At 60.7% G+C, this 130,749-nt stretch overlaps 12 protein-coding genes and 2 long non-coding RNA genes across 44 annotated transcripts; 9 read left to right on the top strand and 5 right to left on the bottom strand.

The window, feature by feature from the left end:
• Positions 1-25,507: 25,507 nt before the first annotated feature.
• Positions 25,508-39,902, bottom strand: TNFSF9 (TNF superfamily member 9). Of its 3 annotated transcripts, XM_089316215.1 has the most exons (4): positions 39,846-39,902; positions 33,827-34,014; positions 27,378-27,408; positions 25,508-26,709 (listed from the first exon to the last, which is right to left on the bottom strand). In XM_089316215.1, the coding sequence occupies exons 2-4, from the start codon at positions 33,881-33,883 to the stop codon at positions 26,255-26,257; spliced, it is 543 nt and encodes a 180-aa protein (XP_089172341.1). In that variant the 5' UTR covers positions 33,884-34,014; positions 39,846-39,902; the 3' UTR covers positions 25,508-26,254. The 3 variants fall into 3 exon arrangements, with proteins under 3 accessions (XP_089172341.1, XP_089172342.1, XP_051684966.2); XM_089316216.1 differs by lacking the exon at positions 39,846-39,902 and having other exon boundaries at positions 33,827-34,144; XM_051829006.3 differs by lacking the exons at positions 33,827-34,014; positions 39,846-39,902 and adding an exon at positions 27,690-27,999.
• A 6,791-nt stretch (positions 39,903-46,693) lies between these two features.
• On the top strand, positions 46,694-51,655 carry TUBB4A (tubulin beta 4A class IVa). The gene is made up of 4 exons (XM_008252902.4): positions 46,694-46,908; positions 47,395-47,503; positions 47,592-47,702; positions 50,263-51,655. The coding sequence occupies exons 1-4, from the start codon at positions 46,852-46,854 to the stop codon at positions 51,318-51,320; spliced, it is 1,335 nt and encodes a 444-aa protein (XP_008251124.1). The 5' UTR covers positions 46,694-46,851; the 3' UTR covers positions 51,321-51,655.
• A 252-nt stretch (positions 51,656-51,907) lies between these two features.
• Positions 51,908-60,245, top strand: DENND1C (DENN domain containing 1C). Of its 5 annotated transcripts, none has more exons than XM_008252903.5 (23): positions 51,908-52,036; positions 52,808-52,872; positions 52,968-53,011; positions 53,111-53,160; positions 53,444-53,563; positions 53,663-53,732; positions 53,882-53,962; positions 54,056-54,121; positions 54,202-54,255; positions 54,342-54,452; positions 55,196-55,296; positions 55,379-55,424; positions 55,526-55,627; positions 55,720-55,845; positions 56,458-56,562; positions 57,060-57,150; positions 57,248-57,288; positions 57,490-57,561; positions 58,442-58,486; positions 58,560-58,667; positions 58,836-58,903; positions 59,010-59,217; positions 59,329-60,245. In XM_008252903.5, the coding sequence occupies exons 1-23, from the start codon at positions 52,020-52,022 to the stop codon at positions 59,941-59,943; spliced, it is 2,406 nt and encodes an 801-aa protein (XP_008251125.2). In that variant the 5' UTR covers positions 51,908-52,019; the 3' UTR covers positions 59,944-60,245. The 5 variants fall into 5 exon arrangements, with proteins under 5 accessions (XP_008251125.2, XP_089172327.1, XP_017195569.2 ...); XM_089316201.1 differs by having other exon boundaries at positions 51,918-52,036; positions 54,038-54,121; XM_017340080.4 differs by lacking the exon at positions 54,056-54,121 and having other exon boundaries at positions 51,918-52,036.
• CRB3 (crumbs cell polarity complex component 3) lies at positions 60,150-65,739 on the bottom strand. 11 transcript variants are annotated; one of them, XM_070058763.2, is made up of 10 exons: positions 65,325-65,739; positions 63,846-64,258; positions 63,619-63,713; positions 63,152-63,377; positions 62,868-63,023; positions 62,595-62,683; positions 62,076-62,242; positions 61,337-61,413; positions 60,819-60,962; positions 60,150-60,467 (listed from the first exon to the last, which is right to left on the bottom strand). In XM_070058763.2, exons 7-10 carry the CDS (start codon positions 62,155-62,157, stop codon positions 60,396-60,398), a joined length of 375 nt encoding a protein of 124 aa, XP_069914864.1. In that variant the 5' UTR covers positions 62,158-62,242; positions 62,595-62,683; positions 62,868-63,023; positions 63,152-63,377; positions 63,619-63,713; positions 63,846-64,258; positions 65,325-65,739; the 3' UTR covers positions 60,150-60,395. The 11 variants fall into 11 exon arrangements, with proteins under 11 accessions (XP_069914864.1, XP_069914865.1, XP_069914866.1 ...); XM_070058764.2 differs by having other exon boundaries at positions 63,293-63,377; XM_070058765.2 differs by having other exon boundaries at positions 63,152-63,307.
• On the top strand, positions 64,519-75,725 carry SLC25A23 (solute carrier family 25 member 23). 4 transcript variants are annotated; one of them, XM_051828999.3, is made up of 11 exons: positions 64,519-64,871; positions 65,738-65,864; positions 66,421-66,508; positions 66,839-66,950; positions 67,897-68,055; positions 68,146-68,298; positions 68,480-68,587; positions 69,338-69,505; positions 72,690-72,840; positions 73,774-73,954; positions 74,375-75,725. In XM_051828999.3, exons 1-11 carry the CDS (start codon positions 64,716-64,718, stop codon positions 74,412-74,414), a joined length of 1,443 nt encoding a protein of 480 aa, XP_051684959.2. In that variant the 5' UTR covers positions 64,519-64,715; the 3' UTR covers positions 74,415-75,725. The 4 variants fall into 4 exon arrangements, with proteins under 4 accessions (XP_051684959.2, XP_089172330.1, XP_089172331.1 ...); XM_089316204.1 differs by having other exon boundaries at positions 64,579-64,871; positions 74,309-74,445; XM_089316205.1 differs by lacking the exon at positions 74,375-75,725 and having other exon boundaries at positions 64,579-64,871; positions 73,774-74,097.
• Positions 75,726-78,548: 2,823 nt separating this feature from the next.
• Positions 78,549-87,284, top strand: SLC25A41 (solute carrier family 25 member 41). The gene is made up of 7 exons (XM_070058752.2): positions 78,549-78,761; positions 78,946-79,101; positions 79,481-79,633; positions 79,768-79,875; positions 86,216-86,383; positions 86,481-86,628; positions 86,964-87,284. Exons 1-7 carry the CDS (start codon positions 78,549-78,551, stop codon positions 87,134-87,136), a joined length of 1,119 nt encoding a protein of 372 aa, XP_069914853.1. The 3' UTR covers positions 87,137-87,284.
• A 1,192-nt stretch (positions 87,285-88,476) lies between these two features.
• Positions 88,477-98,734, top strand: KHSRP (KH-type splicing regulatory protein). 5 transcript variants are annotated; one of them, XM_070058743.2, is made up of 20 exons: positions 88,477-88,857; positions 90,198-90,294; positions 90,952-90,990; positions 91,274-91,313; positions 92,013-92,062; positions 92,271-92,342; positions 93,626-93,683; positions 93,912-94,086; positions 94,184-94,282; positions 94,413-94,511; positions 94,593-94,695; positions 95,509-95,609; positions 95,703-95,847; positions 95,929-96,089; positions 96,169-96,278; positions 96,505-96,593; positions 96,667-96,867; positions 96,948-97,025; positions 97,108-97,268; positions 98,286-98,734. In XM_070058743.2, the coding sequence occupies exons 1-20, from the start codon at positions 88,609-88,611 to the stop codon at positions 98,292-98,294; spliced, it is 2,136 nt and encodes a 711-aa protein (XP_069914844.1). In that variant the 5' UTR covers positions 88,477-88,608; the 3' UTR covers positions 98,295-98,734. The 5 variants fall into 5 exon arrangements, with proteins under 5 accessions (XP_069914844.1, XP_069914843.1, XP_069914842.1 ...); XM_070058742.2 differs by lacking the exon at positions 98,286-98,734 and adding an exon at positions 97,494-97,742; XM_070058744.2 differs by having other exon boundaries at positions 88,478-88,623; positions 88,756-88,857; positions 97,108-98,595.
• Positions 98,735-99,256: 522 nt separating this feature from the next.
• On the bottom strand, positions 99,257-107,801 carry LOC138845621 (adenylate kinase isoenzyme 1). Of its 4 annotated transcripts, none has more exons than XM_070058757.2 (5): positions 107,682-107,801; positions 106,256-106,455; positions 105,334-105,447; positions 99,805-99,999; positions 99,257-99,715 (listed from the first exon to the last, which is right to left on the bottom strand). In XM_070058757.2, the coding sequence occupies exons 2-5, from the start codon at positions 106,379-106,381 to the stop codon at positions 99,647-99,649; spliced, it is 504 nt and encodes a 167-aa protein (XP_069914858.1). In that variant the 5' UTR covers positions 106,382-106,455; positions 107,682-107,801; the 3' UTR covers positions 99,257-99,646. The 4 variants fall into 4 exon arrangements, with proteins under 4 accessions (XP_069914858.1, XP_069914857.2, XP_089172333.1 ...); XM_070058756.2 differs by having other exon boundaries at positions 107,523-107,729; XM_089316207.1 differs by lacking the exon at positions 107,682-107,801 and having other exon boundaries at positions 106,256-106,694.
• On the top strand, positions 102,155-107,432 carry LOC138845626 (uncharacterized). The gene is made up of 3 exons (XR_016223196.1): positions 102,155-102,281; positions 106,064-106,128; positions 107,295-107,432. It is a non-coding gene; the product is annotated as an uncharacterized LOC138845626 (long non-coding RNA).
• Positions 107,802-107,899: 98 nt separating the features above from the next.
• On the top strand, positions 107,900-117,114 carry GTF2F1 (general transcription factor IIF subunit 1). 2 transcript variants are annotated; one of them, XM_070058749.2, is made up of 13 exons: positions 107,900-108,205; positions 108,293-108,339; positions 109,114-109,186; positions 111,783-111,976; positions 113,313-113,483; positions 114,827-115,011; positions 115,520-115,673; positions 115,761-115,819; positions 115,896-116,015; positions 116,268-116,341; positions 116,427-116,565; positions 116,677-116,794; positions 116,883-117,114. In XM_070058749.2, exons 1-13 carry the CDS (start codon positions 108,194-108,196, stop codon positions 117,085-117,087), a joined length of 1,551 nt encoding a protein of 516 aa, XP_069914850.1. In that variant the 5' UTR covers positions 107,900-108,193; the 3' UTR covers positions 117,088-117,114. The 2 variants fall into 2 exon arrangements, with proteins under 2 accessions (XP_069914850.1, XP_069914849.1); XM_070058748.2 differs by having other exon boundaries at positions 115,758-115,819.
• Positions 117,115-119,278: 2,164 nt separating this feature from the next.
• On the top strand, positions 119,279-120,004 carry PSPN (persephin). Its single transcript, XM_089316214.1, has 2 exons — positions 119,279-119,577; positions 119,651-120,004. Exons 1-2 carry the CDS (start codon positions 119,412-119,414, stop codon positions 119,953-119,955), a joined length of 471 nt encoding a protein of 156 aa, XP_089172340.1. The 5' UTR covers positions 119,279-119,411; the 3' UTR covers positions 119,956-120,004.
• Positions 119,992-122,437, bottom strand: ALKBH7 (alkB homolog 7, RNA demethylase). Its single transcript, XM_070058760.2, has 4 exons — positions 121,557-122,437; positions 120,824-120,997; positions 120,606-120,730; positions 119,992-120,485 (listed from the first exon to the last, which is right to left on the bottom strand). Exons 1-4 carry the CDS (start codon positions 121,758-121,760, stop codon positions 120,326-120,328), a joined length of 663 nt encoding a protein of 220 aa, XP_069914861.1. The 5' UTR covers positions 121,761-122,437; the 3' UTR covers positions 119,992-120,325.
• LOC138845627 (uncharacterized) lies at positions 122,009-122,824 on the top strand. Its single transcript, XR_011382828.2, has 2 exons — positions 122,009-122,145; positions 122,434-122,824. It is a non-coding gene; the product is annotated as an uncharacterized LOC138845627 (long non-coding RNA).
• Positions 122,825-123,391: 567 nt separating this feature from the next.
• Positions 123,392-128,267, bottom strand: CLPP (caseinolytic mitochondrial matrix peptidase proteolytic subunit). 4 transcript variants are annotated; one of them, XR_016223195.1, is made up of 7 exons: positions 128,049-128,267; positions 127,883-127,954; positions 127,324-127,506; positions 125,984-126,171; positions 125,519-125,624; positions 124,028-124,255; positions 123,392-123,624 (listed from the first exon to the last, which is right to left on the bottom strand). XR_016223195.1 is itself a non-coding variant. In XM_089316206.1 (6 exons), the coding sequence occupies exons 3-6, from the start codon at positions 127,343-127,345 to the stop codon at positions 124,086-124,088; spliced, it is 486 nt and encodes a 161-aa protein (XP_089172332.1). In that variant the 5' UTR covers positions 127,346-127,506; positions 127,883-127,954; positions 128,049-128,267; the 3' UTR covers positions 123,915-124,085. The 4 variants fall into 4 exon arrangements, 2 of the variants coding, with proteins under 2 accessions (XP_089172332.1, XP_069914860.2); XR_011382826.2 differs by having other exon boundaries at positions 127,410-127,506; XM_089316206.1 differs by lacking the exon at positions 123,392-123,624 and having other exon boundaries at positions 123,915-124,255.
• Positions 128,268-130,749: the final 2,482 nt, after the last annotated feature.

Genomic DNA, 130,749 nt, shown 5'->3' with positions numbered 1-130,749 from the left:
CTTGGGCCCTGCACCCCATGGGAGACCAGGAGATGCACCTGGCTCCTGCCATCGGATCAGCGCAGTGCACCGGCCACAGCGGCCATTGGAGGGTGAACCAACGGCAAAGGAAGACCTTTCTCTCTCTCTCTCTCTCTCTTTCTCACTGTCCACTCTGCCTGTCAAAAAATAAAAACTAGTAAGGATATCTAGTCCGTGTGGGGCAAGAGGGACCCTCAGCAATGGTGCCAGGGAGGAGGGAGGTGCAGAGTTCTGAAATCCCCCTGCCTCTGAGGAGGAACACGCAAGGTGGGGGGCGTGGGGACTGTGGCAGGGCAGCCGCATGCTTGGGTGGGATTCGGGATTGGCCGAGCCTCCTCCCTCTGGCATTTTCTGGTCCTTTCTCTAAGCTGAGTTTTTGAATAGGGAATCCTTCTGCATGACTCGTAATGGAAAACAAAAAACTTTCCCCCACCACCCCCTGTCCTTCCCGGCAGACAAACCCCGCGGCCCTTCTAGGGATGAGCTCTGCAGGTTCCTGTTAGGTACCCTCTGCACCTGGTAGGTGCCCACTCTACCTGTTAATGTGCCTGCTGCACCTGTTAGGTACCCACTGCACCTGTTAGGTGCCTACCCCACCTGTTAGGTGCCTGATCCACCTGTTAGGTGCCTACCCTACCTGTTAGGTGCCTGATCCACCTGTTAGGTACCTGCCCCACCTGTTAGGTGCCTGATCCACCTGTTAGGTGCCTACCCACCTGTTAGGTACCCACTGCACCTGTTAAGGTGCCTGCTCCACCTGTTAGGTGCCTGCCCACCTGTTAGGTGCCTGCTCCACCTGTTAGGTACCTGCTCCATCTGTTAGGTGCCTGCCCCACCTGTTAGGTGCCTACCCCACCTGTTAGGTGCCTAACCCACCTGTTAGGTGCCTGATCCACCTGTTAGGTACCCACTGCACCTGTTAAGGTGTCTGCCCCACCTGTTAGGTGCCTACCCCACCTGTTAGGTGCCTACCCCACCTGTTAGGTGCCTGATCCACCTATTAGGTACCTGCTCCATCTGTTAGGTGCCTGCTCCATCTGTTAGGTGCCTGATCCACCTGTTAGGTACCCACTGCACCTGTTAAGGTGCCTGCTCCACCTGTTAGGTGCCTGCCCACCTGTTAGGTGCCTGCTCCACCTGTTAGGTACCTGCTCCATCTGTTAGGTGCCTGCACACCTGTTAGGTGCCTGATCCACCTGTTAGGTACCTGCTCCATCTGTTAGGTGCCTGCACACCTGTTAGGTGCCTGATCCACCTGTTAGGTGCCTGATCCACCTGTTAAGGTGCCTGCTCCACCTGTTAGGTGCCTGATCCACCTGTTAAGGTGCCTGCTCCACCTGTTAGGTGCCTACCCCACCTGTTAGGTACCTGCTCCATCTGTTAGGTGCCTGCCCCACCTGTTAGGTACCTACCCCACCTGTTAGGTGCCTGCACACCTGTTAGGTGCCTGATCCACCTGTTAGGTGCCTGATCCACCTGTTAAGGTGCCTGCTCCACCTGTTAGGTGCCTGATCCACCTGTTAAGGTGCCTGCTCCACCTGTTAGGTGCCTACCCCACCTGTTAGGTGCCTGATCCACCTGTTAAGGTGCCTACCCACCTGTTAGGTGCCTACCCCACCTGTTAGGTACCTGCTCCACCTGTAAGGTGCCTGCCCACCTGTTAGGTGCCTGCTCCACCTGTTAGGTGCCTGCCCACCTGTTAGGTGCCTGCTCCACCTGTTAGGTACCTGCTCCATCTGTTAGGTGCCTGCACACCTGTTAGGTGCCTGATCCACCTGTTAAGGTGCCTGCTCCACCTGTTAGGTGCCTGCCCACCTGTTAGGTGCCTGATCCACCTGTTAGGTGCCTGCCCCACCTGTTAGGTGCCTGCCCACCTGTTAGGTGCCTGCTCCACCTGTTAGGTACCTGCTCCATCTGTTAGGTGCCTGCACACCTGTTAGGTGCCTGCTCCACCTGTTAGGTACCTGCTCCATCTGTTAGGTGCCTGCACACCTGTTAGGTGCCTGATCCACCTGTTAAGGTGCCTGCTCCACCTGTTAGGTGCCTGCCCACCTGTTAGGTGCCTGATCCACCTGTTAGGTGCCTGCCCCACCTGTTAGGTGCCTGCTCCACCTGTTAGGTGCCTGCCCACCTGTAAGGTGCCTGCTCCACCTGTTAGGTGCCTGCCCCACCTGTTAGGTGCCTACCCCACCTGTTAGGTGCCTGATCCACCTGTTAGGTACCTGATCCACCTGTTAGGTACCTGCTCCACCTGTTAGGTGCCTGATCCACCTGTTAGGTAACTGCTCCACCTGTTAGGTGCCTGCCCCACCTGTTAGGTGCCTACCCCACCTGTTAGGTACCCACTGCACCTGTTAAGGTGCCTGCTCCACCTGTTAGGTGCCTGCCCACCTGTTAGGTGCCTGATCCACCTGTTAGGTACCCACTGCACCTGTTAAGGTGCCTGCTCCACCTGTTAGGTGCCTGATCCACCTGTTAGGTACCTGCCCCACCTGTTAAGGTGCCTGCCCACCTGTAAGGTGCCTGCCCACCTGTTAGGTGCCTGCTCCACCTGTTAGGTGCCTGCTCCATGTGTTAAGGTGCCTGCTGTAATGAATTACCCAAGGCAGGTGGACTTCATCAAGGAAGGAGGTCTGTGTTGGCTGGTGTCTGAGGTGCAAGGCCAAGGGGCCTGTGCCATGGTGACAGCCTTTTCGCTGGCATAGTCCTGAGGTGGCCCTGGCTGTCATGTGGTGAGACAGAGGACACGTGTTGGGGGGGGGGGGAATCCTCGGATCTCTTTCTTCTGGGAAAGACACAGGACTCAATCATGAGGACTCCACCTAAAGACAACCTCACCTAACTCTAAACACCTCCCCAAGGCCCCACCTGAAAATGCCACAAATGGACAAAGTTTCTACTTTTTCTTTGGGAGGCAGACAGCTTCTATCCATACTGCTCCACCCCCCAGATGCCCACAACCTCTAAGGCCGGCTCTGGGGCTCGAAGCCAGGACATGGGGACTCTATCCGGGGTTCCCACGTGGTGGGCAGGCACCGAGTACTTGAGCCATCGCCTGCTGCCTCCATAAGCAGGGAGCTCCAATCAGGAGCGGAGCCTGGAATGAAACCAGGCACTGGGATGTGGCACTTCGTTTTTCCTGCAGGGGCCGTGGCAACTCTCTGGCTCCAGAACTTTCCCACTGCCTGAAACGGAAAACCAGCATCCACTGCTGCTTTCTGGCTGCCCCGTCCCCGGGAACCAATGGGCACCCCCTCGAGGCTCAGGCCTGTCTTGGGTGCTTCCTGCAGGTGGAACCGCGCTGATCTCTCCTCTCCTGTCTGGCTTCTCTTACCTGGAAGATGTCTCCACTGTTGATCTGTGCGGTTCCAGGTACTGGTGCTCATTTCCTCCCTGTGACTCTAGAATGTTCTGTAGGTTTTAGTGACCCGTCCGTTTCTTACATTTGTATTTGAGAGGCAGAGAGACAGAGACCCTCATTCTGCTGGTTCACTCCCCAGAGGCCTGCACCAGGCGGAAGCCAGGAACCGGGAGCTCAATCCTGGTCTCCCATGTGGGTGGCAGGGACCCAAGTCCTTGAACTATTACCTGCTGCCTCCCAAGGTGTGCATTAGCAGGGAGCTGGATTGGAACTGGAGTGGCCAGGACTCGAACTCAGGCATTCTTTTTTTTTTTTTTTTTTTTTTTTTTTTTTTTTTTTTTTGACAGGCAGAGTGGACAGTGAGAGAGAGAGACAGAGAGAAAGGTCTTCCTTTGCCGTTGGTTCACCCTCCAATGGCCGCCGCTGCAGCCGGCGCACCGCGCTGATCCTGGCAGGAGCCAGGAGCCAGGTGCTTTTCCTGGTCTCCCATGGGGTGCAGGGCCCAAGCACCTGGGCCATCCTCCACTGCACTCCCTGGCCATAGCAGAGAGCTGGCCTGGAAGAGGGGCAACCGGGACAGAATCCGGCGCCCCAACCGGGACTAGAACCCGGTGTGCCGGCGCCGCAAGGTGGAGGATTAGCCTATTGAGCCACGACGAACTCAGGCATTCTAATATGTGATGTAGGTGTCCTGAGTCAGGTTTTAACTGCGGGGCCAAACCCTGGCTCGGGGAGCTCTGGTTTCAGCTCTCTGAGTCTCCTCCACACCGTTTCCCACAAGGGCTGTGCTAATCTACTCAGAAAGCAAGAGAGGGAGGGATGGAGGGAGGAAAAGAGGGAGAGAGAGAGAGACAGAGACAGACAGAGAGAGAGTTCTTCCATCATTCACAGTAAACAAGGATATGCAATTCTCCTGGATTCTATGAGCTGTTCTACCCAATTTATCCAACCCGAGGGAGTGGCTGTAGAGACCCGGGTTTGTAGCAGGTGAGGCAGAAGCACAGGTCAGGGCTGGCATCTGAAGAGGGAGCAGCAGCATGAGACCCTCAGCCCAGCATTCTCTCTGGGTAGATTGCGTCAGAACTGAATCGAGAGGGGCCGGTGCTGTGGCACAGCAGGTGAAGCTCTGCCTGTGACACCGGCATCCTGTATAGGTGCTGGTTCGAGTCCCGGCTGCTCTGCTTCCAATCCAGCTCCCTGCTGATGCACCTGGGAAAGCAGTGGAAGATGATCCAAGTGCTTGGGCCCCGCCTCCCAAGGGGGAGACCCGGGTGGAGCCCCTGGCTCCTGGCTTCAGCCATCTGGGGATGTGAACTAGCAGACGGAAGATCTCTCTCTATCTCTCTCTGTCCCCTCCTCTCTGTAACTCTTTCAAAATAAATAAATAATAAATCTTAAAAAAAAAACCTGAACTGAGGCAGAAGACACACATGATGGGCCTGGGTCCCCTTGCCCCCAATCTGGTGTCAGAAGTGACTCGTGGCCGGCACCACGGCTCACTAGGCTAATCCTCCGCTTTGCGGCGCCGGCACACCAGGTTCTAGTTCCAGTCGGGGCACCGGATTCTGTCCTGGTTGCCCCTCTTCCAGGCCAGCTCTCTGTTGTGGCCCAGGAGTGCAGTGGAGGATGGCCCAGGTGCTTGGGCCCTGCACCCCATGGGAGACCAGGAGAAGTACCTGGCTCCTGCCTTCGGATCAGCATGGTGCACCATGCGGCGGCCATTGGAGGGTGAACCAACGGCAAAGGAAGACCTTTCTCTCTGTCTCTCTCTCTCACTGTCCACTCTGCCTGTAAAAAAAAAAAAAAAAAAAAAAAAAAAAAAAAGTGACTCATGAGTCAGTCCTGGGAGAGGCAGGGCTGTTGTGTTCTGACATTCTTAGACTTTCTCACACCAGAACAGGGCTCGGTCACCCTCCATGCGGTTTCCAGTCCTCCGCCTCCCCCCAGTTCCGCAAAGTGATCGATCCTGAACATCTGCCTGCTGTAACTGCCCCCTGAGGCCACCTCCCCAAGGAACGGCCAGCCACGGCCAGCACTGCCCCATCCCCAACCCTGGGTTCCATGGACACTGCAGAGGGGCCGTCATGACCCCCTCCCAGCCCCAGCGAGTCCCACAGGACCCTCACCCCTGCCCCCTCTATAATACCTCATTAGAGCCCCAAGGACACCCAGACCCTTTCCCACCTGCTGGTGCCCCAGACAACCCCCTCCCCACGGGCCCTGCCAGGCGGTGCCCTCCTCTCTCTGGGGTCTGAGTCCTAAATGGCTCTGTCCATCTCCTGGGCTTTGCAGAGAGGCCTCCCCTGGGTCCCAGGTGACCACCACACCCAAACCCTGCTTCTGTCCAGGCCAGGGCTCTGCTGGAGAGAGACCATCTCAGCCAGGATTAACTGGACACAGGTGGGATTGACCAGCGCAGGTGGGATAAACTGGAGGCGCGGGAGGAGACACAGGACGCTCGTCTGCTGGGAGCAGTCAGCTCAACTCCCTGTGAGGACCACACCTGGCCACTGGTCAGACCGAGGGTGCAGATGCGTCCCATGCTGGGCACGTTAGAGGAAAAAATTAGGTAACACGGAGTGAAAGCGAGAGCAAGAGAAAGACAGAGAAAGAGATAGAGACAGAGCAAGTGAGAAAGAAACAGACATCACTTTCCCTACTATCTTCTCATCACCATGGCAACCACTTCACCAGGGGATACCTGGCCTTGTCCCGCGGCCGGCTTTCCCTTGGGCTTTGAGGAACAGGTTTCCTGGCACTTGGTTGCCCATAGAAACAGACTAGGATCATAGAGTGAGTCCAGCTGAGATGGGCAGGGGGACGCACAGGTATGCCTACACCTGGCTCTTGCTGTCAACACTGTGTTACAACATTCAATCCCGAAGGGGAGGGTGGGGTGGGCCAGCCGTGGACAAACTCGATCTTCATCCCGGTCGCTCTGGATGGGTGGACCTTGCCTCCATCCCACCGTGCCCAGCCTCATGCGCCCATACGCCTCCCTCTGCGCCTCCCTGAGCTGTCACATCTCTGTTCCTCCCTTCCCTCGCTCCCCACCTCGGTTCCAAGCCCCCTTGACTCCGCCCTTCATTTCAGTCCCCAAGCCTGAGCCTTCTAGTCTCTAACCTCTGACCTCCGGCAGCCCTTGATGACCTTGGGCTGTGTCATCTCACGCCTGTAGTTTCATGAGTCATTGCTAATCCTGCCCTGCCCCCAATCAGTGCCCGTGTCCCCACATGCCTAGAGGATGACGGTGACGTAGTCTATGGGTTAGGAAGATCACCACGATTCCTGAGGTCAGAGGTTAGAGAGTAGCAAGGCTCTCACCTGGGCGCGGGAGAAAGGGCTTAGCTCATAAATGCTGCCTCCTAGGACAGGTGGAAGTCGGTTAACAGCTACAAAGTTTCCGTTCAGTGCAGGCATTTAGCCAAGCAGTTAAGATGTCTTTGTCCCATGTGGGAGTCTCTGAGCCCCTGATGCCAGCTCCCTGCTCATGCGCCTGGGAGGCAGCAGGTGGTGATGGCTCAAGTACCTGCCACCCCCATGGGAGGCCTGGATGGAGCTCCTGGCTCCGGATCCCGGTTCTGGCCAGGATTGCTGGCATTTGAAGAGTGAACCAGTGGATAAGTATTCTGTCTGAATCTCTCTCCCTGTGTCTCAAATAAATAAACAAATTGGTTTAATTTTGTAAAGTAACAGCTTTTTGTTTGTTTGTTTTGTAAAGATTTATTTATTTGTCTCAAAGGCAGAGTTACAGAAAGAGGGAGATCGTCCACCCCCTGGTTCACTCTCCAAATGGTCACAACGGTCAGGGCTGGGCCAGGCTGAAGCCAGGAGCCTGGAGCTCCATCCAGGTCTCCCCCATGGGTGCAGGGGCCCAAGGTTTTAGGCCATCTTCTGCTGCTTTCCCGGGAGCATCAGCAGGGAGCTGGATCTGAAGTGGAGCAGCCGGGACTCGAACCGGGATGTGGGATGCCAGCGCTGCAGGTGGCAGCTTAGCCCACTGAGCCATGGTGCTGGCCCCCATTTTTTGAACTTTTAAATAAAATAAAAGGCAAATGGTACCGATGAGTCCATTTTCCATTGATAATAACACAACACCGCAGATTGGGCAAACGGTAAGGAAAAGAGATTTACTTCGGCACATGCTGTGATCGGAGGGGCTGCCCGTGGTGAGAGCCAGCCTTCTGGGCCGGCACCGCAGCTCACTAGGCTAATCCTCCACCTGCGGCGCTGGCACCCTGGGTTCTAGTCCCGGGTGGGGCACCAGATTCTGTCCCTGTTGCCCCTCTTCCAGTCCAGCTCTCTGCTGTGGCCCAAGAAGGCAGTGGAGGATGGCCCAAGTGCTTGGACCCCTGCACCCACATGGGAGACCAGGAGGAAGCACCTGGCTCCTGATTTCGGATCAGCACAGCGCGCTGGCTGTAGCAGCTATTTGGGGGGTGAACCAATGGAAGGAAGACCTTTCTCTCTGTCTCTCTCACTGTCTAACTCTGCCTGTCAAAAGAGAGAGAGAGAGAGACAGAGAGAGCCTTCTCCCAGCCAGCGAGACACAGAGCACATGCCTGTGTGTGCTTCTCTCCCGGTCGCTCCCTCTCCTTTCAAAGACACCAAGACTCAACCATGAGGGTCCCACCCTAACAACTTCATCTGATCCTTGTCACCCACTGAAAGCCCCACTCTACACCCCATATTGGGATCAAGCTTCCACCCTCTGACTAGCTCACAATGGAGATCAAAGTCCAAGGTGAGTTTCAGAGGGGACAAAAGGTATTGGAGCCCTGGCAGGTGCACCCCCTGCCCATCCCCCAGAGTCCCCCTGAGTCTCTTGCACAATCAGTCTCTGTTGCTGTCAGAAACACATTGCTGTGAAGTTTGAGGGCTTGTCGGCCGGGTCTCAGGGGTCCCAGTCCTTGCACAGGGAGGCACAGTTCTCATGGTTCTCGTGTCACCGGGCAGGTGTGCCTGCCCCTGGGGCATCATCCAAAGCCATCTCCCGTGTGGGTGCTGTGGTGCCACGGGCCTCGCCTTAGTGGCAGCTGAAGGGGAGGCGGGTGGCCCAGGAGGGTGTTTAAAGTTGAAAGGAGTGAGAGGGAGACCCACAGGCTGAGGGACTGAATGGGAAGCCGTGGAAGAGGAAGTCGTATTTTTCATGAGATCTGAGAATGAGTCAGTTATGCCCTGAGCGCAGGAAGGGTCCGTGCGGCAGGAGCTGCATGTGCAAAGACCCTGGGGTAGGTAGCCATGGTGACAGCAGCCGGGCGACTCCCGCCTGGCTCCGGTGCCATGGACAAGGAGAAGAGGAGGAGGAGGAAGGAAGGGAGGGGAAGGGACAATAGGATCCACAGGTTGTGGTGTGAGGTCTGGACTTTAACATCAATGAGATTATATAGGTTATCTGTGACTGTGTAGCAGATCCCCTTAGAACTTAGGGACAGGGCAGGGTTCAGCCTCATGGTTAGAACACTGGTGCCCCACCGCAGAGCACCTGGGATTGATTCCTGGTTCTGGGTCCCGACTCCAGCCTTCTGCTCACGCACACCCTGGGGAGCAGCAGGTTCAAGCACTCCATGTCTCTGCTTCTCAAATAAATAATGTTTGAAAAGTGGAAAAAAATGGTTTCTTAGAGGGGAGGCAAAGGGTCTCCTTGGCTAGGCAAGCAGGCCAAGATTTGTAGCTCTTTAAAAAAATATTTAGGCCGGCGCCGCGGTTCACTAGGCTAATCCTCCACCTTGCAGCGCCAGCACACCAGGTTCTAGTCCCGGTCGGGGCGCCGGATTCTGTCCCGGTTGCCCCTCTTCCAGGCCAGCTCTCTGCTGTGGCCCGGGAGTGCAGTGGAGGATGGCCCAAGTCCTTGGGCCCTGCACCCCATGGGAGACCAGGAGAAGCACCTGGCTCCTGCCATCGGATCAGCGCAGCGCGGTGCACCGGCCGCAGCGCGCTGGCTGCAGCGCGCCGGCCATTGGAGGGTGAACCAACGGCAAAGGAAGACCTTCCTCTCTGTCTCTCTCTCTCTCACTGTCCACTCTACCTGTCAAAAAAAATAAAATAAAATAAAAATATTTATTTATTTATTTATTTATTTGAAAGGCAAAGTTACAGACAGAAAGAAGGAGAGGCAAAGAGAGGTCTTCCATCTGCTGGTTCACTCCCCAATTGGCTGCAATGGCCAGAGCTGAGCTGATCTGAAGTCAGGTGCTTCCTCTGGGTCTCCCACACAGGTGCAGGGGCCCAAGCACTTGAGCCATCTTCCACTGCTTTCCCAGGCCAAGGCAGAGAGCTGGATTGGAAGTGGACCAGCCAGGACTCGAACCAGCGCCCATTTTGCATGCTGGTGCTGCAGGCAAAGGCTTTACCCACTATGCCACCGTGCCACCAGCCCCTCTGCACATACCTATAAAGCCAAATACCCAAATGTCCCCTTTGTGTCAGGATGCATTCACATCAGGTTAGGGCTCATGCTACTCCAGGGCAGTGTTGCCTAACTTCACTTCCAAAGACTCAGCTTGCACACAGCACCACCGTCTGTGGTCCCGGGGTCCTAGCCGTCATGTGTGCACATCCCAGGGCTCCCATTCCACCCATAGCAGGCCGACGCAGCACAAGCCCAGCGTGGTGCTGAGCTCTGAGAAGGTGGGAGTTCAATGTGGTCAGGCAGAAGGACCCCCTCCTACATGGCCCGTGAGCCCTTCAACTCCGTTTCCATCTTCAACCCCAGAAGAGGTTGGCCTGGCCCAGACCCAAATGCTGTGAACGTTTGCAGAGTGAACCAGTGCTTGGAAGATACCTCTCCCTCTTCCAAATAAATACAAATGTGGTAGCCCTGTGTGAAAGGCCACCCCAAAACACACCAAGCACCGGACTTACAGGAGAGGTTTATTGTCGGGTTGGGGGAACCCTACAGGCTGGAGGGAGATGGCAAGAGAGGGCAAAGAAGGGCGTTTGTGCAAAAAACCAGGTCTTTGCAGAGGTAAGGGAGTGGAGGCAGCCAATGCCATTTTTGGGTGGGGGGAGTTGCTGCTTATGGTTGGGCCATCTGGTCACCAGGCTCCTAGTGAGTTGGGCTGGGTCCTGGAGAAGCCGAACCTAGCATACAGTTGGCAGCTGGGTTAGAGCCCAAGATGGCACTTTGAGACAAGGTGGGACCATTCACTAACTGCGGGGACGGTGGAATGCCCCATGCCCAATAGTTCCTTGTGAATTCCCTTGTGAAGCTAGCTGTTTTCTTGCTTCTCTCTTGCTCCCTGCTGGTGGAAAGTGGGGGGGGGGGGTCCCTCACAAGGGTCCCAGAAGAGCCAAAAAAGCAAAAAAAAAAAAAAAAAAAACTGCCTGGCAGATCTGGGACGCCATCCTCTCTCGTCTCCTCCCAAGCCCAGATCAGACCACAGCTGCAAAGTGGCTCCCCCCCGCTGAGCGTGGCCAGGTGCTGTGGGGACACCTCCCTGTCTATGCAAATAGTGGCCACCCCCTGCGCTGCTTCCGCTGGGACGACTAGCCCGGGCATGCCCGGCTCTCTCTCTAGATTCGGAGGCCCTCTGAACCGACAGACGCTCCCACAAGCTGCAGGCACAAGGGCTGAGCACTGTGCCCTCCTCCCACGATTGCACTCAGCTCAGCCCTCTACATGCACGCCCTGGGGCCACCTGTGCCTCCGGCTGAGTGATTCCTATGTGATCAGCATAGTCGTCACCTTCGAGTTCTTAAAAATGCATTTATTTATTGGAAAGGCAGAGAGAGAGAGAGAGGAGAGAGAAAGAGAGGGAGGGAGAGTTGTCTATCTGCTGATTCACTCCCCAGATGGCTGCAACAGCCAGGGTGGGGGCAGGCGAAAGCCAGGAGCCAGGAGCTTCTTCCAGGTCTCCCACGTGGGTGCAGAGCCCCAAGCACTTGGGCCATCTTCCACTGCTTTCCCAGGCACATCAGCAGGGAGCTGGATGGGAAGTGGAGCAGTCGGGTCTCTAACCGACACCCGTGCAGAATACCGGCACTGCAGGCAGTGGCTTAATCCTGGGGGAGGGGCTGCTTCTGTTGTTTTATTACCCAGTTAGTGTTCCCTTCTGTCGATGATAGCCTTGTGTTTCTATGGGAGACAGGTGGACGACTCTGCTTCCTGTGGTTTTCGGGTGTTTTCAGGATTGGAGGAGACGAAGTTGTTCAGAAACTCTCTCTAACTCTGCCTTTCAAATACATCAACCAATCTTTTTTTTTTTTTTTTTTTTTTTTTTTTTTTTTTTTGGACAGGCAGAGTTAGACAGTGAGAAAGAGAGAGAGAGAGAGAGAGAAAGGCCTTCCTTCCGTTGGTTCACCCCCCCCCCCAAATAGCTGCTACGGCCGGCGCACTGTGCTGCCAATCCGAAGCCAGGAGCCAGGTGCTTCCTCCTGGTCTCCCATGCAGGTGCAGGGGTCCAAACACTTGGGCCATCCTCCGCTGCCCTCCTGGGCCACAGCAGAGAGCTGGACTGGAAGAGGAGCAACCAGGACAGAATTCGGTGCCCCACCCGGCGCCACAGGCAGAGGATTAGCCTAGTGAGCCATGGCACTGGCCTCTAATTCTGCCTTTCAAATTCATCAACCAATCTTTTTTTAAAAAAATGCACAGAAACTGGTTTTTTTTAAGACCCTACTGGGACCGGCGCTGTGGCGCAGCAGGTAAAGCTGCCTCCCTCAGTGCCAGCATCCCATATGGGCGCCAGTTAGAGTCCTGGCTGCTCCACTTCCAATCCAGCTCTCGGCTGTGGCCTAGGAAAGCAGTAGAAGATGGCTCAAGTCTACCTGCACCTGAGTGGGAGACCTGGAAGAAGCTCCTGGCTCCTGGCTTCGGATTGGTACAGCTCTGGCCATTGCTGCCATTTGGGGAATGGAAGACCTCTCTCAATCTCTCTCCACCCCCTTCTCTCTCTGTGTAACTCTGATTTTCAAATAAATAAATAATTCTTTTTTTAAAAAGGTCTCACTGAGTGTGATTACTGATGCCTGGTGGCAGACGTTGCAAGTGCTCCTGGGGAGGGGCCCTGCATTAGAAGACAGTGTTGGAGTGGCGTTTGGGTTATCAAGCAGTACAGCTCCGCAGCCCGCAAACAGCCAGGAGCGAGTCCGTGGCCGGCCCGTTGTTCCAGGGGCGAGCCATGCACACGCAGGCTGCCCGTCCATCCCCTGAGGTTCCAGTGGCTGCTTTGCTCTCAACCAGGCAGGGGTTTGCACGGCGCTCATTTTACTTTTCCCACATTTGGAGCCAGCACCCTGGGTCCTAATGCCTGCTTTCTCAGGGACAAAGAGGTCCCAGAGCCTCCTCAGCACCTGGCTGTGGGTGCTGAGGATCCAAGCGAGGGGCCCCGGTTGGGGGTGGGGGAGCGCCAGCCAAGGTCTTGTCACCATCAGGTCACCAATCACGCGTTACAGCACTTCCTGCTTGGTTCTCAGCCGGCACCAGCAACTCAGCCCCTTCTTACTGAATGGGATTTTTATCTGAGCATACAGCTGCCCAGCTGTCTTGTGGTTTCCATTCTCAGTCACACCTTTGTATTTTTTTCCAAAGATTTAGTTATTAATTTGAGAGGCAGAGTTACAGACAGAGAGAAGGAGAGACAGTGAGGTCTTCCATCCACTGGTTCACTCCCCCAAATGGCCACAATGGCCGGAGATGGGCAAAACCTAAGCCAGGAGCCAGGAGCCAGGAGCTTCTTCCAGGTCTCCCATGTGGGTGCAGGGGCCCAAGCACTTGGGCCATCGTCCACTGCTTTCCCAGGCCACTGCAGAGAGCTGGATCGGGAGTGGAGCAGCCAAGACTCGAACTGGCGTCCATATGGGATGCCAGCACTGTGGGTGGCAGCTCTACCCGCTACACCACAGCGCCGGCCTCTCTTGCATTATTTTTGCAAACTCCTGCTCCAGGCTGCAATTTTATCAGGGACTTTTCACAGGGAATTACACCGTTTGCTTGTCTGCCTTAATCTAACGCATACGTAGGCTGTGCGGTGTCGCCCATTTTTCCTCCGTGACAAAGGTATCCCCAGGGAACTCTCAAGTGGCAGGGAAGTGTTGACAACAATGAGAGCATCAGACGCATCGGGTCAGGCAGCCCTTACAGGGCCATCATGGGCCCCCGAACCTGCAGTCCCTCGGTGCCCAAACCGGAGCGGGGACAAAGGTTCCAGCCTCCAGACCCTCCTGACCTGGTGTGGAATTGGGGGTTGCAGCCTACACACTGGGGACTTGCCGGCTAACCAGACAGCCTGACCGTGCCTTCTTGGAGCGTGCTTCCTGCTGCCCACACTGGTTCTGCATCTTGGGACCACATCCTTGCAGGGAAGAGACAAGGGACTTTCCCCCGGAGAGGAGCACAGGTCCAGAGCTGCTGGGACTCTGTCTTTCCCCTGAAAGTGGAGCCTGCACCCAGTCCAGCATCTAAGCCCGGTGCAGGGACACGCGCCCTGCAAAGTTTGGGAGCAGTCCCATCACTTTGTCACGGAAAACCGGGTCCCTCTCCCAGGTGCCAATCAAAATACGGAAGACAAGGCTTCAGGGTGAAGAGAAGAGAATGGATGATGTGCCGACAGAGGGAGAGCACAAAAGACTTCCGGGTCTCAACACCCGCTGCTCTGCCAGAGGAGGAGGAGGTCAGGGGCTTACAAAGGGGCTACAGGGAAGGGGGCGCTGCCAGGGAGAAATCGAGAGAGAGCTGCCGGTCTCCGGTGCCAGGTGCCACTGCTCGTCACCCACTCTGTGTCCTCCTGCTGGTCCTGGGGGTCCACAAGGGGTGAAGTTGGGCCCAATGACTCAGGCCATACTGGTGCTTCCCAGAGGACCCAGCTGAGGCCGTGTGTAACCATCCACCTGCTGTCTCTCTGGGTTTCAGATCCGTCTTTAAACAGTGTTACCTATCACACAGTTTTCCCGTCTAACTGTCAGCCCCTTGGCAGAACAATCACATGGCGTGTGCACCTCAACACCTCCAACTCAGAATATTATCATCCCCTGGAGAGAAACCTCACAGGGCCGGCGTTGGGCCTGGCAGATCGGATGCTGGGGAAGATGCCCCTGTGCTGGGTTTGACTCCCGGCCCCAGATCCTGGCTCCAGCTTCCTGCTATGGCAGGTGCTTAGAAAGCAGTGGTGAGGCCATCTCTGTGGCACAGAGGGTTAAAGCCCTGGCCTAAAGCGCCGGCATCCCATATGGGTGCCGGTTCTAGTCCAGGTTGCTCCACTTCCGGTCCAGCTCTCTGCTATGGCCTGGGAAAGCAGTATAGGATGGCCCAAGTCCTTGGGCCCCTGTGCCCGCATGGGAGACCTAGAAGAAGCTCCTGGCTCCTGGCTTCAGATTGGCGCAACTGAAGCGGTTGCAGCCATCTGGGGGGTGAGCCAGCGGATGGATGACCTCTCTCTCTGTCTCTACCTCTCTCTGTAATTCTGTCTTTCAAATAAATAAAATAAATCTTTTTTAAAAAGAAAGAAAGAAAGAGAGAGAGAGAGAGAGAGAGAAAGGAAGAAAGGAAGAAAGGAGAAAGAAAGAAAGAAAGAAAGAAAGAAAGAAAGAAAGAAAGAAAGAAAGAAAGAAAGAAAGAAAGAAAGAAGAAAGAGAGAGAGAGAGAGAGAAAGAAAGAAAGAAAGAAAGAAAGAAAGAAAGAAAGAAAGAAAGAAAGAAAGAAAGAAAGAAAGAAAGAAAGAAAGAAAGAAAGAAAGAAAGAAAGAAAGACAGGCAGTGGTAACGGCTCAAGTCCTTGGGTTGCTACTGCCCACATAGGGGACCTAGACTGGGTTCCTGGCTCCCAGCTTCAAACCACACCCCAACTACTCATTCACCCACCTTCCATCTCTACATAGCAGTCTAGTTTAGACACATTTTCTAAATGTGAGAGGCCTTCAGAGAAGTTCACTGAAAATGCATATTGTGGAAAATGGTGCCTGGATTTCAATGTTTTGACGCCACGATACAGTCACGCTGTAATTCCATTTTCCCGTGGACCATGTGGAGTCTTCTTGTTTTCCCCCTAATTGTAATAACACAGCCTTTGACCCATCTCTGTCCATCCCCACCTCCCCGGATGACTCAAGCCTCTGGTAACCACACTGTACTTTCTGCTTCACCAACATCAACACTTCCGGATTCCACATTTTGAGTGAGATCCGCGGTGAAGCCAATGAGCAACATGACAGCACAGGCAGGGGCCGGCGCGGCCGCACGGCAGGCTAAGCCGCCTCCTGGGACGCCTACACCCATCCCAAACCCGAGAGCCTGGAACCAAGTCCCGCCCCCACCTTCAATCCAGCTCCCCGCTAATGCACACCCGGGACTCAGCAGTGATGGCCCAAGTGTGTGGGCCCCTGACACCCACGTGGGAGACCCCAATGAAGCTCCAGGCTCCCAGATTCATCTTGACCCAGGCCCAGCTATTGGGGACATTTGAGGAGTGAGCCAGCAGATGGAGGTCTCTCTCTTTCTCTCTCTCTCTCTCTCTCTCTCTCTCTCTCTCTTTCTCTCTAATAAATACATTTTTAAAAAATAAAATACAGGCCAGTGCCGCGGCTCAATAGGTTAATCCTCCACCTTGCAGCGCCGGCACACCGGGTTCTAGTCCCGGTCGGGGCGCCGGATTCTGTCCCGGTTGCCCCTCTTCCAGTCCAGCTCTCTGCTGTGGCCCGGAAGGGCAGTGGCGGATGGCCCAAGTGCTTGGGCCCTGCACCCACATGGGAGACCAGGAGAAGCACCTGGCTCCCGGCTTCAGATCAGCATGGTGTGCCAGCTGAAGCGCGCCGGCTGCGGCGGCCATTGGAGGGTGAACCAACGGCAAAGGAAGACCTTTCTCTCTGTCTCTCACTGTCCACTCTGCCTGTCAAAAATAATTTAAAAAATAAAATAAAATACAGTGACACACTACACTACATGCTGTTTCATCCAGCTATGGAGTACATCTAAAATGTGGTCTCATAAAATTAGATCACCTGGGGCCAGCCCTGTGGCGTAGTGGGTAAAGCCGCTGCCTGCAGTGCTGGCATCCCATATGGGCACCGATTTGAGTCCCAGCTGCTCCACTTCTGATCCAGCTTTCTGCTGTGTGTGGCCTGGGAAAGCAGTGGAAGATGCCCCAGATGGGAAACCCTGATGGAGCTCCTGGCTCCTGGCTTCAGATCGGCCCAGCTGCAGCCACTGTGGCCATTTGAGGAGTGAACCAGTAAATGGAAGATCTCTCTCTCTCTCTCCTCTCTCTCTCTCTGCCTCTCTGTAACTCTGCCTTTCAAATAAATAAATAAACCTTAATGAGAGAGAGAGAGAGAGAGAGAGAGAGAGAGAGAGAGAGGAGAAGCTAGTGTGTAGTGGAACATAAAGCCAGCAGTTATAAAGTAAATTGAAAATACATTTTTTACAAAAGGTAGCAAAAAAGAAAGGAAAGGGGAGGGAGGGAAGCGTCACCATGTTCTTAGAATTGTGTCTGCTTGTAATCTCTTTGTATTCATAAAAAATTTTAAAAATATAAGAAACATAGGTGCTTGTGGGGCTCCTGGGACACAGCTATTATTATTATTATTATTATTATGGCAAAGTCACAGGCAGAGAGACCGTTCATCTGCTGGTTCACCCCCCCACAAATGGCCACAAGGACCAGGCTGAAGCCAGAAACTCAGCACTAGGGGCTCCCACGCAGGTGCAGGGGCCCCGAGCCCTTTGGCCATCGTCAGCCCCCAGGGAGATCAGCGGTGAGCAGGATTGGAAGTAGCTGGATGAGCAGCTGGGACTCGAACCCACGTCCATATGGGATGCTGCTATCAGCCCCGGATACATCTTGGTGGTTGGCCAAGAGAAGTTGAATCTGCAGGCGCTGATTGGTCTAGGGCTCGTTGCCTAAGCCAACGATTGTCCAATAGGATCACTCCCTATTAGATGATGCCCAGTCCAGCCAATCAGCGCTTGCCCGGGGCGCGACCCGCTGTCCATGGTTCTGAACGTCCTTGGCCAAGAGCCTGGGGCGCCCGGACAGGCTGGTGATGGACTGGGTGTAGCTGTCCACGCCGCCTGCTGCGTAACAGATCACCCAAAGCGCAGTGGCTTCAAACAGCACGCATCTAGCTATCTCGGGGCGTCTGTGAGTCAGGAGCCCGGGCCCGAATCTGCCGAGTCTGCACCCCGGGGTTTCACAAGCCCGGTGTAGACGAGGTGCAGCCCACACCCAGGCTCATTCCGGGTGTTGGCGGAGTTGGGCTCCCGGGAGCGGCAGGACTGAGGGTCCTGCTCCCCGGCTCCCGGCCAGGGGTCTCTCTCGGCTCCCAGAAACATCTCAAGTCTTTGCCGCGTGGCTGTCAACGCTTTCAAAGCTGGCAATGACAGGGAGATTTCGTTTCAAGTCTGCATCCCTGGCTTCTGACGTCCTGCCTCTCTGCCTTCCAGATCCGCAGAGAAAGAGTGCGTGCAGCCGTCTCATTCCTGGGTAGCCTCTGTCTCAAAATGCTGTCCAGCACGTCCCGCAAGCCCTGGCCCTCACACCTGGAAGCCCCAGTTCAGTGTATCTCAGACCGGCCCCGCACTCCCTAAGTAGTTAAACACCCCCAGGTTCTATTATTTATTTATTTATTTTAGATTTCATTTTATTTATTTGAAAGAGGTACAGAGAGAGGCAGAGAGGAGAGAGAGAGAGAGAGAGGTCTTCAATCCTCTGGTTCACTCCCCAGATGGCTGCAACAGCTGGAGCTGCACCGATCTGAAGCCAGGAGCTTCTTCTGGGTCTCCCATGTGGGTGCAGGGGCCCAAGCATTTGGGCCATCCTCCACTGCCTTCCCAGCCCACAGCAGAGAGCTGGATCGGAAGAGGAGCAGCTGGGACTAGAACTGGCATCCATATGGGATGCTGGCACTGCAGGCCAGGGCTTGAACCTGCTGCACCACAGCACCGGCCCTTATTTATTTATTTATTTGAAAGTTACAGAGGGAGAGCAGAGAGAGAGAGAGAGAGAGAGAGAATCTTCCATCTGCTGGTTTACTCCTGCAAGTCTCCCACATGATGCAGGGGCCCAAGGACCTAGGCCATCTTCTGCTGCTCTCCCAGACCACAGCAGAGAGCTGGATGGGAAGTGGAGCAGCGGGGACTCAAACCAGTGCCCATATGGGATGCCTTCATCACAGGTTGCAGCTTTACCTACTGTGCCACAATGCTGGGCCCCCCAAGATGATTCTAGCAGGCAACCAGGCACAAAAACTCCCTACTAACTGTTTCTCCTGAACTGAGAATAGTTTTAATATCTGTTCAATCTTTCCTAAGATATCTGAATCAACATGAGATCAAAAGGAAGGAAAGAAAGAGGAACAGGAGGACAAAGTACATTGAAAGAGCTACAGGGGGCTGTCACTGTGGCACGGAGGGTTAAGCCACAGCTTCAGGTGCCCCTGCACCCCGAATCAGAGTCTGAGTCCCAGCTGCTCCACTTCTGATCCATCTCCCATGCTAATGTGCCTGGGAAAGCAGCAGAAGATGGTCCAGGTCCTTGGGCCCTTGCACTCACATGGGAGACCCGGAAGAAGCTCCTGGCTCCTGGCTCCTGGCTTCAGCCTGGCCCAGCTCTGGCCACTGTGGCCAATTGGGGAGTGAACCAGCAAATGGACTCTCTCTCTCTCTTGCTCTCTTCACTCTCTCTCCGTCTGTCTCTCTCTGTCTCTATCAAGACTTGCTTGATTGCTTCTCAAATAAAGTAGAAATAGCTTTGAAGATGGTAACATTTTTGTAATGACGGTTGTGCCCATGTGTGCTTTGTATCTCTAAGTTTCTGTTTCTATTTGATTTTTAAGTGGCTGCTTTGAGTCTTGTGGCTCTTGGTTTGAGTCGTGAAATGTCACTTGTACCAACTCCGTAACTGCCAATCCTCCTTGTAGGTATTCACCCAAGAGAGACGAACACACGTGCACCTCGTGCCACAGTGTTCACGGGAACGTTACTCATTATGGATACGACAACATATCCACCCCCAGGGGACCCACAAGCACAGGGTGCACTGTACACACCAGGAAATTCACCCAGCTGTTGAGAAAGCAACACACGATTGCAATAACACCTGAGCCTCAAACACATATTGAGTGAGAGAAGCCGGCAACGTCTGCCTTCAGGTAACGGAAGTTTGAGAAAGGGGCCAGTGTCCCATATCAGTTCAAGTCCCGGCTGCTCTACTTCTGATCCAGCTCCCTGCTAATGTGCCTGGGGTGGTGGCAGAGGATGGCCAAGCGCTTGGGCTCCTGTACCCGCATAGGAAACCAGGCTGGAGTTTGTGGATCCTGGCCTTCAGCCTGGTCCAGCCCTGGTTGTTGGGAGCATTTGAGGAATAAGCCAGCAGATGAGTGATCTCTCTCTCCCTCTTCTCCCTCCGCCTCTCTCTCTCCCTCCCTCCCTCTCCCTATCTCCCTCTCCCTATCTCCCTTTCCCTTTCAAATAAATCTTTAAAAAGCAAATTCATAAACAGGGAACATCTATCAATGGCAATGGAATGCTAGCATTGGTCACACCTGGGTGTCATGTGTGGCGCTGGAAGGGACCCATGTGAACTTTCTGGGGTGATTAAGAGAGAAACCCATCTAAATCTTGATAGGATTTGGCTGTGGGTCACACAGCTGTGAGCATTTGTCTACACTTCCTGAGCTGTACCTTATCATCATGGATGCTGCTCCCCAGCTGGGTTTTCTTCGTTGGTATAATTTGTTTGCCATGCACTAACCAAGGCTGTTAAATCACCCCCACCTCTCTGCACCGCTGCCCCAATGACCTGACACCTCTCACTCCTCTGCAAAGCCGGGCTGCAACAGAGAGAGGTACTCACCTGTACCCCTGTGCACCTGCGTGCCTCAGGCACTGTTCTTGGTGCCCTGGATTCATTCATGGGAGACCCAGATGGAGCTCCAGCCCCGGCTGTTGTGGGCATTTGAGGAGTGAACCAGTGGGTGAGAGGTCTCTCTCCATCACTCTGCTTCTCAAATAAATGAATACAGTTTTAAGAAGGGGGTGCAGGTGACTAGACATATGCCCACTGGTTGAACCCAAGGGCAAATGGCATTGGTGAGTGGGCCAGGGGAGGGAGTGAAGCTGACACAGCTGGCCCCACACACCCAAGTGTTCCCCTCCACCAATGTCCCCAACACTTCCCCCTGACTCTCGACTCCACTCCCACTGCACTCTGAATTTCCTAGAACGATGCTGAAGCTGTGGTTTCCTCTGGTTTTACTTGTTAATAACCTTGAGCTTGTCTGAGTCATCTGAAGGGAAACCTCCAAAATTTCATCCACAACAGGGAGAGGGAGAGGTGTGTGGTGGGAGAGATGGAGACTGGGGAGAGGAGGAAGGGGAGAGGGGGACATGAGAGAGAGAGAGAAAGGGAGAGAGAGAGAGAGGGAGGGAGGGAGAGGGAGGGAGAGGGAGGAAGGAAGAGAGAGGGAGGAAGGGAGGGAGAGGGAGGGGGAGAGGGGGGAGAGAGTGAGAGAGGGAGGGGGAGAGAAAGAAGGAGGAAGAGAGAGGGAGGGAGGGAGGGAGAGGGAGGGGGAGAGAGAGGGAGTGGGAGAGAAAGAAGGAGGAAGAGAGAGAGAGAGGGAGCGGGGAGAGAGGGAGAGAGAGAGGGAGTGAGAGAGAGGGAGAGAGGGATCGGGAGAGAGAGAGGGAGGGAGAGAGAGAGAAGGAGTGAGAGAGAGGGAGAGAGGGAGGGGGAGAGGAGGGAGAGAGAGAGAGGGAGAGAGGGAGGAGGGAGAGAGATAGGGAGGGAGGGAGAGAGAGAGAGGGAGAGATGGAGGGGGAGAGGGAGGGAGGGAGAGAGAGAGGGAGAGAGGGAGGGGGGAGAGGGAGGGAGGGAGAGAGAGAGGGAGAGAGAGAGAGAATGTTGATTGTAGAAGAGAGATGTTGAAAGAGGGAGGAGGCAGATGAAGAGACAAGTAGATGACAGAGATGAGGAGGCTGAATGATAAAGCAAATGGAGCAAAATGTGTATATTTCAGGAGTCTGTGTAAAAGACATTAGAACACTTCCAAAAATTCATAGGAAAAAAATTGCATCGGAAGATAAGCGTAGGGGGCAGGTATTGCAAGTTAAGCCACTGCCCTGGATGCTTGTGCACCAGTTCAAGTCCCAGCCACCTCAGCTGCAGCTCCCTGCTAATGTGCCTGGGAAAGCTGTCCGCATGCGAGACCTGGATGCAGTTCCAGGCTCCTGGCTCAGCCCCGGCCATGGCAGCCATTCTGAGAGTGAAGCAGCAGATGGAAGATCTCTCTCCCTCTCTTTCTCTCTGTCACTGTGCCTTGCAAATAAGTAAAAATAAAATCTTTTTTTTTTAAGGTAAGTTTATTTCGGTGCCAGTTTTGAAATCCATGAAGAGTTTGCTCGTGATGCACATTTTCCGTGAACAATTTTGAATGAATTTGCATGCATTTCAACATTGTCTGCACCAACATAAACCCATTTCCCATGAACTTTTCGACATAACCCTCACAGGTTAGAGTTCTTGGCACTTGATCTTACGCTCTCCTTTCATCTACATCTTTAATGGCTTTTTTTTTTTTTTGACAGGCAGAGTGGACAGTGAGAGAGAGAGACAGAGAGAAAGGTCTTCCTTTGCCGTTGGTTCACCCTCCAATGGCCGCCGCGGCCGGCGCGCTGCGGCCGGCGCACCGCGCTGATCCGATGGCAGGAGCCAGGAGCCAGGTGCTTTTCCTGGTCTCCCATGGGGTGCAGGGCCCAAGCACCTGGGCCATCCTCCACTGCACTCCCTGGCCACAGCAGAGGGCTGGCTTGGAAGAGGGACAACCGGGACAGAATCCGGTGCCCCGACAGGGACTAGAACCCGGTGTGCCGGCGCCGCTAGGCGGAGGATTAGCCTAGTGAGCCGCGGCGCCGGCCTTCTTTAATGGCTTTTCAAAGATTGATCCTTGGTCCCAAAGTTGTATTATATAAATATACCAACAGTGTGCAAACTCACATCCCAGTTTGCCAGCACTGTGGTGTAGCAGACTGTCTCCACCTGCAGCGCTGGCATCCCTTATGGGCACTGGTTCAAGTCCCGGCTGCTCCACTTCTGACCCAGCTCCCTGCTTATGGCCTGAGAAAGCAGTGGAAGATGGCCCAAGTGCTTGGGCCTCTGCGCCCACGTGGGAGACCCGGAAGAAGCTCCTGGCTTTGGTTTGGCTCAGCTCTGTTTGGGGAGTGAACCAGCGGATGGAAGACCATTCTGTCTTTTCACTCTACCTCTCAAATAAATAAAAAATATTTAAGCTTACATCCCAAAGAACTCGCATAACTACAGAACTCACTCTCTGGTGGTTACTGGGATGAAGGCACCTCAAAGATGTTGGAAATCCCAACACACCCCCAAGATGCTGGGATCCATAAATCAATCACCATCTTACCATCAGTCCTATTGAACCAGCCAAACACCTTGCTTCTCCAGCCTTCCTATGCAAGGGGATTTCTTTTTTTTTCTTTTCTTTTTTTTTTTTTTTTTTTTGGCAGGCAGAGTGGATAGTGAGAGAGAGAGAGAAAGGTCTTCCTTTTGCCATTGGTTCACCCTCCAATGGTCACCACGGCTGGCGCGCTGCGGCGGGCGCACCGCGCTGATCCAAAGCCAGGAGCCAGGTGCTTCTCCTGGTCTCCCATGGGGTGCAGGGCCCAAGGACTTGGGCCATCCTCCACTGCCTTCCTGGGCCACAGCAGAGAGCTGGCCTGGAAGAGGGGCAACCGGGACAGAATACGGTGCCCCGACCGGAACTAGAACCCGGTGTGCCGGCGCCGCAAGGCGGAGGATTAGCCTATTGAGCCACGGCGCTGGCCCGGATTTCAAATAGTTTATGGAAAACAGAATAAAAAAAGATAAGTTTATTTGGTGCAAAAAAGAAAACATTTTAAATCAATGTATGATTCTTCAAAATACACATTGTAGATGAACTGTTTTAAAGACTTATTTACTTGAAAGGCAGAGTGACAGAGAGGGGGGGAAGAGACAAAGAGAGACAGAGAGAGGTCTTCTATCCCCTGGTTCACTCCCCAGATGACCACGATGGTCAGGGCTGGGCCAGGCCAAAACCAAGAGCCAGGAGCTCCATCCTGGTCTCTCTCGTGGGTGCAGGGGCCGTCTTCCGTCACTTGGGCTGTCTTCCGCTACCTTCCCAGGCACATTAGCAGGGAACTGGATCAGAAGTGGAGCAGCAGGGACTTGAACTGGTGCTGTAATAGGGATGCCAGCATCACAGCAGCTTAACCCACTACACCACAATGCTGGCCCCTGGGTTAACTTGTCAGGTTTTTTATTGATTTATTTGACTTTATTTTTTTTTTTTTTGACAGGCAGAGTGGACAGTGAGAGAGAGAGACAGAGAGGGAAAGGTCTTCCTTCGCCGTTGGTTCACCCTCCAATGGCCGCCGCTGCAGCCGGCGCACCGCGCTGATCCGATGGCAGGAGCCAGGAGCCAGGTGCTTTTCCTGGTCTCCCATGGGGTGCAGGGCCCAAGCACCTGGGCCATCCTCCACTGCACTCCCTGGCCATAGCAGAGAGCTGGCCTGGAAGAGGGGCAACCGGGACAGAATCCGGCGCCCCAACCGGGACTAGAACCCGGGGTGCCGGCGCCGCAAGGCGGAGGATTAGCCTATTGAGCCACGGCGCCGGCTATTGATTTATTTGAAAGGCAGAGAGGCAGAGACAGACAGTGAGAGCTCTTGTCTGCTGCAGGCTTGTTCTCCAAATGCCTGCGACTGCCAGGACCAGGTCAAAGCTGGGAGCCGGGAACTCGATCCAGGTCTCCTGTGTGAGTGGCAGGGACCCGACCTGCTGCCTCCAAGGGTTTCATTTTAGCAGGAAGCTGGACTCGGGGGCTGGAGACGGGTATTGGGCCCAGGATGTCTTATCAGTGTCTTAACCACTAAGCTAAACCATTAGCGCCCCGTAGCAGCTCAACTTGACGGTGGTCACAAGGTCCACGTTCAAGTTTAATCTCCAAGTTACCATTTTCTCTGTCACTTTCTTAAGTCTGGCAATTAACACACAACAGACCTGGAACACTTGCAGATGCCCCTGGTGAAGTCGCTCTCTGGGTGGCGGCTCAAGGCGTAACGCAGTTGGAAAGAGACGGGTGGTGGAAAGCCATTACGCAATATTTCCACCACACAGGCGCAACTGGAGTAAATGACTCCAAACACAGGCACAGATACTGGTAGAATGGAAATAATAAAATCCCAAGACGAGAGCCGGTTATGGGTCTCAAAGATAACTCTGCCTGCTACAAAGTGAACGCTCGCCATGACCTTTGTCAATATTTTATTGTCTGGCTCTGTCACCATCAGGAGCCCCTAGGGACTCATCAGGCTTACTGGATGGGTGGGTGATGGGCATTTCCCAAGGGCCAGCCGGCTGAGTGGGGGAGGTGGTACCTGCAGCCAGAGAACTGTTGCAGGCGGAGGAATCCTGACTTCCACTCCCTCCCTCCCTCCAGGGTCCCTCCCTCCCTCCAGGGTCCAACGTCAGAACCCCAGGCTCAGGTTAAGACGCCCCTGTCCCATGCACCCTGGGAGGCAGCAGTGACGGCTCAAGGTCCCAGCACCCAGACAGGAGTCCCGGATGGAGCTCCCAGTTCCAGCTCCAGCCTCAGCCTGGCACTGCAGTGGATAGAATATCTCTCTCTGTCTCTATCCTCTATCTCTGTCTCTCTCCCTACCTCTGAAATAAGAAAAAAATTTTACTTCTGCAGAAAACTCCAGGCTCTTTGTCCTCAGCCCAGGGTCTGAGAATCTGTGTCATTGGTGTCGCCGGTTCCGAGACCTTTGGGGTGGACTGAGCCCTGCGCCCTGCAGGTGCCCGCCTCTTGCACGACCTAGCCTCCCCAGTAACCTGAGCCCATCTTCCTAACTAAACCCCCTCTGGCTCATCACCAAGCAATGACAAGGGTCTCCCAAAAGTTTATGGAAATGCAAACTATGGGGAGAAAGAAGATACCTGGATTCAAATTGTGTTGCACCAAAAAAACATCATTTCATTTATCCACGAACATCTTGGAGTGTGTCCTCCTGGTTCCATCTCTCCGGAAAACCCTGGTAAATGTGAGGTCGCACAAACTCATTGTGAAGTTATAGACACTCACACCCACATAAGGGACCAAGACTCTACAAGGCCTGGGGTTTTTTTTTTTTTTTTCTTATGTTTATTTAGTCATCTACTTGGAAAGCAAGGGGGGAGGGGAGAGAGAGAGGTCTTCCATCCACTGATTCACTCTCCAGATGCCCACAACAGCCAGAGCTGGCCCAGCCTGAAGCCAGGAGCCAGGAGCTCTATCCGGGTCTCCCCTGCGGGAGGCGGGGCCATTCTGCACATTAGCGGGGAGCTGGAATTGGAAGCAGAGAACCCGGGGCTCCCGAACAGGCTTCGCCTGCAGTGCCACAACTGCACCCTGGGCTAGGGTTTTGGGTCTGTCTGGTTCACAGCACTGAGCCCTCAGTTCTCAGCACTTAAAGCAGCGCCATAAACAGCAGTTGGATGAGAAAATGAAGCGTGGTCCAAACTTAGGCTGACCCCAACAACTGGCCCGCAATGACAGGAAGGGCTCCGAGAATGAGTCTTTATTTCTCACGCATTAACATAAATAAGACGCGATTGTTGGTCTGGCACATAGCAGACGCTAAATAAATACAAATACAGTACAATGGATTAATATAATAAAGTACACTGTCTGAGCTCATGCTCAGTATAAATATCGAAGTCCAACTCAGGGCAGCAGTGGGTGGAGAAAATCCTGGAGGAGGAGGAGGGGTCTGCAGCCCGGACCCCTGCCCCAGCCCCCTGAGGTAGAGCAACTGGCCCCAGCACCAGGGGCCCTGGCCAAAGAAGGAGGCAGGAGCCCCATCTCTGCGCAGCCAGGCGGCACCCAGCCGGGCTTCCCCGGGCTAGGGCGAGGAGTGTCCATCTGGGGCCTCGGTGGCCACGCGAAAGAGGCCCAAGAGCGTGGCGCCCTGGGCGAGCTGCCAGGCAGGGCGCGCCTCGGCCTCCGCGTGCAGGTGGACACTGAGGCGCTGTCCCGCGCCCAGGTGCAGCAGGCGGCTCCGGAAACCGGCCGCTGAGTCCGGGGCCTTCTCCAAGGAGCCAGGCGGCAGGTCCACGGTGAAGGCCAGCGCGGCGACGCCGCTGCGCTCCGGCCGCAGGTGCACCGACAGCGCGACGGAGCCCGAGCCCTGGCGCGCCACCACGCGCCGCAGCTCCAGGTGCAAGAAGATGTAGTAGACGCCGGCCTCGGCCACCACCACCTCGCGCGTGTCCTCGTCATAACTCAGGCCCGGGGACAGCGACACTCCCGCCAGGGCGGGGTCGCTGTGCCAGCTCAGGGTCCCGTCGTCCAGCAGCACTGCGGGAGGAGGGAGGAGGTGCTGAGCCAAGGGGCGGCGCCCGGTGGATCGCAGCCCGGGGGAGGGGGCACGGGGAGTGGGGGAGGGGAGAGCCATGCAGGAAGGCAGGGGGAGGAAGGCGGCTGGGAGGGGGGACAGGGACTCCTGGAGTGGGGGGGTGGTGTCAGGATGGGGTGGAGAGGGGAGGGGAGGAGGGAGTTGGAAGGGGGAGGGAGGAGGAGTTGGACAGGGGGAGGGATGGGGAGAGGGGAAGGCGAGAAATTGGGGAGGAGAACAAGGGGCTTTGGAGAGGGGTGGGGCAAGCTGGGGTGAGGAAAGGGAGGGGATGGTGAGTTAGAGACCTGGGTGGGGGGACTGAGTCCTCGCGGGGGAGGGGAGAAGAGGTTCCAGAAGGGGGAAGAAGGATGGGAGGGGGAGGTTTAGAAGGGTAGCGGGGGAGGAGGGGTCTTTGGAAGGCGGGCCGGGAGGAGGGCTCGGGTCTTGGGGCTGGAGTTGCGGAAGTGAGGGCAGCGGGCAGGGGATCCAGGAGGTGAAACGGCCTGGTTCGGAACGGGAGGGGCGGATTGGTCCTCGCTGTCCAGGGACGCCCCCTCCCCTCCCCTCCCCTCCCCCCCCCCCCCCGCCTCTCAGGCCCTCCCCAGGGCGGGGGCGCCGGCCGCTCACTCACCACTCCGGGCCACCAGCTGCGCGAACTGGCCCTGCAAAGAGGCGGGAAAGAGCGAAATGAGTGGGGGTCCCGCGGCCCCGCGCCCCCACAACGCGTCAGGAGCGCGCACGGAGCTGACGGCCCAGCAGGAATTCTCCGAGGGGAGCGGAGAGACCGCCCGGCGCCTGGCAGTGGAGCCGGGTCCCGCGGGGGTCCCGGGCAGGGAAGAGGGGTCTCCCCGCTGGCTTCGCAGGAAAACGAGGCTCTCCGCGGGCGGAGGCGGGGCCCTCGAAGCGGCCGTCGGGGCCCGGGCTGGGGAAGGGCGCGTCTCACCTGCCGCGGGGAGTCGCGGAGCCCGGCGCGGGCGTCGGGCGCGGGCTCCGGGTCGTGGCCGAGTCCCGGGCTGCGCGAGGGGCCGGGGGCCGGGCCGGGCGCGGCCCAGGTGCGGGCGACGCAGGCGGCGCAGGTGGCGGCCAGCAGCAGCAGCGCGGCGCCCAGCGCCCAGGGCAGCGGGCGGCAGGCGCGGGCCGGGGGCGCGGGCGGCCACGGGGCCTCGGGGTCCGGAGCGGCGGCTGGGCAGTGGCTCATGGCTGGCGCGGGGACTGCGGCCCCGGGCGGCGCGCCTCGTTTTATGCTGTCCCGGAAGGCGGCTTTCCGGGGGGCCGGGCCGGGGACCTCGGCGCCGCCCCTAGGGACCTTCCTCCCCGCGCGCCGGCTCTTTGGGTTCCCGCTCGGCCCTTTGATTTCCAGTTTGTCTGACTCCGGCCGCCTCGAGCCGGTCGGCGGCTCATCCCACCCGCAGCCTCCTGCCCTGCACCTCCTCCTCCGCCTGTCTCCGCGGGCGGCTCGCTCTGCCGCCGGCCCCTCTTGTCTCTCCATCTCTGTCCCTGTCTCCCTGGCTGGCTCGCTCTCTGCTGTCTTTCTGTCTCTCTGCATCTCTGTCTCTCTGCATCTCTGGCACTCTCTCTCTCTCTGGCTTTCTCTGTCTCTGTGTGTCTCTGGCTCTCTCGCTCTCTCTACTGTCTCTCTACATCTCTGGCTCTCTCTCTCCATCTCTCTCTGACTTTCTCTATCTCTGTCTCTCTCCGTTTCTGGCTCTCTATCTCTCCTCTCTGGCAGGCTCTCTCCATCTCTTTCTTTCTTTCTTTCAGATTTATTTCTTTATTTGAAAGAATTACAGAGAGGCAGAGAGAGGGAACTCTTCCATCCACTTGTTCACTCCCCAGATGATCACGAACGCCAGAGCTGGGCCGATCCAAAGCCAGGAGCCAGGAGTTTCCTCTGGGTCTCCCAGGAGGGTGCAAGGGCCCAAGCACTTGGGCCACCTTCTACTGCTTTCCCAGGCCATAGTTGGAAGTGGAGCAGCCGGGACTCAAACTGGCGTCCATTTGGGATGCCAGCACTGCAGGCAGTGGCTTTACCCTCTACACCACAGTGCCAGCCCCTCTCCACCTCTTTATGACACATACTCTCTCTCTGTCTCTCCCTGTGTCTCTAGCTCGCTCTCTCTCTCTCTCTCCCTCTTTTCTCCTTTGTACCCCAACCTCCACCAGACACTGAGACTCCCCCAAACCCATGACTTCTGCAGGGAGGCCCAGAACAGTCAGACCCCAACTGCCTGTCCCCAGTGGAACTAAAGGCCAGGCCAGCCCCACACCCACATCACCTTCCCTGGGACCCCCCCACCGCCGCAGCCTTCCCTGGCCCACCCCCACCCACTCCCTGAATGCTTCCCGTCAGCAGTCCCTGGAGACCCCACAAGCAGAAGGCTGGGGAGTCCAGGTATAGAAATTCCCCACTTAGGACAAGGCCGCTCTTGTGCCTGTCGAAGGAAACTCGGATTTCCCGTCTGCTGTGGCCCAGCGGGGGGTGGAGCAGATAGGGTGCAGAGAGGCCAGGCAGCCCCAAAAGAGGAACCTCCCCAATGGAGAGCCCAGCAGCCCTGGGAAAGCCCTGGGCTGTGAGCACAGCCTGACCTCCCTGGGTGCCCCAGGGGGTAGACACTGGCCCGCACCTTTCCCACTAGAATGTGTCTGGCAGCAGGAGGGGAGTCATGGCAGCCCCCCACCCCCGCAGCAGCCTGTGCAATTGAGGGTGGGGTGGGGGGGTTTGACTCAACAAGTACCTGGAGATGCCAGCCCCATGCTACATCTTGGGTTGGGGCTCCCTGGGGAACGAGGCAGAAAGCAGTCGTGAATGGGAGCTGGCACAACCGGAACGGAACAAAATGTGAAATGGCACAGCAGCCTGGCCCTTATCGCTGTCACCTACTGCTGCTCCCCAGCTCAGCCCCACCATCAAGGGTGGGGGAGGCCCAGCCAGCAGGGGCTGGACCGAGCTCTCCAGAAATGTCCTCGTCCCACTCAAGTCCCACGGCCCACGCCTTCATGCCCTCTTGGCTCCGTTGCACCTGCTGGCCCCCATCTGGGAGGTTCTTTCCCCAGACATGGACACCAGCTCACCATTCGTGTCTCGGCTCACACCTCCTCCCAAGTAAAGGCCCCCTGGAGACCACAGCAGAGACCCCCGGATGACTGGTAGGAAGCAGAACCCAGGAGGGCCACCCCCACCAAGGCTCAGCCATGACTGAAGCCACGCAGCCCAACCCTGAGAGTGGAAAGCAGCTAAGATACGCATTTGCTGAAAGCAAATCTGTGGCTGGCACTGTGGCTCTTTGATGCCCGCGTCCCACGTTGCAATCCTGGCTACTCGGCTTCCCACCCAGCTCCCTGCCAATGTCCACCCTGGGAGGCAGCAGTGAGGGCTCAAGTGCTTGGGCGCCTGCCACCCACATGGGAGACCCCGATGGAGCTCCTGGCTCCTGGTTGTTGTCAGCATTTGGGAGTGAACCAATGGATTGAAGATATCTACCTATATCACTACAGATGAATCCTATATATCATATATATATTCATATATATATGATATATTCTACCTATCTCCCTCTGTGCGTCACTTTGCCTTTCAAATAAATAAATCTTTTTTAAAAAGTTGACACTGGGGGATTGGGGATGTGTTACAGGGATCTTGAGGGAAGGAGACTGGTGGAACAAGAAGGCCATGCCAGGATGGCCCCTGGCAAGCAAGCATCAGTTACTCAGGAATGGCTTTGAAACCCACCTGGCAACGGAGCCTGCCTGGCAACAGGCTGTGATTGGATGGCTTTGGAAACCACAGGGCAAACGGAGCCTTGCCTGGCAACAGGCTGTGATTGGTTGGGGCATAAACTGCCCCTTGACCGGATTGGCTGTCTTGGCTATATAAGCTATTGTACCAACTGAAATTAACGAGTCTGCAGGCTGCTCGCCTCTGCCCCACTTTCACCCGACTCCCGGGGTCTGTGTGGTGACTCTGTGCCTCTTGCCCCCAGCATGCTCCTCCTCTCAGAACAAATCAACCTCAACATCTGGCGCCAACGTGACGAGAGAGAGACAGCATGTCGGACTTGGCGAGGTCCCCCTTGATTTCGGCAAGAAGGCCCCTCGGTGTTTTGTGTGCTGTTTGGTTCTGTGAGGGTGAGCACAGAACCCCCTCCTATGCCCTTTTCCTTGTCCTTGCCCTCGGTCTAAGTGACCCCAGGTTAGGCACACACCACCCTGAGGCGTACGTCGCTTCTCGGCTCCTCCTTTTACTTTCGGTTCGCCCGGCAAATTCACACAAGGGACTGATCACCCCAGAATTCGGAACCAAGTCATCTTCCCTCACCCGAGAGAGGTGACGCCCCGAAGACACCGTGTGGGCATAGGGCCTTGACCTAACGAATCAAGGAAGTCCCCCACTAAGCACAGGACATATGTACGACCTGATACACCACTATCTGTCTGTCTAACGTAGGGAAACCCCTGCAGAATGCCATCAGCCGCTGAGGTGCTAGGAATTTGCTTTGTTATGGCAGCAGTGCTGTGGGGGCCTTTCCTCTGGCTAGAGTTGGCGTGCCATGCCGCTCTTAAATGCTCAGACATGGGAAAGATACCCCCCTCTCAGAATCCCGTGCAGATTATCAAACATAGTGGATCTGTGAGTGGTAATAGCCTGACACTCCAGGCCCCTGTCTCACAGACAACAGTTGATGACTTAGGGAGAGAGAGCTCGGACAGTGAAAATGACAATGTAGCAAACAAAGTAGCAAACAATGCAGCAAACAAGGTAGCAATGCCTAGTCAGCCACCCCACACACACCCGTGGGATGAATTTAGAGGACTTCGAGACAATAACCCATGCGAGGTCATCCCATCTGCACCCAGTGAGGGTCCCCACATTTGTGGCAGTACTCAGACACCCCAGGCTCTCAGGGCAGCTGCTAGACCCCATCCCACCTACATGTTTGCCGTTAATCTCTAAGTGGACACAGAATTCAGGCCCTGGATTCCAACACCCTTAGAAAGGCTTCTGCTAACCAAGGGTCGAGGGTATGCTTGTGTCTTTCCAGAAAATGTGGGACAGCCCATTTGGGTACCAGCCAGAAACATCAAGCCTGCAACTGACAGCCAACCAGAACCAGCTGAACAAGACTGAGAGTCCACCTTCTTAGCAGATGCACCTGCCCTATCATCCTACCCTGAGAAACTGCCCATAGCTACATCTGTTACTGTTTTGTACCCCACTAGCTCTGGTCAGCCACTCAAACGGCCCACAGCCTGTGTGCGGTCATGCCATTCCTGATAACCATTATTCCTCATTCTTACTCCTATCTGAGCAAGCAATCCTGTGGTCTCTGGATTTGAGCACTGGTTAGTCAATGATGGGTAAGATCCCCTGGGGGACAACCTAAGACAGGCACAGCTGCGTACGGAGACCACATGAAAACGGGGTCAACAATGGTATGGCCAAGAATCATGCCTCCCGATGCTCAAAAATAAACGAAAAGGGGGAAATGTGGTGGAACGAGAAGACCATGCTAAGATGGCCACTGGCAAGCCAGCATCAGTTACTCAGGAATGGCTTTGAAACCCACCTGGCAACGGAGCCTGCCTGGCAACAGGCTGTGATTGGTTGGGGCATAAACTGCCCCTTGACCGGATTGGCTGTCTTGGCTATATAAGCTGTTGTACCAACTGAAATAAAGGAGTCTGCAGGCTGCTCACCTCTGGCCCACTTTCACCCGACTCCCAGGGTCTGTGTGGTGACTTCACACCTCTTGCCCCCACCACGCTCCTCATCTCAGAACCAATCCACAGCAACGGGAGATGATTTGAATTTCTTAAATTTTTTTAAAGATTGATTTATTTATCTGAAAGTCAGAGTTAGAAAGAGAGGGGAGAGGCAGAGAGAGAGGTTTTCCATCCACTAGTTCACTCCCCAACCGGCTGCAATGGCCAGAGCTGTGCCAATCAGGAGCCAGGAGCCTCTTCCAGGTCTCCCACATGGGTGCAGGGGCCCAAGGACTTGGGCCATCTTCTACTGCTTTCCCAGGCCATAGCAGAGAGCTGGATCAGAAGTTCAGCAGCCGGGACTCGAACCGGCATCCATATGGGATGCCAGCACTGCAGGCAGTGGCTTTACCTTCTATGCCACAGTGCTGACCCCATAAATTTCTTAAATTTGAGAGCAAGAAGCAAAGAGAGCTCCCAGCCACTGGTCCACTGCCCAAATGGCCACAACAGCCAGGGCTGGGCCAGGTCAAAGCCAGGAGCCAGGACCTCCATCCGGGTCTCCCATGTGGGTGGCAGGGGCCCAAGGACTTGAACCCTCACTGCTGCCCACCAGGGTCTGCACCAGCAGGGAGCCAGGAATGGCTCTGACGTGGGACCTGCTTGTCTGCCACTAGCCCACGAAACCCACTCCTGTGGATGATCTCTGCTAGATCAAGACACACTTCCTGGAGGAGGTGGCGGCTCACTTGACCTCAGGGGCAGAAGAGGGGCCCCCAGGTGGAGACAGAGGTGCTGTCCCCTTCAACATCTCCCTGCGGAGTCTCTCCCTTGAGACCCACCCCCCTCGCAAAGGGCAGGGAAAGGAGAGCCTCAGCTCACCCTCACTGCTGAGCCCAGAGGTGTGACTCCCACTGGGACGGGTGCTGGGAGGGTGATGCAGGTGACGCCACGGTGGGCGGGGCTGCCTGGCTCAGACATCCCAACCGCAGCACACCCACGTCACGGCGCTCCCAGCTGTGGCCTAGCAAGACTCTCTGCAAAGAGGACTGGGCTCCCACAAGCTGCCATCCACCCTGTGACAGTCTCCTCCCCCGCTTAACACGTGAAACCTGAGCAGAATCAGAGAGGAGCAGGTGCAGAAATCTGGGAGAGCCCCAGCAGGCTTTTGGCCACATGGGACCCCTGCACCTGGTGCCAGAGAGCCTGGCTTTGAATCCTGGCTCCATTTCTGACCCAGCTCCCTGTGCATGTGCACCCTGGGAGGCAGCCGTGGTGGCTCAAGTGCCTGGGCCTCTGCCACCCACGTCGGAGACCTGGATGGAGCTCCTGGCTCCCAGCTTCAGCCTGGCCCAGCCCTGGTCTCTGCTTACAACGTACCTCGTGGGGTGATGTAGCTGGGGTGTCAAGCGGGGACAGGCACTTCACTTGGGTCATCTGCAGAAGTGACCTCAGAGTCGTCCAGATTCCTCTTTCTGTGGCTTTTGTCAGCTTAGGCAATTCTCAGGCTGTGGTCTGTCCTGGGTCAGGGCTTTGCAATAAACAGGCTGGCCGGGGGCTTGCAGCTTCTGGGTAGGAGACACCAGTGAGGGGGGTCCTTGGGCGTATCCATCCGTCCGTCCTCCTGGCTGGTCAGACTCCTTGGCCAAGCACCTTCTCATCCTCTGTCCTGAATGCTGTATGTGTGTGTGAGACAGAGACAGAGAGAGGGAGGGAAGGAGGGAGGGAGGGAAGGAGAGACAGACAGACAGACAGACAGGGCTCCTCCATATACTCCCAGCAGCCAGGGCTGGGTCAGGCCAAAGCCAGCAAACCAGACACAATCTGGGTCTCACACATGAGTGGCAGGGACCCAGGACTTGATCCATCACCTGCTGCCTCCCCAGGGTATGAACAGAAGGGAGGCACAGCTGGCCTTGAACCCAGGCCCTCTGAATGGGACGTTGGCTTGTGTGCATAAGACCACGGTGCCAAATGCACACACCTGTGTCTCAATCCCAACTCTCACAGCCCAGACTCGGTGAACATTCCTGATTCCAGCATGGGCCCTCACTCTCAGCTCTGTCCATCCGTCCAGATGCTCCCCTGTCTCCCACTCTCTTGGAGAACAAACGTTTTTTCCACTCTGATGGAGAGAGGAGGAGATATGTGGGGGACTTGAAGATGTTCGTGGAAATGGCATGGGAAGAGAAGTTTATTTGTGTGTACAAAATTTTTCAAAGTCCATGCATGCACCCACACCCTGGATTGGAGTGCCAGAGATCCAGTCCCACCTCTGACTGCCAAGTTCAGCTTCCTGCTAATGCACACACCCTGGGAGGCAGCAGATGAAGGCCCAAGTGCTTGGGTCCCTGCCTCCCACGTGGGAGACCTGGATAGAGTTCTGGTTCCTGGCTTTGGCCTGGCCCAGTCCTGGCTGTTATGGCCATCTGGGAACTGAACCAGTGGCTGGGAGCTCTCATTCTCCCCGCCCCGCCCCCCCGCCGCCATTGCTCTGCCTTTCAAATAAATTATAAAATTATTTAAAAATAGGGGACTTCAAAAAGTTAACATTGAATATTATAAAAACCTGTGCATCCATTTCAATAGTTGTTCACCCCTCAAAATGTCTTTTAATTCTAATTTCCATGAACTTTTTGAAGAACCCCTCATATCACTAGCACATTTGCTTCTTTTTTCTTTTTAGATTTATTTATTTGACAAGCAGAGTAGAAAAGAGAAACAGAGAAAGAGAATCTTCCATTCACTGGCTCACTCCCCAAGTACCCACAACAGCCAGGGGCAGGCTGAAGGGGAGGGGCCAGGGACTGCATCCGGGGCTCCCCTGTGGGTGCAGGGGCCCGAGCACTTGGGCCATCACTGCTGTCTTCCCAGGCCACCAGCAGGGAGCTGGATCAGAAGCCGAGCAGCCAGAGCGGAGCTGGCGCTTGGATCGGTGGACTTTCAGGGGGCCTGGGTCCTGGCTCAGCTGGGCTCGCCAAGCGCGCAGTGGGTGTTGCAGGAAGGAGGAACTGAGCTGTGGGAATCCACACCTGCGGAAGGTGGAGGGGGCAGAGAGGGATGACGTCACCTAAATCAGTCCCTGGAAAGAGCAGGTCCAGGTCTCCCTGGGGCCAAACAGCCCTCCCACGTGAGAGTGTGCACGTGGGCTGTGGGCACGCCAACCGCCAGGTGCAACTGTGCAAAGCAACTCAGCTGTGTGGCATCGGGGACTGTGCACCTCCAAGGTGGAGCTGTGGCCCCGAAACCAGATGCGCATGGGTGTTCTTTCCAGTTGAGGAAACCGAACCCCCTCGGCTTCCCATCCCAGCTCTGCCTCTCGCTAGCCGCACCAGGACCTGGGTGGAAACATTCCTCTATTTGTCTGTGCCTTGGTTTTCCCATCTATGAAATGGGACCAGCTCGTGGGACTGTCATTCAGAATCATGGAGTCCCGGGCCGGCGTTGTGGTGTAGCGGGTTAAGCCTCTGCCCGCCGTGGCTGGCATCTCATATTGGAGCTCCGGTCAAGTCCCTGGCTGTTCCACTTGCCATACAGCTCCCTGCTAATGCACCTGGAAAGGCAGCGGGGGGAGGGGGGACACCACCAAGGTCCAAAAACTTGCAGAGACAGGCCGGCGCCGCGGCTCACTAGGCTAATCCTCCGCCTAGTGGCGCCGGCACACCGGGTTCTAGTCCCGGTTGGGGCGCCGGATTCTGTCCTGGTTGCCCCTCTTCCAGGCCAGCCCTCTGCTGTGGCCCGGGAGTGCAGTGGAGGATGGCCCAGGTGCTTGGGCCCTGCACCCCATGGGAGACCAGGAAAAGCACCTGGCTCCTGGCTCCTGCCATCGGATCAGCGCGGTGCGCCGGCCGCAGCGTGCTGGCCGCGGCGGCCATTGGAGGGTGAACCAACGGCAAAAGGAAGACCTTTCTCTCTGTCTCTCTCTCTCTCACTGTCCACTCTGCCTGTCAAAAAAAAAAAAAAAAAAAAAAACAACTTGCAGAGAGACAGAGGGGCGGGGTGTCTGTGGCCAGGTCATTCAGAGTGGAAGTGACCTCAACAGCCAGTACAAAGCACATTGCTGCTCTCAGAGCCGAAGCAGCCCTGGGTCAGTAACCATCTCCAGCCACGGGCAGAGCCAGCGAGACGCAGGGGGCTGTGTCTGGAACGCCGGCTCCCTCCTCAGCACCCAGATCTCTTGGTTTAAATATTTCTGGAAGGTGAACCGAAACGGGGGAGGGCAGGGACCAGAGGGTGTGAGCCCTTTACTGAATATAATTGTGTCTGAATGCATTTTCCATGCATTCGGGTTTTTTTCTTTCTTTCTTTTTTTAATGTGAAGCGCAGAATCATGACCAAGAAGACACACACCCAAACAGAAACTGGCGGTGAGGGCTGTTTGGAAGAAGGGAAAATTTAGCACCCGTGACATCAAAGGCAGGAAGTGGTGTTCCCCTGCTGGGGGCGGGGGAGCCAGGGATGGGGAAGACCCAGGCAGACCGGGGAGGGGACCAGGACCCCTCCTCCTAGGGGCAGGAGGAGCCAGCTCCTTGCTGGGAAGCCAGCCACCTGCTCCGGGAGGGGCTCTCCCAGCCACCATGGGAGGCAGCCCCTTGGAGAGACACAGGACACAAAAAGACACACACTGGGAGAAACCGAAGGAAGTCCACAGACACGCATGCACACACACACACACACACAAAGGCGCAGGGTGTGTCATCAGGGGCATGAACAGAGCATGGCCCCACAGACACACGCTCCCACGCACACCAGCACACCCCGAGGCTGCCACCCGGAGACTCCACCACAGAAACCCAGGACGGGCACCAGAGCGGGCCCCGTGCCAGGACACGCATGTGGGGGACTCGGACACACATGTGGGGGACTCGGACACACAACCCAAGCACGCACAAAATCACACTGATACAGCGTGGGCACCCGGTTGGTGCACAGCCACAATCACACACACAAAGACAGAGGGACACACAGTCCAAGACACACACAACAGGCACCAACCTTCAGACTACCCAAAGCCACATAGGGAGACCCAGGTCCCACCCCAAGACCACCCAGCACCCACTCTACCCAGAGGACAAGCCAAGACCCACCCACCGCGATGGGCCCATGCCCCAGCCGCAAGACCGCCTAAGACCCCCCACCACCACCACCCCGAGGAGACCTGCTCTTTCTGGGGGCCCCGAGTCTGGATCCCGCGACGCCCAGGGTGGGCGCAGGACGCCCTCTGGCGGACCCGGAGCCTCAGCGCGGGACCACAGGAGTCCCCGGGGTGCAGGCGCCGAGGTGCGGAGGGTTCGGGGCCGGGAGGTGGGAAAGCGCCCTGGGGGGCGGGGAGAGGGGGAGAGGGGCCCTGGCTGCGGGAACAGAGATCCGGGAGGCAGGACGCGCTGGAAGCCAGGAGCGCCGGGGCACAGGGACCCCCGCCCGCCCCGGCTCCGGGCACCCGGGGGAGACCCGCCAAGTCCAGGGGCCGTGCCCGGCCAATGAGGCGCGGCGAGGGCAGGGGGCGGGGCGGCCGTTGGACGCAGAGTCCAGGGCCCCGCCGGCCCAGCCCCTGCTCTCGGCCGGAAAGTGACCGCGCAGGGATTGCCCAAGGTCAGGAGCGCTGAGGCCCGCGGGTCCAAGAAAAAGGTGGGCCCGACCGCTCCAGAGGGGACCCCGGGCTCCCAAACCAGCCCACGTCCGCCGTCATTCTCTCGCGGCCCCGCCCACTTCCTAGCTGTCAGTCTGCAGGGCCCTGCCCACTTCCTTGTCATTCAGCCTAGTCCCCGCCCACTTCCCTGTCAGTCTCCCAAGCCTCCCCCCGCCCCGCAGGTTCAGCCTCCCGGCTCCTGTTCACTCTTCAGTCCCTCCCACTCTCCCTGTCATTCAGCCTAGTCCCCGCCCACTTCCGAGCCATCTGCCTCCCAGGTCCTGCCCACTTCCCTGTCATTCTCCACAGGCTCCGCCCATTCCCAGCCATCTCCCTCCCGGGCCCCGCCCAATCCCACTTCCCTTGCTAGTGTCTCGAAGCAACGCCCACCAGGAAGAGGGGGCTGCGGGTGCTTCGGCCGCTTCTCCCAGGCGTGGCCCCATCCAGGTGGACACCCCCGCCCACGTGGCCATGGCCCTGCCCCAGCACAGGCCACCAAAACGCTGGTGACTCTGGACGTGTTCTGTCTGATGCAGGCTGAGCCCCTTCCCCACCAGCCCCCAGCCCCAGGGCCTGTGTGCGCTTACCCAGTGGGGGGGTGCCCCAGGGCTCGCATGCCCGCCGTGCGAGTGCACACCCCCCACACACACCCAGTGCTGGTGTCTGTGGGCAGGTTCTGTCTTTGGGTTGTGTGTCTGGGTCTCTCTGAGTGTCCCGTTGCATGTCCCGGTGTACGGCTGGCTGCACGTGTTGTATGTGTGTGCAGCTGGGTCTGTGTTGCACTTACATGCATGTCCCTCCCTAGCTGCCAGGTCCCCACCCGCACATGCAGATTGAAAACATTGTTTTGAAAAAGATTCACTTAGGCCGGCGCTGCGGCTCACTAGGCTAATCCTCTGCCTTGCGGCGCCGGCACACCGGGTTCTAGTCCCAGTCGGGGCACCAGATTCTGTCCCGGTTGCCCCTCTTCCAGGCCAGCTCTCTGCTGTGGCCAGGGAGTGCAGTGGAGGATGGCCCAGGTGCTTGGGCCCTGCACCCCATGGGAGACCAGGAGAAGCACCTGGCTCCTGGCTTCGGATCAGCGCGGTGCACCGGCCACAGTGCGCCGGCTGTGGCAGCCATTGGATGGTGAACCAACGGCAAAGGAAGACCGTTCTCTCTGTCTCTCTCTCCCACTGTCCACTCTGCCTGTCAAAAAAAAAATTTCATTTATTTATCTGAAAGTCAGAGTTACACAGAGAGAGAAGGAAAGGCAGAGAGAGAGGAGAGAGAGGTCTTCCATCCACTGGTTCACATCCCAAGTGGCCACGTCAGCCACGGCTGGGCCAGGCCAAAGCCAGGAGCCAGGACCTCCATCCGGGTCTCCCACGTGGACGGCAGGGACCCAAGCACTTGGGCCATTTCCACTGCCTTCCCAGGCACATTAGCACGGAGCTGGATCAGAAGCAGAGCAGCCGGGACTTGAACCTGGCACTCTGAGATGGAATGAGGGCGTCTCAGGAGGCTGTTCGGCACTGGCGTTGTGGCACAGTGGGTTAACCCACTGTCTGGGACACCAGCATCCCCTGTGCTTGGGCCCCTGCACCCACCTGGGAGACCCGGATGGGGCTCCTGGCTTCTGGCTTTGGCCTGGCCCAGCCCTGGCTATTGCAGCCATTTGGTAAGTGAATCATTGGATGGAAGATATCTTTCCCTCTGTCTTGGTATCTCTGCAAAGAAAATCCCCGAAGTTAGCCCACGTTCCCTGGTGCAACAGGAAGTCATGCTCACCATGGAGGAAGAACAGGGAGATGCCCCGCCCCTTTTCCCAGTGAAACAGGAAGTCCCGCCCCCTTTCAGATAGGAGACAGGAAATCCCGCCCATGTCTAGCATAAATCAGTGAGACTTCCCACCCCTTTTCCTGCTGTAACAGGAATTCCTGCCCCTTGTGGATATGGGATAGGACGCTGCTCACATGTTCTAGCTATCTGACAGGAGACTGCGTATATGTTACATAAAAGAGAGGGATGCCCTGCCCGTTTCCTGGTGTAACAGGAAGTCCCGCCCCTTTCAGGCATGGTACCGGAAGTCCCGCCCTTGTCTGCCGTCAGACCACTTAGCCCTCTTCTTGGTGAAACAGCAGGCCTGCTGCCGTAGGAGGTGCGGCCCGTGAGCGAAGTCTCCCGTTTGTGCGTGGTGAAATGCCTGATCTAGCGGGAACCGGCTGGCCCTTTTCCTTAGGGAGGAAGCACAGGCGCTTGTGCAAGACAAATGGTGGGCGGATTCTCCGTCCGTCGTCCCCTCCCCCAGCCACACGCCCCGCAGGTCAGCCTGGGAGAGATGGTCGGTGTCCAGCACCTGCAGCCAGGCCCCGCGGCCATCACCAGCACCTGCCTGGCCATGGGGTACGAGCCACTGGGCGCCTCCATCTTGGGCGCCATGGCCGGCTACCCTCCGACCCGCATTGCCAAGAGGACCACAGGCCGCCTGTGTCCCCACCTCCCTGCCGGACCCCGCCTCCTTCAACCGGGAGAACAGTTCAGGCACCAACTACACCTGCACCGGGCACCCGGATGCCGGCCTCAAGGCCAAGCGAGTGGGTGGACAGGGTGGGGCGAGCAGGGAGCTCCCCCACCCCGGCCACCTGGCCTTGGCCCTGCTCCCCGCCCGCCGCCTCCCAGGAAATCCCTCCTTGTGGATGTATCCAGGGCTGAGCGTTGGCAGGAGGCGGGCACGCACGTGGTAAGGCCAGAGAATGTCCCATTGTCCGCCGGCTGCCACCCCCTGCTTGGTGCCAGCAGCGCCAGGCACGGCTCCTGGGGCTGGGAGGGCTTCAGCCCTCTGAAAACCTCTGAGGCTTCATTCAGCCACCCCGTGTAGGAGCCCTCTGTCTGCCTCTCCGCACAGCTGCAGAGGCCCCCGCCGGCCTACAGCCGTGCCCAGAGCCGCGCTGCACCCAAGCCAGGGCACAGGAAACCGGCCCCATGAGGCCTGGGCAGTGAGGTGCAGGGAAGGGCCAGGGAGAGGAGCCTCGGGAAAGAGCCAGAGACCCGGAGGCCCGGGGACACAAAGATGGCACACATACCACAGTGCTGGCCTGGGAGCCAGCCCAGAGCTCCACGGAGGGCAGGCCCGCCCCGGGGCAGCTGACCAGCACTGAATTGCAACAGTTTCCACTCCATTTGAATGACTGCAGCCTTTTAAACTTTTCTCTTAGAAAAAAAAATAAGTAACAAAGTAACCTCGGCATCCTGTAGGGATAAGGAGGTGAGGCTGTTGACCAGGATTGCGGGGGCTCTGATGGCCCCATCCGTCCCTGGCCGAAAGGGTGTGTGACACCTTGGGGGTGACACCGAACCTCCTTGGGCCTCCGTGCCCTCATCTGTGGAATGGGCGGGCGCACAGCCCCTGGCTCCTGCCACTGTGGATTGATTGACAGGTGGAGACATGAACAGACAGGCACTTAAAAGCAGGATTTGGTGACGGGGTCCACCCTGAATATTCCCACTGATGAGAGGGAGCACAGACCCCAGGTGGGCACTGACTCTGGGCTCCCAGGCCAGGCGGAAGTGGCAGAGCACACGCGACCCAGAGGCCGCGGCCTTCGGCTGGGTGTCACTGGCCCGTGGAAGGGCGGTCAGTTTCACGAGCGGGATGGCCTGGGTGTCGGGGACTATTCTGTCCTGGGAAGCGTGGCCCGATGTCACCCTGCAGCTCCCAAGCAGCCGCCTGATTGTCCTTGTGTCCCGGAAGTAGATGAACCTGGTCTCTGATCGTGCCGGGGGTTGTGGAGGGTTTGTTTCCTGTTTTGCATTTCACAGTCAGGAGCCCATCTCCTGTGTGGCTGTGCCAGGCCAAGGCAGTGTGGTTGGAAGCAGTGGGGGTGCTGGGCCACCTGCACAAGCTCAGTTGACTGCTCGGGAAATCCTAGCGGCAGCCTCTTCCCAGATCCCCCACACCTGTCCCGTCTCAGGTCGCGGCCGGCCTGGCTCTGACACATGGGCAGTTTAAAAAAAAAAATGCAGTCCCCATCTTCGCAGGACTGCCCCACCCCCATCCTGGTACCTAGCTCTGCGTGCAGGCCTGCTCCCAAGGAGAGAAGACCAAGCCCCTCTGGCCCACCATCCAGTTCATTTTGCTATCCCTAGCTCTGCTCATTGGCTTCGTCCTGACTTTGGACAGTAGGCACTACCCCCAGGGCACAGGGTTCCTGCAGGGAGCCCCATGGCTTTGTGGGTGGTAGGTGAATGCCAGGGGGCGCCTGGGGACCAAGGTGAGTCTGCTCACCTGAGAGCAAACCTGACACTTGCTGCACCCTGGGGTCAGAGTCCCCCTCCCAGGAGCCATCGTTCAGGGAGGGATCCCGGTGACGGCACCTGCCCCTGTCCCCTACATGCTCGCAAGCTTTCTACATCACCTGCTGGGCAGGGCCAGGGCCCAGCAGCCCCAGACACTAGCAGGCTGCCCCTCTGCTCACCATCCTCCTCCTCCTGCCCTCCTGGGCCGTGGGGAGCCCGGAGCTTGCTGTGCCACGGGGCCTCTGGCTGCTCCCCAGGGAGCTGCGCCTTCCCAGGGGTGCCGGTCCAGGACCACGCCCGCCCGGACTCAGCCCCACCCTGTTGGTGGCACAGAAAGCCCCCTTCCTCTTTTTTTTCCAGAACAGAGCCCATCTCCTAAAGCAGCCCCCCACCCCCCGCCAGCAGGGCCACTTCCTCGTCCATTCTTTTTCATGTGTTAGAAAACAGCTAAGGCCACCTTGGGGGTTCACACAGTCTTGACCTGAATTTGCCAGGTGTGGGTGTGGGGCGCCTCCCCATCAGGGCCCCGCTTCCCTGTGTCAGTCGTGACTTTGGGTGATAACCTCAGCCATCTAAATCAGGACCCTGCCCCCTGGCTGTCACCGGCGCTGGCACTCGAGTGTGGTGCCTCTGCCGTGAGAGCAGGACACGAGGCAGAGCCCTCCCCCTCCCCCCCCCAAGCCTCCGGCCACCCGATGTGCGTCCCATCCCCCAGTCCAGGATCCCTGGCGTCTTCAGACGTTGGCAGGCGTTGGCTGGGAGGCAGAACGGCACCCCGTCGACAATACCCCTGCTAGGGGGTTCCACTGACTCCTCCAGGGCCGTCTGCATCCCATAATTACCTGAGCTACTCAAGCCGTTGGATGCTGCATGCGCTATTTCTTAAGGATTTATCTATTTGAAAGGCAGAGTGATAGAGAGAGAGGGAGACAGAGACAGAGAGAGAACTCTCCCATCTGCTGGTTCTCACCCCAAATGACCACGACAGCTGGGGTTGGGCCAGGGTGAAGCCAGGGAGCTGGGAGCTCCATCCAGGTCTCCCGCGTGGGTGGCAGGGACGCAAGCACTTGGGTTATCACCTGCTGCCTCCCGGGATGCACCAGCAAGAAGCTGGATTGGGGGTAGCCAGAACCCACTTAGACGCAGTGGTCTGCCTGCCCTCACCCACAGGTACCCTTCCTGCAGGTTCAGATACGTGATCTCTGAAAGCTCTGAATGGAAAATTCCAGACACACACAGCGTGTTAAGTGGTGTGACATTCTGAGCAGCCTGATGACATCTTAGGCCATCACACCCTGTCCCACTGAGTCACCCCTTTGTCCGCCTGGGTCTCGGTCACCAGCTGGACTGTCAGGGCACCCCAGGACTTGCGTGCAGGTCACCCTTATTTTACTTCAGAAGGGCCCCGGAGTGCAAAAGCAGCGATGCTGGCGATTCCCAGCCGCCAAAGAGAAGCCATGAAGTGTTCCCCTTACGTGAAAAAGTGAGCGTCCTTGGCCTCGGACAGAAAAGCAGTTGTATGCCGAGGGACGGGCATTTGGGGCCATTGAGACGCCCCCGGCACCCCCGCCTTCCAGACCAGACTTTCTGGGTTTGAGTTCCAACTCTGCTCCAGCTCCCTGGAAGGCAGCCGGCTTGGGGGTTGGGTCACTGCTGCCCACGTGGGAGACCCAGGCTGCGCTCCCAGCTCCTGGCTTCAGCCCGACCCAGGCGTTTGGGGAGTGAGCCCGTGAATGGACAATCTCTCCATCTCTCTCTTGGTCTAATAAATGAAAATCAAAAGAAAAAAAACTAACAGCCATACTGTCTAATACCAAGACCTGTTGCCACAGCTCAGCGGGTACGGAGTAGCTCTTGCGTGCAGGAATGCCCCAGGCAAGTGTGTCCTGTGGAGTTTCCTTACTTATGGCTGGAAGGAGAGGTGATAGTCTTTAGTTAGATCTATCTCCAGTCCACTTTGCCTGGAGAACTGCCACAACTGGAAGGAATTTTGTGAATGGAACAATTTTCTTGAGAGAAGTTGCAATAAAGATGTGGATTTGGCCGGCGCTGTGGATCACTAGGCTAATCCTCCGCCTTGCGGCGCCAGCACACCGGGTTCTAGTCCCGGTCAGGGGACAGGATTCTGTCCCGGTTGCCCCTCTTCCAGGCCAGCTCTCTGCTTTGGCCCGGGAGTGCAGTGGAGGATGGCCCAAGTCCTTGGGCCCTGCACCCACATGGGAGACCAGGAGAAGCACCTGGCTCCTGCCTTTGGATCAGCGCAGCGCACCTGCCATGGCGACCATTGGAGGGTGAACCAATGGCAAAGGAAGACCTTTCTCTCTGTCTCTCTCTCTCACTGTCCACTCTGCCTATCAAAAAAAAATATGCAAAAAAAAAAAAGTTGTGGACTTGGGGATGAACATTTAGCCTAGCTGTTTTTTTTTTTTAAAGATTTATTTATTTTATTTGAAAGTCAGAGAGAGAAGGAAAGGCAATGAGAGAGAGACAGAGAGAGAGGTCTTCCATCCACTGGTTCACTCCCCAAATGGTCCCAATGGCCAGAACTGAGCTGAGCCGACACCGGGAGCCAGGAGCTTCTTCAGGGTCTCCCACATTGGTGCAGGGGCCCAAGGACTTGGGCCATCTTCTGCTGCTTTCCCAGGCCACAGCAGAGAGCTGGATTGGAAGAGGAGCAGCCGGGACTCGAACCGGCACCCACATGGGATGCCGGCACTGCAGGCTGGGGCTTTAACCTGCTGCGCCACAGTGCTGGCCCTGATGGTTTTTAAATGACACACCTAGAAATAACAATCATAGCAAAATGCAACCTACAGGTTTTTTTTTTTTTTTTTTTTTTTTTTTTTTTTAAGAAACAGCTCCCATCTGCTGGTTCACTCCCCAAATGCCCACAGCAGCACAGGCTGGGCAGAGGCTAAAGTCAGGAGCCCAGAACTCAATCACAATCTCCCTGGTGGGTGGCAGGGACCCAAGGACTTGGGCCCTCACTGCTGCCTCCCAGGGTGTGCATGAACAGGAAGCAGGAGTCCGGAGCGCTCCCAGGACTGGAACCCTGGCTCTACATGGGATGCAGCCCCGGTCTCTCTGACATGAGGCCAGCACGTCCTCTGGTGGGAGTGTCCTGGGTGCCCCCCCACACACCTATACACTCATACGCACACACGCACACACACGCAAATCTGACACGGAAAATGCCTTCAAACATTGCCAAATGTTGAGTCAATGTGAAGTCTCAATCCCACGGCCAACAGTGGCTTCCGCACCTGCTACACCTCCGGGAACAAGTCCTCTGGATAACAAGTGCTTAAGTGAGTGCCCCGCGGGGGCTGTGAGGGAGGAGTCCTGGGAATGAGGCCTTCCCCCAGGGGCGGCACAGGAAGTCCCAACCAGCCCCGATAATGATTGCGATTCCAGGAGACACAAGGTATCAGGGACTCCGGGTCATCTCCCTGGGCCCTCCCAGTGGCCCTGGCGCGGCTGGGGTTTTTCACCAGGAACTCAGGCAGCCGGAGCAAAATCACTTGGCCAACAGGAGCTGCAAGTGCAGCAGGCGCTCAGCCTGGCGTTTAAGAAGACCACCCCCTCCCCGCCACGGGGAGGCCAGGGGCTCAGCTCCCAGCTGCAGTTCCCTGCTCACGTGCACCCTAGGGGGCAGCAGTGAGGGCTCCCGTACTCGGGTTCTACCCCCTGACACCAGGAGCCCCTCCCCACAGTCGAGGTCCAGGCGTTTGGGGAGGGAGCCAGGGCATCTGTGTGTGCCTGTAAGAATAAGGCAGGAAGGGCGGTGTGTCACAGCACTGGAGAGTTTTTCTGGGGGAGCGAGGCGGCCCCCAGGGGCCCACCGTCACCCCGCCCCCATATGTAACCCAGCTGTCAATCTGGCGCCTGGACGCTCAGCCCTGCCAGTGACCCCACCCGCCACAGGCCCAAAGGGAAACCGGGGTTTTGCTCACTACGCAGCTTCCAGACAAATCCGTAGGGAAACCCTCGCCATCTCGCAGCTCTGGAGCCCCCGGCTCAGCCCCACTAGGGGTCTGCGTGGGAGCGAGCCCGCGGGCAGACGCCTTGACGCAGGGCCTGGGCGGGGCGGGGGTTGCGGGCAAGGTGGCGGCGGGGGACTCCCCATTGCCGCAACCCGCGCGCGTCCAGGCCCGGCCGCGGGGTGGGGGCGCGCTCGGGACCCTGGTGCGCCGCAGCTGCAACCCCCCCGTGGTCCCGCAGGCTGCGGGAGAGCCAGATCCCGACCCTGCCCCCCGCCCCCGGCGCGCGTCCCAACGCCCTGGGCCCGGGGCGGGACCAGGGGGCGGAGCGGGCCGGTGACCGGGCGTGACGCGCGCCCTGCCCGCGCATATAGAGGCGCCCGGGGCGCGGGGACTGAGCTTCGCCTCTGCCACCTCCGCCGCCGCCGCCGCCGCCGCAGCAGCAGCAGCCGCCGCAGCAAGCAGCGCCCCGCGTCCGCGCCCCTGCAGCCGCCGCGCCCAGCATCCGCGCCACCGCCATGCGGGAGATCGTGCACCTGCAAGCCGGCCAGTGCGGCAACCAGATCGGTGCCAAGGTGCGCGGGGCCGGGCTGGGCTCCTGCAGCTGTCCGGAGCCTCTCTACTCGCGGCCTTTAGGGACCCGGGTTCCCCCCCCACCGGGGGGCCGGGGAGCAGCGCCCCAGGGATGGTGGGGGATGGGGCGCTGGGGACCGAGCCCGGCTGGAAACAAAGGCTCGACGGGGGATGGGGGTGGGGCCCAGCCTGCGGTCCGCCGGCCACAGCTGGCTTCACAGCTGGCCGCTGTCCCCTGCAGGCGCACAAAGAGACCCCGCCCCTCCCCCCACGCCGCAGCCGGGGTGCGCGGGTGCCGACCGCGCCGCCCCGCCCCCATCTATCCCTTCTTGCTGCCTCATCCCCGCCATCCCTGTCGGTCCTCAAGTCACCTGCCTGAGGGACAGGTGGCGGCTCCGGGGCTCTCGAGGCAGGGGTCCTGGGCCTGGCCACCAGCTCTTGGCCTCTCCCAACCCTTCCCTCCCCCTCGGCTCTCTCTCTCTCTCCAGTTTTGGGAGGTGATTAGCGATGAGCACGGGATCGACCCCACCGGCACCTACCACGGGGACAGCGATCTGCAGCTGGAAAGGATCAATGTCTACTACAATGAGGCCACAGGTACGTTCCCCAGGGCCCCGGGCCGGAGCGGGGGCGGGCGCGGCCAAGGACGGGCCACCCCGGCTGCCCACCATCTGTTTCCCCGCAGGGGGCAATTATGTTCCCAGAGCCGTGCTGGTGGACCTGGAACCCGGCACCATGGACTCCGTCCGCTCCGGCCCCTTTGGCCAGATCTTCCGGCCTGACAACTTCGTGTTTGGTGAGTCCCTGGCGTGACACAACGGGAGCCCCCCTTGTCCCTTCCATTTCCAGATGCTTCCTGAAAATTCTCTTCGCAGCACCAGGGAGTCAGCTGTGATCAGAGGGCCCTACGGCAGACAGGGCAGTGACGGGGACCCGCCAGCCGCCATGGGAGCCCTAAGGGGGCATTGGTACAGCAGAGAGCTCAGGGAGGAGGTGGCATTGTATTACTTTGTTTCAGAAGCGGAAGACAGGCAGGCAGAGAGAGAGAGAGAGGGTCCCCATCCACTGGTTCACCCCCAAGTGCCTGCAGTGGCTGGGGCTGGACTGAGGCCAGAGCCACGAGCTAGGAACTCCAGCTCGGTCCCCGTCACCCGAGCCATCACTGCTCCTACCACCCGTGGTCTGCACTGGCAGGAAGTAGGAGCCAACCCTGGCACTGTGGTGTGGGGCCCACGGGTGTCCTAACCACTAGGCTAAATGCCCCCAGGAAGTGACATTTCCATTCAGCGACTTGGACCCGAGCCGGACGCCTGGCTGCAAATGACAGCTCTGTTACTTGATGCCTTTGATAAACAATTAGTGAACACCTACTGCATACAGGTGCAGGGGTCACGTTCCAACGGCTGCCCCCCCCTCCCTGGTGGAGGAGACAGATTGAAGCTAGCCACGGATCGAGCCAGCTGGGGGCTTCACCTTCTTATGCCTCTTTCAATTAGGGGTCAGGACCGCGGGGCTTCAAGCTGCTCAGGTGGGCAGAGGGCACAGCACCTGTCAGAGGGACACGGGACTAAGCCATCACCACCATCAGTATCAGCAGCAGTGCCGATGTGACACATAGGACGTGGCCTGGCCAAGGGACGTGGAGGGGAGGGAGGGTGTGAAAGGCAGGCGGGCAGCGCAGGCATAGACATAGACAGCAGGCACCCGCCACCCTTCCGGGAGAACTCGCGGCACCCCAGCCCCAGTCTGCAGTGTGGGACTGACGGGACCAGCTGTGTGAGCTTGGGCCAGCAGCGGCTATCCCTTTCTGATCTAAAGACACACACGGGCCCCCAGGCAGCGGCTTTGCAAAGACTGAACAGGTTGCCCAACGGGCTGACCACGGGCCACGAGATTCCATGGCCTCTGGAAGGCAGGGGACTGGGGAGGAGGCCCAAGTGTGGACTGAGGAGCCACGTGCCCCGGTGCAGATCCCGGCCACCCCATCTGCTTGCTGTGTGACTTCCCACACATAACGGAACCCCTCTGTGCCTCCTCAGCTATATAGTGGAAGAAGAATTTACACAAAACTCCAGAGATACAGGGCATGTGCAACACTTAGACGTTCGAGGCATCCAAAAGGAGAAAGCGCCTACTGTGTGCCCGACACAGCGGCGACCGAGGCAAAGCCCTAGTGCCACAGGAAGCTGCATTCTAGTGGGGACAGACCCAAGCAGAAAGATACAGAAATGGGTACATATAGGAGGTTAGGTAGTGACAGGTGCCACACAGAACAAAGTAAAGGTAGGGTGTGGAGAACGAGCGGGAGGGAACGTTATAGATGGGGGGCAGTCAGATGGCATCTCTGAGGCTGAGACGGGAGCCATGTGACAGCCTGGAGAGAAAGAATTCTGGGTAGCAAAAACAGCCCGTGCAAAGGTCCCGAGGCAGGACTGGACCTCATGTTTCCAAGGAGTAGCCAGAGGCTTGTGTGCAGGGGAGAGGCGGGAGGAGAGGGCCCAGGTCACAGATAAAGCTGGGGTGGAGCAGGGAGGGAGCCTTGGAGGGCTGTGGGCAGAGAGAGGAGACCAGACGCAGGTGCTCACAGGTGCCCTCTAGTGGCTGCTGCGTGGAGGGCAGGCTGCGGGAGGCTCCCTGTGCTCACAGAGCCCACGCAGAAAAGAAATATTCGCCGTGGACCACGATAGCAGCCCATATCCTAACACTGACCCTTGGCCTGCTGCAGTGTGCATTCCACAGTAAGATTAGAAAGAATAAACAAGATTCATGAGAAAATGCAGGCTTGTCCCTGCTACAGAGATAAATCAAGCCAGGAAGAGGGAAGTAAGAGGAGTTAGAGCTGTGGGCGGGGAGAGCCCAGCTGGGGCTGAGGACGCCCTGGAGGAGGTGAGGGGGGAGCCTGGGGCGTCCTGGGGGAGGAGCGCCCCAGGCAGGGGGGGGCACAGCCGGTGCAGAGCCCCCCCCCCCAGGCAGGAGGAGCCTGGCATGTGGGAGGGGCAGCTCTGCTGGTGTGGTCTGGACAGAGCGAGTGGGGGAGGGGCAGGTCCAGCAGAGCCTGGTGGGCTGGGGGGGGGGGGGGCGGCGGTCGGGCTTTGGGTGAAAAGTGGACAAGCTGATCGGATTCGGAGCAGAGTCGGGACCTGATTCGGTCGAGGTTCTACTTGGATTCTCCTGGCCAGCAGGTGACGGTGAAGCTACAATGATTCGTGATTGACCCTTTTATTATTATTTTATTATTTTTTATTATTATTATTATTCCAGGGTGGCAGGCAGGGTTGAGGGCGGGAGTGGCGGGTAGCTACCCATAACAACCCGTGCGTCCCCTCCCTTGCCCACCTCCTTCCCCCCCAAATCAGGCCAATCCGGAGCCGGCAACAACTGGGCCAAGGGCCACTACACGGAGGGCGCTGAGCTGGTAGACGCCGTCCTGGACGTGGTGCGCAAGGAGGCCGAGAGCTGCGACTGCCTGCAGGGCTTCCAGCTGACCCACTCGCTGGGCGGCGGCACGGGCTCGGGCATGGGCACCCTGCTCATCAGCAAGATCCGCGAGGAGTTCCCCGACCGCATCATGAACACCTTCAGCGTGGTGCCCTCGCCCAAGGTGTCCGACACCGTGGTGGAGCCCTACAACGCCACGCTGTCCGTGCACCAGCTGGTGGAGAACACGGACGAGACCTACTGCATCGACAACGAGGCCCTATACGACATCTGCTTCCGCACACTCAAGCTCACCACGCCCACCTACGGCGACCTCAACCACCTGGTGTCGGCCACCATGAGCGGGGTCACCACCTGCCTGCGCTTCCCCGGCCAGCTCAACGCCGACCTGCGCAAGCTGGCCGTGAACATGGTGCCCTTCCCCCGCCTGCACTTCTTCATGCCGGGCTTCGCGCCCCTCACCAGCCGCGGCAGCCAGCAGTACCGCGCCCTGACCGTGCCCGAGCTCACCCAGCAGATGTTCGACGCCAAGAACATGATGGCCGCCTGCGACCCGCGCCACGGCCGCTACCTGACGGTGGCCGCCGTGTTCCGCGGCCGCATGTCCATGAAGGAGGTGGACGAGCAGATGCTGAGCGTGCAGAGCAAGAACAGCAGCTACTTCGTCGAGTGGATCCCCAACAACGTCAAGACGGCCGTGTGCGACATCCCGCCGCGCGGCCTCAAGATGGCCGCGACCTTCATCGGCAACAGCACGGCCATCCAGGAGCTGTTCAAGCGCATCTCGGAGCAGTTCACGGCCATGTTCCGGCGCAAGGCCTTCCTGCACTGGTACACGGGCGAGGGCATGGACGAGATGGAGTTCACCGAGGCCGAGAGCAACATGAACGACCTGGTGTCCGAGTACCAGCAGTACCAGGACGCCACGGCCGAGGAGGGCGAGTTTGAGGAGGAGGCCGAAGAGGAGGTGGCCTAGGGCCGCCGCGCCCCGCCCCCAGCTCACCTTTTCACCCTTGACCCTCACCCCCTCTCCCTCGGCGACGCCTGAACCCCGACTCCTGGACACCCCTGCTGGACGCGCGCCTGCCTGCCTCACCTTTGACCCCTTTGAGCCTCTGTGTCCCCATGATGTCATCTCAGCTCCCACCTGCCCTGTGCTTGCCAAGGGGGGGAACGTGGGAAGATGGTGGGAGCCAGGCCTGGAGCCCCCCACCCCATGCCTTGGGGAGGGGGGTTAGGGAGCCCGCCCCACCCCACTCCTCTGTCTCACTTCCCATAAATAAATGCATCCATGGCCTGGTGTGTTGCTAATGAGTTTGTTTTTTCAGTTCTGAGCCCAAAAATCAAGGGTTCCCGACTGCGGGGTAGATCATGGGATCCCAGAGCTGGAGGGCTCCCCGGAGGGGGCATCGGGGACTCTCTTGCAAGTCGCTCTGGGTGGGCCACTTCCTGGCCTCGGGCTGCTCACCCACCCTGCTGAAGGCTAGGAGGCCAGGCGCCTGGGTTTCTCCCTGTGGGTGGGGGCAGGGGCCTCCGCCCCAGGGACGTCACCCGTTAAACTTCCTCTCTCAGCCACACAGGAAGCTGAGCCGGCGCAGGGCCTGGGCCCTGAGCAAGCACAGGCCCCCAGGACCCCTGGGGACTCGGCCCCGGGCCTCTCAGCCCGGCAGGGACCATGGGATCCACCACTGAGTAAGAGCTTGACCTCTCCCCTCATCCTCCCGGGCAAGAATTCCCAGCCCAACTGGCGCAGAGGGGAGGTGCAGGGACCCGCAGGGGGCAAAGCAGGAATCGGGAGGACCCTCGGCTGTGGCCTGCACCCTAGGTCTTTGCCTCCCTCCTTCTGGCTCTGGGAGATTGTCTGCAGCTCAGGAGAGCGCACGCCTGTGGGTCTCTGGGGTGTTTCCTGCCGGGGGTCAGGGGGATGGGTGATGGGTACGGGGAAGGGCAGCTGGGGATCCATGTGAGGGGGTGACCCGGTGGCATGATGAGGGTGAAACGCTGGGTGGGGTGTGTGCAGCTGGCCCCCCCTCCCCGCACCCAAGTCCCAGCATCCTCCGAGGGAAAAGAGGGGAGGGCAGAGACGGCCAGACTTGGAACCCGGCACCTGCTCTCCTTCCTCTGATGAGAAATGGGGGGGGGCATTAGCAGGGGCCCCTGAGGTCTTCCGGGCAGGGGACACATGGGGCTCACAGAACAGGCGGATGTCGCTCCCCTGCACCCACGGGCAGTTTCACACTCACAGGCTCACGGGAATGCATTCAGACACATGCATGTGCACACATACAAGTCACGCCTTCACACACATGCACGGCTGGCTGCCTGTTCTTGGTCCACCTCATCCTCACAGCCATGCATACACATGTACACCCATGCACAATCACACATGTGTGCAGGATGGCATACACACACACACACACACAAGCAAGTCTGTGCAGCTGCCGAACCTTTGTGTTCCCACAGGGGGAGTCCCCCCGCTGCGTTTGACTGGTTTTTTGAGGCGGCCTGCCCCGCCTCCCTGCAGGCCGGTGAGTTGGGAGCAAGGGGATGGGGGTGGGGATGAGGGTGGCAGGGGGATCGTGGGCCTGGAGCTGGGAACTTAGAGGCCGGCTTCTCCCTACAGAGCCACCCATCCTGTGGCAGTTTCCCCCAGATTTCAGGGACCAGGTACGCGGGCCAGGGCTGGTCCCCTAGGGGAGGGAACTCTACAGCTTGCACTTGGAGCCCAGGGGTGAGGCCAGCAGCCGGTGTTTCTGTCCACTTCAGGAGGCCGTGCACATGGTGCCGAAGTTCTGCTTCCCTTTTGATGTGGAAAGGTACGGAGCGGAGCCCAAGTGAGCAGGGACTTGGGCTCAGGACCCCTGACAATTAGGGACCTGTGTGGGCAGAGACTAGAGACTCGGGGGACTCAGATATCAAGGGACACGCAAAATTGGGGATTCAGACCGGGGCACCCTGATACCCAGAGACATTCAGGCATTTGACAACCAGGAACCCACACACGCAGGGCCCCAGCCAGGACAGGTGAGGCAGCCCTGGAACGGTGGGGCAGTGGATTTAGGACATGCGGGCCTCTCTGGGACCCTCTGCCACCTCCAGGGAGCCCCCCAGCCCCGCAGCACAGCACTTCACCTTTGCCCTGACGGACCTGGCCGGAAACCGCAGATTTGGCTTCTGCCGCCTGCGAGCTGGAGCCCGGAGCTGCCTGTGCATCCTCAGGTGTGGGCTCCAGGGGGTCCGTGGGCGGGTGGGAAGGACTTCTGCCTAGGAGGGGGCGGGAAAGGGGCGTTCCCTGCAACCTGTCTCCTCTCTCCATAGCCACCTGCCTTGGTTTGAGGTATTCTACAAGCTACTGAACACCGTGGGGGACCTCTTAGCTCAGGACCAAGTGAGACCGGCGCCCCCTCTTGCTCAGCACCTACCCCCAATAAGCCCGCAGCCCCTCCCAGCACAGCCAGGCCTGGCCTGAGACCACCTCGCCTGAGCCATCCTCTCAGAGTGCCCCAGGCACCCTCACCCCGCACGCCTCCTCCCCAGGTTTCCGAAGTCAAGGATCTTTTACTAAATCTGCAGCAGCAAACCCTGCCTGGGAGCCAGACCTCGGCCGGGCTGGGCCTGGTGAGTTGCCCCCAGACCCAGAGCTTGGAGAAGGTGGATGGGGAGGCTGCACCCCAGCCTTTGAGGACCACACAGCTCCCCTCCCCCACCCAGGGCGGCGGAGCGCGGGGCTCCAGCGTGCACGGCGTCCTGCCCCCTGCCCCCGGGACCAGCAGGCCTGTGAGTGAGGCTCGGGGACCCCGGGAGCCCCCAAGCCCCCTGATTGGCTGATTCCCACCACCGCCCATGTCCCCCGACAGCTCTCCTGCTTCGTGGCCCCGGACGCCGACCGCCTGCCATCCATCCCTGAGAATGTGAGTGGGAATCTGGGGGCGCCAGTAGGGTCCCAAAACCCAGAGAGGGGGGTGCCGGACCCCAGCGCGCCCCTCCATTCCCCCAGAGGAATCTGACGGAGCTGGTGGTGGCGGTGACGGATGAAAACATCGTGGGGCTGTTCGCGGCGCTCCTGGCCGAGCGGAGAGTCCTGCTCGTCTCCAGCAAGCTCAGCACCGTGAGGCGGGGCAGCGGCCGGGGGCGGGGCAAGCGCGGCTCCTCCCACTTGGGGACGGGGTCGTGGGGAGGTGGCTGATTACCAGCTCCAGCTCCACCCTCGGAGACCTGGAGGCAAAGTCCCGGCTCCACCTCTAAGAGGGGGAATCCGCAGAGGCTGTTGTAGCTCCTCCTCTTTGGGGGCCGTGCTCAATCAAGGCTCCACCCACTATGGACCAGAAGAGGCCTGGCTCTGCCTTAGCTCCGCCCCTAGAGGATAGAGGGGACCTGTTGGCTCCACCTCTTTGGGGGCGTGGCCCGGAGTCTTACTTACAGCTCCTCCCCTCTAGGGGTAGGGCCAGTATATGCGCCCTGGCTCCACTCCTAGGGGCGGGACTGGGGCGGGCTTAATCTTAGCCCCGCCTATTGGGGGGTGGAGTCACTGGAAGCGAGTGATAGTTTTGCGCTTTGGGGAGGGATCTAGGAGGAGCACTGCTTGCTAGCTTGGTCCCCTGAACCGAAGGACCGGGCAGGATGAGCTGGGTTCCGGCTCCACCCGCTCAAAGCACCGTTAATGAGCCTAATTCTTGGTCTCCACCTGATTCCCAAAACGTTCAGAGTTGCCTCGCTGCGGTGGGTCGGGGGAGGAGGGGCAGGAGCCTGGGGACGTAGGACGTGGAGCGGGGACAGCCCCGGTCTCGGAGAGGCCCCCGGAAGCTGGGAGTCCAGGCCCTGACTCCCCGACCCACCCCCGCGCGTCCCCAGCTGACGTCGTGCGTCCACGCGTCCTGCGGGCTCCTGTACCCCATGCGCTGGGAGCACGTGCTCATCCCCACGCTGCCCCCGCACCTGCTGGACTACTGCTGGTGAGGAAAGCGGGGCTGAGCGCGGGCGGGCCTGGGGGATGAGGGGGCGGCGCCCGCGTGACCCCGATCCCTCCATCCGCAGCGCGCCCATGCCCTACCTCATCGGAGTGCACGCCAGTCTCGTGGAGGTGAGCACAGGCCCGCCTGGATGGTGGAAACGGGAGAGACCCACCCACCCCCTTCCATGTCCCCAGCCCGGGCTCCTTGGCTCCCCCGCCCTCCCTGACAGAGAGTGCGGGACAAAGGCCTAGAGGACGTGGTGGTGATGGACGTGGACGCCAACACCCTGGAGACGCCGTTCGACGACGTGCAGGCGCTGCCCCCAGACGTGGTCAGTGTGCCCCGTCCCCCAACACAGTCCTGCTCGTGGCCGCGCGGAGGCCGCGCACCTGCCCTGGTTAGCGCCACCGCTCTGTCCCCCAGGTGTCGCTGCTGCGGCTGCGGCTGAGAAAGGCCGCGCTGAGCCCCGGGGAAGGAGTGTCCCGGCTCTTCCTCAAAGCCCAGGCCCGCCTGTTCGGAGGGTACCGCGATGCGCTCCTCTGCAGAGAGGTAAGCCGGGAGGGTGGGCGCGGCTTCCAGTAAGGACGACGCCAGGCGCTTGGGCTGGGCTTCCCGGGTGTGCCTCTGCCCATCCGTAAAATGGGACTCCCAGAGTCACCACGCACAAGGGTCGACGCGTGGGCGAGGCGGCACAACCCACTCCCTTGGAAGAGTGCCTGGCATCCTGGCATGGAGCGAGCGCCCGATGGATGCCAGTTTGCGGGCGCACGGCAGAGCTGGGAGATGGACGCTGCCCTGGTCCCATTTTCTGCAGGGAGAAACCAGGGCTTGGAGAATCTTGGGGGTCTGCAGTGTGATCTGAGCGTCTGCCGTCCTCTGCCCCCTCTCCCATGCCGCACCTGGGTCCCCCTCCTGTCCCAGCTCACCTACACCAGTGCCCCCGCCTCGCCTCACCTGTGAACACCTGAGTCAGGTTCCAGCCCAGCTCCGCCCACAGCCCTCCGTGGCTCCCACCTCCCCCCACCCCCAGACGGAGGGTCACCTCCTCCCCGCCACCCACAGACAACAGGCGCCCAACCGGTGCTTGCAAGGGGGCCAGCTGGTGCGATTCGGGAAGTCGCTGCTGGCCAAGGGAGCTCAGGATGCGGGTCCTTGTCCCAGGGCCAGCCCATTACTTTCAACGAGGAAGCCTTCTTGAGCCAGAAGCCTGGGGCGCCCCTGCAGGCCTTCCACCGGCGCGCCGTGCACCTGCAGCTCTTCAAACAGGTGTGCCGGAGCCCTAAGGGCGGAGGCGCCCGGCGGGAGGTGCATTCCAGGGTCGAAGAGGAGGGGCGATGCTGCGGGCGGGGCTGGGGTTGGGGGAATTCCCCACTCCCACGCCCGCAGTTGAAGAAGACTGGACTGAACTCTTGGTTCCTAATACCTACTCCTGGACCCCTGGGAGGCTTAGTGTGGGCCCAAATTCTGGGGCCCCTAACCGGGATCCTCCTGATCCGGGCTGGGGGTCTGTGCGGAACTCCCTTTCCATGGCAGGGGGAGGCAGGCAGGCAACGGCTCCTGCGTCCTAGGAGAGTGGGGGAGGGGACTCCAGGGTCCTTTGGTGTGGGGCAGAGTACTCCAGGCTCCCGGGTCTCTGTGAGGTGAGATCTGACCCCCTGGGGACAGGTCCTGAGTGGGGGTGGGGTGGGGGCTTCTATAGCTTAAGGACAGGCTGACACCCCAGTCCTAGCAGTCAGAAACCCCCACCTTCTGCCCCTCCATAGTTCATCGAAGGCAGACTGGAGAAGCTCAACGCCGGCGAGGGCTTCTCCGATGCCTTTGAGCAGGAGATCACCTGCTGCGGGACCTCCTCAGGTGAGCCGGGAGCCCGGCCCCCAGGCACCCACCCAGCAGCACCCAGAGCCTGCGCCTGCCTTTGGGAATCATCTTGTGTGCTCTCTCCCCACTCCAGGCACCATCCGCTCCTACCAGCTCTGGGCTGACAGTCTCAAGGTAGTCACACCCAACCCTTAACACAGTGCTTATTATGGGATCGGTAGTCCCTCCCCCCCCACCAACAGGTGAGCAGCTGGAGAGGGAGCACACTCGTCCAGCCACACACAGCAGAGAGGGGAGTGCGGAGGTGGGGCCTGGGGTCCAGTTCTAGCGACCCAGGGGCCCACGCCTGTCTCCATTGGTGTCTTCTCTTCCCAGAAAGGTGGGGGTGCTCTCTTGAATTCGGTCAAAGCCAAGACCCAACCAGCCGTCAGGCACATGTACCGCTCGGTGAGCCTGCGCCTGCCGGGGTGGCAGGAGGGAGGGAGGAAAGGACATTGCAACCCTGCCTGGGGAATGGGACTTTCTTCTTAAGATTTATTTGAAAGAGTGGAAGAGAGAAAAGGCGAGACAGAGATCTTCCATCTGCTGGTTCACTCCCCCAATGGCCACAAAGGCTGGAGGCTGGGCCGAACCAAAGCTGGGAGCCCACAACTCCATCTGGGTCTCCCACAGGGCGGGCAGGGGTGCAAGCATTTGGGCCAGCTTCCACTGCTTGCCCAGGCACCTTAGCAGGGAGCCAGACTGGAACTGGCATTCCTGTATTTCCCAAATTGCACCACAACACCGGCCCTGGGGTTTGGATGCTCTGACTCCCAACATTTATTTAAGAATGAACGTTTTTATCAGAACGTAACCAGTCGCTAAACCACGAATAAGTCTTCCCACTTTTATTTGCCATCAACCATCCCCAGTTTTTGTGGGGATCATTTCTTGCCTACTGAAAATCGACAGCCAAGAATCATCGGCAGCATCTGTTGTCCCCCTCAGCAGGGACAATCCCAGCATCCGTCCTGGCGTCTGTCTCTTCCGAGCCCAAAGGTCTCCCGGAGCCAACCGTTGCAGCGGAGTGTCACGCATTCCGTTTTGTTCTCGGCTTGGAGACAGTGACACATTTTTACAATGTGGTTTCGCCACTCCCCATTTGATTTGGGACTTATTCCTTCTTCCAGGAATGTTCCTTCTGTCTTAGCCAAAGAGGTGAAAGTTTGCGTGGACTTCTTAGGCGGGGCATGGGAGGCACGAGTATATTTGGGCCACGCAGAGCCGGACACAGGGCTGTCCAGGTCCCAGTCACCTTTGGGTCTAAGTAGCCCTTGCTCCCCCACAGGCCAAGAGCAGCCTGAAGGGTATGCAGAGCCTACTGCTATACAAGGTAAGACCCGCCCACGGCCGATGCCCCAAGCAGGTGGAGGAAGGGGCTCCCGTCTCAGGCATCCTTTTCCTAGGATGGGGACTCCGGCCTGCAGAGAGGAGGCTCTCTGAGGGCCCCCGCCCTCACCAGCCGATCAGACCGCCTGCAACAGCGCCTGCCCATCACCCACCACTTCGGACAGGTACGGCAGCTGCCTCTCCCCCGCCTCCTCCAGGGACATCTCTCCTTCCTTCGCCCACCCCCCATAGCTGATGCTGGCTACCAACTCCCTGTCCTCCAGAAGGACTCTAGGACCCTAGGACTCTGCAGCTCCTGAGTCTACCCCTTCCCCAAATCTGTCTCTGTGCAGAACCGGCCCCTGCGTCCCAGCAAGAGACTCCGGCTGGAAGAGGGTCCTTCTGAGTCCTTAGGGCAAGGGTGAGGTTGAAAGAGGGCTGGGGCTGATGCAGGGAAGATGGGCTCCTAAACCCCACAGCACGCAGGGAAATAAATATTGGAGGTTGCCTGTCCTCCCCCTACCCAGGACACTTTCTTTGAGCCCCGAGGATGTGCAGAGCCCCTGGGCGGAGGAAGCCCTGGACGGCAGCTTCTTGGGGTCCGGAGAGGAACTGGATTTGTTGAGTGAGATTCTGGACAGCCTGAGCGTGGGAGCCAAGAGCATGGGCAGCCTGAGGCCAAGCCAGAGCTTAGACTGCTGTCACAGAGGGGACCTGGACAGCTGCTTCAGCCTGGTGAGAAGCCCGCTACTGCTGCCCGGTCCAGCTGCCTCAAACGCCCGGGGCAACCTGCCAGCTTCGCCCATCTAAAGTCCAGCACCTTGCCTGTGCTTCCTCCCTGCCCAGCCTGACATACTGGGAAGACAGAGATGGCAGTCCGAGTATGGGAAACCGCCAGAGCCCCAGCCCCTGTCCCTGCCTGCGCACCTGTCGCTCCTGCAGCACGCCCCGGCTTTGGATGCCACCTGCACCTCAGAGAATCCCGATCCCCAGCTGCCTGCCGGAGACCACCGGGACACCATCTCCACATCCCAGTCCTTTATGGCTTCCGCAGACCCCAGCAGCCAGGGGCACCCCCAACTCCCTCCTCTCGTGGAACCCCTCATCCTTCGTCTGTCCCCTCCCCGAGAGGCAGCTGAAGATTCCGGAGCCTTGGACAGCCCCTGCTCTAGGCTCTCCGCAGCACCCACCCAACCCAGCCCCCCAGAAAGCCCTCAACTTCCAAGCCCCAACTCGGAGCCTGCCTGCACCTCCCAGCCTCTGGACTTTTCCTTGGACCCCGGTTCTCCAGGGCACCCCCAAGCTCAGCCTCCCGAGGTCTCGCTAGAGCCTGCTCCTTGTCAGCCCCATGAGGAACTAGGAGCCCCCTGTGCCCCCACAGCACCCCCCCGAAACTGGCAGGAGCCCCCAGCCAGGAGCCAGTCCCGAGTGGCTGATCTGAAAAAGTGTTTTGAAGGCTGAGGATCGGATCGGCAGCCTGGAAGAGACCCCCAGTGCCCCGCCATAAAGCTGCAAGAGCCTAAAGCTGTTTTTCCTGGTGCTTTTATCCGGGGCCTGAAACTCACTCCACCCCCCGGCCCCCCTCCAAGGACCCTCTCCTCCAGGAAGCCCTCCCTGCTCCATCCTCTGAGGTCCTTGCAACTTTGCAACTCATGTCTTCATTTGTCTCTTCCAGCCAGGCTAATGCCTGCAGCAGCTCAAACGGCTTTTATTATCTCTCTCTCTGGCAATTTCATATAAATATATACAAACTGAGCAGCCCCACCCTCCTTTGCCCTCCGAGCAGACTTCGAAGCACCTCGCCCCCCCCCCTCTATTCCTAAACACTGAGTGAGTCTGGTTGCCCAGGGAGGCCACAGCATCTCCCCCCAGGTTACACAGCAAGGGAGGAAGATGGATGGAAGAGAGGAGACCTAGATGGGCAGGCAGCCCCGCACCGTCTCCTTCGAGTCCTGGGGGGCCTGGGCCTCGGCTGCATGGGAGAACTGAAAGAAAGGAGAGAGGGCTGTGGGGGCTGTCCTGGGGCCGCAGAGGGAAGGTGGGAGGTGCAGGGAGCAAGGAGGCGGGTCCCCAGCCCCCGCAGCCCCAGCTGCAGGCAGAGGCACCAAGCAGAGGCAGCATGCGCTACAGAGAGGACCACTGGGCGGCGCCCCCCCACGGCCCCCCAAGTCCTTGGGCGCCTTCAGAGGCCAGTGTCTCAGCGGCGGCTGCTGTGTGAGAGCGAGCACCGGGTAGTCCTGAGCAGTAGTGTCGGCTGCAGTGGGGCTAGGCACTCAGATGAGCCGCTCCTCCGGGGGCAACTTGAGGTTGGGAGGCGGCGGCGCCCGGGCACCCACCTGCTCCTCGCTGCTGGGCCGGTAGGTGCCCTCCGTCTGCCGCTTCTCCCGAAGCTTCCGCACCAGCAGTACCAACAGGAGCACCACAACCAGGACGCCCAGGATGGAGAAGACCACAATGATGGCGGTGATGGCCCCCTGGGACTGCGCAGAGGGGACAGGGGCAGGTGAGACCCACCTGGGTCTGAGGCTCCCAACAGCGCCTCCCCCCCCACACACACACACCTTTGCCACTTTGGTGACCTGGTCCCCGCCCCTCCTACCGTGTCTCAGATGCACCTGCTGCATCTGGGACTCCTGCCCTCACCTCACCTGCTTGCTTGGGGCTCCTGAAAAGCATAGGAGGTTCCTGTCCCCCTCGGGGTCTGCCCACTTGCCCCATCACTATTCTGGTCTCTTCCACTTGGGACCCTCCACTGGCCCGGTGACCTGCCACCGCTGGGGAGGGAGTGGGTCTAGTGGCTTCCACCTGCTCCCCACCCCAGCTGCCCCTCTTCCCACCGATACCCCCAACTCACCAGGCCCCCATTGGAGCTGGGGCTCGTAGGCGGGACACTGCTGGTATCATTTAAATGCAGGTCCGGTGTGGAGACAGCTGCGTGGACAGCACAAGTCAGTCCCTTCACCCTTCCCATCTCAGCCCCTCTCTTCCCTCCCTGGGCGGCCCCCTGCTCCCAAGCCCCTAGCGTTTGCTCCTAGGGCCCTGCAGGGGGTACCCAGCCTCCAGTTGTTTGTTCAAGGCTATTATCACAGGAAGTGTCCGAAACCCCCCTCCCCCCTCCCCCTCACCTCTCAGCCTCTCGACCTTAAGGATGTGGGCGGGTCCTGCCTTTTCCCCGGGGAGTGTCTGACTCACACCTCCCCCCAGGCTCCCGAAACTGGAGTAAACTGAAGGAATGACTAGCATGCTGGGTGCACACCCGGAGGTAGCCAGACCTGTCAACCAGGACTCAGAGTCCCCCCCTCCGGAAGCCTCTGCCCCCAGCCCCAGCAGAAACACAGCCTAGAGACACACGCCACCCACCACCCCCCAACTCCCACCATACAGCCAGGCACCCGAGATATTCAACACCAAGTCCAACAGCCCAAGGCAGAAACTAGAAAAATCCCAACTCCGATACCTCCCAGGCCAGCTCCCCAAATTCTTGACCCTCTCTGTACCCAGCACTTGTACGCCCCACCCCCAAGCAGAGAGAGAACCAGCCAGGAATCCGGACCCCTCCCGGCCCCCCGGCGGCGGCGGCGGCCAGCTCCTACCTTGAGCCCAGGCTCGGCCCCAGCGAGCCGGCAGCAGCTGCAGGCCGATCGCCAGGAGCAGCCCCAGCGCGGGGGTCGCCATGGGCTCGGCGCCGGGGTGGTGGTGCCGAGGCGGGAGCGCGCCACTGCTACCGCATCACGGGCCGGGGGTACCTGCGACTGGGCACCTGGGCGCGGGAGGAGAGAAGCCGAAGCCTGGGGTCGGCGGCCGGACCCGGGCGCAGGCCCACGGGGGAGGCGACGCGTACCAGGGCACCCCGGAGTCCCGCCCCGCCCCCCGCCGCCAGAGGTCAGAGATTAAAGATTAACTCCCGGGCGCGCGTTCCCGGGCTGCGGAAAAGGGAAGAACGCCGGGCTAAGCCGCGCGCCCTTCCTCCCTACCTGGCCCGGGCGTCTTCGACCTCGCACAGGTTCCCTGTCCCGGGTCCCTCACTCCAACCCTCGGTCAGTGCGTCGGTCGCTCGGTCCGACCCCACCGGCCCCGCCCGCTCATGTGACCCGGAAAGTTTAGTCACTCACCTGGGAGGGGAGCGCACTTCCGGCTTGTGCACCTGAGCCTAGATAGGAGGGCGGAGCCCAGAGGGGGCGGGGCCGCGCCGCGGGCGCACCTGTAACGGGAACCCAGTTCCATAAAGGGGAGGGGTAAGAGACTAGGCGAAAGCGCGCAGGTGTGAGAGGAACCTCACACCTGGATGACGGGTGTGTGTGCAGGATCGCACCCAAACTTGTAGACGCTCGTGCAGGAGGGCACTCGGATGGGGCCTAATGAGAAGAGAGCGGTGTGCTACACACCTGGAGGGGAGCAGACCTGTGTAGCAGCCGCGTGCACGGATGTTCCCGTGGGAGGGCGCACGGGAGCCACCCGCGCTGAATCACATCCGCACGGAGCATGGCTGGATGGACGAATGAATCGGACAGCTGACTGACACGGTCTGGATTGGAATACACCTGTTTTTGGAAAGACGAGCTGCATGGCTCATCCACGAAGAGGGCATCCTTGTCGGGGGGTTGTTTCTGTGGGGGGTAGGAATCGGCAGAGGGGGGTTGGCTGGAGCAACACCTGTTGAGAAACATACCTGTGAAGTGAAAGGACCTGTGAAGTCGAGACGGGGAGCACCTGTATGGAGTCAAGCCCAGACGAGGAGAGACATCCGCACAGGGACGCACAGAGTTGGGGAGGATCAACAGGACAAAGGTTTGCGCATACTGAGGCCCACCTGTCAGAGATGCACCTGTGAGAAAACACCTGTTTGGGAGAGCGCCATGGGAGAATCATCCTCGTCCCTCCAGGTCGGAGAGCACCTGCAAGAAACAGCTGTGAATGCAGTCATCCGCTAGGGAGCTTGGGACGCACCTGTCCCAGCACACACCTGTCGGAGCTGAGGCCAGACAGGGAGCCAAAGGTGCCCTCCCAGCTGCATCTCTGGATAAAGGCTGAGGATAATAACAAGACCCCCACCCCCAGGCGGAGGAACTCCTGGGTGAAAAGTGGCGGCTGACGGGTAACGGACCCCGTTTCTTGGGGACAGACAGCACCGCCTACCTTCCAGGGTCGAGGCGTGTGCACCGCACTGGCTCGCTCAGGGTCGGCTACTGTGGTCACTCTTCGCGGTCCAGGGTTTCTGGCCGACCTCCCTCCTAAGGGTGAGTCCGAGAAAGCCAAGGACGGGACATTCAGCAGGTGCACCGAGCGCGGCCGGGTGGGGCCCCGCCCCCAGCGCGCAGACACCCGGCCCTGCTCCCCAGGCGTGCCCCGGACGCTGCTAAGACCTCCTCACGCCGGTCCCGAGGAAGCGGTTGGCCCGGTGTCTGGATCCCGCTGCGGCCCCTTTAAGACGGCCGGGCGGGCGCTGGGGCTGCGGGGTTCAAGGCTGCCCGGGCTCCGCGGGGAGGCCCCGCCCAGGTGGGAGGACGGGGAGGGGCGGGCGGGCGCCGCTCTGGCGGCTCTGGCCAATAGGAGAGCGACTTGGCCGCCGGGCCGCGCGTTGATCTTCCGTTTCCCGATCCGAGTGGGCTGAGAAAGCAGGCGCGCGGGCGGGATGAAGGGATTGAGGGAGAGCTTCGCGTTTTGATCTTCTGTTTCGGTGGCTCAGTAGGGAATACAATAAGCGCGAGCGGGCAGATAAAGCGCTGGATGGCGCAAGGCTCACGCGTACGTCAGGGAAAAGCGAGAACTTTAGTTCCTAAAGAGGATTAGTAAAGGAAGGAGGTCAGGTGGAAGGAGATTACGAAACCCAACCCCGGGGCATCTACTTTGCTAGTCCCCTTGGGGTAAAGGAGAAGTGGGTAAACTGAGGCAGCAGAGGCTGAAACTCTGGTGTTCCCTCGGCTGTGCAGCACCGGAGCAGCTGAGGCTCCCCTCCCCACGCCCCCAGCTCCGCCCTCGGCCCCCTCCTTCCCGTCCCCCCCCCCTTTCACCTCACCAATGCGGGCCGGGGGAGGAGACGTAAGATCTGGCGCGGGCGGCGACGGCTAGCGGTTATCACCTCCCGCAAGTGCCAGAGCCCGGCGGGCCGCGCGGAGGCTGCGCTGCCCGTGGCCGCGGAGCTGGCCCTGCGGGGCCCCGGGGGGGGAGGGGAGCCGCCAAGCCCCCGCCGAGGCCGCCGCAGCCGGGCCTCCCCTCCCCCCCGGGCGGGCGCCATGCGGGGGGGCGCAAGCGACGCGGAGCGGCGGCAGCGCTGGGGTCGCCTCTTCGAGGAGCTGGACAGTAACAAGGATGGCCGCGTGGACGTGCACGAGTTGCGCCAGGGACTGGCCAGGCTGGGCGGGGGCGACCCAGACCTCGGCGCCCGACAGGTACCCCCTGCTGAGACGACACACATACACACACCCTCCCCCACTTCCCCAATCTGCGCACGGGGACGCGCGGCCGGCCGCCAGGACCACCTGTGGCTGGCCCAGGGACCTCCTGCTCTCTCCCTGCCCCCTGCACCCTGGGTCTGGCCTGCGACTGCACCCCCCCTCCCCAGGGCCTGGAGCTCCCTGCCCCACTGCCCGGGATACACCCTCCTGTGGACCTGCAGGGCTCCCGGAGCCGCGCCCCAAACCCACCTCGGAGAGACACGCCCTCCGCGGCCGTCCTCTGGGCTCCCAGCCTCTGTTTACCTGGCCTGGCCTGCCCACTCCCGGGCCTGGCTCGCTGCCCCGGGTGCCCCAGGCAGGAACCCAGTGCTGTCTGCGGAGGCCGGCCCAAGGCAGGAACCCCCCCCCAGCCCCAGCCCCCTCCCACTTTGCAGGTGTCTTCCATACCTGTGGCCCCAGGTGCCCCTGTAGTCTCTTCACAGCCCCTTCCACAGAACTCCCACCTGGCTGGCGGTGGCCCAGGGACTCTCTGAGAGGGAACTCCTGAGGCTACCACGTGGACGGGCTTTGCTAAGGGGCAGCTAGCTGGACATGCTTGGCAGACAAGAGCCCAAGGTCATCGCCTCCCAGCCCTGTGACCTTGAATGAAAGGCCTCAGTTTGCTGGCTGGAGCCGGGCGACACACCTAGCACACATCTTGTGGTCTTGGGCTTCCGGGAAGAAGTGAGCTTCTGGGGCGAGCGGGTGTGTCCCCCCCGGCCCTTCCTCTAGGCGCTGGGGGGCTCCCGGCTTGCCCCTCGGCAGGCGGCAGTCTCCTGGAGCTCTCTCCCCGTCTGTCTCCTTCCCTTCCCGGCTGCCAGGCCATCTCCCCCGAGGGTGACGCTGACCCAGATGCAGGGCTCAACCTGGAGGAATTTTCCCAGTACCTGCAAGAGCGGGAGCAGCGCCTGCTGCTCATGTTCCACAGCCTTGACCGAAATCAGGACGGTCAGTAAGGCCCACGGGCCGGGCCGCGGCGATGGGGGCGGGGGCTGGCCTTGCTGGGCAGCGAGGGGAGGGCTAGAGTCCCTGAATGACTCACAGGCTATTTCGGGAGCTCTCCTCACCCCACCCCACCCCCCAGCTAGGTGGTTCGAGGCCCAGCCAGCCCAGCCCACCCCCTCTTCCTTCCTGGAGTGGGACCCCCAATTTTATCCTCCCTCGCCTTGCATTGCTCTTGGGTCCAGTGTGGGACAGAGACCCTCCCTCATAGCATCTTTTGGGTTCTCACTCTGTCCCTGGAGCCCTGCGGCGTGGGGACCCTGAATCCATTCATGCACTCATAGGACAGAGGACCATGCTCCCGCGCACACGCACCCTGATACCACACAGCCCACATCTCTGATCCCGACGGATCAGGAATCCCTGACAGCGCGGCCACAGACCTCACCCTGGGCTGCCCTGAGTCCAGCTCCGCCAGGGCCGCTCCGAGATGTCCCGTTCCTTAACCCTGGGGTCCCTCCCAACACGCACACACATCCTGCCTGCCTCGGCCCCCGCCCAGGTCACATCGATGTCTCTGAGATCCAGCAGAGTTTCCGAGCTCTGGGCATCTCCATCTCGCTGGAACAAGCCCAGAAGATTCTGCACAGGTGAGTCGCTGGGGGTCCCAGGTAGCTCCGCCCCCCACCCCCCGGGGAGGTGGGTGGAGCTGCCGCATTGAACTTTGGAATCAGGCGGAGCCCGGAGCAGTCGCTGCCTCTCTCTGAGCCTCAGTTTCCTGCTCTATAAAATGAGAGCGATGATACCATCTCCCCCATAAGGCTTCTGGGAGGAACCAACTTGGGACAGCCGGTGGCCCGGGCTTAGAACACGGCTAGGCGTGGGGCGAATCCACAACGCTCAGGGTCTCCCTGCAAACCTGCAGAATCGGGAGGCACCCGACCCCCAGCCACTGAGCCTGTCCTCTTGCCACCCCCCAGCATGGACCGAGACGGCACGATGACCATTGACTGGCAGGAATGGCGCGATCACTTCCTGCTGCACTCCCTGGAAAACGTGGAGGATGTGCTGTTTTTCTGGAAGCATTCCACAGTGAGCTGGGGGCGGTGCCTGCAGCCCAACAGTTGAACCTTCTCCTCCGGTGTGCAGGGGCCTTGCTCTGGTCTCCCCAGGCCGTGGCCAGACCAGCACTCCACCAGAGGTGGCCCTGGCTGGCGGCAACTGGAGTGGGAGGAAGCTGTTGGTGTCCTCCTGGGCCTGGAGCCCCATCTGGGAGCCTCTGCTCTCTGATTGGGGTGCGGGGTAGGGGAGGGGCAGCGGGTAGGGACTGGGGGTGCAGGGAGGAAGGAACACACCAGATGGGGCTCCAGGCCTCCCGCCCTCAACCCACACAGCTCCCTCCACTCCTGCTGGGTTCTCTTCATCTCATAAAGGATCCTACTGCTGATCGGAAAAGTTAGGAAAGCCACTGCCTTCCGGGGTCCCAAGAATTTCTTCTCGTGGGATCTGATAGCATTAGGAGGGATCCATCCGTGAGATGGAATATCGGGAGACCCCCACCCTGGAGGATCCATGGGGGCCTTGCTTGGGGATTCTGTCTGTGGACCCTGGCTGGAGGGGGCGGGGCGGGAGGGATCCCTATGTGATCTGGTGAGGCCCAGGGGTGGGGACCTGCTGGGATCCTTACATGGGCTGCTTCCTGGTAGGATCTCCTATGGCCCTGGAGGAATCTTCGCATGGAGACCCTTCAGTGGGGTCCCTCCGAGGGGTCTTTATGCGTGGCAGCCGATTGAGTAGGATCCTTCGGTGGGGTTTGCTGGTCTTCAGGAATGATCTTGGGATCTTACAGGGAGACCCCTGATTGCAGGTTTTGGTGGCATCCCATGGGATCCATAGGGACCTCCCGAGCTGTCCGAGCGAGATTCGTCCTCAGACCCCCTGGGGTATCCAGGGGCTCGTGGAGAGAATCCTCGTTTAGGACCGAGTCCTGTGTCCCTACCCTGCCGTGGCCTGACGCCCGTGGCCCCTTCACCCTCAGGTCCTGGACATCGGCGAGTGCCTGACGGTGCCGGATGAGTTCTCCCAGAAGGAGAAACTCACAGGCATGTGGTGGAAGCAGCTGGTGGCCGGCGCCGTGGCAGGGGCCGTGTCTCGCACAGGCACGGCCCCCCTGGACCGCCTCAAAGTCTTCATGCAGGTGAGGGGCCCTGAAGGGGCCCAGCCTCTTGCCCCAGGCCTGGACCCAAGGTGGGTGGGAACAACACAGCCCCTTTCTCTCTGCACCCAGGTCCACGCCTCAAAGACCAACCGACTGCACATCCTGGGGGGCCTGCAGAGCATGATCCGCGAGGGGGGCGTCCTCTCCCTGTGGCGCGGCAACGGCATCAACGTGCTCAAGATCGCCCCGGAGTCGGCCATCAAGTTCATGGCCTACGAGCAGGTGCGGGCAGGTGCCAGGGGTGGCGTGCTGGGCTGGAGGCCCCGTGGGGTTAGGCTTGGGGTGGGGAGGTGCAGGAGACCCCGGGAGGAAGCATCTGTCGCCTGCATGCTGCCCACAGCAGGCCAGTGCGGTGGATGCACAGAAGGCCCCGCCCCTGAGTTTGTGTCCCACCCCCCCCCAGATCAAGCGGGCCATCCGGGGGCAGCAGGAGACGTTGCACGTGCAGGAACGCTTTGTGGCCGGCTCCCTGGCTGGCGCCACAGCGCAGACCATCATCTACCCCATGGAGGTGAGGAGGAGAGGCCTGGCGCAGGGTGGGGGACCGGCCCTCACCACTTCTTCATGTGCCCGGGGGTGTAGCCTGTCAGGCTCCCCCCACCAGCTGGAGTTATACCTTCACACTGGGACAGCAGTCTTTTTGGGAGCTAGCTTTTTTGTCTAAAGATGGACTGCTTGTTCCTGGGGAGGTTATTTCTGGGTCTCGCTGTGTTCGGAGAAATCGCGGCCAGTTCCAAACTGTGCAGCGTGCCTCGTTAGGGTGCTGAAAGTGACGGAACACTCAAACCACGTTAACTGGGGTCTAGAGAAGATCCGCTGGGGCCTGGGGTGGTGGCCTCGGAGTGTCAGAAGTCTGGGATGCTGCCTTCTGTCAATCATGTCGTATTATTGTGGCATCCACCTCGTGGACCAACATAGCTGCTTGTGCTCCTCTCATCACATTCCACATGCCGACCAAGAAGGAAAAATACCTTAAAGAGGCTTTTTCAAAGTCATGTATCCTCTTTTCTGCTTCTGTGTCACTGGCCTGGACTTAGGGAAGCTGGGGACAGTAGTGTCTCTCTCTAGTGGCTGTGTATTTGTTGAAAATTCTATTGTTCAGGGAGAAGGGCATAAGATATTGGGTGGAGGCTTAGTGGTGGCTGCCCCATGCCATCCTTCCAGGCGTGCCAGTCTCCAGCTGTCTTTTTTTCTGGGTGTTAGTGGTTTGGCAGGAGTGGGGGAGGGGACTTTCTTCCAGGAATAACGGAGCCCTCCGCAGGTGCTGAAGACGCGGCTGACGCTGCGCCGCACCGGCCAGTACCAGGGGCTGCTGGACTGCGCGAGGCAGATCCTGGAGCGGGAGGGGCCTCGAGCCTTCTACCGCGGCTACCTGCCCAACGTGCTGGGCATCATCCCCTACGCGGGCATCGACCTGGCCGTCTACGAGGTTCGTGGGCTCCCCGCCCCTCCCCCACCCCACCCACAGCACACTCCTTCCCCTGGGCTCGCTCCTCCCGGCTTCCACTCTTCCACTGCAGGAATTTTCTTCTTTAAGATTTATTTATTTTGAAAGAGTTAGAGAGAGAGAGAGAGAGAGAGATATCTTCGGCCCACTAGTTCATTCCCCGGATAACTACAATGGCTGGTGAGGCTGAAGCCAGGAGCCAGGAGCTTCACCTTGAACATCCCAGGTGGGTGCAGGAGCCCCAGGATTGGAAGTGGAGCAGCTGAGACTTGAACTAGCATCCGTATGGGATGCTGGCGTCCCAGCTGGCGGCTCGACCCACTACGCCACAGCGCCCACCCCTGCAAGAACCTTTAGCTTACAAGTCAGCCATGGTGGGTCACCCGAAAGGTGGGGACCACTATAGCCCACACAGTCATGAAAGAGCAGGAAGGACGACGTCAGACATGCCCGAAGTGTGTATCGGAGCCCGCCTCTGTCTCCAGGCCTGCCCGAGTGAGCCCAGCCGTCGCCATAGAAACCGTACCCCACCCCCACCCCAGCAGCATCTTGGGGTTTGCTGAGGCAGAGGCGGGCATGGAGAATTTTTGCGTTCTCCTCCGAGGGGGGGCCTTATCCCTTGGTTTGATCTTTTTCCTGGATGACATCACCAGCTCCTCCCAATGAGCACAGCCCTGGATGTTCTCCGCCCCCCCCCCACCCCAGTCTGTGCCAGCCCAGACCAGAGAGAGCCGGTTCCCGACTGTGCCTCCTGTGCCAGGCCAGCGGGCCCCCCGCCTGGAGACCCTGCCGCTGCTGCTGTCTTTTTTTTTTTTTTTTTTTTTTTTTTGACAGGCAGAGTGGACAGTGAGAGAGAGAGACAGAGAGAAAGGTCTTCCTTTTTGCCGTTGGTTCACCCTCCAATGGCCGCTGCGGCCAGTGCACTGCGGCCGGCGCACCGCGCTGATCCGATGGCAGGAGCCAGGAGCCAGGTGCTTCTCCTGGTCTCCCATGGGGTGCAGGGCCCAAGGACTTGGGCCATCCTCCACTGCACTCCCTGGCCACAGCAGAGAGCTGGCCTGGAAGAGGGGCAGCCGGGACAGAATCCGGCGCCCCGACCGGGACTAGAACCCGGTGTGCCGGCGCCGCTAGGCGGAGGATTAGCCAAGTGAGCCGCGGCGCCGGCCTGCCGCTGCTGTCTTGAAATGGAATCTTTTTTTTTTTCTTTTTTTTCTTTTTTTTTTTTTTTTGGTAAAGATTGTTTGACTTATTTGAAAGGCAGAGTTAGAGAGAGGGAGAGACAAAGAGAAAGAGGGAGATCTCCCATCCGCTAGTTCACTACCCACATAGGGCACAATGACCAGGAGCCAGGAACTCCATCCGGGTCTCCCAGGTGGGTGTAAGGGCCCAAACACTTGGACCTTTCTTTGGCTACTTTTCCAGGCACCTTTGCAGGAGCTAGATCAAAAAATGGAGCAGCCAGAACTTGAATCGGGGTTCGCAGGGGCTGCCGCTGTCACAGGTGGCAGCTTAATCCACTGAGCCACATCACCAGCTGTTGAGCTTTTTTTTTTTTTTTTTTTTTTTTTTTTTAACGAAGGACCTAGTCTGTTTTGCATTACTATAAGAATGTACCTTAGGGTCAGCGCTGTGGTGCAATGGGTTAAGCCACCATCTGTAATGACGGCATCCTGCACGGACACTGGTTCAAGTCTTGGCTGCTCCACTTCAGATCCAGCTCCTGGCTAACGGGAGATGGGCCCCTGCTCCCATGTGGGAGCATAGACCTAGAGGAAGCTCCTGGCTTCTGGCTTCTGTCTGGCGCAGCCCCGGCTGTTGTGGCCATTTGGGGAGTGAACCAGCAGATGGAAGAGTACTCTCTCCCCCTCACTCTCTCTAACTCTGGCTTTCAAATAAGTCAATTTTTTTTTTTTAAGAAAAAGAAAGGTTCAAGGCCAGTGCCGTGGCTCAATAGGCTAATCCTCCACCTTGCAGCACCGGCACACCAGGTTCTAGGCCCGGTCGGGGCGCCGGATTCTGTCCCAGTTGCTCCTCTTCCAGGCCAGCTCTCTGCTGTGGCCCAGGAGTGCAGTGGAGGATGGCCCAGGTCCTTGGGCCCTGCACCCCATGGGAGACCAGGAGAAGCACCTGGCTCCTGGCTTTGGATCAGCGCAATGCGCCAGCCACAGCGCACCGGCCACGGCGGCCATTGGAGGGTGAACCAACGGCAAAGGAAGACCTTTCTCTCTGTCTCTCTCTCTCTCTCTCACTGTCCACTCTGCCTGTCAAAAATTTAAAAAAAAGAAAGGTTCAGGGGCTTTGGGGCAAGGATTTGGGCAGAGCCAGAGGAAGAAAGAGAGATCTTCTATCCTAGGGTTCACTCCCCAAATGCCTACAACGGCCAGGGCTGGGCCAGGCTAAAACCAGGACCTAGGAACTGAATCCATGTGGTCCTGAGCCATCGCTTCCCCAGCGCTTTAGCAGGAAGCAAGGCGGGAATCAGAGGAGCCGGGACTGCGTTCCAGGCTCTCTGATAGGGGACAGTGGCCTTGACTGTCTGCTCCATACACCTGCCCCAAGTCTCAGCTTTATTCTGTGGCTTTGGGCAAGTAACTCCTTCTGAAGCGGAGGGAACAGTAGCCCTGGCCGTCTCCCCAGAGTGGACCCTGAGACAGAGCTAGGAGGCCAGGGAGTCTCCTCCCGAAGCTGTTTAGGGGAGCTGCCTGAGGTTCCCCAGCCTGTTGTAACAAAGTATAACAAAGTATCCCAAGGTACTTGGCGCTCCTGCCTGCCGGGGCCCTGGGCGCACAGGAAGCTGGAGGCAGGAACTGATGCCACAGCTACTCCGGTGTGGGTTGCAGGGGTCTTAACCGCTGGGCCAGATAGCTGCCCGCGTATCTCCTCTTCACTCTCGTAAGGACTGGGTGAGGATGACATGGGAGCCGCTCAGATAATCCAGGATAATCCCCAGCCCCAGCCTCTCAAGGTCCTTAACCGCCTTGGGGAAGTCCTTTGTGCCATGGAAGGTGACCCACACACAGGTCCCAGGCACAGTGCAGAGGCCCCTAAAGCTGTCTTCCTTAGAGGGTGGTGATGAGCAGATAAAGCACCTGCCGAGAGGGACCCGGCGCTCTACGAGAACCGGCCGCGCCACCCCCAATCCACCCTGCTCCTTTGTCCACTCCAGACCCTGAAGAACCGGTGGCTCCAGCAGTACAGCCACGAGTCGGCCAACCCGGGGATCCTCGTGCTCCTGGCCTGCGGCACCGTCTCCAGCACCTGCGGCCAGATAGCCAGTTACCCCCTGGCCCTGGTCCGGACACGCATGCAGGCCCAAGGTGAGGCCTGGCTGGAGTCTGGGTGGGGGTGTGGGAGGGGGACGAGGAAGGGAAAGGCACACCCCATGGGGCCCAGCTCCCTGTAGTCGGGTCCTGGGCTGGGATCCTCCAGGATCTAGAGAGGGCTTTGGCTAAGGTCCTAGCCCTTCTCGGGACAGGGGATGGGAGTCCTGTGTCCCTTGGGATCATTGCCTGGGGAGAACAGGTGCCTCGGGCCCTGGCAGGGTGGGTGACGGCGAGGGGGAAGGGCCGGCCAGGGGGAAGGCAGCTCAAGGCCAGGCCCCTGACTGTTTCTGCATTTTCTTTCTCCCCCCTCCACTCGGCGCCCCCCACTCTCCCTGGATCTGTGTTGAGAATTTCCTTGGGAAATTTCTTAGTTTTCACTGGCGGGAGGGGGAGGGGGTGGAATTATCAGCACCCAAGGTGGACGGGGTCCCCTACCTTCATGGAGCTCACAGGGCCCGAAAGGAGATGAGACGCCAAATAAACCATTCCACTGTTCAGTACCGACTTAGGGGTGAACAAGGGACGGGAGGAGGAGCCAGACTGTGCCTGGGAGGGCCCCCGGGGAGGGCTGGCTCTGGAACAGAGGTTGGGAGAATGAGTGGGGAGGAGCTAGGAAGAGGAGGGAGGCAGAATGACGGCAGGGTTGTATTTCTACCAATACACACATGCATGTGCACACGCAAGCACATGCATACATGGTTACACATACTGCATGCACAAACACACGTGCACACACAAGCACATGTATGTCTACACACGGGTGCATACATGCACACGCATAATGCATTGTGCACACGTGTACACGCGTGTATATGCATACATGTGTGTGCTTGCACACACAGTGGCCAATCCCAGCTGTGCCCAGGCAGGGGAGGGACAAGTGACAGGGGGACAGACCGGAGGCCTTACCCAGCCCCGCCCCCCCAGCCTCCGTGGAGGGCGCCCCCCAGCACTCCATGCTAGGCCTGCTGCGGCACATCCTGGCCCAAGAGGGCGTGTGGGGCCTCTACCGGGGCATCGCGCCCAACTTCATGAAGGTCGTTCCGGCCGTGAGCATCTCCTACGTGGTCTACGAGAACATGAAGCAGGCCCTGGGGGTCACGTCCAGGTGAGGGACCCCGAGCCCTCCCCTCTTCCCTCACAAGCTCCCGCACCCCGATTCTGACCTCCCCACACCTGAGCCGCTGGAGACTGACGACCCAGCCAGGTGGATCCCAGATCCTTCCCCACCACCCAGTCCCAGATCCCTGCAGCCTGACTGTTCCTGTCTGAGACCTGAACTGCAAGATCCAAGGTCATCCACACCCCCGCCCTTAACCCTCATCCCCCTACACACTGGAGCCTGCACCTCCACACCCCAAAGTGGACCTCAGGTCAACCACTGGACACCCCACAGCTCAGCAAATGGGTCCTGATTGTGCAACCACGTCCCCCAACCCCAGCCCCGTACCTCACCACCCAGACCTTAGCTCCCTCTGGATCCTGGCTCCCCCACCCCACTGGCGAACTGAGATCCCTTTGCCTCGAGAGCCCTGCATCTCCAAGCTCAGCCACTGGATTCTGGATGACAAGAAACCTCAGCCACAGGATCCTGACAATGCGGTGCCAGAGCCCGGGGCCCCAAGCACTGGATCCCAGATCCCCTCACCCCGGCCACTGGATTTCTGAATTCCTTTACCTCGACACGGGGGTCCCAGACCCTTCTGCTTCGACTGCCAGATCCCTGCATTCCAAGTGCGACGCCCTCAGTTCCCCAAACCCTGGATCCCAGCTTCCCGAGCCCCGACCCACTGGATCCTGGCTCCTAAAACCACAACCAGCGGGAGCCCAGATGCACAGCAGGTGGATCCTGGCAACTGCGGCTGCTGGATTCCAGATTCTAGATCCCAGGTCCCTTCACCCCAGTCACCGGATACTGAGACCACATCTGTAGAAGGCAGACCCCCACTCCCCAGCTCCAGCACTGGATCCCAAGCTCTTAACCCCTGGCTTTTGGTTGGATCCTGAATGTTCACACACCCTCCTCCACCCCCAAGTCTAGGTCCCCGTAGTCTGATCCCAGCATCGTGGCTCCCTCGTGCTGCAGCCCAGAGCTCTCTCCCTTTCCCAGTGATTGGGGGAATTACCCTAAGGAGCTTCCACCTTCCACGGATGCCCAGGTCCTCACCACCAGGCTCCAGAAAACCTGGGTCTGTCGCAGGTCCTGCCATGGCTTGACTCCTGGCCAGGCTACAAGGAAAGTAATGCAGCTCCCCCCACTTGCACAGAAAGATGCCAGGTCCCCCCCAAACCTCCCAGCATGGCCACACCTGGCCCTGTGGGGAAACTGCCCCCCTCAGACCACGGCACGCACCCTCTGTGGCATCTTCCCTCCCCTTCCCACTGCATGGTTTAATAACCCTCCCGGTGCCCAGGTGCCCCCTTCCTCGGGAGAGGCCACTCATTTGGGGAGCGGGCGGGGATGCCAGGCTCCGCAGCCAGCCCCTCCCCAGGCTTCGGAGTCGGAAGCCGGGACCAAACCCACGAGGACCACACTTGCACACACGCGAACCTCCAAACTCAACTCCAGGTCTATTTTTCTACCAGAGAGAGGAGGCGCAAACTCCCCTCCCCCACCCGCCCCAGTTCCCTCCCCACCCTCGAATGTTCTGCACTTTATACTTGGATTCTGAGCTTAGGAGAATTGGGGGACCCCTCTCTCCACGCCTCACCAGTCCTTGGGGAGCCCCATGTTGAGGTTCTGCGAAAGAGGAACTGGGATGCTGGAGGGGGTGGCTGGAGGACCCCCCCCCCATGACTTCCGCCTCCACCCTCCACCTCCCTGCCTGCGTGTGTCATTTCAAAGGAAACGAACAAAAGGAATAAATTTTCTAAGCTCCTCTGTTGTGGTTTCTACTGAAAAGGGGCGGGAGGCTGTGGGACCACCTGGAGCCGTGCAGGGAGGGCAGGCCCGTTGCCACGACACCCAGCGACACCTTGGAGTCAGTCTCCCCCTTGCCAGCTTTTCCTATATTTTAAATTTTGTATTTAGTTATTTATGTTTGAGAGGCAGACAGATCTGAAGTCAGGAACCAGGAGCAACATCCAGGCCTTCCGTGTGGGTGGCAGGGACCCACGTACTTGAGCCATCACCTGCTGCCTCCCCACTAGCAGGAAGCTGGAATTGAGATGACAAAAAAAACTGGGGGCTGGCGCCACGGCTCACTAGGCTAATCCTCCGCCTAGCGGCGCCGGCACACCGGGTTCTAGTCCCGGTCGGGGCGCCGGATTCTGTCCCAGTTGCCCCTCTTCCAGGCCAGCTCTCTGCTGTGGCCAGGGAGTGCAGTGGAGGATGGCCCAAGTCCTTGGGCCCTGCACCCCATGGGAGACCAGGAGAAGTACCTGGCTCCTGCCATCTGATCAGCGCGGTGCGCCGGCCGCAGTGCGCTGACCGCGGCAGCCATTGGAGGGTGAACCAATGGCAAAGGAAGACCTTTCTCTCTGTCTCTCACTCTCTCACTGTCCACTCTGCCTGTTAAAAATAATAATAATAAATGATAGGATAGATAGAAGACAGTGGTAGAATGAACACATAGCTAATAGAGATAGAAGGATGGATGGATGCATGGGTAAGTAGGTATATGATAGAACAATAGATGGATGGAATAATGGGTGGATACATTCAGTGATAAAATAATGGATAGATCAGGGCCAGCACCATAGCTCACTTGGCTAATCCTCCACCTGCGGTGCTGGCATCCCATATGGGCACCAGGTTCTAGTCCCTGTTGCTCCTCTTCCAGTCCGGCTCTCTGCTGTGGCCCAGGAAGGCAGTGGAGGATGGCCCAAGTGCTTGGGCACCTGCACCCAGGTCGGAGACCAGGAAGAAATACCTGGCTCCTGGCTTCGGATCGGCGTAGCTCTGGCCATGGTGACCATTTTGGGAGTGAACCAACGGAAGGAAGACCTTTCTCTCTCTCTCTCTCTCTCTCTCTCTCTCTCTCTCTCTCTCTCACTGTCTAACTCTGTCAAATAAATTTTAAAAATAAATTAAAAAATGGACACATGGCAGATAAATGATAGAGGGATGGATGGATGGATAGATATGATAGAAAGATGGGTGGACAGATGCTAGAACAGTGGATGAACAGAAGGAGAAAAACCCTCTTCTGTACCCACATGTTCTGCATCTGCACTCAACCAAATAATCAAAAATATTCATTTAAAAAAAATTGGAGCTGGCACTGTGGCACAATGGGTTAACATCCTGGCCTGAAGCGCCGGCATCCCATATGGGCGCCGGTTCTAGTCCCAGCTGCTCCTCTTCTGATCCAGCTCTGTGCTGTGGCTTGGGAGAGCAGTAGATGGCCCAAGTTCTTGGGCCCCTGCACCTGCATGGGAGACCCAGAGGAAGCTCCTGGCTCCTGGCTTTGGATCTGCGCAGCTCCGGTCATTGTGGCCAACTGGGGAGTGAACCATCAGATGGAAGACCTCTCTCTCTCTGCCTCTCCATCTCTCTCTGTGTAACTCTGACTTTCGAATAAATAAATAACATCTTTTTTAAAAATTGCATCTTTTACTGAATGTGTGCGGGTTATCTTTCTTGTCATTCCCTAAGCACTACAGGGTAACAACTCCTTCCATACATGTGTCTAGAATTACGCATTAAGTCGTTGAGGGGAGCTCTAAAGCACACAGAGGCAGGCATGTGGCCAGGGTTCAATTCCTGGCTTCAGTTCCAATTCCTGAGCTGCTTTGGCCCTGGCCCTGGCCATTGTGTGTGTTTGGAAAGTGAACTAGCCGATGGGAGCTCTGTGTCCAGTGCCCAAACAGCAGGGCTGGAGCCGGGAACTCCATCCTGGTCTCCCACGTGGGCGGCAGGAACCCAGGTACTTGGGCCACCACTGCTGCATCCCAGGGTCTGCATTAGCAGGAAGCCGGGGTCAGGGCCAGGAACCCAGACGTACCCATTAGCATCTTAACCTCTGGGCCAAACATCCAACCCTCTCTTACTTGTTTCACCCAGCCATTAATCCCATCATTGGGCAGCAACATCATCTCACCCTAAAGACCCCCTGAAGTCCCCACCTCCAAATTCCATCCTGCTGGGCTTTAGGGCTCCAGCAGAATCATTTTTTTTTTAAGATTTATTTACTTATTTGAAAGTCAGAGTTAAACACAGAGAGAAGGAGAGGCAGAGAGAGAGAGAGAGGTCTTACATCTGCTGGTTCACTCCCAAGATGGCCACAACAGCCAGAGCTGTGCCAATCCGAAACCAGGAGCCAGGAACTTCCTCTGGGTCTCCCAAGTGGGTGCAGGAGCCCAAGGACTTGGGCCATCTTCTACTGCTTTCCCGGGCCATAGCAGAGAGCTGGGTTGGAAATGAAGTAGCCAGGATTTGAACCGGCATCCAAATGGGATGCCGGCACTGCAGGCAGCAGCTTTACCCACTATGCCATAGCACCACCCCCCAGCAGAATCGTGTTGGTGGGTCACAGTCCAAATCCTCACAATTTACACTCTCAGGTTTGGGGGCTAGGGCAAGCACCTCGCAGCCACCAGCCCAGCCCAGTGAGGTCACTGGAGTCTCTTCTATGACCTCATCATCCCCTAGGACTCCAATTCACAAGGCGCTGGCTCCTGCCACTAGTCACACCCCTGTACGTGATAGTGGGATAGACTCCCTTGGGACCAGCACCCAGGGGTCCCAGCCTCCACCTGCCATGGGCTCTGACCCTGAGGAAGCTCGGAAGCCTTGCTCGAGGGTCCAGACCTTGCTGAAGAGGGTCAAGGCCTCATTCACCAAAGCCCCGCCTTCGCCTCCACCCCCAGTCCCGCCCCTGCCCCCCTCCTGGAACCCGGGCTGCACACATGTGTACGGCTACGTGTTTGGGCATGTGCATGAGAACCACTTGGAACATCTCCCGTCTCAACAGGTGAGTCGAGGAACCACAGATCTCCCGGCACTTCCAGGCCCCGGGTCGGTTCACACCTGCCAGGTGGCTCGGAACTCCCCTCCAGACAAGGGGTCCAGGGTAGGTGGGCCTTTTGCCAGGGTGACACCCTGGGAAAGGACCTGCAGGCTGTCTGAGGATGGGTGAGGGCTGGGTGTGCCTGCAGGTTCTGGACACTGGAGAGCAGCTGATGGTCCCCGTGGAGGTCTTGGAGGTGGACAACGAGGGAGCATTGTGGAAGTTTCTGCTCTCAGGAGCCATGGCTGGGGCAGTGTCTCGTACGGGCACAGCCCCCCTGGACCGCGCCAAGGTGTACATGCAGGTGCGTAGGGGGAACACAGCTCTGGAGGCCTTGGGGGACTGCGTGGGGTGGGGAATTCGTGGAGCTGGCATTGATGTAGCTCAGGGCGGGGTGGGGGCTGGAGGGTGGGGGCTGGAGGGTGGGGTTCTCGTGAGACCAGAGTTGCAGATGACAGTGGGGCTGGTGGGGATGGGGCAGGGAGGAAGTAGAGAGAATGGTAATGGGTTGGGGTTGGAGATGGGGGGACTGGGGTCTCGGGGTGGGGCTGAATGCTGAGCTGAGTTGGGCTAGAGTCCTACAGCGCTGGCCATGCGAGGAGCTGGAGAGGGAGTGGATGGGGCTGGCACGGGGGCAGAGACGGGGGTGGGGACTCTCACAGCGCTCCTCCATGGGCCCCCAGGTCTACTCCTCCAGGACGAATCTCATGAACCTGCTAGGGGGGCTTCGGAGCATGGTGCAGGAGGGAGGGGTTCGCTCCCTGTGGCGCGGCAATGGCATCAACGTGCTCAAGATTGCCCCCGAGTATGCCATCAAGTTCTCCGTCTTCGAGCAGGTGGGCGGCCGGCGGCCCCTGTTCCCCCCCACACACCCGCCTCCGCCAAAAAGTCCACAGGCCCCGGGCCCCTCCCCCTGGCTTCCAGAGGGACAGCAGCTGGCCACTGCCTCACTCTCCTCCCTCCCGCGCAGTGTAAGAATTACTTCTGCGGAGTGCACGGCTACCCACCCTTCCAAGAGCGCCTGCTGGCCGGCTCCCTGGCCGTGGCCATCTCCCAGACCCTCATCAACCCCATGGAGGTAAGAGAACGGCCACTCCACCGGCAGGGTCAGGAGGAGGGGCTGCGAGTTAGCTTCTGGCTGCAACCCCTGCTGCTTCCTCCGTCCTCCTCTCCCCAAACTCCTCTACTGCCTCCTCCCTCTCCCCACTTTTTCTTTTAAAGATTTTAAGCCAGAGTTAGAGAGAAAGTCTTCCATCCACTGGTCCACTCCCCAAATGGCCACAATGGCCAGGGTTGGCCAGGCAGAAGCCTGGAACCTGGATATCCATCCAGGTCTCCCATGCAGCTGCAGGGGCCCAAGCACTTGGACCATCCTCCACTGCTTTCCCAGGTGCATTAGCAGGGAGCTGGATCGGAAGTGGAGCAGCTGGGACTCGAACTGGAGCCTTATATGGGATGCTGGCATTAAGAGGGCAGCTTTACCCTCTGCATCACAACACCAGCACCAAAATTTCTTTTTTTCTTTTTAACTTGAAAAATATTTATTTATTTATTTGAAAAGCAGTTACAGAGAGGCAGAAGCCGAGAGAGAGGTCTTCCATCTGCTGGTTCTTTCCCCAAATGGCCACAATGGCCAGAGCTGGGCCAATCAGAAGTCACGAGCCAGGGCCTGCTCTGGGTCTCCCACATGGGTGCAGGGGCGCAAGGACTTGGGCCATCGTCCACTGCTCTCCCAGGCCACAGCAGAGAGCTGGATTGGAAGTGGAGCAGCCAGGATTTGAACCAGCACCCACATGGGAAGCCGGTGCTGCAGGCAGTGGCCTCACCTGCTATGCCACAGCACTGGCCCCCTATTTTGTATTTACTTGCAAGGCAGAGAGACAGAAGCAGAGAGATCTTCCATCCACTGATTCACTGCCTAAATGCCCCTCAATAGCTGGGGGCTATGCCAAGCTGAATCGAAGAGACTGGAACTCAATATTGTTGTGTGTTTTTTTTTTTAATTTATTTATTTGAAAGACAGAGTTACAGAGAGAGGTAGAGACAGAAAGAGAGAGAGGTCTTGGCCAGCGCCACGGCTCAATAGGCTAATCCTCCACCTGCGGCGCCGGCACCCCGGGTTCTAGTCCCGGTTGCCCCTCTTCCAGGCCAGCTCTCTGCTGTGGCCCGGGAGTGCAGTGGAGGATGGCCCAAGTGTTTGGGCCCTGCACCCCATGGGAGACCAGGAGAAGCACCTGGCTCCTGCCTTCGGATCAGCGCGAAGCGCCGGCCGCAGTGCGCCGGCCGTGGCGGCCATTGGAGGGTGAACCAACGGCAAAAGGAAGACCTTTCCCTCTGTCTCTCTCTCTCACTGTCTACTCTGCCTGTCAAAAAATAAAAATAAAAATAATAAAAAAAAGAGAGGTCTTGCATCTGCTGGTTCACTCCGGCGCCCATATGGGATGCCGGCACTGCAGGTCAGGGCTTTAACCCGCTGTGCCACAGCACTGGCCCCGAATCAACTTGCCTGACTCAGAAAACAAATTTGGGGGGGTGGATGTTTCCACCAAGTAGAATACCCCTATCCCATAATGGAGGACCTGGTTTGAGTCCTGGCTGCTCTGCTCCCAATCCTGCTCCTTGCTCATGGGCACCCTGGGAGGCAACAGGTGATGGCTCAAGTCCTCGGGCTCCTGCCACCCACAGGAGAGACCTGGCTGGAGTTTCTGGATACTGGCTCAGAACTGACCCAGGCCCAGCTGTCTCGGGCAACGGAGGAGTGAACCAGCAAACTGAACATCTCTCTCTCTCTCTCTCTCTCTCTCTCTCTTTCTGCCTTTCAATGCAATACAAACAAAAACTGAAATTTTTGCTTTTAAAGGGAGTGACTGATCCGAGCTTCCAATTACTCTGACTTCCAGTGCCTGTGGCCATAGGTATTCATCCCCTGGTGGGATAGGTTCTCTTGATTGCCTTCGGCAAAACCTCCACACCTTTGCCTTCTGGCTTGTTCCGGTCCCTTCTGACATCATCCCGGGGTGAAACTGCATCATAGTCACAGGCCCTGCAGAGTCGTGTGCGCTGTGTCCGTGGACTGAACCAACTGCATATGGAAACATTTTGCATGTGTCACTAACTTATTTTCATATTATTTGAAAGGAGGAGAGACAGAGAGAGAGCTCTCCTCTGGTCCCTGGTTCACTCCCCAAATGCCGACAACAGCCAGAGCCGGGCCAGACCCAAGCCAAGAGGAGGCTGGAGCTCCATCCAGGTTGTCCACGTGGCTGGCAGGGGCCCAGGTGCTTGAACCATCACCGGCCGCCTCTCAGGTTGTGCATCAGTAGGGAGCTGGATCAGGAGCACAGAGCCGGGACCGGCACCGTGGTGCAGCAGGTTCAGCCACCGGCAGTGTCCCGTGTGGACCCCGGTTCAAATCCTGGCTGCTCCACTTCCACTTCAGCTCCCTGCTAATGCACCTGGGAAAGCAGCGGAAGATGGCCCAAGTGCTTGGGCCCCTGCACCCACGTGGGAGACCTGGAGGAAGCTCCTGGCTTCAGTCTGGCTGTTGTGGCCATTTGGGGAGTGAACCAGTGGATTGACGCTCGCTCTCTCTCTCTCTCTCTCTCTCTCTCTCTTGTGCTGGGTTAACCACTGTGCCAAAAGGCCACCCGGAAAATACATTTTAAAAAATTTTTACTGTACTCATACTGAACATGTATACACTTTTTTCCTTGTCATTTTCCTCTAAGCAATATAATGTGTAGCAACTGTTCACCTAGCATTTACCCCATACATTAGGTATTGTAAGTAATCTGGATGTGATTTAAAGTATATGGCAGGATGAATGCACGTTTTGTGCAAATAGTACATCATTTTTTTCCCAAAGATTTTATCTGAAAGTCAGAGTTATACAGAGAGGTAAAGAAACACAGAGAGAGGTCTTGCATCTGCTGGTTCATCCCCAAATGGCTGCAATGGCCGGAGCTGAGCTGATCTGAAGCCAGGAGCCAGGAGCTTCTTCCGGGTCTCCCACGTGGGTGCAGGGGCCCAAGGACTTGGGCCATCGTCCACTGCTTTCCCAGGCCATTAGCAGAGAGCTGGATCAGAAGAGGAGCAGCCGGGACATGAACCGGCGCTCATATGGGATGTCGGCACTGCACGCAGAAGCTTAGCCCACTATGCCACAGCACTGGCCCTGCTCCACTTCTGACCCAGCTCCCTGCTAATGCATTGGGGAAAGCAGTGGCTGATGGTCCAAGTGCTCCAGCCCTTGGCACCCATGTGAGACCTCAACCGAGCTCCTGGCTGCCTGCTTTGGCCGGCCCAGCCCTGGCAGTTTCAGCCATTCGGAGAGTGAACCAGCGGATGGAAGCACTCTCATACCCCTTGCCCCCTACATTGCCCCGTCACTCTACCTGTCAAATAATAATTCTTTTTTTTATAGATTTGTTTATTTGAAAGGCAGAGTTACAGAGAGGCAGAGGCAGAGGCAGAGGCAGAGAGAGAGAGAGAGAGAGAGAGAGAGAGAGGTCTTCCATCTGCTGGTTCATCCCCAGATGGCCAAAATGGTTGGAACTGGGCCTATCCACAGCCAGAAACCAGAAGCTTCTTCCAGCTCTCTCACGCAGGTGCAGGGGCCCAAGCACTCGGGCCATCCTCCACTGCTATCCCAGGTCACAGCAGAGAGCTGGATCAGAAGTGGAGCAGCCGGGACTTGAACCAGCACCCATATGGGATGCCGGCACTGCAGGCGGCGGCTTTACCGCTAAGCCACAGTGCTGGGACCCCAAATAATAAATCTTATAAAGAAAACAAATGAACAAAAAACTCAGAGAGAAGACACAGCCAGGGTATGCAACAGATCTGGGTTTGCATTCCTGGGTCTCAGCTTCCTGGGGACCATCCTAGTCCCCTAAAAAAAAAACACCAGAGACTAGGCCCTTTATTTATTTATTTTTTAAAGATTTTATTTATTTATTTGAGAGGTAGAGTTACAGAGAGAGAGAGAGGTCTTTCTTCCACTGGTTCACTCCCCAAATGGCCGCAACGGCTGGAGCTGTGCCGATCCGAAGCCAGGAGCCAGGTGCTTCCTCCCGGTCTCCCACATGGGTGCAGGGGCCCAAGCACTTGGACCATCTTGCATTGCTTTCCCAGGCCACAGCAGAGAGCTGGACTGGAAGAGGAGCAGCCGGGACTAGAACCTGGCGCCCACGTGGATGCTGGTGCTACAGGAGAGGATTAACCTACTGCGCCAAGGCTCTGGCCCCTGGGCCCTTTATCCAGAGGACTATTGGGGAGCTGTTTGGCCTGGGGTCAAGACACTCCTCAAGATCCTCGCACCCCACACAGGAAGTGCCTGGGTCTGAACCCCAGCTCTGCTCCCATTCTAACTCCCCGCCAATGCCCACTGCTGTTGCAGGCATTTGGGGAGTGAACCAGCAGACTGAAGATCTCTCTGTGTGTATGTGTGTCTCTCCCTGCCTTTCAAATAATACAAACATCTTTTGAAAGAAAGAAAGAAAGAAAGAAAGAAAGAAAAAAAGAAAGAAAGAAAGAAAGAGAGAGAGAGAGAGAGAGAGAGAGAGAGAGAGAAAGGAAGGAAGGAAGGAAGGAAGGAAGGAAGGAAGGAAGGAAGGAAGGAAGGAAGGAAGGAAGGAAGAAACTGATTTAGGTCAGCTTTTAAAAAAACTCATTTGAGAGCCAGAGCACACTCCCATCTGCTGCTTCACTCCCCCAAATGCCTACCAACACTGGGAGAAAGTGTGGCCTGAAGCCAGGAGCCAAGAGCTCCATCCGGGTCTCCCATGTGGGTGGCAGGAACCCAAGTACTGGAGCCCTCCCTGCTGCCTTCCGTGGGGCACCAGCAGGGAGCTGGCTCAGTCGCGAGAGGCAGGCATTGAACCACCAGGCCGAGCACCGCCACAGTTCTAGAGGTCGAAAGTCCAGGATCAGGTGGCCAAATCTGTCCGGCCTCTGGCCTCCCAGGCAACGGCATCCCAAGGAGGGGAGCTTGCGTGGGCGAGGCCACACAGTGGGATAGTGCCACAGTCTGCTCTCCTAGGGACCACCTGGGGGCGCTGTGGGGTGCAGATGAAGCAGCTGCTCTGGCACTGGCATCCCAAATCGGGGAGCAGGCTTTGGGCCCGGCCGCTCAGCTTCCAACCCAGCTGCCTGCTAATGCGCCCGGGGAGGCAGCAGATGATGCTGCACCCGTGTGGGAGACCTGGATGTGGAGCCCCTGGCTCTCGGCTTTGGCCTGGCCCAGCCCTGGTTGTTGGGAGGCATCTGGGGAGTGAACCACCAAAGAGCAAGATTCTTTCTCTCTCCATCACTCCGCCTTTCATAAAGAAGTCTTCTTAAAATTAACTAGGTCCCCTGCCGGCCCCGTGGCTCACTAGGCTAATCCTCCGCCTGCAGCGCCCGCATCCCATATGGGCACCGGGTTCTAGTCCCGGTTGCCCCTCTTCCAGTCCAGCTCTCTGCTGTGGCCGGGAGGGCAGTGGAGGATGGCCCAAGTCCTTGGACCCTGCACCCGCATGGGAGACCAGGAGGAAGCACCTGGCTCCTGGCTGCGGATTGGCGCAGCGCGCTGGCCGTGGTGGCCATTTGGGGGGTGAACCAATGGAAGGAAGACCTTTCTCTCCGTCTCTCTCTCACTGTCTAACTCTGCCTGTCAAAAAAAAAAAAAAATTTAACTAGGTCCCTTGAGAATTACATGATTTTTTTTTCCCCTTCCCCCTTATAAAAAAGAAAAAAGATTTATTGGGGCAGGCATCCCATAGGGGCACCGGTTCTAGTCCCAGCTGCTCCACTTCTGATCCAGCTCTCTGCTGTGGCCTGGGAAAGCAGTTGAGGATGGCCTAAGTGCTTGGGCCTCTGCAGCCACGTGGGAGACCCTGAAGAAGCTCCTGGCTCCTGGCTCTGGATCAGTGCAGCTCCAGCTGTTGTGGTCAACTGGGGGGTGAACCAACGGATGGAAGACCTCTCTCTCTCTCCTTTTTCTCTCTGCCCCTCCTTTTCTCTCTGCGTAACTCTGCTTTTCCAATAAATAATAATAAAAAAGAGCTGAGCTGATCTGAAGGCAGGAGCCAGCAGCTTCCTCTGGGTCTCCCAGGCAGGTGCAGGGGCCCAAGCACTTGGGCCATCCTCCACTGCTTTCCCAGGCCATCAGCAGGGAGCTGGATCTTAAGTGGAGCAGCTGGGACTCGAACCAGCGTCCATATGGGATGCCAGCACTGCAGGCGGCGGCTTTACCTTCTATGCCACATAGATTCCCTTCTGGGGGAGGGGCCTCCCACCGCCTCAGGATCTCCCTGGGGGCGGTGCCCTCCTCTGAAAGCCCCACCCCCTCCGGTCTGACCACCAAGTTTCCCTCGCGAGAACTGGGCTGGGGGGGGGGGGGATGAAATGGCGCGAGCTGAGCCCCCCGCCCTCCGCAGGTGCTGAAGACGCGGCTGACGCTGCGCCGCACCGGCCAGTACCAGGGGCTGCTGGACTGCGCGAGGCAGATCCTGGAGCGGGAGGGGACCCGCGCCCTGTACCGCGGCTACCTGCCCAACATGCTGGGCATTATCCCCTACGCTTGCACCGACCTGGCCGTCTACGAGGTTGTGGGTCCTGCGGGGGTGGGGATGGGGGTGGGGGTGGGGGCGGGGGCGGGGCCGAGCCCAGGACTGTAGGGAGCGCCCCCCACATCTCCTCCAGATGCTTCGATGCCTGTGGCTGAAGTCCGGCGTGGACATGGAAGACCCCAGCGGCCTGGTCAGTCTGTCGTCCGTGACGCTGTCCACAACGTGTGGCCAGATGGCCAGCTACCCGCTGACCTTGCTGCGGACCAGGATGCAGGCCCAAGGTCAGCCTGGCCGCCCCGCCCGGGCCGTGGCCACCGGGCCTGCGCCTCTCCTGCCTGCCCTGGGTTCTCTGAATGTTCTCATCCTTCGGGCCTGAATCCTAAACTCTGCGTGGCTGAGCCTGCCCACCCCCCAAACCCACCAAGACCTCTTACACCCCCACCCCAATCCGATCCCAGCTCCCCAACAACCAAATCACCAATCCCAGCTGACCCTCGCGGGCTCCCTCCAAAAACGTGACCCAGGTCCCCGATGACCCCACCATGCTGACCCCCAAAACCCCCCTCTCAACTTCTCCAAGTCGGCCCGAGCCCTGAGCCTGCCCCTGTCCCCACAGACACCGTGGAGGGCTCCAACCCCACCATGCGCAGGGTGTTTCGGCGGATCCTGGCCCAGCAGGGCTGGCCAGGGCTCTACAGAGGCATGACCCCCACGTTACTGAAGGTGCTGCCCGCAGGTGGCATCAGCTACGTGGTGTACGAAGCCATGAAGAAAACCCTGGGTGTATAGGCCAAGAGCAAGAGAGGACGCACCCGGGGCAGGAATGGGGACAGGGGGATCCGCAGACCCCGGGCCCCAAAGGGCCCTCCAGGCTCAGGTCCTGGGGTCGTTCTTGGCCGCACAAGTAGCCTGGGGACCCTGGGGGAGGAGACTCCCGGGCCACCACCCCCCACACACACTAGAACATGGACCCCAGCCCGGCTCCTGGATCCTGGCTGCAGGTCTCGGCTCAGGGGCGGAAATGGTGGCTGTGAAGACAACCCGAAATAAAGAGACGGTTTCTGTCGGGCGTGAATCGGAGGTCTCAGTGAGGGTCTGGGGCTTTGGGCAGTGAACGGGCATCGAGAGCCTGGAAGAAGCCTGGGTCCCGGTGAGAAACCGGGGGCCCGGGCTCTGCGACCGGAGGGTGCAGGAGCGGAATTAGGGGCTGGGGGCCCTCAAGTCCTGGACCCTCAACTGGTGCCACGGGGAGAGCGCCCCGGACTTCCACCCCGCGGCCGCGAACGCCCGAGCTCCGCGGCTTCAAGCAGGCCACGTGCTGGGCCTGCACAGCCCGGCTCCCCGGGCGGGCGCTAACCCAGACGTCAGGCCCGAACAGGCTTCGGGTCGCCACCGCCCACGTCGGCTGCCATTCACCGCATCTCCCGCTAATCGCCGCTCGCCGCCTGGTGGCCGGCTCCGCCCCAATGCAGCTGCGCGTCCACTGGCTCCCACCAAAACGAGGCCCGTGTATTTCCTTTATCGCCATTTGTCCTGAGCAGCGTCAGTCGCCTAACACCCGCCCCTGTCGCTTAACCATTGGTTTAGAAGTCAGAGGTAGAAAAGGATTCTGGTTAACAAGGTAGGCAGTCAAATCCGAATCCAACTTCATCACCCAGAACTTGTCAGGGATTGGAAAAACTGGCTGCCAATCCTTGCAAGCACCGCCCTCCTCACGTCTTCATTGGCTTGCGTGCATGACTATCACGTCGAGCGTCCGCCCAGCAAATCCAAAGTGGAGGGGATCTTTCGCTAGGCTCCGCCTTCCAGTCCACGTGACTCTCCAGAGCCGTCAATCTGGTTCTGACACCGCCCCGCGTTCCTGGAACTCTCGCTTCATTGGGCCTTCCTCCTCCTCCGATCACCACTATTTGCCCGCCCAGCGCCGGCAGCTCGTAGTCCATTGCCTCCGAGAGCTGTCGGTGACTCGTCACCTCCCGCCCACTGCCTCTTACGGTACTCTTATTGGCCGCTCACCTCCAGGGCCCTGGATTGGTGCCCCGGGAACAGCGTCTGTTTTCCATTGGCCCGGCGGCGCCGTCCGTCACGCCGGCGGCGGGAGGGGGCGACCCTCTCCCCCCTCCTCGTCTTCCCAGCCGCTGGGTTCCCAGAGTGCTCCGCGGCCGTGTGGAGCGAGGCCTTGTTCCCGCGTTGAGCCGCCGCCGCTGCCGCCGCCTCCTCCTCAGCCTCAGCCTCCGCGCCAGGCCCGGCCGCGCCGCGCCATGTCCGACTACAGCACGGGAGGACCCCCGCCCGGGCCGCCGCCGCCCGCTGGCGGGGGTGGGGGAGCCGGGGGCGCCGGAGGAGGGCCTCCGCCGGGCCCGCCGGGCGCGGGGGACCGGGGCGGCGGCGGCCCCGGCGGCGGCGGCCCGGGCGGAGGGTCGGCCGGGGGCCCCTCGCAGCCGCCCGGCGGGGGCGGCCCGGGAATCCGCAAGGACGCCTTCGCCGACGCCGTGCAGCGGGCCCGCCAGGTGAGGAGGCCGCGGGCCTAAGGGGCGCGCGCGGGCGGGGGAGGGGGCTGGGGTCACGTGCGCGCGCGCGCGGGGGAGTGGGCCGGGGCCGCCGAGGGGTCACGTGGGCGGGAGGCCGGGGGGCCTGCCCCTGCAGCGGGCGACCCCCTTGCACGGGTTAGGGGCGACCTGGGGGTCAGCAGGAGCGGCCCGTGGGCGCGTGGAGGCTCTGGAGCTTGGGGGTTCATTTTGGGGGTCCCTTAGGGCACGCGAAGGCTGGCTCCGCTCTCTTGGGGGTCGAGGGACCACCTTGCGGGGGGAGGAACGGTCTTGCGCGACCCCGCTCTCCCCGGGGGCCCGCGCATCAGAGCCAAGGGCCGTGTTTGCCCCAAGCTCGGTCCCACTGGTCTGCCTGTCCCAGGACAAAGACGACTGAGTGGGGGGCGTCCTAGAAAGTGGAGGGGGCACCCTTTTGCGGCTGGAGCGGCTGAGCTGCAGATCGGCTGCCGGGGGCTTGCAGGCGCGGTCTCCGCGCGGTGCTTGGAGGCGTGATGGCAGCCTGGAGGGGTCACCCGCTGGTGTGTCTGGACTCGCCTCGGCGTGGGGGGCACCTGCGGGGTGGGAGGACTTTGCCGCCCTTTCAGGAAGCAGAGACCGGCTGGGCGGCTGCGAGCGCTCCTGGGCTGTCCCGGTGCCTCCCGGCTGAGCGCTGGCTCCTCCCAAGGTGGGAGGTCCCAGTGTGGCCCCGGCTTCCACTCGGGCTGCTCCCGGGACCTGTCTGCTCCCGGGCCGGGGCAGCTGTACCTGGGGGGTTGGGGGGGGGGCAGCTCGGAAACTTTGGCGGAGCCAGGTGGTGGTAGGTGTGTCCGCAGCCAGGGCTGGGGTCCCTGGTCCTGAGCCGGCGAGGGGTGTTTGACGTTGCTGCGCTGGGCACACGGGGCCCTTGGTGGTGGGCGGAGGAGTCGAGGGGCCTTTCTCCGGCCTGTCCGGGCGGGGGGGACGGCTGCGGAGGTTTGAGGGTGCGAGGAGGCAGAGGTGTGCTCTTGGGCATCCCAGAAGCCCCCCGGGCTGGAATCACGCCCCCTGTTCTCCGCACGGGGGCGGCCCCTCTGGGAGGTGCCTGGAGCTTAGAACAAGGCCGAGTGGACAGAGAGCCCGTGGGGCGCGGGCACAGCGGGGCGTTTGGAATTCCGGCCGTCGCACCTGCTGCGCGCCTTGAAGCCTTAGACAGAAACTGCTGGGGTGTCTTCACCCCGAGGTGCTCTGGGAGCCGGGGCGGGGGCCGCGAGTCAGGAAGAGTTCTGAGCAGGGGCCCCGGTGCCGGGCCGGGCTGATGGCTCTGTGCTTCTCGCCTTCTCCAGATCGCAGCCAAAATCGGAGGCGATGCGGCCACGACCGTGAACAACAGTGCTCCCGACTTTGGTTTTGGGGGCCAGAAGAGACAGCTGGAGGACGGAGGTAACGGCCTGCCTGCCGTGCTGTGGGCCGGGGCAGAGAGAGGTGCAGAGTGGGCGGGGGCAGAGCGAGCTGACTGAGGAGCCCAGGGCTGGGCAGCCAGGGCCGGGGGCTGCAGCCCCCCACCCCTGCGGAGCCAGTGGGCAGCAGCTGGGCAGCCGTGCTTCCTAAAGGCTTATTTATTTATGTGACAGGGAGGGGGGAAGGAGAGACAGACACAGAACAGTCTTCCATCTGCTGGTCCATTCCCCAAATGGCTGGGACGCCCAGGCTGAAGCTAGGAGCCTAGGACTCACCCGGGGCTCCCACGTGGGTGCGGGCACACAAGCTCCTGGGCCGTCCTGCGCCGCCTTCCCAGGCACAGTAGCAGGGAGCTGGGTCGGAAGCTGAGCAGCTGGGACTCGAACCAGCGCTCTGCACGGGGCTGGCGCCTGAGCCGCCTGCTTGTCACAGGGCCCCTCTCCTGAGCGACAGGTCCAGCCCCGAGCTGGGCACTGCTGGGTGTCCGTGTCGGGGTGAGGGGCCGGTCTCTGCTACTCAGTCCCTCAAGGCTCTTGTGTTGGGGGGGGGGGGGTTGCCCAGGACATGTGGCACCAGCATCGGGTTGGAGGCAGCCGTGGGTGGGTGGGTGCCGCATCTGACATCCTCTCTCTTTCACAGATCAGCCGGAGAGCAAGAAACTGGCTTCCCAGGGGGACTGTAAGTGTGGGCGGTGAAGGCAGAGGAGCCGCAGGGCCTGGGGGGCTTTCGGGAGTCAGGGGACCCCGGGCAGAAGGCCGCTCTCCCTGGAGGCTCCTGGGTTCATAGTCTGGGGCCGGGAAGCCTAGGGAACCCCAAACTCGGGAGTTGAGGTAGGAAGTCTGGGCACTGTCGTGGGGAGGGGCCGCAGTGCTCCTTGAATGAATAAGCAGGCGGGGGCCCTGGGTGGGCAGGGGGGGCCCAGCAGGGGCTCAGCCAGTCTCCCTTTGGGTTGTCTCCGCAGCCATCGGTTCTCAGCTCGGACCCATCCATCCTCCGCCCAGGTAAGTGTGCCGTGGAGAGCACGCTGGCCGCTCGCTGGCTGGGGGGCGGGTTCTGTCTGTGGTCCTCACGCTAGCTGGTGGACGGACGAGAGCCGGGCAGGACGCAGGCAGAGCAGCCACGTCCCCTCGCGTGCCCGTCTGGCTGTGGGAGGAGCAGTTGAGGAGACGGTGCGGTGTCCGTAGCCTGGGCCCCGGAGGCTCAGTCCCTCTGAGAGGCTGGCGGGAAGAGCTTTGACTCCTGCAGGTGCCTGCTGCACTGAGCGTCGTGCAGCCCAGGGTCTCGGCCACTTTTTGCTGCTTTAGGTGAATCAGACATGGATCTATCTTTCTTAAAGGGCCGGTGGTCCTGTAAAACGCCATAGAAACAGTTCCCTGGGAACATGAGATGACGACACGTAGCCAGCCTTTTCTGTTGTCGCTGGAAGTCAGCAGACGTAAATGACCTGCCAGTCGGTCTAGTCAGCGTCTAAGGCTTGTTCCCACCCCAAGTCAGTCGACACTCGCCATGAGCCCCAGACCTCGCTTCTCACAGCACAGGGAGACTGAGGCCGTGGGGCACGTGGGCAGCTGTGGAGTTTGTCGTAGACTCCACGTAGGCGTGTGGGCTCTGCAGCCCTAAGCGTAGAGCACCCTGGGGGCGGAGGCCCTCGGGACCCCCCATCGTCCCCCACTTGAGACAGGCTCCGTGTCTCTCTGCAGGACTTCCATGACAGAAGAGTACAGGGTCCCGGATGGCATGGTGGGCCTGAGTGAGTGTGGGTCCCTGTGGGCCGGGAGGTCCCCCTCTCTCAGGGACGGTGTCCTGCAGCCTCCCAGCCCAGCAGCTGGTCTGAGAGGCCCCGTCTCTAGCTCTCATCTGCCCCTCCCCGGGATATCTTAGGGCCGGGACCCCCGCCCTGGTCGGCTTGCCTCCGTGCTCGCTAAGTCAGTCTTGGTTTCTCTCCTTTCTTCACCCAGTCATTGGCAGAGGAGGCGAACAAATTAACAAAATCCAGCAGGATTCAGGCTGCAAAGTCCAGATCTCTCCAGGTACGAGAGAGCCAGCTTCCCACCGGGGCGGGATGGGGGCTGCAGGTGGACTCTCTGTCTCTGAGCCCTTCGCTTCCGCCGGGCCGCCCGGAAGTGGGAAAGCAGGCGTTTCTTGGGTGCCGTACCACCTCGGACAGCGCCGGGAGGTGCCGCTGTGGCTGCCGCACCGCTGTGGTGGACGGTCTCGAGTGGGGCCTGTGTTCAGCTGCCCATGTTGGCTGTCTGCTGCTGGTTCAGCAGCTGGTTCAAGGCAGGCAGACTTGAGCCGGAAAGAGGTTTTTCTCACCTAGTTGTTTGGGCACGGCACCTGGTGAGAGCTGTGGGCCTTAGCACGTGGCAGGTGGCCAGGACGGCCCTGTGTGCAGGAGCAGATGGTGGCATGGCCAGACAGCAAGCGGGCAGCCGGGTGGGGCCGGGGCTTCTCCCACAGCCCTCAGGACTGCCCTGAAGGATCGAGCGGGGGCAGGAGCTCTGGGATCCCTCACGGGGCCTCCTGCCAGGCCCGCCGCCCTGGGGACCAAGCTTCCAGCACACAGACCCTTGGGATTAACACCCGGTGGGAAGGGAAGGCATCAGGCATAGTGGTGGATTAAAGGGAAGAATAATTTTGAGGTTGTTTGGTTATTAGGTTATTTGAGTTTAAATCCTAATTTTTTTTTTTTTTTTAAGATTTATTTATTTGAAAGGCAGAGTTACAGAGATAGGGAGAGACAAATTCCGTTTGCTGGCTGGTTGACTCCCCAAATGGCCGCAACAGTCAGGGCTGGGCCAGGCTGGAGCCAGGAGCCCCATTTGTGGGTGCAGGGACCCAAGGACTTGGGCTGTCTTCCACTGCCTTCCCAGGCACCTGAGCAGGGAGCTGGATGGGCAGTGGAGCAGCCGGCACTGCAGGCGGTGGCTTAACCCATTACATCACGATGCCGGCTGTAAATCCCGATTCTGGCATACATCTCAGATCTCGGGTTCTGAGCCCCCTGCCCCCACGCCTGCTTGGTGGGGTTCTCTTCATGTGGGGTGTGTTGATGGGGTGCTCTTCCGTTGGGGGCGGAGTGCCAGGGTTGGACGTTCTGGAATGGCCTCTGCCCACTTCCTCTTTTCCTGCGAAAGTGCTGTCTCCTCCTCTGGACTTGAACTTCCTTACCTTGACCTTGCGCTGAGTAGCCTCTCCAGTGTTAGGGAGGCTGCAGAGTGCGACAGCCGTGGTGGTTCTGGAAGTTCGATCATGTCTGGGGCCTTTTCTATGCCTGGAGGCCCAGCAGGGCCCTGACCCTTCTCCTCTGCAGACAGCGGCGGCCTACCGGAACGCAGCGTGTCCTTGACGGGGGCCCCGGAGTCCGTCCAGTAAGTCCCCGCCGGGGCCCTGCTGTGGGGAGGGCCTGGCAGAAGTCCTCTCGTCCCTTCGGACGTTGGGCAGCTCCCACGCCCTGTGCTGCGCTCACTGATTTCCCAGCCCCCCACCCCACCCCGGCCACCACCGAGTTTTCCGCCAGAGGCCCTCGTTGGGGTCACCTTCCCCTGGCGCTGCCAGAGCAGGTGCGGGTCTCAGGCGTGCTGCCCTGCTCCCTGCAGGAAAGCGAAGATGATGCTGGATGACATCGTGTCGCGGGGTCGCGGGGGCCCCCCGGGGCAGTTCCACGACAGCGCCAACGGGGGCCAGAACGGCACCGTGCAGGAGATCATGATCCCCGCGGGCAAGGCCGGCCTGGTCATCGGCAAGGGCGGAGAGACCATCAAGCAGCTGCAGGTGAACGCGGCCAGGGCCGAGTCGCGCCGCCCCCCTGCGTCGGTGCCCGCGGCCCCCTCGCCCTGGGTGGGCGGCACTGACAGCGCCGTCTGTGCAGGAGCGCGCAGGCGTGAAGATGATCCTGATCCAGGACGGCTCCCAGAACACGAACGTGGACAAGCCCCTGCGCATCATCGGGGACCCCTACAAAGTGCAGGTGCGCCCTGCACGCCGCCGCGGGAGCCCCGCTCTCTGTGTCGGCCCAGGGCTGACCTCCCCTGGGCACAGAGGGAGCCGGGAGGGCGCGGGCGTGGGGCCTGCCCCAGCGTCCGGCTGTGTGTGTGCAGCAAGCCTGCGAGATGGTGATGGACATTCTCCGGGAGCGCGACCAGGGTGGCTTCGGGGACCGCAACGAGTACGGCTCGAGGATCGGCGGGGGCATCGACGTGAGTGCGGGGCCTCCTCTCCGTGCAGCGGGCGGCAGGATGGCAGAGTGGACCTCACTGACCCATGCCCTCCGCCCGCAGGTGCCGGTGCCCAGGCATTCTGTGGGGGTGGTCATCGGCCGGAGTGGAGAGATGATCAAGAAGATTCAGAACGACGCAGGGGTGCGGATACAGTTCAAGCAAGGTGGGCCCCGCAGATGGTCACCACTCGGCCGCCACCCCCCCCCAGGCAGGCGCGCAGGGGGCGTGGCCCTGGGCTGCTCAGGCCGGCCAGGGGTCTTCCCGGCTGTGTGGGTGGGCCACTCGAGATCGAGGACGTGGGGTCTGTCCAAGGTCAAAGCAGTGCTTTCCTGTTCTCCTCGACCTCTTCCCTCCCCACAGCGGGTGGCCCACGCTGACCAGGTCAGACCGCAGTGCCAGCCCTGGGCAGCCTGTCCGGGGAGGCTGCCTCTACTGCTTTTCAGAGATGCTGCTCCCGTAAAATTAGTTTCGGGGGTGCCCATGCAAGAGGCAACCTCTGATGCCCCAGCTTTGGCCGGTGGGGTTTCCTGCCCTGGGATCTGGGCCTCCTCTCCCACCTCTTTGTTCCCTGTAATGTTACTAAAGATTTATTTATTTGAAAAGCAAAGCAAAAGGGAGAGGAAGGTCTTCCACCCACGGGTTCACTTCCCTAGTGCAGCAGTGGCTGGGGCTGGGCCAGGCGGAGGCCAGGAGCTCCATCGGGGTCTCCAAGGGTGGCAGGGCCCAGGTGCTGGGACCTGTCAGTAAGGAGCTGGGTCAGCAGTGGGGCGGCAGGGACTGGCGTTGCTCACGCGGGATGCCAGGGCCACGCGGCAGATTCACCCGCTGCACCACAGGCCGGACCCTGGGCCTCCTGCTCTGAGGCCAAGACGCCACAGGCTTTCAGGCCAGCGTGAGGTGCCTGAGAAGGCCGCATTCGCCAGGGTTGTGCTGTTCATTTAAGTCAGTCCCTCTGCTCTCTCGGTGCTGGCATCAGATGACGGGACGGGTCCTGAGAAGATCGCCCACATCATGGGGCCCCCGGACAGGTGTGAGCACGCGGCCAGGATTATCAACGATCTCTTGCAGAGCCTCAGGGTAGGTGGGCCCGGGGCGCCGTGGCGGGGGGGGGGGGGGGGGGAGGCTGCGGTCCTGTCTGGCTGCCTGCTCATCTGTCTCCCTGTCTTGCAGAGTGGTCCCCCAGGCCCTCCAGGGGGTCCCGGCATGCCCCCTGGTGGCCGGGGCCGGGGGAGAGGCCAAGGCAACTGGGGTCCTCCTGGCGGGGAGATGACCTTCTCCATCCCCACGCACAAGTGTGGGCTGGTCATCGGCCGAGGTGGGTACAGCCCCTCCCTGCTCCCGCCCCCACCCCCGCCCAGCCCGCCCCCACCCCCCATCACTGGCTGTGGCTCTGCAGGTGGCGAGAACGTGAAAGCCATAAACCAGCAGACAGGCGCCTTTGTAGAGATCTCCCGGCAGCTGCCGCCCAACGGGGACCCCAACTTCAAACTGTTCATCATCCGGGGCTCGCCCCAGCAGATCGACCACGCCAAGCAGCTCATCGAGGAGAAGATAGAGGTGGGCTCAGGGGGCCCCTGGGGGCCTGAGCCCACCCCTCCTCCCCACCTGCTCATCTCTGCTGCCGCTTTCCCTGCAGGGTCCTCTCTGCCCCGTAGGACCTGGACCTGGGGGGCCAGGCCCCGCTGGCCCCATGGGGCCCTTCAACCCGGGCCCCTTCAACCAGGGGCCACCAGGAGCACCCCCACAGTGAGTGTGACTCAGCTTCTGGGGATCCGGGGCGTGGGGCGGTCACTGCCTCCCTCCCAGACACACCCCCTAGGGGCCAGGACACCCCCGAAGTCCTGATGTCTGCCTGCACTCACCCCACGCTGGGGAGGGCTGCCCAGGGTGGGGGCGGGGCCTCTGTGCTTGGCCTGGGTGGTTGCACGGGCAGAGCCCCCCAGCTCACAGGTTGCCCCTCTTTCATCCCCAGTGCCGGCGGCCCCCCTCCTCATCAGTACCCACCCCAGGGCTGGGGCGGTGCCTACCCCCAGTGGCAGCCCCCTGCTCCGCATGACCCAAGTAAGTGCCGGCCACCCCGGGAGGCTGGGGCCTGGCCCCGTGCTCGCCCCTCAGCCCCTGTCTTCCTCCTTAGACAAAGCTGCCGCAGCCGCCGCTGACCCGAACGCCGCCTGGGCCGCCTACTACTCGCACTACTACCAGCAGCCCCCGGGCCCCGTGCCCGGCCCTGCGCCGGCCCCTGCCGCTCCGCCCACCCAGGGGGAGCCCCCGCAGCCCCCGCCCACCGGCCAGTCAGACTACACGAAGGCCTGGGAGGAGTACTACAAGAAGATCGGTGAGCCTGGCGCGCCGCCGGCGGGGGTCTGGTCCTGCCCCAGGGCCGGGCGCCCTCTGACCCTGCCGGTGTCCCCGCAGGCCAGCAGCCACAGCAGCCAGGAGCGCCCCCGCAGCAGGACTACACGAAGGCCTGGGAGGAGTACTACAAGAAGCAGGGTGAGCTGGCGGCCGCGGGCGGGCGGGGGCAGGCGGCCCACCCCCCAGCCGCCCACTCACCCTGCCGTACGTCCTCCCACAGCACAAGTGGCCACCGGAGGGGGTCCGGGAGCGCCTCCAGGCTCCCAGCCAGACTACAGTGCCGCCTGGGCCGAGTATTACAGACAGCAGGCCGCTTACTACGGACAGACTCCCGGTCCCGGCGGCCCCCAGCCTCCTCCCACCCAGCAGGGACAGCAGCAGGCAAGTGGGAACTGCCACCCTCCTCCTCCTCCTTTCTCCTTCCAACCCCCGGCCACCGTCCATCCTGCCTTAGTGGGTAGCGCCGGAAACCCCTTCCCCTGCGGGGTGTGCCCTTGATGCCTGCAGCGGGGGCCGCGTGGCCAGAGGTCTCCGGGAGTCCCCACGCGCCCGCCGGGGAAGCGCACGCTGGGTCCAGAGGCTAACGAAGAGGCCTCCCTCCGCCAGCCGCTTGTTCCTGTGTGACGCTGTCGTGACGCTGGGGCAGCTGGAAACAGAGGTGGAACTTGTGAACTGGTGGGTAGTCCTGGGGGTGGGGCCGCCGGCCGCTCCAGCCGTGCTCGCCGTCCTGGCCGTCAGCCCACTCGCTCCAAATCTGGCCACTCGGGAAGAAAACGTCTATTTTTTCCCCTTTTCTGCATCACTTTTGTTTTTTTATTTTGGAAAGCCACGATTTTTCACCTGTGTCCGAGTGACTGCCGCAGGCGGCCGGGGCTCCCGCCTGCCCGCCCGCCCGGCCTCTAGTCGCGCTCGCCTCTGTGTCCCGGTCTTGTCTGTGAAGTGGGCATGACGATCGTTGCCACCTTCCAACCTACCTCACAGGGGTGTTGTGGGGACACCGTGGTCGCTGAAATGGTTTCTGTTGCGTCGCCCGGGAGCCGCCGCCTCCCCGTCCAGCGGGCGCCCTCCCTCCTGAGCGCTTCTCTCTGCCTCTGCCCTGCGCCTGCTTCTCTGACTTGCTCTCCTGTCCCCTCCTGCTCCTCCTCCTCCTGCTCCTCCCCCTCCTCCCACTCCTCCTCCTCCCCCTCCCCACCCCCACCCCCACCCCCACCCCGTCCGTCAAGGAGCAGAGTCTGCCTCCAGCCAGGCCGAGAGCACTAGACAGTGGACACGCGCCCTGCCTGCCCGCGCGGGCCGCCTCCCCGCTCACGGGTGCTGCAGCCCCGCCTGCCCCTCCCCTCCAGCCCCCCACGCCGCCCTCCCTGTAGTGACCGATTCCTATCTCTTCCCTCTCCGCAGGCTCAATGAATCGAATGAATGTGAACTTCCTCATCTGTGAAAAATCTTTTTTTTTTTCCATTTTGTTCTGTTTGGGGGCTGTTTCCGTTTGTTTTTTATTTTGTTTGTTTGGCGAGAGAGCGATGGCTGCCGTGGGGGTGCGGGGAGCCCGGGGAGTGGCTGGAGGCGGGGCGCTCGCGCTCCCTGTCTCTCTCTGTTTCTTTACAATCGGGGACCCTTCACTCTGGCCAGCCATGAAGATAGCGAGGAACTGAGTCCTGCCAAAAAATAAATTAAAAACATTAAAAGGAGCAGAACAAAAGCTATAAAATTTTATATATATATTAAAAAAAAAAAACTCTATCCCCAGCCTTCCAGAAACTGCCTCTCTGAAGGTGAGGCGCCAATTCTCTCCCTGCCACCCTTGGCCTCTTCTTGTTTTTAAAATAAACTTTTAAAAAGGAAAAAAAGTCACTCTTGCTATTTCTTTTTTTTAGTTAGAGTTGGAACATTCCTTGGACCAGGTGTTGGTATTGCAGGACCCCGCAACCTGCCCTGCTCCCCCTCCTCCTCCTCCTGCTCCCCCTCCTCCTCCTCCTCCTCCTCCTCCTCCTCCTCCTCCTCCTCCTCCTGCTCCTGCTCCCCCTCCTCCTCCTGCTCCTCCTCCTCTCTCTCGCTCCTCTTCAGCCCCGGCTCAGCCCCTGCCCCCCACTCCCAGGACTGGTCTGCTCCGTTGTCTTTTGATCTGTTCGAGAGGAGATTGAAACTAAAAATGAGAACAAAACAAAAAAAATTGTATGGCAGTTTTTACTTTTTATCGCTCGTTTTTAACTTCACAAATAAATGATAACAAAACCTGCTGTGTGTGCCGGGTGCGTCTGTCCTGCCGCCCCGTGTCTGTCCTGTCCGTGTGGAACAAGCCCGAGGGTGCCCGGCGCAGTGACAAGCTTTGTGTTGTGATTTTTTCAAAGAACAGAAACGTGAGAGTCGTCTCCTATTTCAGGCGCGTTGTGCTTTATTAACTCCCCCTGCCTTCTCTTCCTTTTTGTTTTTTTGATTAAATAAAGTGCTTTTTGTTTAAAAAAAAACCAACTCTGTGTTGGCTGCAGTTGTGTGGGGGGACCCGGGTTCGGTGGGGCTGGGGCCGGGCTCGGCCAGGGCGGCCTTCCTCCTCCCAGAAGCAGGGAGGCGCCCGCGAGGGTCCCTAGGGACCGGCGTTCCCATGGACACAGCCCTGCCTGGCCTTCGCCGGCACCCCTGGAGGCTCCGGATGGCCGGGTGCCCGCAGGTGGAAGTCAGGGTTCCCCTCCCGGGGGCCGGGCCGCCGCTGAGCGCGCGCGCCAGGGCCTCACCTCGCAGGGGGGCTCCCAGCCGCTCCCCGCTCACTGCAGGCTCTCGATGACAGAGCAGCACCGGGCGAAAATGCTCTCTGGCGCGTCTTCCGCCAAGATCTGGAAAACAGGGGGAGTCTGGCTGGAGGGGAGTGGGCGGGAGGTCCGGCCCGCCGCGGTCCCCGGGCAGCCCGGCGCGGGGCACCTACGTGCCGCAGCAGGTTCTTGTGCTGGTAGAAGCTGAGGACCGGCTCGCTGGAGGTGTAGTGAGTCTCCAGGCGCCGGCGGATGGCCGCCTCGCAGTCGTCCGCCCGGCCCTCCAGCTGCCCCCGCCGCAGCACGCGCCGCACCATGGTCTCCATGGAGCAGTCCAACACCATGACGACGCTGGGGGCCCGGCCCACCTAGGCACACACCAGGCCACAGTGAGCGGAGACCCTGGCCGCCCGGAGCGGCAGGTCATGGGCCTCCCTGGTGTATTCTGGTTGCGGTTCTTTGGTTTTATTTCATTTGAAAGGCAGAGTACTGAGAGAGAGCTTCCATCAGCTGGCTTACCCCCCAAATGGCTGCAAGTCTGAAGCCAGGAGCTTGCTCCGGGTCTCCCACGTGAGTGCAGGGGCCCAAGGACTTGAGCCGTCTTCCACTGCTTTCCCAGGTGCATTAGCAGGGAGCTGGATCAGAAGTGGAGCAGCCGGGACTCAAACCAGGCTTTACCCACTACGGCACAGCACTGGCTCTGGTATTGTTTTTTTATTTGGGGGCCAGCATTGTGGCGTAATGGATTAACGCCCCAGCCTGTAGCACTGGCATCCCATATAGGCACCGATTCACACTGCAACCATTTGGGGAGTGAACTAGCGGATGGAGGACCCTGTCTGTCTACTTCTCTCTAACTCGGTCTTTAAATAAATCTTTTTTTAAAAAAAGATTTGAGAGAAGAGAACTTCCACCCACTGGTTCATTCCCCCAAATGCCCACAACAACCAGGGCTGGGCCAAGCTGAAGCCAGGAGCTCCCTCCGGGTCTCCCACGTGGGTGCAGGGGCCCATCACTGCTGCCTCCCAGGGAGCGCACGCGCAGGGAGCTGGCGGCAGGAGGCAGAGCCAGGTGTGGCACCCAGGTACTTGACGAGGGGCCTGGGCAGCTTCTGCACTCCCAGGATTCTCGCTGGGATGGACCATGGCGCTAACCAGGACTGCCGCTTGCTGACGGATACAGAGCTAGGTGTCTTAGGGCATTCCAGTGAAGCGTTTTTGTTTTGTTTTGTTTTGTTTTCACTTGAAAGGCAAAGGGGGGGGGGGGACATGGCTCTTCCATCTTCCGGTTCAGGCCCCCCCAGCCCTGGGAGGCAGCACTGATGGCTCGGGTTCTGGGGTGCCTGCTGGGGAGTGACCCAGCAGATGGAAGATCTGTCTTTCAGTCTTTCTTTCAAATAAAGGAAACAAAACGAAAAGCAAGCTATTCTTTAGAGAGAGAGAAAAAAAAAAAAAACTCCCAGCAACCTCCTCAAGTCAACCTTTGTCCCGAGGGCACGCCCTCCCTGTGCCAGGACGCCGTGACCCACATTGGAGCCCCAGGCCTGCAGGATCTCCCCTCCCCCACAGGGAAGGGAAGCCCTCCATTCCCTGTCTATAAAACAGGGGTGCTGGCATCCCGGAAACACCGCGGCCACATCCAGCCTGGGTCTCCAAGTGGCCTTCCCTGCTGGTCTGGGGCACCCTGTGCACGGGGGGGTGGAGGGTTTCCTGGGGCGCGTCTTCAGGCCACACCCACTGCCCCCTCCCCAGGAACACACCAGACATGTCTGAGCCAGCCAGGGTCCCACGTAGGGCTCCCGGCATGCGTCCACCTGCGCATCTGCACAGTCCCTGGGGCTGGGCCCACCACCCACGGCAAACCCAGATGCCAGTCACAGACATCTAGAAAGTTCTCCACTTGCACTGAGAAGAAAAAAATTTTAGGCTTATTTTATTTGAAAGGCAAAGTTGCAGCGAGAGAGACAAATTTTCCAGCTGTTGGTTCACTCCCCAAAGGGTCGTAACAGCCGGGGGTGGGAGCTCCATCCGGGTCTCCCACATGGGTGCAGGGCCCCAAGCACTCGGGCCATCCTCCACTGCTTTCCCAGGCCAATAGCAGGGAGCTGGATCAGAAGAGGAGCAGCCGGGACTCGAAGCGGCACCCGTACGGGATGCTGGCGCTGCAGGTGACGGCCTGACCCGTTGAGCCACAGTGCCAGCCCCGAATCCGCTCTTGTAATGCACAGCCCTGTTGATGGCCGTGTGGGTACACGAGAAAGGCGTGCCACTCGCACTCGGGCGACAGCCACCACGCAGCAGGATCCTACGTGGCAGGCGACGCGCAGCCTCTGCGCTGGAGCGGGCACTGGGTGACCACGGGCAGGCGCGTCTGCCCGCTGATGGCTGCACAGCGCTCGGATTCCTATGGGGGAGCTGGCGCTGCCTGCGTTTCCCTCCTGCCCCTGGGAAAGCTCCCCGGTCCTCTCGTGTGAAATCAGGGTGTAGACAGTGCCAGCTCGTGGAACGTTCTGGAAGACAACAGCGCTGGGCTTGGTCAAGGCTCGGGAAGCCTTCGCGAGCTGCCGTTGCCATGGGGACGTGCAGGCGCCACGGTGCCAAGTCAGTCGGTTTTCCAAGAGAAGCCGGGTGTTGGAATGGCGGCCAGGAAGGTGAGAAAGCAAACCCGAGCCGCCGGGCAGCCCACGCGGGGCCCGAGGGGCGGAGCTGGCTCTGCTGGGGGATCCGCGGTGGGGCACCTGCATTTGGGGGAGGTACTGGCTGGGCAGGCACAGAGATCAGTCCGCCAGCTCGCTCCCCTGAGACAGCTGGGGCTGGACCAGGTCCGAGCGGGGTGCCAGGAACCCAATCCAGGCCTCCCAGCTGGGAGGGCCGCGTGCTGTGCCCGGGAAGGCAGCAGGAGGTGGCCCAAGTCACGTTGGCCACTGCCACCTCCTTGGGGACCCAGGTGTCACGTGTGAGGAAATGCACACCTCACGCACCCGCACTTGTGTGTTACAAGAGCTGACGTTCTTTGTCCAAGTGGAGAACTTTCTAGATGTCTGTGACCGGCATCTGGGTTTGCCGTGGGTGGTGGGCCCAGCCCCAGGGACTGTGCAGATGCGCAGGTGGACGCATGCCGGGAGCCCTAAGTGGGACCCTGGCTGGCTCAGGCATGTCTGGTGTGTTCCTGGGGAGGGGGCAGTGGGTGTGGCCTGAAGACGCGCCCCCAGGAAACCCCCCGTGCACAGGGAGTGCGCAGTTGTTCCCTCGTGGCGCCTGTTCGACCTGGGTCCTCCGCACACCGCGGGTGGGTCTTTGCAGATCATCACTGAAATCCACCTGAGCCTCCCCAAGTGCGCATGCGCAGGAAGCTGGGTCGGAAGTGGAGGAGGCGGGACTGGAACGCAGGCTGCTGTCCCAAATGCCCACCCCTCTGGAGGGGTCCGAACCGGGGCCCCACGAGTTCCAGGGCAGCCGGACCGACAGCCGGCCGTGCAGTTTCTGTCTCCCTCTTAACCATTTCCGGACGGAACTGGGGTGGTCCCCCACCCACGCCCCCGGCCCTCCGCTCAAGGTCTGGGAGGCGGTGCTTCGGAAGGTCCTCATTGACTGACAGGTGGAAATGGAGGAATTCTCGCTCCTCCTCCTCCTCTCAGCTCGGCACCGCCCCGCTCTGTTCTTCCGGAGTGTGACTCTGTTTGCCCTGACCCGCGTGTTGTGTGTCGCTCCGGGGAATGACTCCCACGTGGGTGGCAGGACCCCAGCACTGCAGCCGTCATCGGCTGCCCCCCAGGGAGCCGGTTGGAAGCTCAGAAGGGCTGAGACTCAAACCAGGCCCTCTGATACGGCACGTGGGTGCCCCAGGCGGCACCACACCATCCGGATACCAACATCTTCAGGGAGCTTTGTGGCGAAGTGGGTGAAGCCACTGGGACACAGGCCTCCCATATCGTGGGCCAGTTCCAGTCCGGCTTCCCATGCAGCCGACAAGGCACCTGGGAAAGCAGTGGGTGCGGGCCTGAGTGCTGGGGCCCTGCCACCCACGTGGGAGCTCCTGGCTCCTGGCTTGGGCCTGGCCCAGCCCTGGCTGGTGCGGCCGTTTGGGGAGTGAACCGGCAGATGGAAGACCTCTCCTCTCTGTCACTCTTTCAAATACATTAAAAAAAAAAAAAAAAAAAAAAAAACCAGACAGCAGGGCTTGTGGCTGTCTTGGGGACTCTGGGTACCCAGCTCCAAGGACAAGGCCTGTTCCCCACAAGTGCCTGGGTGGCTCCAAGATGCCCCCACCCCACCATCACCCCGCATACACCAAGGTCCATGATGCCCAAGTCCCTTCCATAAAATGGCGTAGTCTGGGCTGCCGTGGTGGCACAGCGGGTTAAACCGCCACCTGCGATGCTGGCGTCCCATATGGGTGCTGGTTCCAGTCCTGGCTGCTCCACTTTCTTTCCTTCTTTCTTTTTTTAAGATTTATTTATTTTATTTGAAAGGCAGAGAGAAAGAGAGGTCTTCCATCCACTGGTTCATTCCCCAGATGGCCGCAACGGCCGAAGCTGCACCAATCCGAAGCCAGGAGCTTCTTCCAGGTCTCCCACATGGGTGCAGGGTCCCCAGCACTTGGTCCATCGTCCACTGCTTTCCCAGGCCACAGCAGAGAGCTGGACCGGAAGTGGAGCAGCCGGGACTCAAACCGGTGCCCATGTGGGATGCAGGCACTGGTTTACCCGCTGTGCCACAGCACCAGCCCTGATGCTCTGGGTCTGATCCAGCCCCAGGTAGTGGGCCTGGCAAGGCAGCAGAGGATGGTACAGGTGCTTGAGCCCCTGTCACCCATGTGGGGGACCCAAACGGAGTTGTGGCTCCTGGCTTCTGCCTTGGCCCCGCCCCCGTGGATGGAAGATGTCTTTTCTTTCTCTCCCTCCCCCCCCCATGATTTGCCTTTCAAATGAATAAGCAATCTTTAAAAAAAAAAAAAATGGGCGCAGTGGGTAAAGCCACCGCCTGCAGTGCCAGCATCCCATGTGGGCGCCAGTTCGAGTCCCGGCTGCTCCATTTCTGATTGTGCTCTCCGCTATGTCCTGGGAGAGCAGTGGACGATGGCCCAAGTCCTTGGGCCCCTGCACCCGCGTGGGAGACCTGGAAGAAGCACCTGGCTCCTGGCTCTGGATTGGTGCAACTGGGGAGTGGGCCAGCGGATGGAAGACCCCCCCCCTCTCTGACTTTCAAATAAAACTGGTGTATTCTTTGTGGAAAACCTGTGCCCATCCTCCCACGTGCTTGAAATCATCACTAGGTGACTTATAGAACCTTCCACGGTATACATGCCATGGAAACAGTTACCACTTGGTATTGTTTAGGGAGGGATAGTCCGGGGGGGGGAAACAGAAGCCTGGATGTATTCTGTTCAGATGCAAATTTTTAAAAAGTATTTTTGATCTGTGGCCGAGTGAATCCACCACGGGCCCCGGGACGATGCTGAGCCCACCTGCTTGGTGAGCAAAGGGGAGCCCCCAGGTGCCAGGAGCTACCTGGGAAGGCAGCGGCAGGCCTTCTCTGCCCCAGAGGGACCCCTGCTCCTCACTGGGTTCTAGGAGGTCCCAACTGGAACCGCCCGCTCCCCTCCGTCCGGAGCCAGCCTCCCCCAGGCTGGGGCGGTGGGGAGGGGCGGCCTCGGGCTCCCGCACATGCGCAATGCCGCGCTTCCCGCCACTCGCCACTCACGATGCGCTCAAACTCCTTGGCCTGCTGCAGCTCCCGGGGGAAGCCGTCGATGAGGAAGCCCCGGCTCTCCGGGTGGGACAGCATGTTGCCGTTGACCATGTCCAGGACGATGCCCTGGGAAGGAAGGGGGTGGGGTCAGTCGCTCCCCGGACCCAGCACCCTGGGGGTCCCCAATGCCAGTTCCCGGCTCGGTGCAGACCCCCCGGTGAGGACCTGGAGGTGACAGCCTCGCCCTGTGCCCCGCTGCCTGAAGTGTTTGGGAGCAGGGCCCTGCCACGCGCGCCTGGTGGCTGTCCCCCAGGTGCCAGGTAGCCTCCCTCCACCAGGGGGGTCACAGGGTAAGCCTCCCTTTTGCTGCTGAAGAAGCAACCTCAAACGGGGCAGGGCGCAGGGGGCGGGCATTGTGGCACAGTAGGTTAAACCTCCCCCTGCGATGCCAGCATCCCACCGGGGCACCAGTTCAAGGCCCCGCTCCTCCACTTCCAATCCAGCTCCCTGCTAGTGCAACTGGGAGGGCAGCGGAAGACGGCCCGAGTGCCCGGGCCCCCTGCACCTCCGCGGGAGACCTGGCTCTGGGCTTTGGCCTGGCCTAAGTCTGACGATGGTGGATATTTGGGGGGTGAATAAGTGGATGGAAGTTCTCTCCCGCTTGCTCTCTCTTTCCCTGTCTTTCCTTCTCACTCTAACTCTGGGATGCACACCTCACTGTACTATTTGATTTGACCTTCAGGTGCCAGGCTCCCTGCTAAGAACTTCCTAGGAATGACGTCACCCAGCCCTCATGACGACCTTTTGGTGAGTTCCCCATTTTCCAGTTGGGGGCACGGAGGCAGTGATGGCCAGGCTGGGCGCCACGGGGCCTTCCCGGGAACCCCTCCCTGACACCTGCCTCCGCCCCCCGCGGCCGCCCGCGAGCGCTCACCGTGGGCACCAGGAGCCCCTGTAGCAGCATCTCCCGGATCTGGCGGCCCCGCTGCGTGCGCCTTTGGGCCTCCTGGCGCAGCAGCTGGCCCAGCCCCACGTGGCAGAAGCCGTACTTGGTGGCCATGTTCCTGCACTGCGTTCCTTTGCCAGAACCCGGGCCGCCCACCACGAAGATAATCAGGGGAGACCTGAGACTGTCTGGGGTGCCCGAGGAGGGGAGGAAGGGGAGTGAATGCCGGCTGGGCGCCGAGGCGGCTGTGTCCCCGCACATGGTCCCTCTGGCCGCAGGGGGCATCTGGGGGTAGGGGTCCACGCCCGACGGGGTGGTCAGGTGTACTGCGGGCTGGCGCAGCTGTGGATCAGGACGTGGAGGTGAGCCGGCCCAGGCCCTCTGCACACAGCGCCCCCTAGGGGGCTTCCTGCACAACCCTGCTGTCCCATTTCACAGCTGAGAACACTGGGGCTCGGGGCTGCCTCCAGACTCCTCCCAGACCACCCAGGCCCCCTCCCAGCCCCAGTTCCTGGGAGGGGTCAGTCACAGCTCACCCGTCAGGTCTTCCCTAACCTCTGGGTGTTCTGCCCACCGCTTCCAACCCCACTCCTTGCTAATGCGCCCGGGGAAAGCGGTGGATGTGGCCAAGTACTTGGGTCTCTGCCATCTCCATGGGAGACCAGCCTGGGACAGTCTCGGCCGTAGGGGCCACTGGGGCAGTGAACCAGCAGGTGGAAGATCTCTGCCCCCCCATCTCATAAATGGAGGAGGAGCCGCCCACCCCATCGCTCCTGCGGCAGAAAACCCAACTGGTCACGGCTGCCCCCGGTTTTTCCTCTTCCCCAGCCGGCCTCTGGGCTCCAACGACTGCATATTCCGGTGTCGCCCAAACCCGTACCAGGATGACTCGGCACGGGTCCCGACACCCAGCAGCGGGCGCGGAAGAAAGCGATGCCCGAGGCCACCAGACACGGGGACACACCGTGCGCCTCCTGGTCTGCCTTCGCTTCCCTCTCTGCCCAGCTAACTCCTATGCACCCCTCAGGGCCCGGCTGACACCTCGGAGCCCGCTGCTTCGACAGAGCCACCGATGACAGTCCGGAGCCCAGGAGGAGCGCAAGTATTTCTCAACGAAGCGCCCCTGGCGGCGCGCATGCGCACTCGCGCTGCTGCGTGCCCGAGGGGTCGGGGGGGGTGACATTCGCACTTCCCCCCTGTCCCCCACGGCCTCCTTCCCTTCCTCCTAGTGAGCCAGCCACCCCCGCGACGTTACCCTTCTCCTCGGGCCTCAAGGGTCTGCCCATCTGGGGCAGCTTGGAATAGCACAGACCCATCACACCAACAGCCTGTGGGGGTGGTCGCGCCCCAGCCTCTGCCCAGGCCCCGGCCCCTCCCGACTCTGACCAACGTCACAAGGGACCCCCGCCCCAACCATTTTACGAGACGATGGGGTCACCTCCCCTCTTGCCCTAGGGGAGAGGGCCGAGGTGGGGCTGGACAGCCGCTCTGCCCGGAGGGGTGGGCCTCCGTTGCTATAGCGACTGGTACTCGCTTCCGGGGCGGGTCGGCGCATGCGCGGGAAAGCCAGCAAGACGGGATTTTTTTTAACCTCTTCACCCAGAGTTCCCTGCGGCCTTGCGTACTGACGTCACGGGAGAGGGCGTTCCCTCACGGCGTGAGCCAATCAATCGCGCTATATAAGCTCGCGCCGCCGCCGAGACGGCTCATTAGCCTCAGACTTGGCTGCCGGCCGTCGGCGCCCCCGCCCCAGCGAGGGCGAGTTGTCATCCAGGCGCCGCTCCCGAGTGGTCTCCGCCACTGCTCAGAGGTTCGGGCCGTCGCGGCGGATCGCGGACTCGCTTCGGCGGGCGCAGTTTCCCCCGGATCCTCGGGGAGACGGAAGTAGCCCGGCTCGGACCCTCCCGCAACCCCCGGCCCGTCCCAATGGCGTCCCTGGTGAGTACGAGAGAGGCGGGCGTGGGGGTCCCCGGCGGCGGCCGCTCAGCCCCCCGCCCCTCACCGTCGCCACTCCTCTGTCCGCAGGGCCCCGGCAGCCAGAATGTCACCGAATACGTCGTTCGCGTCCCCAAGTGAGTCCCTGGGCCCGCCGGCCGGCCTGTGAATGAATGAATGAGTGAATGAGTGAATGAGGAGTGAGTGCACGCATCGCCGGCCTCGCAGTCGGAACACATGGGGTCCCAGGCCCCCCGCATCCTGGCCGGCTTCAGAAAGTCCGTGGAAAAGGGAATGAGATCAGTTTCTTTTAATGCGAGAAAGTTTGAAAGTCGTGCCTATTTTTTCCCCTTCCTTGTAATATGCATTTTTTTAAAGATTTATTTATTTGTCTGAAAGGCAGAGTTCCGGGGGGGAGGGGGTGTCTTCCATCTTTGGTTTTCATTCCCCAAATGGCCGCAGCGGCTGGGGCTGGCCCCGGGGAAGCAGCCAGGAGCCGGGGACTCCAGGAGCCGGGAACTGGGTCAGAAGGGGGGCAGCCAGGACCCTCCCCGGCGGGCACCCATACTGGGTTGGGGGTGTTGGGGTGCAGGTGCAGCCCGACCTGCTGAGCCACACTGGCCAGGCTTTGCTTTCCAGGCCTCTGCCTTCCCCACCCCCAACTTCAGCGCCCGTTTTCCTCCTCCAGGAAGCTCCCCCTGCCTGTCCCCTTCCTCCCCAGGGCTGCGTGCAGGATTACCCCCTCCGATCGCCGGCTGTCTTTCTGCTCTTCTGTGTGAGATCTGGAGGGGGAGGCCAGCTCCCCCGACAGAGCGGGAGTCCCCAGCGTTGCCTAGCACGAAGCACTGAACCGAGGTGGGTTTGTCGAATGAATGAATGATCCAATCAGCAGTGCCTCTTATCCATTCCAGGAACACAACCAAAAAATACAACATCATGGCTTTCAATGCAGCCGACAAAGTCAACTTCGCTACTTGGAATCAGGTAAGACCTTGGTCTGGGGGGGCTGGGGGAGGCTCTTAGAGAGCCCGACCATGAACTTGGCGGTTGTAATAGTTGCTTAGCTGGAATGGGGACCCCTGAGCTCTCTCCAAGCTCTCTCCAAGCTGGGGCAGGCCAGGCTGCTGCAGGTGCCCGTGAGGTTTGGCAGGCCCCACGGGAGGCCTTGTCCTGTACACCCATGGGCCTTTGGGGCCTGGGGCTACCTGAGTTGGGGAGGAAGCGGGGCTGGGGGCTGCGCCCTATAGGTGGCCTCAGAGCTGCCACCGTCAGAGGCTCTGGGAGCCAGGAAAGGGCTGTCGGCTGGGGATTGGTGGCTGTTCTAGAAGGTTCTAGAAGCGGACGGTTCATGCGTTGTACATCGTGCGCTGTTCTGAGTGACAGGAGGAAGTCCCACTGGCCCAAGGAGCTGTGCTGTGTTCGCCGCCCACCCAGCCGCTGGCCGCCTCCTGGCCCTCTGGGTTATCCCCGCAGCCGTTGTGCTGTCTCGGGGCCACCCGTGGAGTCACCCGTGTTTTACTCGATAGCGATGGTGGATACTCGGATGTGGAGTGCGTCCTTTAAGTCAGGGTGGGCGTCTCCTCCCTGCCAGGGGCAGGGCTTGGGGACATCATTTGCAGGCCGCGCGATGATCGGCCTCACCGTTGGCCTGTTGTTCGTGATTGGGTTGCCTGTCCCGCCCACCTGCCTGCGGCTGCCCTGGCGCCTGGGCTGGACAGTCCCCGCCCACCGCCTGCTCAGAGGACAGATGGCCACGCTCACCGAACCTCTGTTATGATAAACTGTTACAGTTGTCCTAGTGTTAATAATATACCATCTACTTGAAGGAAGGCAGAGTGAGAGAGAGTGACTTTTTTATTTATTTATTTATTTTAAGATTTATTTATTTGAAAGGCAGAGCAGTATAGAGGGAGAGACAGAGAGAGATCTTCCGTCCCTTCCATCCGCTGGGTCACTCTCCAGTGGCTGCAGCAGCTGACGAGACCCACCCGGGCTGACACCAGGAGCCAGGATCTCCGACTGGTCTCCCGCGTGGGTGGCAGCGGCCCAAGGACTTGGGCCACCCCTGCTGCCTCCCAGGTGCACTAACGGGAAGCTGGATCAGAAGCAGTCGCTGTGACGTGACCGGTGCTGGGGTGGCAAGCAGCGGCGTGGCTTGCCCGCACGTTTGCCCTGAGGTGTTAGGGTGGCTTTGTCAGGACGTAGGCCCTTCAGCTCGCCGTCTCAGAGCCTCTGACCTGGGCCATCCGGGAAGCTGCGCTCCCCCACGCCCCGGGCATTCCGCCTCTTTCTCGCCCACTTCCTGGCTCCGACGGCTGCCCCCGCCCCCCAGTGTAGAGGAAGCGCACCCCCGGGTCCCCGTCGCACAGCAAGCTGTGGGAAGCACACCGTGAGTGTTCCCATCCTTGAAACTGTCTCCTGTCACCTGAGTGTGACTGACAGCTGACAGGATTGATGGCTCGGTGTGGAATTCCAGACCCGTAAGCTTGGAATCTGACGGCGTCGCCGCACCCCTCCTTCTGACTTCTGGGTGCTCTGCCATCCTTGATCCCTGGGGTCAGGGGTCAGGGGTCACCAGGTTTTCTTATAGCACCAGGTGGAGGCGGGCGGTGTGGCACACAGGTTAGGCGTCTCGGGGTCCCTACGTGTCACCCTGAGTCCCAGATCTAGTTCTGCCAAGGCTCCCAGTCCAGCTTCCTGCGAGTGCAGACCCTGGAGGCAGCAGTGGCGGCTCAGGTACCTGGGTCCCGGCCACCCACGTGGGAGGCCCGCATGCAGTTCTGGGCTCCTGGCTGCTTTGAGCCTTTGTGGAATGAACCAGTAGATGAAGCCCTCTCTACCCCTCCCTCCATCTCTCCAATACAAGGAAAATGAATAAAATTGACGACTTAGCCTATCCTGGCCTCCCTTGGAGCCTTTGGGCAGTTGGTGCCAGGACCCCACCACAGACCCCCAAAGCCATGGACACCCGAGTCCCTTCCGTAAAGGGCTTAGTGTTTCCCAGGAGCTGCACACCTTTCCCTGTGGACGCTGGCATCTCTAGGCGACTTACAGGCCCTAATGCGAATGCTGCTGTACCGTCAGATTGATTTCTTTATTTGAAAGGCAGAGTGACACACAGAGAGGTCTTCCAGCTTTGCCAAATGGCCGAAACAGCCAGAGCTGGGCCAGGCTGCAGCCAGGAGCCAGAGCTCCATCCGGGGCTCCCACGCAGGTGCAGAGCGCTTGGGCCACCTTCCACTGCTTTCCCAGGCCACAGCAGGGGGCTGATCGGAAGTGGACTCAAGTGTCGCCAGCGGCCGCCTGACCTGCTGGGGCCACAGCGATGGCCCCAGTTCTTTTTAATCATTAGAGATTTTTTTCCCTGTAACTAGTCTGGAAATAATCGCAGGTTTTCGAGAGCGGTAGCGGTAGACCACGACCGGGTTGCTGCGGTTCCCGGGGCACCAGCACCCTGCGGTCGACTGGCGCTGAGCACCCGCCGCTCAGCGTGGGGGAACTGCAGGGTGGGTGTTCCCGGCCCGGGGCCCAGCCCACCCGAGGCAGGCACCCCAGGAGCCGTCGCCTCCTGCTCCCCCAGGCGCGGCTGGAGCGGGACTTGAGCAACAAGAAGATCTACCAGGAGGAGGAGCTGCCGGAGTCGGGCGCGGGCAGCGAGTTCAAGCGCAAGCTGCGGGAGGAGGCGCGCCGGAAGAAGTACGGCATCGTGCTCAAGGAGTTCCGGCCCGAGGACCAGCCCTGGCTGCTGCGGGTCAACGGGAAGGCCGGCCGCAAGTGCGTGCGGGAGGGCGCGGGAGGGCGCGGGGCGGGCGGTGGGGCGCGGCGCTGCCCACGCGGGGCGCGCGGGAGGACACGGGGCCGCTTGTGCGTGCGGGAGGGCGCGGGGCGGGCGGTGGGGTGCCGCGTTGTCCACGCGGGGCGCGCGGGAGGACACAGGGAAGCTGGAGCGCAGCGCTGCCCACACGGAGGGGGGGGCGCGGGAGGTCATGGGGCCGCAAAGGGACAAGAAAACGGGTGTTCTTTAGGTGGAGCCAGGGGTCTGGCACCCGCTAATCAGTGACACCTGCAGATGCAGGGACCTGCCCTTCTGCCCTCCCACCCAGCCCTGTGCACTTAGTGGGTGCCCTCCCTGACCCTGCTTCCCACTGCTACCGTGTGGTCTCAGGGCACCTGTGTGACCGGCCCTGGAGGGGCAGAGGGGCAGGCTGAGGAAGGGGGAGCTGGTCGCTCAGGGAGGGGCTGTCAGGGTGTGCCGGGGCGGGCGGTGGGGTGCCGAGTTGTCCACGCGGGGCGTGCAGGAAGACATGGCGCCGCAAGTACGTGCGGGAGGGCGCCAGGTGGGCGGTGGGGCGTGACGCTGCCCACGCGGGGCGCGCGGGAGGACACGGGGGCGCTGGGGCATGGTACTGCCAGTGCGGGGTGTGCGGGAGAATGGAGGACACGGGGGCTCTGCCCGCGCGGGATTGTTCTCGGCACTGCACCGGAAGCCCTGAGCCCCCACGGCCTAGCAGAGCTGCACGGGAAGGGAGATGGCCGGGAGGCAGGTGCACAGGCCTTGGGGGGGCACCCCTGTTCTGACACCCACTTACCAGCCAGCCTCCAGCCAGCACTCCTGGATCCCCTGGGGGTCGGGGGGCTCACTGAGGCGGCCGCCTCCCCTCTACCCTGTCTTTTAAAGGTCCCCCACCTCCCACACGTGATCTTAGGGGACACATTTAACCCACATCCGGCGCAGCAGTGGGGAGTGGGGGTGCCAGCCTGGGGACCTGCCCTTCTCCCCTCCCACCCAGCCCTGTGCACTTAGTGGGTGCCCTCCCTGACCCTGCTTCCCACTGCTACCGTGTGGTCTCAGGGCACCTGTGTGACCGGCCCTGGAGGGGCAGAGGGGCAGGCTGAGGAAGGGGGAACTGGTCGCTCAGGGAGGGGCTGTCAGGGTGTGCCGGGACCTGGGCCCACAGGGCCCTGGGTGGCCGGAGCACACTCAGAGGCGTCCGGGCATGGGGGCGGGACTGGGAGGGTGGGGGCCAGCAGGCACCCCAGAGGAGATGGGGGATGCCGGTGGGGCCGGGTCTGGTGTCCTGGGCCGGGCAGTGACCGAGGCTCCCCGCAGGTTCAAGGGCATCAAGAAGGGTGGCGTGACGGAGAACACGTCCTACTACATCTTCACCCAGTGCCCCGACGGGGCCTTCGAGGCCTTCCCCGTGCACAACTGGTACAACTTCACGCCGCTGGCCCGGCACCGCACGCTCACGGCCGAGGAGGCCGAGGAGGAGTGGGAGAGGTGAGCGGGCCTGGCGGGCCTGGGCGGGCCAGGGTGCACAGCCACACGCATGACCCCGGCTGCAGGCCAGGCCCCGGGCTGGGAGCTGGGATGGGAGGGGGGGGATTGGGGGAGGGCTGACATCAGTCCACCCTCACACGGCTCGTAGTCCAGTGTGGGGCAGCACGGACAGAGCTGATACGCGCAGGGCCGGGGGTGGCCGGGCAGGGTGCTCCAACAGCACGTGCCCCACCCACCCCACCCCGTCTTCCCCAGGCCTGCAGGACCAGCCTGGGGGCTCCCCTCCAGCAGCTTCTGGGAGGGGCCTCTGAGGCCCTGGGGACGGTGGGCATAGTTAGGGGCACGTGGGCTGAGGGACATGGCATCAGGCCAGAGCCCAGAGCACTTTAAATGCCCATCTGAGGATGTGACTTTTTTTTGTAAGATTTACTTATTTGAAAGGGAGAATTAGAGAGGGAAAGACAGAGAGAGATCTTCCATCCTTTGGTTCTCTCCTCAAATGGCCCCAGTGGCTGGGGCTGGGCCAGGCCAAAGCCAGGAGCCAAGAACACCATCTCTGCCACCTGGGTGGCAGAGACCCAAGTCCTTGGGTCCTCTGCTGCCTTCCCAGGAGCATTTGCGGGCAGCTGGATCAGAGGTGGAGCAGCCGGGACTGGAACTGGAGCGTGTGTGTGGCCACAGGGCTGGGCCCCGCCTCCCTGGGGCCTCTGCGGTGACACAGGCCACAGATGCATCTGCAGGTGTCCCCGGCGCCCCCTACTCCATTTCCTGTCCCTGGATCTGACTGCCCCAGGGACCTCCCAGGAGTGCAGTCGGGGAGGTTTGACCTCGTGTCTCCCACTGCGCCCGTTTCAAGGTCCACCCACATGGTAGTGAGTGTCACGGCTTCTCTCTCACCCTGAACGAGTGCCCAAAGACGCAGGGCGGGGAAAGCACCCGCAGCCCCTGTGGGAGCGCCTGGCTCTGAGCCCTGGCCCTGGCTCCCGATGCCGGCTTCCGGCCAATGCACGCCCTGGGGAGCAGCGGCGAGGGCTTAGCAGGCTGGGAGCCACGTGGGAGACCTGCATTGAGTCCTGGGCTGCTGGCTTTGGCCGGGCTTCTTGCAGGCACCTGGGGAGTGACCCAGCGGGTGGCAGCTGTCTCGGCCTCTGAAATAAAGGGAAAGCTTTTTGTTAAAGGCTCCCGTTCATGATATACAAAGACAGACTGGGGGGGGGGGGGGCGCTGTGAGTGGACGCTGGGCTGGAGAGGGCTTCAGGGGTAAGGCAGCTCTCCCAGGCGGGGTCAGGGCGCCCCGAGTCCCTGGGGGCGCCCTCGTCACCCAGCAGCCCCTCTGCCCGCAGGAGGAACAAGGTGCTGAACCACTTCAGCATCATGCAGCAGCGGCGGCTCAAGGACCAGGACCAGGACGAGGGCGAGGGCGAGAAGGAGAAAGGCGGCCACAAGAAGGCCAGCGAGCTGCGCATCCACGACCTGGAGGACGACCTGGAGATGTCGTCGGACGACAGCGAGGCCAGCGGCGAGGAGGGTGCGGCTGGGGCGAGGGCTGAGTGGGTGCGGGCGCCCCCAGGAGAGCTTAGCGGTAGCTGGCTGTTGGCCCAGCCAGGGGCAGAACGCGTCCTCCTCCCAGGCTGGACCAGGCTGCAGCCAGGAACCTACCCAGTCACTTAGCAGGCAGTGAGGGCAGGGGCCGGAGCCCGGACTTGAGGCCAGGCAAGCGGACGTGAGATGCGGGCACTCTGGGCCCCGTGGCCGCCCCAGGGTTGGCCAGTTTGAATGAGCCTGGTGGACACCGGGCTCTGGGGGCCGTCCTACTCGTCAGCACGTGGGCCTGGTGCGTGTGCGGGTGTGTGCATCACAGGAAGGGGGCTTGGGTTGTGGGCCCGGCCTGGGCGGTCGCCAGGAGGCGGTGCGCTCCTAGCAGGCCCTCGTCGTCTGGAGGGTGGGTGCAGTGGCCCCCGTCAGCGCATCGTCAACCAGGAAGCCCAGGACGGCCCGTGGCCTGAGCCCTTCCTCCCCCGCCCCCGCCCCCGCAGGCAGCAGAGCCCCCAAGGCCAAGAAGAAGGGGCCGCTGACCAAGGCGGGCAGGAAGAAGAAGAAGAAGAAGGGCTCCGATGACGAGGCCTTCGAGGACAGCGACGACGGGGACTTCGAGGGCCAGGAGGTGGACTACATGTCCGACGGCTCCAGGTGAGCAGGGGAGGCCGGTGACCCCCGCAAGCCCCCACGCCGCTCGCAGACCCGCCCACTCACCCCTGCCGCCGTGTCTTGCAGCAGCTCCCAGGACGAGGCTGAGGGCAAGCCCAAAGTGCCGCAGCCGGAGGAAGGGCCCAAGGGTAGGCGGCGCCCGGGGTGGGGGCGGGAGGGGGGGCGCGCTGGGCGGCCCCCTGCTCACAGCCACCCCTCCCCCAGGGGTCGACGAGCAGAGCGAGAGCAGTGAGGAGAGTGAGGAGGAGAAGCCGCCCGAGGAGGACAGGGAGGAGGAGGAGGAGAAGAAAGCCCCCACCCCACAGGAGAAGAAGCGCCGGAAAGGTGGGGCCCTCCCAGGCCTCCCCCGTGCACGGAGGGGTGGGCGGGCGGGCGCGCGCGAGCAGGGGTCTCGGGTGCACGAAAGGTGGGGCCCCTCGCAGGCCGCCCCCGTGGGCTGTGGGGCGGGCGCCCGCAGGGGTCTCGCGTGTAGGACAGGTGGGGGCCATCCCAGGCCTCCCCCGTGCGCGGTGGGCGGGCGGGCGCGCAGGGGTCCCGCGCCGCTCTGGGCCTGACTCCCGACCACCGGCCCTGCAGACAGCAGCGACGAGTCGGACAGCTCCGAGGACAGCGACATCGACAGCGAGGCCTCCTCTGCCCTCTTCATGGCTGTAAGACGCAGGCGTGGCGGGGGCCGGGGTGGGCCGGGGCCGGGGCGTCCGTGAGCGTTCTCACACCCTGCCCCCGCCCCCGCAGAAGAAGAAGACCCCCCCCAAGAGGGAGCGGAAGCCGTCGGGAGGCAGCTCGCGCGGCAACAGCCGCCCCGGCACGCCCAGCACGGAGGGCGGCGGCGCCTCGTCCACGCTGCGGGCGGCGGCCAGCAAGCTGGAGCAAGGTGGGTACCGGGCCGCTCTGCCCGGCCCTGGGTCAGAACCCGCCGTCTCTGGGCCCGGGCCCCACCAGCCCGAGGCTCAGCCCCGACCCCGACCCCGATCCCATCCCACAGGGAAGCGGCCGAGCGAGACGCCGGCGGCCAAGCGCTTGCGGCTCGACGCGGGGCCCCAGAACCTGTCTGGAAAGTCGACCCCCCAGCCGTCCTCGGGGAAGTCCACGCCCAGCGGCGGGTACGTGGGCGAGCGGGGCGGGGGCGGGCAGGGGCGGGGCGGGGCGGGGCACGGGGACCCGCTCACAGGCCTGCCCGCCGCCCCGCAGCGACGTGCAGGTGACAGAGGACGCCGTGCGCCGCTACCTGACGCGGAAGCCCATGACCACCAAGGACTTGCTGAAGAAGTTCCAGACCAAGAAGACGGGGCTGAGCAGCGAGCAGACGGTGAACGTGCTGGCCCAGATCCTGAAGCGGCTCAACCCCGAGCGCAAGCTCATCAGCGACAAGATGCACTTCTCCCTCAAGGAGTGAGGCTGCAATAAACGCGCGCTGGCCTGGCGTGTCGTGTCGTGTCGTGTCGTGTCGTGTCGTCCCGCCGTGCCGGGGACAGCCTCCGTGCTGGGAGCCAGCCCGTCTCCACCCGCGCACCACCCCCATGACCCCTGAGCGCGTCCTTAGTGGAGCGAGTGGTGCTGACTCGGCGCTCTGTCGGCTGCTGTCTGTGCGGTCCGTCTCCCATGCTGCCCCGCGGGCGGGTGTGGGCACCTGCGCAATCTGAATGAAGTTCACAGGCGGGCAGACGGCCTTCGGGACTGTTGATTTATAATGAGATTTGTTTATTTGAAAGGCAGAGTTAGAGCTGCCGTCCGCTCGTTCGTCCCCCAAATGGCTGCAATGGCCGGGAGCCAGGAACGCCACCCGGGTCTCCCACATGGTGTGGGGACCCCACGTCCTCAGACCATCTGCTGCCTCCCCAGGCAGAGCGGTTGGATGCCGGCGCCCTGGCCACGCGGCCCCTGTGACGGGGCCTGGACAGGGCGCCAGGGTCGTCGGGGATGGCCTTGGCTCCCCGCAGCTGCCCAGGGAGCGCCGTCGCCGGACCCCTACCCCCTCTCGCTGCTGGCCTGGGCTTTTGAGCGCTTCTTTCTACCCAGGGAGCTCTCCGGGGTCCCGATTTTCTGCCCCTGTGGTGGTTTTCTCAGGCAGGCATCACCACGGGCTCTGGCCAGGGGGATGGGACGGTCAGAGCGCTGGGCTGATACCATGGCCGGAAACGGGATTTGGCTGCAGCCGCTGCTGCTGAGCCTGGTTCCCGGTGACCCGGCCCGGGTGGGGAACGCAGGTGGAAAAGTCCCTGCCCAGCGAATGCCGGAGATGCCAGGCTAATTCCCAGGAATGTCCCTGTCCCGCCAGGCCTCTGTGCGCTGCCAGGAAGCGGCTCTCGCTGGCCCTGCCACGTGGACCGCGGTGTGACCCCGTGGCTAGGAGCGGGAGCCTGGGTCCCAGCCCCAGGCCTGTTTCCCTTGTGTGCACCTGTCTCATTGGGGTACAGGACACGAGCCACCGTGGGGTGCGCCCTACGCAGGTCTCTGATCCTGACTGGCACCTGACAAGTGGCATTTCTTTTATTTGAACGTCGCTGAGGTTCTGTACTAAGATCCGCTGCGCTGTGGCGCGTGCCCCGGGATGGAGGTGGCCGCCGTCTCCCCGGTCATACAGCACAGCCAGCACCCCGGGAATCTCTTCTGGAGGTTGGCTTGGGTGGGGGTAGAGGGATGCGATTCCCAATCTACTGTTTACCGGTTTGAAAGGCACACACAAATGCCTCCAACAGCCAGGGTTGGCCCAGGACGGAATCAGGGCCTCCATCCGGGGCTCCCACGTTGGGGGCGGGGCCCAGGCACTTGAGCCCTCACTGCTGCCCCCCAAGGTGCGCATGCGCAGGGAGCTGGCGTTGGGAGGGGCGCCCAGACTCAAATCCAGCACTCTAGGTGGATGTGGCTGTCCCCAGCCATGTCTTAACCGCTAGCCCTGCACCTGCTCCTACCTCATCTGCCCTTTTTGGGTGGGCTGCAGTCCCTCTTCCGGTGGCAAACAAGCCACCTGCATTCCTTTGCGTCAAAAGCACCCAGCAGCCCCTCAGGGCTGGGTCTGCATGAGCATCGGTGGCCACGCAGGCCCGGGCGTGGAAGCCGCCAGAGTCCACGTCGCTGCTGCCTGTCATGCTAGGTTCCTCCGGAAGCTCCCCTCGGGCCCTGAAGCTCCTGGACCCCAGGACAGGGCTGTGGTCAGGACGTGGGGCTCAGCTTGCCTTCCAGACAGGAGTCCTGGCCCCCACGACCCAGGGCCTCTCCCTTTTCCTGTTTTGACAGCGGCTTTGCCAGGCCCGGAGACAGGGCGCTGATGACTTAATCCCCGAGGGGGTGGCAGCCATGATGGATGGGTACCCCACTGGCCCACCCACCCCAGCTGCCCTGCCTGGCGCATGTACTGGGGGCACCACCACCCTCCCAGGCACATGATATGGGGGCTCCCCGCCCGGGCAGGGAGCCCACCTCGTCCCCCAGCAGACAGCAGGTGGAGGGGGAACACCAATCACTGCCTGGGTTGGCCCTGGCTGCCGCCACCACTCGTAAATCAGGGGGCGTCAGAAGTGGGTCTGTGGAATGTCTGGGTGGGGTGGGGGTGAGCCCTTAACCCTTCGGAGGGCAGGGGGCCTGGAGCAGTAGGAGCTGAAGCTGGGACCCAGGGGGGCGGGGCCGCAGTGGCCGGCAGCGAACAGGTTAGCTCCACAGCCCCGCAGGGCATAAATTCGGGACACGGGGGCCCCGGCCCGGGAGACCCTGCCTGTCGCGATGGCCATGGGACGAGCCCTGCTGGGCGCTCTGCTGCTGCTGTCCCTGCAGCTGGGCTGGGGCCCTGAGGCTCTGGGTGCCTCGGTGGCGGAAGAGACGTTGTCGCCCGAGCAGGCTGCGGATGCTGGAGGGAGCTGGACGCCCCCGCTGGGTAAGGAGCCCCCCGGCCACTCGTGTGGCTTCCCCGGCCCCGTCCTGCCCAGACCCTGTGCCCAGCAGCGTCCCCTTCTCTCCCACAGGTGCCCGCGTGCGCCGAGCCCCCGCCGGCCCGTGCCAGCTGTGGAGCCTGAGCCTGCCGGTGGCCGAGCTGGGCCTGGGCTTCGCCTCGGAGGAGAGGGTCATCTTCCGCTACTGCGCCGGCAGCTGCCCCCGCAGCGCCCGGACCCAGCACGGCCTGACGCTGGCCTGGCTGCAGGCCCAGGGCCGAGCCCACGGCGGGCCCTGCTGCCGGCCCACGCGCTACGCCGACGTGACCTTCCTTGACGACCGTCTCCGCTGGCAGCGGCTGCCCCAGCTCTCGGCGGCCGCCTGCGGCTGTGGCTGAGGCTCCAGCCGGTGCCCTGGGACCCGCGCGCGTGGATGGAGCTCGTCCGACTTATTTATTGGAGATGTGGGTGCCGACGGGACAGCATGGAAGGGGAGGCGGGCTGGGGCACCAGCAACCGACACAATAAAGGAAACTCGCTCTGCTGGCCCTGGGACTCACCCAGCCCGTGTGTGTGTGCGCGCCATGATGTCCGTCTCAGCTCCCCCTGGGGAGGCGCCACCCAGGGCCACCGCCTTCCCACACCTCCCCATCCCAGTGCCCTGAACACAGCCAGGGCGAGGATGCCCGCGTCGTCCATTCTCCAGTCTGATTCCCCAGTGTGGCCTCTGCGAGGAGCTGGCGCACAGGCCTGGGCGGGGGCGGGGGGTCAGCAGGCTGGCGGGGGCTCCCCCGGCCCCGTCCCCGGCCCCTCCGGGAGGGCGCGGCAGATCACCGAGATGCGCCGGCTTCGCGGAATCCGCCGCTCCCCAAAGAAAGAGTCTTCATCCCGCAGGATCTCGTGGGAGAAGTCATAGCGGGCCGAGCCCCTGCAGGAGGAAATGCGGTGAGGGCAGCCCCTGGCCTGGGTGCGCCCCGGGGCCCCGCGCAGGCTCTGGGGGGATGCTGGTGGGGCTCTGGTGGGGACCGGGCTCTGGAGCAGTCGGTACCTAAGGATGTAGAGGGAGCCAGGCTCCAGCAAGAGTTCCAGCCACTGCCCTGGCTCCTGGGTGTGCACCAGCCGCATGACGCTGGCAGAGAGCAGGGACAGGCCCGCGATGGTGGCTCCGCAGAACTGCAGGAGGGGCGCAGGACTGGGTCAGGCTGTGGCCTTGCTGCCCCTGGCCCCACCCCCTACCCACCCGGTCAGGCTCTGGCCTCCGCCCACCTTGACGCTGTCCACGTGGGGCTTGACGTAGCCCCGCGGCTCCAGGTCCAGCACGTGCACCGAGGGCAGCAGGGTCTGGCCAGGGCCAAAGGCCACCGCCTGCACACGCTGCAGGATGGCCCGGCTGGCCTCTGACCAGCGCGCCTTCTCCGTCTCCCGGAAGCCATGGATGGCCTGACAGAGGGCTGGGGGTCAAGCCTGGGCCTCTCGGGGGGAGCCCATCCGTGCCACGGCCATCACCCTATCTGGGTTTCAAGTGGGTACCCCGACCCCTGCCCCGGGCGCAACCGGGTCTGACCTCAGTGCTTTGAACCCACTCTCGCGGCTCGGATCCCCGGTCCCCAGTGCCGGCTCTGCCCACGAAGTCCCCTCTGCCCCTAAACGCTGACCCTTCCTCATCTTGCTCCACACCCGTTTCCGCCCCTAACCTTGGACCCAAACCCTCGGTTCCCAATCCGGCCTCCAGTGCCACTCCGACCCCGCCCCTGCCACTGCCCGGATCCCGGCCTCAATCCCGCCCTGGCCCCACCCACAGCCCAGGCCCCGCCCTCAGCTGCCCTAACCCGTGTTTGCCTCCAGCCCTGGCCCCGCCCCCGCCCCCGCCCGGGTCCCCGGCCTCAATTCCGCCTGGCCCCACCCACAGCCCAGGCCCCGCCCCAGCCGCTCTAACCCGGGTTTGCCCCCAGGACAGGCCCCGCCCCCGCCGTGGTCCCGCCCCTTCCGGCAGCCTCACCGCGTCCCAGTGATCGTATTCGTAGCGGCGGCGGCGCAGCTCGGGCTCCAGCTCACGGCTCAGCGTCTCCTCCTCGGCTGCGCTCAGGAAGCCCGGCCGCACCACGGCCGCATCCCGCAAGCGGCTCACCACGGCGGGGCTGGAACCCCGTACCCAGCCCGGCACGGGCAGCGTCCGCAAAGCCAGCCGCCCACTCCCGGCCATCGCTCAGGAGCCGGGTCGTGAAAGCGGCGGGCCTCGGGGTAACGCCCTCTCCCCAGAGCCATTGGCTGTGACTGCGCCGGGCCTCTTCAGCGATTGGCTTTCCGTGGAGTCCCGCCTCTCGCTCACGGCTACTGGCTGCTGCTCGCTCGCCCTTTCAAGCCATTGGCTTCCTCCAGAGCCCGCCTCCTCTCCTGCGCTATTGGTGCTATTGACCGCGGCCGCTAAGGCTATTGCCTATGCAGCAAGTCCGTCAGCGGCAGACCCTGACTCCGCCTCTTTTATCAGAGGTGGGAGGGTCCAACCCAGCGGGTGGACACCGGGACTGCGTGTTGGGTGCCGGGACTGGACTTGGCCTGGGAGCCAAGGTCATAGGATTTGAGCCAAGGTCAGGGTTATGGGGTTGGCCCCAGAGTAAGGGCAGGATACAGTTAGGGCGAGCTGAAGGGGTCAAAGGTACGAGGGTCAGAGGACTGATGTCAAGGTCACGATGATGGGGTGGGTCAAGTTTTTCGGGAGTTGGGGTCAAAGGTCAAAACGAGGTAGCATCCGTTTCCCTCTCAATATTATTCTGGTTTGAAAATGTCATTGTGGTTCTCTTTTTTTGACGATTCCTTGTTGCTTAGGCATGCCTAATGAAATATTTAGATTAAACAGGACCTGGGATTTGTTCTAGGGCGTGGATGGCGGGGAGAATCGGAAGCAGCCCCGGAGCTACCCTGCACCCACGCGGCGGCCTGGATGGAGCTCCTGGCTCCTGGCTGTGGCCTGGGAAGTCAACCAGTAGATGGAAGATCCTCCTCCCTCTCTGCCTTGAAAATAAAAAAATGGAAAAAAAAAAAAAAAAAAAAAAAAAAACCTAAACAGAAGCAGGCATGAATGGATTGTTGAACTGGCGGGATGGGCCCCCGGGGCTCCACTGTCCTCTTTTTCTCTGTGTATTTAGTGTTCACAGTGAACAGTTCAACAAATGTAACCAATGAATACAGCCCCCCAAACGCCCTGAATTCATTCGTTATATATAATTCATTAAAAAAAAAAAAACAACTATTTATTTGAAAAGCAAAGCAACAGAGAGAGAGCTCTTCCAACCACGGTCACTCCACAAACGGCTCCGAGAAGAGCCAGGGCTGGGCCAAGGCTGAAGCCGGGCGCCTGGAGCTCCATCTGGTGTCTCTCATGGGTGGCAGGGGCCCACGGGCTCCCGCACAGGCCATCTGTAACACAGCCTTTAAAACCCAGCTGGGGGCTGGCGCTGTGGCGTAGCGGGTAAAGCTGCCACCTGCAGCACCGGCATCCCATATGGGATCCCGGCTGCTCCACTTCCCATCCAGCTCTCTGCTGTGGCCTGGGAAAGCAGTGGAGGATGCCCAAGTCCTTGGGCTCCTGCACCCACATGGGAGACCCAGATGGAGCCCCTGGCTCCTGGCTTCGGATCGGCGCAGTCCTGGCCATTGCGGCCATCTGGGGAGTGAACCAGCGGATGGAAGACCTCTCTCTCTCTCTGTGTAACTCTTTCAAATAAATAAATAAAAATCTAATAACAACAACAAAAAACCAGCTGGAACCCAGGGGCTTCCCACTGATCTTTAGCTCCAAGTTCTCCACTTGCTGCTCAAGAATGAGTCAGGTTGTTTTTTAAAAGATTTATTTATTTATTTATTTCAAAGATACTGGGAAAGGGGGTTGGAGGGAAGGAGGGGGAGAGAGAGAGAGAGGGGTCTTCCATCCACTGGTTCACTCCCCAAATGGCCGCAACAGCCATAGCTGAGGGGACCCGAAGCTAGGAGCCAGGAGCTTCTTCTGGGTCTCCCCGGTGGGTGCACCTGGGCCGTTCTCTACTGCTTTCCCAGGCCACAGCAGGGAGCTGGATTGGAAGTGGAGCAGGCCAGGATGAGCTCGTTAACCCTACTTTTATTTGTTCTCTCCCATGGCCCCTGGCCTCTGCGTGGTTCCCCTCTCACGTCCAGCAGCCCTGCCCCAGGGCCTTTGCACTGGCTGTGCCCCCTGTTCTTTCCCAAGATACTGACCCTGGCCCACCTCCCCGCCTCAGCAAGGCTGTCCCTGACCCCACCCATAAAACCGGAACCCTCTCCCCTCCCTGCAGGTGGCTTTCCCTCTTCTCAGGGCCCCACAGGGAGGCGCTGCAGTCGCCCAGCAAAGACCACAAAGATTTAATTTAAAATCACAGTGTCTCGGGCCGGCCGCCTGCCAGTCGGGGCAGCCAGGAGTGCAAAGTCCCTTGCAGGCAGGCTCCGGGCTGCCCTCACCGGCAGCGTGGGGCCCCTCAGGTCCTCGGGTGGCGGGCTCTGTGCCGGTTTCACAGGCTCAGGGGCTGGTGGGGGCGGGAGGCTCCGTGGGCACCGCGGGCGGCTCCTTCTGCACCAGCTCGGGCTCGTCCTCGCCGTCCTGGGGAGGGTGGACCAGGACCTTGTCCAAGATGCCGAACTCCTGGGCCTCCATGGGGCTCATGTAGCGGTCCCTCTCCATGGCCGACTCTGCGGGACGGGGGAGGCAGCACACGGGTGCGTGAGAGGCCAGGCCCGGGCCCTGTGTCCCTTCCGCCCCCACCCCCAGGGGATGATGTCAGGAGGCGGGGCTTTGGGAGGTGACTGGGCCCTCGGTGTCTTGGCTCAAGGGGAGGCAGAGGCCAGGGGAGTGGGGAGCCCACACAGGCCAGCAGCAACCCTGCTGGGCCAGAAAGCCCCATGGGGTTGAAGCGGCAGAGCCTGTTGAGTGACAGGTCCCTGTCCTGCCGGGCCGCCCCTTCTCGGCCGGCTTCCCCATCAAGAACGTATCCATTTTATTATTATTTTTACCGACTTTTTAAAAATCCGACAGACAGCTCCAGTACACTGGTTCACTGCCCCTGGCACACACGGCCGTGACCGGAGCTGGGAGCTGCACGTGGCTCGTCCACACAGCCTGGCGGTAACCCAGGCGCGGGAGCCATCATGGCTGCATCCCGGGAAGCTGGGGTCGGGAGCCGGAGCCGGGTGCCCGGATGTGGCAGTGGGCACCTTACACGCCAGACCAGGTGACCCTCGCTGCTCTTTTCATTTCGCTTTGTGAAAAGGCTTCTTTAGATATAGTTAAAAGGCAGAGTGGCAGAGACAGGGAGGGAGCCAGAGAGAGGTCTCCCATCCGCTGGTTCTCTCCCCGGACGCCTGGCACAGCCAGCAGCTGGGCCAGCCTGGATGCAGCAGGGATGGCCCAGGTGCTGGGCCCCTGCCACCCTGCGGGAGACCCGGATGCAGCTCTCGGCTCCTGATCCTAACAGATGGCCAGCACCTCTGCAGCTGGGACAGTGGGAGACGCACGGTGTCCACATTCTCCATGAGCATCTCCCACGCTGCCCTGTGTCCTGATAGACCGTTAGCGCTCACTGCCCCCGGGAGTGCACGGCGCGGGCAACCCGCCAGGAACAGACCTGAGCCACTGGTTCCCCAACCGCATTGTTCAGGACCCTTGGTGACACCCGGGGCAGGGGACGCGCCACGGGCAACCTCCCTCGGTGTCCGGCCTCAGCCAATCCCGGCGGCCGCGCCCTCCCCGTGCCCCGCCCTGCGCAGGGCAGCAGCCTCCGCCCTCGCCCCCATCTGCTCCTGGGGGGGCGTCTGGGCTGCCACGGAACGCGAGCATCTTTTCTGACCCCCACCCCCCCCGCCCCGGGAATCTTGCTTCCTCCACGCCGGCTCAGGGCTTTCCACCGATTTCCACGCGGCTCTCCCGGGGATCCGGCCGGCGGGCGGGGCACGCACCGATCACCTGCAGGCTCTGCTTCGTGTGCTTGGCGTAAATGTTGTAGAGCTGTTTCTTCAACTTCATGATCTCCTCCGCCTGGATGGCGATGTCTGTGGCCTGGCCCTGGGCGACGTCCCGGGGGCGGGGAGAGGGCAGAGGGTGGGGTCAGCGGCACCCCTGCGCGGCTGCCCACCTTGACGTCCGAGCCCCTGCTGCCCAGGGACAAGCAGTGGCTCCCAGGGCTCACGAATCCCAGGGGGTGGCAGATCCGCCCCCCAAGTCCAGACCCAGCCCCCAGGGCCTCACCCCTGCGCCTGATGAGCCCGGGGCCAAATAATGGCTCAGCAGAGCGAGACTCCTCCCCGCGGTCCCGCGCGGGTCCCCCTCCCTCCTGCTGGACGCGTGTGGCCGGGCCCTCTCCTCTGCCCTGACAGCCGCCCCGGCCCTCCCCCAGCCTGGACCCCTGCCACAGTGGCACTCACCCGGGCGCCCCCAGAGGGCTGGTGGATCATGATGCGGGAGTTGGGGAGCGAGTGGCGCATGCCGGGGCTGCCGGCGGCAAGCAGCAGGGAGCCCATGCTGGCGGCCTGGCCCACGCACCACGTGCAGATGGGGTTCAGGATGTACTGCATCGTGTCGTAGATGGCCAGGCCTGCGGTCACCACACCGCCTGCGGCCAGAGGGGTGGGGGTGGGGGGATGGTGGTGGTGAGGGGCCCGGCCAGCTCCTCCTCCTCCCTTTCCCTAGCCCACCCCCACCCCAGCCCTTGAAAGCAGGGCTCACAAATGTTTCGAGAAGGCTGGCACGGCAGATAAGATTCTGCCTGGGACACCCACATCCTCCACCCAGTGCCTGGGTTCGAATCCTGGCTCTGCTCCCTGCTAATGCACACCTTGGGGGGCAGCAGGTGCCTCCCACGGGGGAGACCTGGACTGAGATCCGGGCTGCTGCAGGCGTCTGGGGAGGGAACCAGTGGACGAGAGCTCAAATAATGTTTTGTTTTGTTTTGCTCTTAAAAGCCTGGCATAGGTAGGGCTCCAACTGTGGTCATTTATCTTTTTTTTTTTTTTTTTGACAGGCAGAGTGGACAGTGAGAGAGAGAGACAGAGAGAAAGGTCTTCCTTTGCCGTTGGTTCACCCTCCAATGGCCACCATGGCTGGCGCACTGCGGCTGGCGCACCGCGCTGATCCGAAGGCAGGAGCCAGGTGCTTCTCCTGGTCTCCCATGGGGTGCAGGGCCCAAGCACCTGGGCCATCCTCCACTGCACTCCCTGGCCACAGCAGAGGGCTGGCCTGGAAGAGGGGCAACCAGGACAGAATCCGGCACCCCGACCGGGACTAGAACCCGGTGTGCCGGCGCCGCTAGGCGGAGGATTAGCCTAGTGAGCCGCAGCGCCGGCCCTCGTTTATCTTTTTTTGGGAAGGGAGACATCAACCGAGCGATGCTGACCGGGTCGAGTGGGTAACACAGGATGTGGGGTCACTCCGCTGCTGGCCTGTGAACCTACTCATTTATTTACTTATTCCTAAAGATCGCTTATTTTATTTAAGGGGAGACTGACTCCCCTGGGATATTGTCCATCCACTGGTTCATTCCCCAAATGGCCACAACGGCTGGGCACCCAGAACTCCATCGGGGTCTCCCACGTAGCCGGCAGACACCCAAGCACCCGGGCCGTCTTCTGCCGCCTTCCTCGGACTCAGACTGGCACTCTGGTAGGGGACCAGTGCGGCAGGTGGCAGCTCAGCTCACTGTCACAACGCCATGGGTACCTCCCAGGGGCTTTCGGGGCCATTCTGGGATTCTGAGGAAAGTCCGCACCTCTTCCCCAGAGAGAGGACATCCCTGGCCCGGGGTCTTGGTCCCCGGAGTCACCCAGCGGCGTCCTGGGGGGGCGCGCTGCTCACCGGGGCTGTTGATGTACATGTGGATGGGCTTCTTGTTGCTTTCGGACTGCAGGAAGAGGAGCTGCGCGATGACCAGGCTGGCCACGCTGTCATCGATCTGCAGGTGTCCCCAGATGGGTTGTAAGAGGGAGGGCGTTGGGGGGCCCAGGGGAGGGGTCCAGGGCCCAGGGAGGCATCGGGACGGGGCCCCGGGGGGGTGTGGGGCGCAGGAAGGCGAATGGCAGGCCGCGGGCAGGAAAGGGGGACAGGGCCTGGAACCCAGGGGTGAGGGGGCGCGCTGGGGACCCGAGAGGGGCCGAGAGGGCTTGGGGAGGGGTCAGCAGGGCACCAGCAGGACTCAGAGGAAGGAAGAGGGTTGGAGGGGAGGGGAGGGGCCGGGTCCAGAGCGGAGCCCCCCCCCCCCCCGAGGACCAAAGGGGAGAGGTCAGGGGTCGGGGCGAGCTCAGCGGGTGGCCCCGGCGCGGCGCGCTCACCGGGCCCATGACGCACACGATGCGCTCCCGCAGCAGCCGCGAGTAGATGTCGTAGGCGCGCTCGCCGCGACCCTGGGCCAGAAAGATGGCGGTGAGGGGTCGGGGGGCCGGCCGTCCCCACTGAGCCCCGAGCCCTCGGGCCGTGTCCCCGCGGGGGCCGCGCTACCGTTTGCTCCACCACTATGGGGATGAGCGGAAGAGCCCGGGCCGCCGTCGCGTGCAGGCTTCGCCGCGGGACGAGGTCGCTCTCAGGCGTCCGCTGCGAGGGGAAACGAGCGGCGAGGAGGGGCCCCAGCGTGGGGCACCTGCCTGCCGCCACCCGGGACCCCCCCACCAAGATTCCCGGCCACATGCCGCCGCGCGTCCGTCTCGGCTTCCGTCCGATGGCGGGACTACAACTCCCGGCGTGCTATGCGCCCGCGGAGCGCCGTTTAGCGCTGGGCCCGCCCACTTCCGGGAAAAGCAGCGTGGGCCCGGGGAGGGGCCATGCCGGGGGCGGAGTCAACAGGGGGCGGAGCTAGATGCGGAAGCGGCGCCTCTGAGGGAGTAAAGAACTCCCAAGGCCGCACGTTCGCGTCCCGGTCTTGACAGATTGGTCAGCTTTTTTTTTTTTTTTTCACTCTTTGCTTTGGCTTTAAAAAGTCAGCTCCAACGTGCCGACAGCTCGTCTTGGCCTTGACGTCCCGGACAGGACTGAGCCAGGGCCCCGGCTTCCCAAGACTTCCGGTAGGGCCTCGTCCTACAGAGACCACCACCGGTGTTCGGGGTCGCCTGCAGGGCAGGTGCGGGAGAGCTGGCGCCCAGCCCGGGGCCTTGAAGCACTGAGGGTTTTGTTAGCCAGGGAAGTGAATGGGTGCGGGGCGGCAGCAGGCAGAGTCCTTGCCATGTCTGGGGTGTCCCTGCCCCTCTGCCTTCCCCGCCCCTAAGCCCAGTGCCCCTTTTGCTTTGAACCTTGATTTATTTGAAAGGCGTAGTGAAAGGGGCAGGGCGAGACAGAGCTTCAGTCCGCCGGTTCACTCCCCAAATGCCTGCAGTGTGGCCAGCTGGGACCCTGGAGCTCAGTCTGCATTAGCTCCTTAGCTCCAGCCATTGGGGGGGTGACCAACGGATGGAAGACCTCTCTCTCTCTCTCTCTCTCTCTCTCTGTAAATCTGCCTTTCAAATAAATCAATCTTTTTTAAAAAGATTGATTTATTTATTTGAAAGTCATAGTTACACAGAGAGAGGAGAGGCAGAGAGAGAGAGAGAGCAGGAAGCTGGATCAGAAGTGGAGCAGCCGGGACTTGAACTGGTGCACACATGGGATGCTGGTGTTGCAGGCTGGGGCTTTATCCCGCTGCGCCACAGCACCAGTCCCCCTGTATTAGCTCCTGATGTGAGTTAGTTTTGTTGCATTACCTTGGGGACCAGGGGGCCCAAGAACTCCTCGCAGATGAGAGTCTCTTTGAAGTGGGTTTTGTCGTATACTTAGGAGTTCACCCAGCACCCAGTGCCCAAGCGCTGGGCTCTCACTGAGCTCCATGGCATCAGCCCCGAGGAAGGTGAGTGTTGGGGAGGGGAACATGGAGTCTCACTCCCAGCCTGATACCATCAAGGACAGGACAGAGGGAAACACATGGAGGCAGAAGAGTCTAGAACATTCCTTGAAGGCACCCAAGGCACAAGAGAGGGCCAGATGCGGGCTAATGGCTGCAAGCAGGGCCTCCATGCGGGGAGCCGACGGCGCCCGGCTGTCTGGAAATTAACCTTTATCTCTACTTTCCCTGGCTGGGGTGGGGGTGGGAGGGCAGTGCTGTCCCAGTTTCTGCTGTGAGGTAGGCAGGTGGCCCAGCCTGTCCCCAGCTGCTGCCCTGCCCTGGGGAGAAAGGCGGGGCGCCAGCTGCCCCCACAGCCCCTCCCACTTGGTGCTTCCCCACCCCGCCCCCCGCCTCCCCAGCCGTAGTGAGCTGGCTTTTCCATCACTCCCTAAAGAGCGTCCCAGCATCCCCTGCTCAGTCCCACCCCAGCCACGGTGCTGGGCCTCCGGGTGCAGACGCACGCAGCTCAGTCGGCCACCCAGCGTCGGCTTTGTGCTGCCCACGTCCAGCTCCTCCCCAGAGTGTGCATTTCAGCTCAGACACATTTCCTCCTGGTTGAGCTAGTACCGTCCACCTGTCCAGGAAGGTTCGCTTTGCACGTCTGCACGTTAGCACTACCCGAAACTATGACGGCAGAGGTTTTGAAAGGCGAGAGAGAGAGATAGAGAGAGAGAGGATCTTCCATCCACTGGTTCACTCCCCAAGTGCCCGCAATGGCCAGGGCTGAGCCAGGCTGAAGCCAGGAGCTCCATCCGGGTCTCCCACATGGATACAGGGTTCCAAGCACCTGGGCTGTCTTCCGCTGCTTTCCCAGGCCAGTAGCAGGGAGCTGGATCAGAAGTGGAGCAGCCGGGACTTGGAACCTGCGCTTAAGCTGTCTTACACGGGGTCTGGGTACACGAATGTGAAAGTGTTAGGAGCTGATACCCTTACTTTCAGCCGCGGCCTTTGGTATTCGCTGTTCTCTTTGAGCTCATTTTAGTCCGTTGCACTTCAGTTAGGGCTGGAGAGCGCTTTGTGGGGGAGGGGAGTGCCTTGTGCTCCCTGGGGTGTTGAACAGGGTCGGGAACCTCCCCCCACTGTGGAAACAACCAAAGATGTCTCAGACCAGCTCCCTCCAGGGGGCAGCCTTGCTCCCAGCTAAGAACCGCTGACAAAGTGGGAGGGACCTGAAATTTTAAAATAATAGTATTAATAGGGGCCGGTGCTGTGGCGCAGTGGGTAAGGCCGCCGCTTGCAGTGCCGGCATCCCATATGGACGCCGGTTCAAGACCCGGCTGCTCCACTTCC

The sequence above is a fragment of the Oryctolagus cuniculus genome, chromosome 16 (assembly GCF_051225735.1).
Source record: "Oryctolagus cuniculus isolate XC-2025 breed Fujian yellow rabbit chromosome 16, ASM5122573v1, whole genome shotgun sequence".
In the NCBI taxonomy this organism is placed as follows: domain Eukaryota; kingdom Metazoa; phylum Chordata; class Mammalia; order Lagomorpha; family Leporidae; genus Oryctolagus; species Oryctolagus cuniculus.
Note: the sequence above shows the minus strand (reverse complement) of the source record. Positions and strands in the feature narration are given on the sequence as shown.

Coding starts and splice junctions, on each gene's coding strand:
- CLPP (XM_070058759.2), bottom strand. CDS start 128,234: ATGTGGCCGGGAATCTTGGTGGGGGGGTCCCGGGTGGCGGCAGGCAGG. Junction 127,955..128,048: donor CCATAGTGGTGGAGCAAACG/GTAGCGCGGCCC, acceptor TTTCTGGCCCAG/GGTCGCGGCGAGCGCGCCTA. Junction 127,507..127,882: donor TCGTGTGCGTCATGGGCCCG/GTGAGCGCGCCG, acceptor GGACACCTGCAG/ATCGATGACAGCGTGGCCAG.
- SLC25A41 (XM_070058752.2), top strand. CDS start 78,549: ATGGGCTCTGACCCTGAGGAAGCTCGGAAGCCTTGCTCGAGGGTCCAG. Junction 79,634..79,767: donor AGTTCTCCGTCTTCGAGCAG/GTGGGCGGCCGG, acceptor CCTCCCGCGCAG/TGTAAGAATTACTTCTGCGG. Junction 86,384..86,480: donor CCGACCTGGCCGTCTACGAG/GTTGTGGGTCCT, acceptor CATCTCCTCCAG/ATGCTTCGATGCCTGTGGCT.
- ALKBH7 (XM_070058760.2), bottom strand. CDS start 121,760: ATGGCCGGGAGTGGGCGGCTGGCTTTGCGGACGCTGCCCGTGCCGGGC. Junction 120,998..121,556: donor AATACGATCACTGGGACGCG/GTGAGGCTGCCG, acceptor GCCCTCTGTCAG/GCCATCCATGGCTTCCGGGA. Junction 120,731..120,823: donor CCCACGTGGACAGCGTCAAG/GTGGGCGGAGGC, acceptor CCCCTCCTGCAG/TTCTGCGGAGCCACCATCGC.
- LOC138845621 (XM_089316207.1), bottom strand. CDS start 106,552: ATGCCCCCTGCGGCCAGAGGGACCATGTGCGGGGACACAGCCGCCTCG. Junction 105,448..106,255: donor AGGGGCTCCTGGTGCCCACG/GTGAGCGCTCGC, acceptor CTTCCTTCCCAG/GGCATCGTCCTGGACATGGT. Junction 99,716..99,804: donor ACAAGAACCTGCTGCGGCAC/GTAGGTGCCCCG, acceptor CCTGTTTTCCAG/ATCTTGGCGGAAGACGCGCC.
- GTF2F1 (XM_070058748.2), top strand. Junction 108,340..109,113: donor TACGTCGTTCGCGTCCCCAA/GTGAGTCCCTGG, acceptor TATCCATTCCAG/GAACACAACCAAAAAATACA. Junction 115,012..115,519: donor CGAGGCCAGCGGCGAGGAGG/GTGCGGCTGGGG, acceptor CCGCCCCCGCAG/GCAGCAGAGCCCCCAAGGCC.
- CRB3 (XM_070058763.2), bottom strand. CDS start 62,157: ATGGCGACCCCCGCGCTGGGGCTGCTCCTGGCGATCGGCCTGCAGCTG. Junction 61,414..62,075: donor GGGCCGAGCCTGGGCTCAAG/GTAGGAGCTGGC, acceptor CTGTCCACGCAG/CTGTCTCCACACCGGACCTG. Junction 60,468..60,818: donor GGCCCAGCAGCGAGGAGCAG/GTGGGTGCCCGG, acceptor CCTTTCTTTCAG/TTCTCCCATGCAGCCGAGGC.
- PSPN (XM_089316214.1), top strand. CDS start 119,412: ATGGCCATGGGACGAGCCCTGCTGGGCGCTCTGCTGCTGCTGTCCCTG. Junction 119,578..119,650: donor GCTGGGTAAGGAGCCCCCCG/GCCACTCGTGTG, acceptor TCTCTCCCACAG/GTGCCCGCGTGCGCCGAGCC.
- TNFSF9 (XM_051829006.3), bottom strand. CDS start 27,944: ATGAGCCACTGCCCAGCCGCCGCTCCGGACCCCGAGGCCCCGTGGCCG. Junction 27,409..27,689: donor TCCGCGACTCCCCGCGGCAG/GTGAGACGCGCC, acceptor GCCTCTTTGCAG/GGCCAGTTCGCGCAGCTGGT. Junction 26,710..27,377: donor GCAGCTGGTGGCCCGGAGTG/GTGAGTGAGCGG, acceptor CTCCTCCCGCAG/TGCTGCTGGACGACGGGACC.
- DENND1C (XM_089316201.1), top strand. Junction 52,873..52,967: donor CCCCGCCTCCCTGCAGGCCG/GTGAGTTGGGAG, acceptor TTCTCCCTACAG/AGCCACCCATCCTGTGGCAG. Junction 57,151..57,247: donor CTGCTGCGGGACCTCCTCAG/GTGAGCCGGGAG, acceptor TCCCCACTCCAG/GCACCATCCGCTCCTACCAG.
- SLC25A23 (XM_051828999.3), top strand. CDS start 64,716: ATGCGGGGGGGCGCAAGCGACGCGGAGCGGCGGCAGCGCTGGGGTCGC. Junction 64,872..65,737: donor CAGACCTCGGCGCCCGACAG/GTACCCCCTGCT, acceptor CCCGGCTGCCAG/GCCATCTCCCCCGAGGGTGA. Junction 68,588..69,337: donor CCATCATCTACCCCATGGAG/GTGAGGAGGAGA, acceptor AGCCCTCCGCAG/GTGCTGAAGACGCGGCTGAC.
- TUBB4A (XM_008252902.4), top strand. CDS start 46,852: ATGCGGGAGATCGTGCACCTGCAAGCCGGCCAGTGCGGCAACCAGATC. Junction 47,504..47,591: donor CTACTACAATGAGGCCACAG/GTACGTTCCCCA, acceptor GTTTCCCCGCAG/GGGGCAATTATGTTCCCAGA. Junction 47,703..50,262: donor GCCTGACAACTTCGTGTTTG/GTGAGTCCCTGG, acceptor CCCCCAAATCAG/GCCAATCCGGAGCCGGCAAC.
- KHSRP (XM_070058741.2), top strand. CDS start 88,609: ATGTCCGACTACAGCACGGGAGGACCCCCGCCCGGGCCGCCGCCGCCC. Junction 90,991..91,273: donor ACTGGCTTCCCAGGGGGACT/GTAAGTGTGGGC, acceptor TTGTCTCCGCAG/CCATCGGTTCTCAGCTCGGA. Junction 94,087..94,183: donor AGACCATCAAGCAGCTGCAG/GTGAACGCGGCC, acceptor CCGTCTGTGCAG/GAGCGCGCAGGCGTGAAGAT.